Source organism: Crocodylus porosus, unplaced genomic scaffold (genome assembly GCF_001723895.1).
Source record: "Crocodylus porosus isolate Cpor-Errol unplaced genomic scaffold, CroPor_comp1, whole genome shotgun sequence".
In the NCBI taxonomy this organism is placed as follows: domain Eukaryota; kingdom Metazoa; phylum Chordata; order Crocodylia; family Crocodylidae; genus Crocodylus; species Crocodylus porosus.
In genome coordinates, this window is record NW_017728943.1 from 13071194 (window position 1) to 13189084 (window position 117891).

Here is a 117891-nt window from a genome sequence, read left to right on the forward strand (position 1 = left end):
TGCCAGCTGGACCCTAGCAAACTAGTCAGTCACCCCAACTGTGACCAGAGAGGTGGTTAGCTGTGTTAGCCTGAAGTCAGGCAGAAGATAGGACAGACTAGCACCTTGCCCTGACCTGACTGGCAAACTGATTGTCTTCCTTAACTCTTACCTTAACCCTGGCAAAATGATTGGCTGCCCTGATCTTGACCCTGACTGATTGGCCACTTTTGCCCTCTTTAGTGTAGGCAGTTCAGGTTCAGGGCTCCAGCTGAAGAACAGATAGCAAGTAAAGAAAATATGTTTTGTTCTATGGCCCGGGAGTTAAGCAGAGACTCCACAGTAAACCAGTGTCCTGATAGGAACAGACCAGGCGGGCACCTAGGATAGGAGGACTCTGAGCGAATGGCTGGTACTGACTACTCTAAAGGAACAAGCATACAAAATGCTATCTGAGCCTGATGTGCTTATCAGGGAAGTCACTTCCTTGTCCCAGCTGTTAAAGGTCAGCTTATACCCTAAACACCAAGGTTTGTGCTCCTTTTGTTTTATTTTAATTTTTCCTAATGTTTGTGACTGTTCTCATAGTTCCAACAAAGACACAACCTTTACAAAACTCTAGAACCCTGATTATGCCTATCCCGTTTTCTTTTTGTTTGCCCCAAGTGATAGATTTATTGGCATTTCTTATTTCTGTGGCACCACCCCTCTGTGTAGGCGGATGGAGGGGGCGTTAATAAAAGTATCAATCATCCCGCAAGGATCAGTTTGTCTAACATCAGCTACCACCCATGAAAATAAACACAAGCAATTAAAATCCTGATGGGGAACTTCACAAGATGGGCATGTTGCACTGTTCTGCTTGACCTCCTTGAGCAGTTCCTTGGTTCCGTAACCTTTGGTATGTCAAGGGTGATGACCTATATAGCTCCTGACTCTAACATCGCTTTGACAGGCTACATGTAATGCTGTAAGAAGAATGTATGAGAAAAGCCACATTCATGTAGGTGAAACTTAATATCCAGTGGGTTTTTTGAGTATGCAAGGTGTTCTTTTTTACCTTCCTCTGCAGCCATGAATGTTGGCTGCAGCTCAAGCTGGGAAGTTGGCTTGAGTGCGCTGGTACTCCTGTCTGGTAGGTACTGCTCATTCGCTTAGGGTTAAATCCACCCAAGATTTGTGGGTCTGATTAACAATCTGACCTGAGGGAAAATTCCAAGACCCTTGGAAGGGTGGTGGGGAGGTAGGGGCAGGTTTTCTTTCTCTGTAGCATGGAGCTCAGTCTGCCTCTTAGGATCCTTTGAGCAGGTTCTGCTTTGGTGGTGCCTTTGCTTCCTTTTCCATGAAGCACTGCAGGTTCTTCCTCATGTGTTTTGTGGCTGTAATGCAAGAGCTGGGACAGAGTGAACATTTTACTGGGTGCTTTGAGATAAGTGGTTGCCTGTCAACTTCAGGGAGCAGGCCATAGGGGTCCAGGAGTTCACTTTTAGTTCTGTTTTCTAAATGAATCATTTTAAGCCATAGTGAGCCATTTCCTATGTCAGGGAATCAGCTGAATGGGAAACAGATCTCATGATCTTTAACTTTTGTTAAGTATTTCTAACTTTTTACCTGAAGTTAATGGTAAGAGAGAAGGAACATGGAGTGGTGTTTCTAGAAGAAAAGGCCACAGGGTGATGTGCAATTCTGGGCACTTGAAGTGTAAAATCTTTTCGAAGCGTCTTAGGGGGGAGACTTGCTTTCTGCCTGGTGTCTTCACATTCTTATTAGTGTCTTCCAGCTGGTAGAGCCCTGGACTGGTGGTGGGGATGGCTAGATTCTGTTTTCAGCTCTACCAGTGAGTTTCTGAGTCACCATAGGCAGGTCCCTTTCCCTTTCCCCATCTCAAGGAGAAAGAGAATGAAACTTGTCCTCCTTTAATAAGGTGCATTTTGAACTGTGAGAGTAGAGGGCTAAGAGTCAAGTCATATTTATGAATTTATTAGCTTTATACGTTGCCCTCCCCAGAAAAGGCTTGCTGCAGCTTGCAATAAAAAACCAGATAGTTTATAAACCCCCCCCCAGATAAAATATTAAAATAACATATGATGCAATATACAACAAACTCTTGAGTGCCCCATTACTTAATCATGCTTGCTAAAAGCTTGCCCAAATAGAAAGATCATAACACTTTTGGAAGCTATCTGGGCTCAGGTTCTGATGCAGATGCAATTGAGCTTGGTTTATTAGTGACAAAAAACCTATGACCACCCAGTAGCAAGTCAGTTTTCCTGAAGAAATCTTCTATAGCTAAACTAAAAACAGCAACCTGCATGGCAGTTGATTAGGTCTCTTTTCCTCAGCCACAGAAATTAACACCCAGCCCTAGCACTGCTTGCTGTTGATTACAAACTGCTTATAAGGATCTCTTACTGCAAGGTATTTTTTATTGCTTTATATTTATTTATTTATTGGGTTTCATTTTTTACAATTTTTTCTGTATTCTTTTTTGTACCATTTCTTATTACAGATGGTGAAGCTGAAGATGGAAAAACACCTGACAAGTCTGAAGAGGATGCATCAGGTACTGAGACCATGCAGTAAGATACACAGGGAATTCAACTGACTCTCTACAGAGAAGCACTGCTAAAGAACTTTACCAGTTTCGCAGAGGGGGTTTAATGCATGTCCTGAGCATGAGGCAGTGCTGTATAATAGATGGGACCTGTTGCTGAGATAAGATCTGAAACACAGACACTGGAGAAAGATGTGAACTGTTTCTAGATAATTCCCAAGTTACCTTCTCATCACTATTAATCCATCCCATCCCCAAAATCCCAATTTAGAGATAGCATAAGGTTAGCGAAACTGTTACAATCAAGAGAGGTCATTTCAGGAAGGAACTTTTTTTTGTACAGCAAGCCTCAAAAGTGGATCCAGAGCCTCAGTACTGCATGCCTTTCATTACAAGGCCAAGGAGGTTCTCCAGAGAGATCTGAAATCAGGACCCTGGACAAAACTGGGAGAGGATTCCAAAGAACTCCAAAATTGCCTTGTCACTTAGCCCCTGTGACAGGTCAAGAGTAAAGTGGCATGATAATGCCTTTCCCCAGTTCCTGCTGTCTCGTGTCCTCTGTGTGCTCCATCCTGCTCACCTGCCAAGCCTTGCTATTGTTTTAAAAATGACTGGGAGGCTGCCCAAAACGCAGGGGGATCTTTTTACAGACAGGCTGTTCTTTGGGGTACCTAGGCCCCAGGTGCTTTAAGAGTCATGGTCTCTGACCTCCCTTACAGCCATGCTCATGCCTCACAGATGTTATGGGTTATCACGTCGGTGGGGCACTTGGCCCCACAGTAACACCAGGCCACCTCAGGCCTTCACTCCTTTTTTGGGGGCCTGTGTCTTCCCAGCCCCTCTACTCTAGCTGGTCATTGTGCCTAGCCCCATTGTACTGGACTTGGCTTCCAGGTCCCAGCCCTAATCTCGCCATTTGGCTCTGGTTTCATTTTTCACTTGGGCTTCAGGCCTTTGGGTTATGGCTTTCTCTGGCCTAGGCTTTAACCCTTCCCCATTGCCACTTGTCAGCGCCTTGAGCCTTGCCCCTGGCAGAGCTTAAAACAGCTGTATGCCCCTGGGGTACCAGTGTGACCTCCCCCTTCCCTGTTAGTCACTATCCAGTCCACCAGTATTAATCAACATAAAAGGCAAGCAGCTGCTCTCCAACTCAAAACAAAATCCTCCCTGACGAGAGTTAGGGTTACCATGTGTCTGGGTTTTCCCAGATATGTCCTCTTTTTGGGTGCTTCTATCTCCATCTGGGGTTTTTTTTTTAAAACATCAACAGATGTCTGGGATTTTGCTTTTCCTCTGCTCTGCTCCCCCCACCCCCCCAGTGTCCTTTTTGAAACTGGAAATTATCCCAGGTGTGGTAGGGGAGGCTGGAGCCAGAACCCATGCTGGCCCCTGCAGTCTTACTTGAGGTCCTGGGGGCCTCCCAAGGCAGCAGTCGTGTTGATCTAGTTGCATGAAGCCTGGTTGTCAGCCAGAGCATGGTTGTGGATGGCTAGGTTCAGTTTCTGGTAGTTTCTGCTGCTGCCTTGTGCACCACAGCATTTTTGTTTTTGGTTTTTTTTTTAATATTGGGACATCCTGGTATCAAATTTTGGCACCGCAGGGCAAATTTGCAGTGCAGCACACAGTTGCACATTTACCGCCACAAACCACACATGCACGCTTGTCTGGATGCACCCTTTGGGTCAAAAAAGGAACACAAAGCTGACAGGAATATCTTATCAAAGACAGTTGGTCATAGAGAAGATTTCAACAGTACAGTTTTTGTTTAGAAAGAGTCTTGACTTAAAAAGGTGTAAGGATGCTCTATACGGGATATTTATGAAAGAGGTTATGGTGATCAGTGCCTTATGCCATAAACTGTATCATACTGTGGGCTTTTGTATACTCCTTTGCAAGGAAAGAGCTTTGGTTTAAAAGTTGTATAAAGGAGAAATTTTAAACTTAATTCCTTTTATAAAAAACTCTGAAATCTCCATTCTTCAGAGGTTAAGGAGAGGGAGGTATTTGTTTTGTAAAATCCTTTTGCAGTGTTAAATTCCTGTTTCCATCAAAGGTGAAAACCTTTTTCTTAAAATTGCCTTTTTTGTCATGTTCATTTGCAAGCATTTTATATCTTACTGTGAGCATCTAATGTAATAACTTCCTAACGCCACTGCTGTGTAAATGTTAAAATGCTTACATGTCTGTTTATGCTAAAGCTGATTACAAAGATAAGCTATTTGAATATGGAATATCATTACTAATTGGGGAATTTAAATATGCATCAGGTAATACCTAAGTAATGCTTTTCCAAGCTTAAAGACTGAGTTATCTTTCCAAGAACTGTCCCTGAATGAATTATAAAGAAGAAACAATGCTATCTTGAATAACCATTTACATACGTTCTTAAGAATAAAAGGCCATTTAAAGAGCCAAAAGATGTGTGTGTGTGACATCTATATGACATAAGGATGTTTGGACTCATTTGAAACAGAATTTTGGCTGCTGGTGGATCTAAAGGGTTATCTGAGAAACAACTAAGTAGAGGAGACTTAAAACTCCTAATCATTAAGGGTGATCTTAGAATTGTCTGTCCTGAAAACAAAGGCAGTTACAACCCTGCTGCATCTACATGTCATGATTGCCTGGCATGAACTGATGATGTTACTTGGGTCATCGCCATTAAAGGTTGAGCCAATGAAAGGAGGCTGACAGCTCATTTCAGAATTCAGCCAAGCCCTGAAAGAAGTGGGTCCTTTTATCAGCAAGATCTCACAGGAAGAATGAGGCGCTCTCCCAACTGAGCAGACCAGGAGTGCAGAGGAGTGTTCACATCTCTGTTTCAACACCATCAGTTCATACAGCCCATTCCTTTTGAATCTGCTTGTTCCAGATGATGTCTCTCCAACCAAACCACAGCTGGCAGCTGAGAAGACAGAAGAAACCACAATATGGCAGGCATTGAGAGGAAACTGTACAGCTGAACACTGTTATGGTAGTATGGTAGGAGCAGCCCCCTAAGACTTCTGCCTCCTGGGTGACATGGATTTTGCAAAAGCACAGTCAAGGGATTAGCATTAATCTGTTTCTTTATGATAATTTTGACAGGATATTGAAATGCTTTGGTGGTTTAAGGTCCAGTAGAACCTGGGTCATCCAGTGTCTGGGTAGTTTACAACCCCATTTAATTCACAGCAGGATGCCGAATTAAAAGCAAGCTACTTGGCTGTTTGTGGGTTTTACTTCAAAGGATGTTGCTTTTCTTCTGATCAACTGCGCTCCAGCTGAGTGAAGTGGTGCCCTTTGGCCTCAAAGCTGCAGTAAACAGCTAGAGCTCCTTCAGCAGACCTGCACAGCTGTTTGTTGTGGCTCTGTATATACCCAGCAGGTTCATAAATGCTCCCCTTTGCAAGGATTCAGGAACATAACTCAGCAAAGTGCCTGAGTTCTACTGTAATAGCTCTTCCTGTTAAACATCAGATCATTTAGATTCTGTATTCCTGGAGAGAAGCAGAAAATAACCTTGCTAAGCAGAGAGAATTAGTAGGATTTCATTTCAGATAGTCCTTCAGCTCCATCACAAGCCAAAATACGGTTTAAAATCAGTCTAAATAATCTTAAATCAATTTTTATTAATATATTTCATCTTTCAAGTGAAGATATTTTGGCAGCCCAAATTCTCAGGCTTTGTTCATCATGGTTTTGTTCTGGATGTCTGTTGCTTAATCTTGTGTAATTTTTCCTATACCAGTGCAATGATCATGGGTCATGACTGATTATTTTGATTGCACCCAAGTAAGGACTACCCCAAGGCATGAAAGTAACCCATGTCAGGAAAAACAGTGAGAGCCATGCCCCTGAATTGGCATTTGGAAAGAAAGAGACTGAGATTTGACTCACCACCTCTTGGTTCTGTCTTGCCAGTCTCTTCAGAAACAGATCACTGCCAACCTTCAACATTTCATGTGGTCTACGAAGTGCCATTACTATCAAATGTTTAACTGAAAAAGGGGAGGTGCTGGGGTCTGTAGATGCCTTGCCATGGATGTTTGGACTAGCAGCATGACTACCACTGATAATGGCTTGGCAGTGACTGCTCCAGACCTTTCTGGTTTAGTAATTAGGAGGATGAAATGACTTGGCACACAACACATACAACTGTCCCCTCTAGCATGTAGTGATGCTATGAATGGAGCCAAGTCAAGTGGTTGAGTGCTGGGTGTGGGAGGGAAATGCATGTAGCAAGACTTTTTACTAGGAAACCTTAAAAATCACTCTTTGTGGGGCTGTACTCTGTAAAAGTCTATAAAAACTTGTACCTTCATATCTGGAAGATCTTCTCCTTTGGCACATTAGTTACTGCTCTTAAACTGACTGACTAATATAGAAGTGTTTCTATTTTGTTGGGGCACTTTGCCTTACAATGAAATGCAGCTGGGTAACTTCTTCCTAGAGTGCAGTATAGAGTGGGTGTATCCACACACAGACAGATGATTCTTATTTTGCCCCAAGTTACTGCTTCTGCACAGTGGGAATGAACATCCTTCACAGTAGGCACTCAGCATGGTAGACTGGTATCCCACGCTCCTTTGTGCTCCTGCATTCTGAGATGCCTGCTGGAAAATATGTAGAATCAACTGCAATTATGGGGTCATTAGCTCAAATGCTAATTATCTCATGGTCTCTCCTTCTCCCACCCTGCCAAGATGCGTCACATTTTGGGCCAGCTAGTGCCCTTTTCAAACTGTTACCCACTTATCCAAGGTGAAACAGTGCTGGCCATTCTGCATAAGCATAATCAAGCAGCTTATGCTGATGTGTTTTGATGTATTGCTGCTGGACTGGGCTTTTTGCAAGCCAACTACTGTCCTCTTGAGCAGCGTTTGCTGTGGTTTTGGCTGCAGCAGCTGCACCAGGAGGACAATGAGGAGGAGTCAGCTACAGGCTGGCTGCTTCTGGAAGACCTTCTCTTGAATCAGCTTCACTTAGTGCAGCACCATGGCTAGGCTTGAGAAATGGACATCACCCACTTGGAGAGGATTGTGCTGTGGGCTTGGAATGGCCGGCAGCTATTTCAGAACCCTGGGGAAATAGTATCAGCTCACCAGTATATGAGCCTTCTATTTTATTTACCAGCATTTGGCCGTAGTGTGACAGGTGTGCTACAGAAGTCATGGGTCATGAGGCCTGTTACCCTCAAGAATTTATTGATAACTTTGTATGAAGTGTTGGGGGGATTCCCCAGAAGTGTTGGGGAATAGATGGAATCTGTATTCTTACCATCTGCCTCCCATGAATTCATGAATAAGATGGGATATGTCTCTGCTATGCTCCAAGGCCTGGTTGCCCATCTTGGCAGGCTTACCAATGTTCACGTGGAGTAGTGCAGAAATGTTTGTGATCCTGGAGTTGGTAGGAACTTTCACCCCTTTCATTTAAGGAACAAGGTAGACTTGCAGCCATAGCTGTAGGTCTGTTGGTATCAGTGGCATCTCCCTTGGTTGCACCCTGTTCATCTTCTCCCACTATAGCAGGCAAAGGTTTTGCAGGACATTTGGACCACTGGAAAGAACTCTCATGCTTACCTAAACAGCTGCAGGAGCACAGTGGTAATGGACAGGGAGATAGCAATCGCTGACAAGGCTAGAGGAATAGCTACCATGAATTATGACTACCAGCTGTGTGCTCACTTTGTGTGAGAACAGAGAAGAGAGCCTCACCCTGAGTGACAGAGAAGGCTTCAGAGACTTTGAGGATGCCAGGAGTAGCCAGTGAGCCATCCCTTTCAAAATGAAAGTTACTAGGGGCATGACACTTGAGTCGTCTGAGGATAGGGGCTAAATTATTTCATGCCGAGTGTAGCTTTTCACAGCTTGCATCTGTTACACAGGGCTGTGTTTTATGAGTGTCTTATCATTTTTTTGAGTATGGCAAGCATGCTTGCACTGCACTAGGTTTATCTCAAGTGCTCCTACTATTCTTTGGGGTTGGGGATATTCTTTAAAACATTAACCAAAACATTTATGTAAAAATCACTGCAGTTAAAAAAAAATAAAACCATGACTTAGTGCCCAGATATACAGAGGAATGAACCAACTGAGTCTGGGGAATGGTGTAGACATATTATAAATAAAAATCAGTGGGAATGCAGAGAGAAGGGGTGCAGTCTGAAATTCAGAAATCAGCAGTTCATAGAGCTGTCAGCAGCCAGGCATTGCTCCAGCCTTTAGCTTGGCCAGCCATTGAGAATTTCATAGGTTGGAATGACATGGAAGTGGAGTGAGCTAAACTGTACCAAGAGAATTAGTGCAGAATAGCTATTCAGTTGAAATTTACACCCAAGCTTATTTCAGTTAGTTTCCCCTGGCTAGACAAGCCCTAAGTGGAAGAAGGGCCTATGGAAACAGGTTATAAGCTAAATTAAAATCAAGCCCTGAGCTGAAGAAAAGGCTATGGGAACAGGTTGTAAGCTAAATTAAAATAGAGTACTGATAAACCAAATGTGCTCCATTTAAACTAAACTGATTTAATTAAAACCAGTGCAGGTTTGTTTACAGGCAAGGCCTAACTTGCTCTTACTCACCCCCACCCCAGTTAAACCATTAAAAATAATGGGACTAGATGGGGAGTGTGCTAGTAGGAGGGTCTTTTGGTACCTGCACTACCTCCTGCTATTGAGTGTGCATGAAGTGAAATGAACCTCGCTTTCGCCCTGTGTTTGCAGGACTGATGACTGTAGAGAACATACCAAAGTGAATGGAAAAATGCTCTCACTGGTCATGGAGATATCAGTCTGGGACCCATAAGATTCTCTTTTCGCAATAGTATTGTAAAAGAGAACCCATTTCTAGACAATTGTAGGGCTCTTGAAATAGAGGAAGTCATCCATAAGCCAGCATCAGCATCTTGCCTCCTGCTTCCTCTCTGAGCTGATTGTGGTTGCATTGTTGTTCCAAGGGCAGCTGCACGTCAGCAGCTATAGACAGGGTGAGTTGGTGTTTTGTGGAGACTGTGTGGCATGAAAAGTGTAAAATGGGGATGTACTAAGAGCTGCTTTCAGCTGCATAATTCCAGTCAAGTTGTTCAGGGAAGGTCTAAGTGAATCTGCAGTGGTGTTGGGGACTGAAAACCACCTGGCAGAAGTAGATAGGTCTGTTAACACAGGTTCATAATCTCCAGCTAACAACCTGGGCATGAGCCTTTATTAATGAGATGGGTTTTGTAGTCCTGAAACTTATACCAGTAACTTCCTCTTTTAGGAAAGGACATGAAACAGCCAGCAGTGGAGGACCAGTCTGAGCTTGTCTCCAGTAGTGACAAATAAGCTAAGGGGCCATTAGCCTCTGGCCAGAATTGAGGGTGGGAGTCAGGCTTTTGGGGTCATACTCAAGAAGAAGAAGCTGGCCATGGCTAAGAAGCATGATGTGCCTGACTGGGAATTGGGGTGCGAAGGGTTGAGAAGGATGAGGAGCCCATTGAACCCTAGTGAGGATGGGGAAGAGCTACTTTCCCCAGGAAGAGGGAGAGACAGAGGGATGAGGGAGCATGAAGCCTACCAATCGCCCAGCTGGGTGTAGGGACCAGGGGCTGGTTTCCTGCAGAAGAAAGGAATAAATGCAGAAATAATCTGTACAATTTCAGAGCTCCTATTTTCCTCAGCCTGCCTCTCGACTCCTACCCGCAGTCCTCCCGCTTTTCTGGTGAGCTGATATGCTTACCTGCTCATCCAGTGCAGGGTATTCCTGGAGCCTTGCTGTCCTGGCTGTGAACCTGGCTGTTTCCCTACCAGTTCCAGTTGTTGCAACCTGCACTATTCACACTGTCATGAATGACTCCTTGCTGCCCTGCCTGGAGTGAGCTTGGGACTAGTTATCCACCCATTATGCCTGGGAAAGTGAGAGATGGAGCACTGAAGTCTTGGTCCAAAGCCACTGCAGGGCATCAGGATCCAATTTATTACTCCCTTATGCTGGTGTTAATCAGGTACAACTTAACTGAAGTTAGTAAATTGGCAACACAGAGGAACTCCCTGAAGAAACTGACTGAGATTTGACCCGCTGGCCTGGGTTTGGGATATTAGACTCTCCCCTTTTCCACCTCATCCTTCCCCTATCAATGCTGAACTTTCAAGATGGAGTGTTGAAGAAGATGTCTGAAGGTTGTCCTGCTCTTGCAGGCATAATGTTAAAACACGGGAGTTAGGAGCACAGGCAGTGTTTGTTTTAGCAGTGTAATTCCTGATGGACAGAATCATGCCCTGTGTTTTGGAGCTATACTGGGGGAAGTAGCAGGTCAAGGAGCATCTTGATCCCTACTCAGTGCATTCATGTGGAGGAGATAACTCCTCATGTTCTCTTGAGAGCTGAATTAATGGAGTAATTCAGGTAAAGGCGCGATGAGATCTAATGCACGATCCACAAAATTGTGCCTCCTGCCATGCTACATGTGTATGGCAGAGGATGTGATTGTGGGATCATGCAGTAGATCCCATCAGACCTTATTGCCAGTGCATGGGGAGCCTGATCCTGGGTTCCCCCCTGCACTAGCAAGAAGCAAGCTTCTGTGGCTTGGAGCCCCCTCAGCTGTGAAGCAATCGCTGAACCCTGATGACTGGGAGATTGTGGCTGCTGCAATTTCCCAGCCCTGGGAGCTTCATGCACCCCTAGAACTGGGAGATCACAGCTGTGCTCTGCAGCTGCTGGGACATCCTCAGCTGCTGGGGCTGGGTTCACTTTATTGCTACATCCTTCAATGCTCTGTTTCAGCAAATTAAAGTTGGATACCAACCAACTGTAAAGTTAATACACATTTTCGAGGTCTAACTTTATAGCTGATTGGACCTTTTCATGGTGTGATAAATTCTTTGCGTGTCTAGCTATTTTCAAGGTAATTGTGCAATTAACCAGTTAATTGTGTGATACCTGTAACATGTGGAAGGGGGTGGAGAGTCACTAATGTGCTGGCTGTATATTAGGGTGGCCATCATAGTGGACAGTCCAGTTGTCCTCTGCCCTCTTGATATGACACTGGACATGTTTATGTGCTCTATTTTTCTCTTCAAGAGAAAAATAGAGGACATAAAGGCATTGGGTTTTGTATCAATAGACGACAGAGTAGTAGAAAACTGGAATGCCCTCTATGATGGCCACTTTGTTGTGTATATTTGCAGGGACCCTGAACAGCTGGCCTGGGGGTGCTGTAAGCTCCTTGGCTTCCGGCTGGATGCTGCTGTCAGCAGGAAGCCATGGATGCGGGTGGGGAGAGGTGGGTATATGCTGCTTTGGCGTGTGTCTGTGCACCTCAGTAGAGGCATTAGGCTCCTAACAGCCCTGGAGGCCAGCACCATTTTGTTAGAGCAACAGAGGGATCAGGGGCTAGGAGGCAGTATTTGTTTCCACAGGTGACTGAGCTATTTCACAAGTGTGTGTGTGTGTGTGTGTGTGTGTGTAAGTGTAAGGGACTGGGGGGGGTGTACCTTCCTGACCACGGGGCCCTGGGCGATCACTCACATTGTCAGCTCCAGCTCTGTGCCCAATTTAAGGTGCCATAAAATGGCAAACTAGCTATAATATTGTTCCACATATAACAGTTATGGGTTTATATGGCTCTCCAAACTGAATATATGGCTGAGTTAACCATTGCCTTGGGCCAGTAACCACACCAGGGTCTTGAACCAGCCCCAGTGCAGTCCCTGCCTGCCTGATAGTCAGCTTATTGTTGGCTCCAGTCCCAAACCTGTAGGCATGTGGCTTTCAATTTGCCAGTAAAGGGGGAGTCCAGGATCATAATCTCAGACTCCCCCTGTACTACCAACTAGGGTGTGATTGGGATCTGATCCTCAATCCCAAATTGCACCTCCTGCCATGCACCTGTGGCATGGCTGGAGGCTCAGTTGTTGGGATCAGATCCCAAGGCGTTTAAATGTCTGCTAGGGGCCTCGCAAACCTCAGCAGACGTTGACCCTCTATGAACTTTAAATCTACGTAATCAGGGCAATCAACCACACTGGTTTTGGGACCTGTGATGTATTTGCTGCTGATAACCTCTGCTTTTTTGGTTATAAGCATCCTTTCTTTTTCCTCTGTTGTTAGTTTACAGTAACAGCCTCAAACACTATACAGTTACAATCCTGTTAATGTACCCAGTTCTCACAAATTGCACCTGGTCTGATTTGAGAGACCTCTGCACCTGCTTTGCACCTGGGCAGTTTGTTCCCCAAGGGGCCTGATTGTCATTCAGGCTGTAGCCACTTTACACTTCCAGCATGGTATATTGGGTAACTGAGAACTGAACCCAAGGCAGAAAGCGAGGGTGGCTTCCTGTGTTTTGAGTTTTTTCCTTGTAAGGCCTGATCTACCCTAGAGCTGAGTAAAAAGGTTTTGACCAGTAGTGAATTGGCTGAAAATTGGCATTGTGGAGTACCTGTATACTTGGATTAAATTTAGCAAAGGATTTCAGCTGGAAAAAATAGGATGAACCATTTTGAACATGTCAAAACAGTTTAACATCTTCTAAACATTACAATAATTCACATTGGAAATTGCTGAACAACTTAAGATTTTCAAAGCAAAGCTTCTTGACTGGATGGGTTGTGCAACAGCTTTTTTCATGTAAAGATTGGCCTGAATTTTTTAAAAAGAAAAATTTTTTAAAAGGGGTGAAAGGAGCTGAAAATGGAATAACAGATTACTTTTAAGGTAGAATGAAATGTATGGGGTTGACCTGAAACATTTTTCTGTTTGGCTTTATCTTTTTTTGGTGTCATCAAAGCATTATTAAATATACTGTATTGCTTCATCTCAACTTTTATTTTAGTTAGTTTATTTTATTTTATTGTCCAGCCATTAGGATAAACAATTCATTATTTGCCCAGCTCTTGTCTACACCCTTTTTTTGTAGTGATTTAGCTATTTTGATTACGTGTATAATTTTTAATGTGTCCAGTTCAAGCAAGACAACCTCAATTGTGGGTGCACTTATACCAGGAAAACCTCATAAAAACCAGGCTGCATGACTCGGACATCACTCCACAAACTTAAGCCATGTAGCTTATTCTGGTAAGAGAAGAGGGAAATAAGCTAGAATAGCCTTATAGGTTTTTCTCTCTCTACATGACACTAATAGCACCACTAAAGAGTCACTGACTAGAATAACAGACCTCATGAATCCGTATGTTTTTATTTCAGGTGTTTAAACTGTGAAAGGAGCCAGGGTTACAGTCCAGCAAGCCAAACTCTACTGTGCTGTGACAGAAGAAGACCTAAGCAAAGGAAACATAATGAATGTCATCTGTCCTGGAAGGCTGTGCTATGTGGTGGTGTAGTAAAAGATGTATTATCTTCCTGGGAAGTATTTCCTTTCCCATATGGAGATTATTTTGAAGATGGACAGACTGGGAATGTTTGAAGATGGACATCTATTGAATCACACACCAAATGCCTTCCCATTCATCTGTTCAGTCCTTAATTTTTACAAGCAGTCACAGCGCTTCATTTATTCATGCCAGTTCTTAGCGATTAACAACACCCTGCTCCTGATGTGTATGAAAAACTAATCCATGTGATATACTTCTTATTTTTGTACAGTTTAGATGCAAAAGAGAAACAGATTCAGAGAAAAGACAGGTTGAGCCTGCAGCAGTAAATAAGTTTCTTCTAAATTCTTTCCCTTGGTGGAACTCAGTGGAAGATGGGAAAGAATGATCTTTGGCTCTTTAGAAGTGACTTTCTGAGCTAAGGACCCAAACTGCTCTTGAACTGGAATGGAAGCTGTACTTATGCAAGTGTTTTAAAAACTCCAGTTTTATTACAAGTCTTGCAGTATTTGAGTATGTTTAAAGCCCAAGGTTCAGTTATTCGTATCTTGAACTTGCAGTGAGGTTTGGATGTAGGCAATTCATAGGGTCCATTCCAACACTGAGTCTGAGAGAATGAAAATATAAATCAGAAAAGTTAATGAATTTTTGGCCCTCCTGGTTGTCGAGAAAGGCTTAAATGTCATCCCCTGCTCTGAAGCTAGAAGGCAAAGGGGAAAGATTACCACTTTCACATGTAAAAGGTATATATGATTTTAGGGACTCGCTCATCATTTTTGAAAGCAGGGTGATGGTTCTAGCCGCTGAAGCCAGTCTGTATTTTATGAAGAACCATGATTGTGAAAGATAACTAGTGGATATGAGAAGCCATGAGATTCTTACCTTGCTGTGGGGCTGTGAACTTCTTATCAAGGAACACTCTTCAATTGTGTATTGTACACAGTCTTCCAAGCTTTTGCTACAAAAAAAAGTATGTGTCAGGGAATCTCTTGGTGATCAGCCCTGTAGTTAAAAAATCAGAAGGAACCTGTTATGGGCAAGCTGACCTTCCAAGCAAGTATATGACCTAAGGTTGAATGATAAGCAGGGCTGGACACAGGCATGGGTGTACTGGGTGGCTGCTTGGGGCCTAGACAGACTGGGGGCCTGAACATAGTAATTTTTTTTATTACTATTATTATTATTATCATTATCTCTAGCGAAGGGGGACCCGATACTAAAAGTTTGCCCTGGGCCACCAGGGGTCTAGGTACAGTTCTGATGAGGAGGTGCCAAAGTGTAAAGCAGGCCCAGAAGCACAGGAAAATGATGTAAACCAGGCTTGTCCAACATACAGCCCAGCCCGCAGGCTGCCATGCAGTCCACCAAGCCATTTTCTCTGGCCTGAGGTCCCTTGCTCAGGACAGGCTGCCTTAGAGCTGCACCCCCAGCCCAGAGCCACCAAACACCACAGGTGGAGGCCATTTGTCTCCCAGCCTGTATGGGCATGGCCAAGGGGGCACAGGGGCCCAAAAAGTAAAAAATAAAAATTAATATAAGGTTGCACTAGAGAGGGCTCAGCTGGAGGAGACTAGAGAACAATGCAGAGAAGCTAGGGGCATCCCTGACCTTTTGCCTCCCCCTCCAAGGCAGTGTCCACAGCCACCAGGGCAGCAGAACAGGCACCCTTCTGTCTCAGACACCTTGTGTGGTATGGGAAAGAGGTCTCAGCCATCACCACCTTTAAAAAATAATAATAGGATGCAAAACTCTGAGGAACTTAGGCCAAGGCAGCTAGAAGGAGGTTGGGTACGGCCTGCTGAGCCCCTGATTCCAGCTTGTTTCTTTCCAAGCAGTGAGTGTCTAGGAGGATGGGTTTAGGCAAAATATGGCCAGGGCACCAAGCAGCACCCAAGGCCTGGCCCCTTTCCCTGCAAAGCTGCCAGGCTGACAAGGGAGGAATGCCAAAATAGCTTGCTGCCCTAACCTGAGTGTTTATTTTAGTCAAGTGTTTGGTATTATTTCATTATTGCTTTTGTATTGTTTTTATTTTGGATTTTAAACCATGTTTCCAGACCTATTTCATTGTCACTTCCTGCAACTTCATTGGTGTCAAAAGTCATGCGATATCACTTTCTGATGTGATACTTCTTCCTGTGAGGTCTTTGAATATGGCTTGCCAGCCCACTGGGTGATAAAAAGTTCGTGATCTGGCCCCACATTCAAAAAGGTTGGATACCCCTGGTGTAAATCAACATTGTGGGAGGGCTGCCCCTCCCATTCCTTCACTTTTGCATTCCCACAGGTCCTCCAGTACTGTCTCCTCCCTGCCCCTTCTTTTCGCTGCGCTGTCCCCGTCTTCTGCAGTGCCCAGTTTCACACGTGTCAGCTGCTTCCTTGAGGATGAGCTGAAGAAGCAAACTCCAAACACGCCAGCCTTTTAAAACAAAACCATGAATAAAGCCATGCATTAAGCAAATAAATCTCTGTAAAAGAACTTGCATCCTAAGAGAGCCACCAGGCTGACTCTTATACTCCTGCCACTCTCCCTTCATCCCCCTTCACACAAACGACTTTCCCTTGCATGACTGTGAACAGACATAAAAATGCTCGTGTAAGGTGTATGCCGTGATTATTCCTACAATGTCTGCAAAAATAAGCAGCCTCTCTAGGCAAGTATGCAGGCACTTCTATTAGAAACAAGTGACTCATTGCCCAGAAAGCTATGCTGCCAGAAATGAGCGGTCCGCCCTCTTTGGACTCCTTTCTAGCTGCAGCTGATGCCAATGGGGGAGGGGTGGGGGAGAAGGGATGAGGGGGCAGTGGTTTAACGGTTCTTCAGCCTTCTGTAATCACCAGAAAGTCTAGGGTTGAACAACTCTTAAGGGCCCCCACAGCTGTAAAACAGCATGACTACCATCCTCAGGGGAGCTACTCCATCCACTTCCTCCTAGTATAAAGGAGACTGGCCTCCCTATCCCAATGGGGAGGTGGAGGAGGAGGGGGAGGGTGTGTCTCAATGTGGTTTGGCTGACAGAGGGTATGTTTCCATTGCAGTATGACTGCAGCTTGGATACAAAGCCTCATGAGTGTTAAATTAGCCAGCTCAGATCCCCAAAACAGCATAGCTAGCACAGCCTGGAGTTCACCACAGCAAAATCCCTCATGGACCCAGTATAAGTATTTGGATAGTTCAGCTACATTGGTCTGCCTACTGCAGCAGCCAGGTGGTTATTATCAGTACCCACACTAGCCAGTTTCAGATTCGCTTTGCTATGTCTACACAGGGTGCAGGTTCCCCTTGGACTACAGTGCTGGCATGCTCCAAATTAAGGACCCCAAGCTATCCTGGTGAATGAACAGCAAGTGCTGCTTTGACTGCTTTTGTCCACTGTTGATGTAGGGCCACAGGAGTTGGAGCAAGAAGCACGCCTTTTTGACAGACCTCTTGTGTGGGGTGCTGGCTTGGTATGTGTTTGGATGTCTGGAAAGGCAAGAGCCCATGACTATTGTTCAAAACAAACAGAACTCATACCTGCAAGTGTATCTGAAATGGCTGGAAAAATTCATGTCCAATCCTTATTGTTCTTGGCTCCAGGGAAATGGGGTCCTAGCACCCCTTCACACAAGACAAAACCCTTCTCCCTGGGAGTGCAGTCTGTCCTGCCCTAGTACAGTGCTGAGCAGCACCTCCCCGAGGCAGGCTACAGAGAAGCTGACTCACTCAGTGCAGTGCTGGACACAAGCCAATAGACTTTTCTGAGAGGCAGAGCCTTCTTGGCACCTAGCATCATGCTAAAACGGCTGGGTACACTTCTGTGGGTTTGGGTAGTCATGCACACAGAGCAAGTGTAGTGAATGTCAGCGTGGTATCCTGGCACCACATGGAAGTGGTATAGACATACCTTGAGTCTTGCTCTAGGCCCTGAGTCAACAAGGGCTTGAAATACAGACTTAAATTCAATAGGATTTGATTTCTGGGACTGTGCATTACTTGGTTAAAATTAAGCATGTTTAAGCATCTTAAGCGTAACTGGTGCGTCATGCAAGACAGCACTAGTTCAGCTACATTTGGCATTGAAGAAGCTAACAGGACATGCTGGGCTGAGAGCACTAAAGCCTGTGGGAACATGTTTCCTGTGGCTGGACATGTCACAGGTCTCAGCTAGCGATCTGCTTGCTGCCTCTCCCCCTATCATCTCCCATGTGGCAATTCCAAAGCTTGAGCTAGCAAATGGTAATGTGCTCAGTGGCAACTTTCCAGCTGTCTAAGTGGGGTTATGGTTAGGGTTGTGCATAGGTAGTGTTTCTTTTCCCCCTGCAATGTGGGCATGTAAGTAGGGACATGTGAACTGAGCATGTTGGTAGGGTATGTGCTAGCCAGGCAGGTTATGAGGCTGTGTGCGCACCTATGCTGAGTGTGTAAGTTGCAAAATGCTGCCCAGCAAAAAAACTTACTAATTTGGAGGGGTGAAGAGAAAGAGAGTTCCCTCCCATTTTCTATTCGCAGTAGCTGATTGGTGAGGGCACTTGTCCAGGAAGTTGGAGAGGCAGGTTCTTGTAGGTCTTTGACTTCCTAAAACAGCACACTAACCACCAAGCCATTGGTCTGGCATTATCCAACCCTTACTCCACTTCTCCATTTGAAACTGGCTTCCTGGACAGCCAAGAGTGGGTTCAGGAGGATGAGGGCCAGCTCTATAGTGTGTGGTTTGGTGAGATGGAAGCTCCTTTGGAAGGGAGCAGGGCTTTTGTTTTAGCCTAGATCCTTGCTTCCAATGGGACAGAAACTTCCCCCACCCTTCACTGCCCTCCATTCATTTTATCCAATGACTATTAAATGCAAGGGGCTCAGCTTCAAAAGGAGGACTAAGGAAGTATACTCTTCTTGACCTGGTATGTATGCTTTTCTTGAAGAATGTTCTTCTTGACCTGGTGCTCATAAACAGGGAAGAACTGGTGGGGAATGAGCCCAAGGAAAGGAAGGATGGAGAGCAGCAGAGTAAGGACCCAGAAAAGCAGACTTTGACTTGCTCAGGGAACTCATGGGCAGAATCCCTTGGGAAGCCAGTCTGAGAGAGAGAGAGGAGTCCAGGACTGCTGGTTGTACTTTAAGGAAGCCTTACTGAGAGTGTAGGAGCAAACCATCCCGATGCACAGGAAAACTAGCAAGTATAGCGGAAAACCAACTTGGCTTAGTAGGGAACTCTTCCAGAAACTACATCACAAAAACGCAGCTTATAAGAAGTGGAAATTTGAGGAAATAACTGGGGAAGAATATGAAAGTGTTGCTTGGGCATGCAGGGATGAAGTCAGGAAGGTCAAAGTGCAGCTGGAATTGCAGCTAGCAAGGGACGTGAAGCATAATAAGAAGGGTTTCTACAAGTATGTTGTAGAACCTTTGCGAAGAGGCGGATCAGAGAAAGTATGGGTCCCTTACTGAATGGAGGAGGCAACCTTGTATAGAGGATGTAGAAAAAAGCTGAAGTGCTCAATGCCTTTTTCGCCTCTGTCTTCACAGGCAAGGGCAGCTCCCAGACTACTGCACTGGGCAGCACAGTTTGGAGAGGAGGTGAGCAGCCCTCAGTGGTGCAAGAACAGGTGAGGCCCTACTTAGAAAAGACCTGGATGTGTACAAGTTGATGGGGCCAGATGGGATGCACCTGAGGGTGCTGAGGTAGTTGGCTGATGTGATTGCAGAGCCATTGGCCATCATCCTTGAAAACTCATGGTGATCAGGCGAGGTCCCAGATGACTGGGAAAGGGCAAACATAATACCAATCTTTAAGAAAGAGAAAAAGGAGGATCCAGGGAACTATAGACCAGTCAGCCTTACCTCAGTCCCTGGTAAAAAATCACAGAGCAGATCCTCAAGAAATCTATTTGTAAGCACTTGGAGGAGAAAAGGGTGATTAGGAATAGTCAGCATGGAGTCACCAGGGGCAAGTCATGCCTAACTAACCTGATTGTCTTCTGTGACAAGGTGACTGGATCTGTGCATGTGGGGAGAAGAGTGGATGTGGCGTACCTTGATTTTAGCAAGGCTTTTGATACGGTCTCCCACAACATTCTTGCAGACAAGCTTAAGGAAGTATGGATTGGATGAGTGGACTATAAGGTAGGTAGAAAACTGTCTGGAGCATTGGGGTTAGAGAGTAGTAATCAATGACTCGATATCTAATTGGCAGCTGGTGTCAAGTAGTGTCCCCCAGGCGTTGGCTCTGGGGCTGGTTTTGTTCGTTGTCTTCATCAGTGACCTGGAAGATGGCATAGAGTGCAAGTCTTCAAGTGACACTAAGCTGGGGGGAGTAGTTGATACACTGGAGAGTAGGGCTAGGATTCAGAGTGACCTAGACAAATTGGAGGATTGGGCCAAAAGAAATCTCATGAGGTTCAGCAAGGACAAGTGCAAAGTCCTGCACTTAGGATAGAAGAGTCTTATGCACCAGTTCAGGCTGGGGGCTGACTGGCTGGGCAGCAGCTCTGCAGAAAAGGACCTAGGGTTTACAGCTTATACATAAGATGAATATGAGCCAGCAGCATGCCCTAGTTGCCAAGAAGGCTAATGGCATACTCGGCTGCATTGGTAGGTGTGTTGCCAGTAGATCGAGGGAATAAATTATTCCCCTCTGTTCAGCACTGGTGAGGCCACATCTGGAATACTATATTCAGTTTTGGGTTCCCTTGCTACAAAAAGGATGTGGACAAATTGGAGAGAATCAAGTGGAGGGCAACAAAAATGGTGAGGAGGCTAGGGGACATGACTTATATGAGGAAAGACTGGGGGAACTGGGCTTATTTAGTCTAGAGAAGAGGAGACTGAGAGGAGACTTAACAACTTAATAACTTAATAACTTTAACTACTTGAAGAGAGGTTCAAAAGAGGATGGAGCTAGACTAGACTGTTCTCACTGGTGGCAGATAACAGAACAAGGAGCAATGGTCTCAAGTTGTAGCAATAAAAATTTAAATTAGGTATTAGGAAGAATTTTCTAACTAGGAGGGTAGTAAAACACTGGAGCAGGTTACCCAGAGAGGTGGTAGAAGCTCCATCTTTGGGGGTTTTCAAAACCTGGCTAGACAAAGCTTTGCCTGGGATGATCTAGTTACAGATGGTCCTGCTTTGAGCAGAGGGTTGGGCTAGATGACCTTCTATGGTCCCTACCAACCCTGCACTTGGGGTGGGTGGCAGAAGCTCTAGGAAGGAGGTTGGGGGGGCTACAGTGAATTCTGGGGTGGCTGCAGCCCCCGCGATAGCCCCCTTCCCAGTGCCACTGCCGCCTGCCCCAAGCACAGTCTGGCCCAGCTCCCCACCGCGAAGAGTCCAGCACCCCCCAGCCACAGAAGACTTACCTGCTGCCAATACAGTCAAGATCTTGGAATGTGTCCCTATTTGTTACCTTGTAAAGTCAGTTTCCTTTATGCAAATTTGAATTAGGCACAGTTTTTCAGGAGCACATCTACCACATAAAGCGAGGGAAACCTGTATCAATGAAGCTGCCTAGTTCAGGGACTGGAAATTGATTCCTGTTTCTGCTCCTTGCCTGCAGTGTGACTTTATATGCATCTATTTCCCCTCCTACCTGTCGTCCATAGTGTCTATTTATATTGGAAGCTCCTTGAAGAGGACTTTTGTCCTTTTTGTGTGTGTGTGTGTGTGTGTGTGTGTGTGTGTGTGTGTGTAGGCCTGGTAAGTTGGGCACTCAGGGTGTCACCAGACTACAGATAACAATAATTTCAGTGTCCCTTTCATTAATCATTATATGCCTATTCTGGTGATGTGGAACTGGTGTGGGTGTAGACAAGTGTGGGCATGTGCAGGTACATGTACATATGTTTAAGAGCAGTTTGGGCCAGCTCCTCAGAGGAGACATATGAGTTAATGCCCGTTGCACCCCCGGAAGTCGAAGACCCAGACCCAGATTCCACTGACACCCCAGCGAAAGCCAGGAGGTAAGGGAGACCAGGGCTGGGGGTCCGTTGGGCGAAGGCAGGGGTGCTTGGAGGGAGTGTGTATGTGTGCATGTGTGTGCATGTGTGTAAGTGCATGTGTGCATGTGAGTGGGCAGGGGCCATGCTGAGTGGAGCCCAGGAAGGGAATGTGTCCCACCGCAGTCCTGGCTTGGCTAAGTCCCCTAGGGAGCCCCGTGACTTGAGCCACACAAACGGAGTGTGCAAACAGGCACAGCTCTACGTGAGCACTGCAGTTTGTGTGGAGGGGTACACAGAAGGAGCCCGGAGGGCTAGTCCAAGGAAGGAGCCTGGGGCCAGAAGCCCAAAGAGGAGCTCCTGGGACCAGGCAGAGGCATGAACTCAGTCTCAGCCATGGCAGTGACTCATCATGCCCGCTGGCATCCTGGCACCACTGAGACCTCTACCCAGACAGAGCCCATGGCCCCAGGCTGTGGGGGCTGCCTGGTGCAGCTGCTGGCAGATGGGCATGGGGGCACCCCCACTTGTGGAGTGTGCTCCCTTGTGGAGTCTCTGGAGGGCTGGGTGCGAGAGCTCAAAAAGGAGATACGTCAGCTGCATGCCATCAGGGCCCACAAAGATTTCATTGATGGCTACTGCCGGACCCTTCTCCAGAAGAAGGAAGAGAAGAAGGAGACAGAGATGGTGGCCAACGAAATGACTAACCAAAAGAACATACTTAGAGTGACTTGGAAGACAGTTGCCTCACAATCCAGGAAATGCAGGGCCAGAGCTGCTCTTCCCCTGGCACTGAACAACAGGCATGTTCACCTCCCCATGCAGTCTTGTGGGAGCTGAGTAGTTTTCCACCAGTGTGACAGGAAGATGAGGGCCTCAGCAGGAGGACTCAGGTGCCTGTACGCTAATGCCAGGAGCATGGGGAACAAGCAAAAGGAGGTAGCCCTCCTACTCTCCAGTGTGCATTATAATCTAGTAGGGATTACAGAGACCTGGTGGGACTCCTCACGTGATCGGAGCATAGCCATAAATGGCTATGACCTGCATAAAAGGGACCAAGTAGGGAAGAAAGTTGTGGCTCTCTATGTGAAGGAAGACCTGAATGTCTCATGGCCTCTGAGGCTGTGGGGGCATGGCGACTACCCGCAGGCAGCAGCAGTGGTGGTTGTGGTGGGGGGCGTGGTGGTGAGTGGGGAGCTTCCTTAGGCAGCCATAACGGTGTTGGCAGTGAGGGAAGGGAGTGGCACGCGCCAACCTGTGATTGGCAACCACTCGCAGATGCCGCTGGTGGTGTCAGTGGTGAGGAGGGGGGTGGCAATCAGTGACTGCCCGCAGGCACTGCCAGCAGCATTGTCATTGGCCAATCTCAGGCGGTGCACGTGCACCCATGTGCAACCCCTATGCATTTCCAGTGCAGGAGCAGTACACCTCCTTGGAGGCTGACATCGACTACAAAGAAGAATGACTCAAAACCCTCTAGGTTAAACTGTGGGGTGGGCAGCAAGATAGACCTAACTGTAGGTGTGTGCTACAAACCACCAAACCAAGGGGAGGAACTTGATCTAGAGTTTACTCAAGAACTGACAGGGGCCACACGTGCACAGGACACGGTCATCATGGGCGATTTCAATTACCCAGACATCTCTTGGGAGGAACATTTGGCCAAGTCGGATTGGTTGCATTCCTTTCTGACCTGCATCAAAGAGCCTTTTTTGACTTGGGGGTGCCAGGGCCAACCAGAGGTAATGCTCTTCTAGACTTGGTCCTGGCCAAAGGAAACGACCCGGTGACTGCCTTAAACATAGAGGGCAGCCTGGGTGACAGTGACCATGAAGCCATCTCATTCACTGTCCATCGCAAGGCAGATAAACTAGATAGCAGGATTGAAGTTTTGGACTTCAAAAATGCAAATTTCAATAGCTCAGGTCACTAGTAGGTGAAGTGATGAGGAACAAAGGACTGAAGGCAAAAGGAGTACATGAAGAGTGGTTGTTCCTTAAGGACATGATCCTTGAAGCGCAAAGGAAACCCATTCCCATGCGGAGGAAAAGTACCAGAAGGGCTGGGAAGCCCTCTTGGCTAAACAGGTAAATCATGGTCCTCTTAAGAAAGAAGAAAGAGGTGTATAAACAATGGAAGCCTGGTCCATGCCCCAAAGAGGACCGTACAAAAATGGCCCACACTTGTAGGGAACAGATTAGAAGGGCTAAGGTGGCTACTGAGCTAAAATTAGTGACAGGAATCAAGGACAACAAGAAGTCCTTCTTTAGGTATGTAGGGAACAGGGTGAAAACAAATGGGAGCATGGGGCCACTGCTCAACAACTCAGGACAGCTGGTTACCAGCGCTCAGGAGAAAACTGAACTTCTGAATGACTACTTTGCTTTGGTCTTTCACAGGGCTGTGGGGAAAAACATGCCAGATAGGGTACAGCAGGAGCAGGGTAGGAATGACTGCCTTCCTACTATTGCTGTAGAACTGGTATGTGACCAATTAAAAAAATTAGACAGGTATAAATCAGCAGGCCCAGATGAACTTCATCCAAGGGTGCTGAAGGAGCTGGCCAAAGTCATTACAGAACCCCTGGTGAAGCTCTTTCAAAACTCATGGTGCTCCGGAGAGGTCCCTGAGGACAGAAAGAGGGCCAATGTTGTGCCCATCTTCAAGAAGGGGAGGAGGGAGGACTCGGGTAACTATAGACTAATTAACCTAACTTCCTTCTCAGGGAAAAACCTGGAAAAAATCATCAAGGAGTCTATATGTGATAGGCTTGCAGAAGGTAGGATTCTGAATGACAGCCAGCATGACTGTGTTATGGGCAGGTCTTGCCTTACCAACCTCATCTCCTTTTATGATGATCAGGTAACCCACCACCTGGATAGGAGAGAGGTGGTTGACATTGTATATCTTGACTTCCAAAAGGCTTTTGATATGGTATCCCACAATGTTCTCATGAGAAAATTGGAAGATTGTGGGTTTAACTGCGAGACAGATAAGTGGGTAGGAAGCTGGCTACGAGGTAGGACCCAGAGAGTTCTACTGAACGGATCTGTGTCGTCTTGGCAAGAAGTGGCCAATGGTGTTCCTCAGGATCGGTGCTTGGTCCAGTGCTGTTCAACATCTTTATCAATGATTTGGATGTGGGGGTGAAGAGCTCACTGGTGAAGTTCGTGGATGACACCAAGTTATGTGGAAGTGTAATCACTTTGAGCTGTTCAAATGTTCACTGCTCTATGGACCAAATCCTGAGATGCCCCCTTACAGGCTGAGAAGATCATGCATGTGTGTAGAGAGAGAGAGAGTAAAAAATATCTGAGAGCTCCTGAAGGAGACCTCCACAGACACTCACCTCATCTGCAGATACAGATGGACCTAGACAGGCTGGCAAGTTGGGAGGACTGGAACCAGGTGAGGTTCATCGAGAAATGTAAAGTGCTCCACCTGGGGACAAACAAACCCCTACACGCCTACAGGCTTGACAATGCCAATCTGACCAGCACTATGTATGAAAGAGACCTGGGCGTAATAACTTACCATGGTATGAATGTGAGCCATCAGTGCGATGCTGTAGCCAGCAGGGCAGATAATACATCAAATGATGCATCTCCAGCAAAACCAAGGAAATGATTCTTCCACTCTACTCGGCACTAGTGAGACCACAGCTGGAGTACTGTGTCCAGTTTTGGGCGCCGCACTTCAACAAGGACATGGACAAGCTTGAGAGAGTCCAGAGAAGGGCCACCCGTATGATCAGAAACTTGTATGGCAAGCCATATGAGAAAAGGCTGAGGGTCCTGGGACTCTTCAGCCAAAGAAGAGAAGGCTGGGAGGAGACTTGGTAGCAGCTTATTGCTACTTCAGGGGTGTACATCAGGGGCTTGGTAAATAACTGTCCACCAGGGCACCCTGGGGGAAAACCAGGAGCAGTGGTCACAAACTCCTGGAAGACCTTTTCAGGCTCAACATTAGGAAAAACTTTTTCACTGTCAGGGTTTCCAGACTGTGGCATAAACTCCCTCCAGAGATGGTGCAATTGCCTACACTGGAAGTCTTCAAGAGGAGACTGGAGGCTCACCTTGCTGGGGTCACCTGCCCCCAGTTGTCTTTCCTGCGGGGGGGCTGGACCTGATGATCTTCTGAGGTCCCTTCCAGCCTACATTCTATGAATCTGTGAATCTATGAAACTATGAATCTATAAGTCCTTAGTTTGAGATCTAAGTTTGATTTAGAGCTGTTCTGTATTGTTGTAGTGCTTCTCAGCAGAGCTGGCTTAATGCTTTAGCCTTTTCTTGTGATTGTTTGTGGACTTTCTCCCTATAAGATGCCAGCTTTTTATATTTCTCACCTATTCCACAGATACCGCCTTTCTTATATCAGAGGAGCCATCATTTCACATACATCAGTGGTCACTTATGAAAATCTTGCCCATCTTTTTGGATATCTCACTATCAGGGTGGGGGGAAATGTGCCTACTTTCATATAGGCATGTACTTGGTAGCCGTGTTGCTCTGAGACAAGAAGACATATAAAAAACAGAACTCTTGGTTCCTGGTTGTCTAAGAAGGTATCATTTTGGAACCAAGAGTTGTAGTTTTTTGTATATATACTTTCATATAGCACATGCAACAATAGTTAGCATTTCTTCACTGACTGTTTTCCCAGTTTCATCAGCATTTTGTATATTTACAGGGTGCATTTGCAGAACATTCATGAGTTGAGTCTAACACAGAGGTGACAGGACTTTGGTACAGAGGTGTCATACCACAAGCCACCTAAATGGGTCATAACCCAGCAACTATTGCTGATGGCTTAGTGTTTTTCATTTTGTTTTCACTCAGTTTGGATAATAGAACCCAGGGCTGTCTAACTGGTTAACCTATGGCCCCAGGATTCCTGGTCTGGAACTGCTCAACTCCAACCACTCCATCTATTGCTGCTGTTATTACTATCAGAGTTTCTAGACTCCCCTTCTCTTCTGCAGTTTCCACTTCCTCCCCTGCCCCTGTGAGTAGGACAGCGCAACGTGTCTGGCAGGACTCAGGGACACTGTGCAGTGTGGGGGTGCCAGCATGGCATGACAGGGCAGAGGGAAGGCAGGAGCCCTTGCATGGAGAGATGGGGGGTGTCACAGTGGGGGTGCCTGGCATGGTCAGTGAGAGGGGAACAGGGATCCCCCACTGTGAGAGAACCCACTGATAGCTGCTGCTGCTGCCTCTAGCCAAGCCTGGTTCCATGTGCAGCTCAGCTGGAGCAGGGCAGGAGCGGGTCTGCAGCCTCCCTACTGTCAGTGGTGAGTGGGTAAAAGGGGAGGGGAGGGAAAGGGAGGGTATATACCACTGAGCACAGAAGGGAAGGGGAGGGAAGATTTTTACCTGCCTTAAAAAAAGACCTCTGCTGCTGTTCCTGCACAGCACTTTGCTCACCCTGGTGCATGTGTCGGAGGGAGTTGCGGGGGGAGACTGGGGAGCCAGGATGCATCCCCTTTTCTGAAATCCTGGACTTGCCCATGGACAGTGCTACTCACAAGGAGTTGCATTGCCAAACACAGTCATGGGTCAGGTGTTTCCCCCCACCCCAAAAGCATGATTGACTGAAAATTACAAGATTAAAATTTAATACTGGGTGGATTGGACTGATAAAACCATGCTGAATTGTAATCCTTCTTCCTTTGGGAATGTAGGATCCACAGAGAGCTGACCTCAGGCAGGGCCTGACCTCATCTGTACTAGAAATCATTCTGTGCTGTATGTGAAACTTCTCCAGTGAGTTAAATGGAATTTAGTCACACATTGGACCAGGACTTTGTGTGCAGTTGTAGACATGTGATGCCAATGGTAAAAGTGGCCACTTGGGGTCGCCTTAACACCAACAATGATGTTGCTTCTGCATCATAGCTTGTGAGTGTAGCCTGTGAGAATCTGGAACTAAGGTAGGCAGCTGGCTGGAACCTTTTTTGGGCCCAGCAGTGGTCCTATTTTCATATCTTTACCAAGCACAAAAACACCAGTCTTCTTGAATGTGATGGGGTATGCATGTATTGTGGGCTGTTCAGGGGAAAGGTGCCTGCGGGGACTGAGCATAGATCCTTGTATGTCATATATATCAATTGGATTTTTGTGACATGTGGCTAGGGCTAGGAATGGGTTTCATTTTACACATTAATTTGTTAATTGTTCCATGCCAGAAGGCTTCTGGAGGTACAGGCCAGCACCACACACTTCCTGGTGAGGGCCCTTCCATTTAAAGTCTAATGCTTGTGCTTTTATGCTGTCTTCAATCCAAATGGCTTGCAGTACCTTGTGAACTTTAAAAGCTGGTCTAAATATAGTTCTGGGACCATTACGTGTCTGCATCATGTTTATGGGAATAGACTGAATGAGGGCTCTGGCAGTGGTGAGTGCACCCACTGCTGGGTCCTGCTTTTTGCCTGGTGCCCAGCACTGGCCACCGCCACTCATTGTGGGTAGGGCTGCCTCTCTGTCTTTCTGTATTCCTCTTCCCCTCCCCACCCCAGGAACTGTCCCACACTTACAGCACTTCCTTGCAGCTTACATCAGCTTCTGCTCCTCATACTGGAAGTAGCGCTGGGTGGCCACCAGCATGAGCTGGCATGTTCCTGCTGGGGATCGGGGCATCTGCCTGAGCCTCTCGTGATAGATGGCCATGCTGGAGGCTGAACCTGCTGAAGCTGGCACCCACATCAGTCTCCCTCTTTCCTCCCACTTACCTGCTGTTCCAGCCCACATAGGGAGGTTTGGTGAGCTGTTGTGTGTGGGGGGAGGGGGTGCTGAGCCAGCCTGTGACAGCTCCCCAAAACTCCCTATGTGGCCCATGGGCCCAAATAATTGCCCATCCCTAGCATAACAGCTACCCATGTTTTAAACACTGAGTCATTTAGTCCTGCCCATAGGAAGCCTAGATGTCATGCTGGCTAATGTGACAGTAATAACCAGCAGTCTGCCTACAGCTCTCATGTCGCCATAATGAGCAGGCCATTTTAAGTGGCGGGGGGGAGAAGGAGGGAAGTCTTTTATCCATACATGTCATGGCCTGGCCCTTGCAGCTGCAGGAGGAGCTGCAGACTGCCGTGCACTCTGCTCTCCATGGAGGCTATTCAGTCAGCACGGCTGTTTGACAGACAGTCGCGTAAGGCTGGGATGGATTCAACCGGCTTGAACTTGTCTGGGGCCATGAGTGGCTGCCCTGAACTGGGGACTTGGGCAAAGTTTTTCCTAGTGCATGAGAGGAATGGGACTAGCCTGAGAGAGTCTCAAGTACAGTGCGGGGGGTGAGCGAGGGAAGAACTTCAGGTTGTTCCTCAAGAGTCTCTGCGTGGGAGGTAGAGAGGGGAGGAGGGAGGAGCGCTGATTACTGTGCGATAAGCTGTTCTGAGGAACAGGAAGGCCGTGCTGGTGGTGCAAGACAGCTGACCGGCATGCCGGGAAGCAAGGCTCTGAGACCTGTTAGTGAGGCACAGAGCTCTCAGGGTGAGTTAAACTGGGTGTTCCCACAGCCCCCTGCTGAGGTCTCCAAGTCCTGTCCCTGCAGAGGCTGGGCTCAGTGTCAAATTTGAGCCTGAGCTGGGGCCGGATGGGTGCCTTAGGTGGGGAGGCTTGAAGTGTGTCTCTACGGGGAGGCACTCCTACTTTGAGCTGTTCAAATGTTCACTGCTCTATGGATCAAATCCTGAGGTGCCCCCTTGCAGGCTGAGATGACCCAAAGGTGTTGGTGGGGGGAGTGTGTGTGTGTGTGTGTGTGCGTGTGTGTGCGCGCGCGCGTGTAGAGAGAGAGGGGGGCAAAAACACCTGAGACCTGCGGCAGGACAAGACTTCCACAGAAGCTCACCTTTGTTCCCTGTTGAGGAAGTGCAGATGAACAAGCCAGGGGTGTGACTGGTGGGGATGTGCTGTGCACAGATGTGCAGGGCTAATGCCCTGCAGAAGGTAGGAAAGGAGCAAAGCATGTGTGCTACTTCAGGACTTTCTATGCAGTTGTACTGACCACAGCCAGGGTACACCCTGGCGCCAGCATATTCATCCACCAAGAAAAGCCCTCTCACTTGGCTCCTCTTCATTTGGTCCTGGGCACTGCATCCAGAAGGGGTTCAAAGTGAGAGAGAAAGAGGTCTTGATTTCTGTGGCACTGCTAGCTGAGCAGAGGCCAGGAGCTATTTGTTACTTTGATTTAGAAATGAATTGTTGAGCATGAGCTGACTAAGTCAGATCTTTGCTCGGCCCCAGGAATTGAGCAGAGTCCGAAACAGTTTTGAGACTAGAAAAACTTCAACCTAACGTTGTTCTACAAAATGCCAGTCCTTTGTGTCCCAACAGTGTCGGAGAGGTCAGGGGTATCTCACAAAGTGAGAGCCTGCTCCTTACTGCTTGGGCTAATGAGGTGTCAAAAGTCTACCAGAGATTTACCAGAGCAAACAGGCTGGCATGTGTCTCAGAGAAGATCCCAGCAAAACCTTGGAGCCATATGAAAAGTCCCTCCCCAGATGAAGGCTGTCTGTGTGTGAGCCCTGTTTCAATGCCTCATCTTCTTCATGTCTCGGCCAGTGCCAAGCCACAGAATGTGAATAGCTCCAACTTCAGCAAGGCCCTGCTAACGGTAGTAAGCCTGCTAATGGCTGTGGATACTTGCAGTGTCTGAGACTGTAGAAAGGCATAGTCTCCCTACTGCATAACCAGGGAAAGGGGGGTGGAGTGGGCCAGGGGCTGGTAGATGAGACCTTACTCTACCAGTGACTCAGTGTGTGACCTTGGTCAAGTCACTTCAGCTGCCCATGTCTCAGTTTACCCATGTGTAATGAGGGCATGGTGACACTAGCTCACCTAGGAGAGCTGTGTCCTGAGACCTTTGCATGACAAGGACTGTCAGGAGACCAAAGAAAGAAAAGATGAGGAAGGTATGTGTGTTTGGGAGGGGGCAGCAATGGAGACCAGCAAAGAAAGAAGATTGAGGGACTGGGGGAAAAGAGCTTGGGGAAGACCACTGGAGTTATCTCAGTCCATCTCCCCCAGAGAGGGTGACAGGACCAGATGTGGGGCTCTGTGAAACAGCTTTTTCTGCAGCCAGCTCCATTTTCCTGGAATCTTTGAATTTCATCCTCCAGGCAGCCATTAATCTAATATTAAGCCCCTTAACCTCTCTAATTGTTCTCTTTCAGCGTCAGCTGGTTTCCTATTAACCTTTCAATCTCTCTGTAATGCAGTTACGTCTGACTCCAGCCAGCTCTGGCTCTAAAGCTTTACCTCCGGCAGTGAATTTTTCAAGCTTTAACCCCCCCCCCTCCTATTTTTTTTCTGTAATGATTATTACTGTTGTTAAGGAGCTGGTCTGATCCAGGGGCTGAGTGCACAGGGCTCAATCAGAAGAAGTCTATAAATAGCCCTTTACTAACCTTGAGCCTTATGTCATTAAGCTGATTAGCTTCCCTCACCCCACTTCTCCATTATTGATGCTCTTTCTTTGTTGCCATTCCAGATGCCTGCTGTTGATGGCAGAGTTAACCAGCTTCAGGCTTTCTCTCCTGAACAGAATGGCATTGTGTTACCTGGGGGACATCATTAGAGCATTTCACAATACAGGGAAAACATCGACTTGGGTGGATTTGGCAGGCCTCATAATGATCAGGCTTCAAAATGGAAGCTTGCATTTGTCCTCACAGTGCAAAGCAACCATCAAGCAACAGACCTGGAACGAAGCCTCCCTTGTGCAACTCCAGCTCATTCAGTGAGCTTGCCCTAAAAGCAAATATCCCCTGCAATTTGTAGGCTGAAAGCGCAAAAGCAAAGGAGTCTGGAATGTGAGCCTATGTGCTCCACCTGAGGGGTCTTTTCCTAGAATCAGAAAATGAAGGTTGGAAGGGTCCTCGGGGGGCCATCTAGTTTAACTCCCTGCTCAAAGCAGGACCAGCCCTCAAAAGATCATTCCAGCCAAGGCTTTGTCTACCAGGGCCTTACAAACCCACATCCCTTCAGTTGTAATCCAAGGGGTTGGGTTACAAAGGCTACCAATTCTAGCATGCTGTGCAACCAGCATGGAGTACTGAACTGATCATGTAGTGGTTAGTGCTCCATGTTGTAGAGGCTGATGAATTCACCTCTATGTTCAGCACAGACCTGCAGCTTGCTCCTGAAATACTTTAGAACCTGCCCTTAGCTCTGCCCTTCCCCTCTATCTTACAGTTCAGCACCTTAGGTGGGTTTACATGTCCCCCTTACCTTGCCTGGGAGTAGCTCTTCCTTCATAGAAGGCACTGATTGGCAGCAGCTCAGACCAAGAAAGAGCATTGCATGTTGGGACCTCTAGCCTGTGTGAGAAGGATGGCTATAAGCCACAGTTTAGAACTGCGTGGTGTATATGTGGAGATGTTAAGGAGGATCAGAAAGTTTGGGGGATTATTGCACTTCCTTAGCTGTAAGCTTTGAAGGATTTTGTGTGCTTAATGGATGAGAAAGAATTGGTCTGATTAAAGTAGGACACCATGAATCAGAATTCCTGGGTTCTGCTCTCAGCTTTGCTGTGTCTTATGTCACCTTGGCCAAGTTGTTCAAGCCTCATTTCACTTCCTGTAGAATGATTACATCAGTGACTTACCACCACCACCTTCCCATGTCCTCACACCACTCCTTGGCACCTCTTAGCATGCGACACAGCTTGTCCCCAACACTGCCGTAGCACCCACCTCTATGTAGCTGGCATTGGAGAATGCTTTGAAGAGCTTTTGACTCCAGGCACAGTCCTAGGAAGTGAAACTCCACTTCTTTCTCCCTTCCTTTGATCTGAGTGACCCACCATAATAACAGAAGGAATGTTCTTATTGTCTCTCTGAAGCAGCACATGCATTGCCGTTTAATAATAATATTATAATTGGAAGAGAAGGAGGTGATAAGGATGATCTTGTGTTATCCTTTCCAGCAAATGTCCTCAGTGTGGAAGAAACAGGGAAGAAAAACAAGAAAAACTAACGAAAATGAGTGAAGTCACATCTCTGCCCAAGCCAGCTGCCTTATAAAGTTTTCTGGGAGGCAGCAGCTTCTCTGTAGGCAGCATAACAAATTTTGAGGGAAGGAGGGTATGACAACACATGTTCCAGCTAGAACTCAGGTATCCAGGTTGTAGCTGTATTGGACTAGAGGAAAAAGCAATCAGAGCTCATGCTGGAGTTGATATCTTTTATTAGACCAACAAGATTTTTGGGAGCACTTGGCCAAATCTGATCAGTCACAAAGCTTCCTCACATGCATGGCTAGCACCACAACCAAAAGACACTTGGGGGTCATGATTGACCACAAGATGAATATGAGCCACCAACGCAATACTGAGGCTGGCAAAGCGAACAAAAGTCTGGCTTGCATCTACCAATGCATCTCAAGCAAGACCCAGGATGTCATCCTCCTGCTGTACTCGGCCTTGGTGAGGCCACAGCTGGAGTACTGCATCCAATTCTAGGCTCCACAATTTAGGACATGGAGAAGCTTGAAAAGAGTCCAGAGGAGAGCCACATGCATGATTAAAGGGCATGAGAACAGGCCTTATGAAGAGAGGCTACAAGCTATGGGACTCTTCAGCCTGGAGAAGCGCAGGCTCAGGGGTGACGTGGTGGTAGCCCAGAAGTGCATAAGGAGTGTGCATCAGGATCTGGGGGAACACCTCTTCACCCGAGCACCCCAGGGGACGACAAGGTCCAACAATCACAAACTCCTTCAAGACCGTTTTAGGCTAGACATAAGGAAAAACTTCTTTATTGTGTCAGGCCTCAAGGCCTGAAACAAACTTCCCCCAGAGGTGGTGCAAGCACCTACTCTGGACTCTTTCAAGAAACATTTGGATGTTTATCTTGCTGGGATCCTTTGACTCTAGCTGACTTCCTGCCCCTCAGGTAGGGGGCTGGACCTGATGATCTTACGAGGTCCCTTCCAGTCCTAATGTCTATGAAATTTATGAAATCTATGAAAAAAATCTTTAATTGTAAGCTTTCAGACACAAACACCCTTCATCAGGCATTGGACAAAAGGTTGTAAAAGTTTTCCTGGATAGAAATGAAAGTTCGTATTTCATAGGATTTCACAGAGAAGTCAATACATGGAAAGCTCCTCTGGGCAGGCAGTTCTTAGCTGGTAAGGAGTCTCTCAGCTTGCAATTAAAGAATTTTTTTTGTAAAAATCTTCTTGGTCTAATAAAAGATATCACCTCTACCATAAGCCCTGATTGCTTTTTCTGCTAGACCAATAGGCTACAACTGGGATACCTGATACATGGAAGATACTACATTTTAGCTGATTTTTAAAATGAAATCTTCATAATTTCCCAAGCACGAAGCAACTGTGACCACCTGAAACCTGAGATACAGCTCCTGCCTTGGTTCAAGGTAATTTGCATTCTAACAGAGCCTCACAAGAGAGCTGAGAGACTCCTTACCAGCTAAGAACTGCCTGCCCAGAGGAGCTTTTCATCTACTGACTCCTCTGTGAAGTCCTATGAAATATGAACTTTCATTTCTACCCAGGAGAACTTTTACAGTCTTTTCTCTGATGCCTGATGGAGGGTGTTTGTGCCTGAAAGCTTGCAAGTAAAGATTTTTTTTTTTTGCAAAAATCTTGTTGGTCTACTAAAAGATATCACTTCAAGCATGAGCCCTGATTCCAGATAGAACTCGTCCCTCCATCTGCTAGGCCTGGGGCAGGTGGCAAAAAGCCTGTTCAGCAAGACTGCCTCTCAAAGACAGGTGCATGCTAGTTTTTACCTGCTCACAGCTCAGTCCTGTGTTTAAAAAAAACAAAAACCTTAGTCCTGGCATTTTTACCAAGAAAGTAACTATTGTTCTGCCTTCTAGAAAGTGCCAGGCTGGCTAAGGTCCACCTCATTGAGGCTCCTTCCTTCAGAAGTGCTCAGAAGCACTGGAGGAGGTGTAGGAACCCCCACAGCACAAAAAAGGCAACGTGGCCACTGAATGACTGCAAGGGGACCGGTAGAGCTGGAGCATGGCCCAGGAAGAAAGGCTAGGAGTAAGAAGAGACTTCTGTTCCTCTGCTCTGTGACTTGCATGGTCATTGTAGCTTCTCTATGCCTCTGTTTCCCTCCTGGGTGCTAGCAGCCTGTCCTTTATCTTTCCCTGAGCATGGAGAAGTGAGGCAAGGCAAGGCAGTCTTAGCTCAAACTGTGCAATCAGATCCACAGATGTGGGATAATCTCTCCCCCAAGTTAAGTCTCTGCAACAGTTTAATATCCTATCCAGCCTTTTTTCTGTTACCGTAACTAATGACTGGTGATCTCAAGGCACATACTGCTAGACATGGACTGAATTGTGTTGATTCATGGTGCTCTGCTCTAATTAGAGCAAACTCTAATCCCTCAAACTGAGTTTTCCCAGGGATAAATGGGACCTGTGGATCTGATTGCGCAGTTTGAGCTAAGACTGCCTTGCCTTGCTTCATTTCTCCATACTCAGGGAAAAATAAAGGACAGACTGCTAGCACCCAGGAGGGAAACAGAGGCATAGGGAGGCTACAATGACCATGCAAGTCACAGAGCAGAGGAACAGAAGTCTCTTCTTACTCCTAGCCTTCCCTCCTGGGCCATGCTCCAGCTCTACCTGTCCCTTTGCAGTCATCCAGTGGCCATGTTGCCTTTTTTGTTCCTCTGGCTACAGGGGACTTCAGCCAACCACATACCTCTCCACAAACCGTTGGCTGCCTGAATCTCTGCTCTGAACAATACAATCTCTGTCCTCCCAGATTAGCAGCTGAGTGAGAGCCCAGTCTGTATCACATGCTCTCCACCCCCAGGAGGTATTCAGTGAGTTAGAAAAAAATAATTGAGGGTCTGAGGCTAGCAAGGGGCCACAGCTCCCTCTGTGGGGGTCTGTTGGCAGGTGAGGTTCATAACTGGTTGCTGAAAAGCCTTCAGAACAGTCCTTCCTTTTTGCCTCCTCTTGGCACAAGAGAATATGATCAGAGATAGGGTGAGTGCCCTTACCACAGGGGTGAGTGGCCAGAAAGTAGCCACGATGGAATGACAAGGAGCCATGAACCCCTGAGTAAGTTTCCTGGCTTTGGGAAGACATGCGCAATGGTCTTGGACTTGTTGTTTCTACCTTTGGCTTCCTTTTACCCGGCTGCTGCTTGACCTGGAGCCAGACCCTTCACTTCTCTCCCCTTTGCTTCTGTAGAAAGGGAAGAAGGACACACTGTCCCATCCTTGAGGGGAGTGTGAAGCATAATTAAAGGCTTGGAAGTGCCCTGAGACCCTTAGAAGTATAGGGCTAAAGGCACCAAGAATGGGGGATGGGGAGAATACCACTGAGGAGTCCAGCACAGCAACTGCACATGGTAGCCAGCTGCAGGGATGGATTCAGAGGGGGGTGCGGCACTGTAGTACCCTTTGGCTCCATTATCTCTGTGCCATCTGTGCAGTGAGCACTTCTTGCCATCTGTGCAGTGAGCATCTCCTGCTGGGAGCCCCTTATCTGCTGTAAGCTCTATGAACTCTCTGCATAGTCTGCCTGGCGTCCCCTGAAGAGGGGGAAGAGCTAATAGCAGCAGGCTCTGGACCTGAAAATAGAGACTCTGTGCAGACCTATGGCATCCAGCCAGTGAGCTCACAATGCTCCTAGCACACCTAGAGGTCCAGCAGGAGTTGTGCTAATATGCTGGTGAGTTCACAGAGTTCATTGGCATCCAGGATCACATTGAGGGGCTGTGGCTGCACCCTCTCAGGCTTTGCAGCACATGTATAATGTGCTCACTTCACTGTGCACAGATGAAGGAGGCATAGCCAGACCCCCATGACTGTGATCTTGGGTCTGTCCAGGCCCAGCTGCTCGGGACAGGAACCCTGTCTACTGCTCCTGCTCTATCCTCATCAAGACAGAGATGGATGCCCTGGAGGTGGCCCTGGTTTAAGGTCCGGGTTCCTGGCATGCTCAAGTGCTTGGGGCACTCCCAAAGCATCCTCCCCACTTTGAACAGGGCAGGAGGTGTGGGCTAGGCTTATTACCTCCGGGCTTGTGGCCAAGCACTCAGTCATGGCTACATAGCCCTATCCTTTGAGGCTTCTCCATTAATAGGGCACCGGAACCTGACAATGGGCAGGCTTGTCTGCCCTTCATAAGGGGACCGCACCAAAGAACTGAGATGAGTCTTTGCCAATGAGGATTTTTCATAAAAGTTTCTATCTTCAGGGCTAGTCATTCATGCCTCCCCCACTCTGCTTTCCTCTTGAGTGGGAGGGGAGCCTCTCTGTGGTTAGCAGTGGGAAGTCCCAAAGGCCTCTGCCTATGCTAGTGTTTCTGAGAAAACCTCTTGCTGTTCACTGATATTAGTAAGGCACTGGTGCCGTGGTAGGAAGAGAGAACTGCTGTAGAGAAGGGAAGATGGTTGCAGCTGCGGATGGTCTTAACACCATCTCATCCAACTTGGAATTGGCAACATGGAGGTAAAAAGTGCCTGGATTGTGTCTGTATTGGTGCCTCCTCCATTGCTGTCATTGGTGCAGCTGTATTGCTAGGAGAAAGCTTCCTGAGAAATGCTAGTTGTTAAAACCTTTGCAGCAGCAGGATGTTGACCTCTGTTTTTCCCCTGCTTTACCTGTGGCAGGTTAGGGTGTTATGCCTTGTGGCTGTGTGGCAGGGTTACCTGTGTCATTTTAGTGACAGGTTAGACAAGGTTTTGAATATGGATGATCCTGCCTTAGGCAAGGGCTGGACTAAGTGACCTCCAGAGATTCTTACCAGCCCGATTTCTATATGATTCTAGCGTAGGCCCAGTGAAGCAGGAGCTGGGCCACACCTGGGTGAGGCAGCTATTTGCTGTCTAGTGTGGGTGACCTCCTTCTGCACTCCCTCTCTATGTATTGTGTGTGAGGAAGTCTATTAGCCCATACTGCTGCCTTCTTATCATGCAAAATGTCCCTGCCAGAACTAGAGCTGGCTTAGGGAAAATAGTACCTTGGGCAAACATGTATGTTGGCAACCTCTCCCTGCCAAGTCAGTGACACTGCTGCAGGGGAGGCAGAGACAGAGGAAGAGGCAGAGGCAGGTGGGCAGGGACACAGTCCGGCAGGAAGGTGGAGCATCATGGTGTACCAGGCAGGTGGGTGGGCAGGCACTGCTGCTGCTGTGTGGAGCAAGGCGAATGGACTGGAGCACGTGCCACCCTGCCTGCATGTGCCCTGCTCTTGGGCAGGGTAGAGCAGGGCAAGGCAAAGTGGGTTGGGGTAGGGTGGGGGGAGAGTACTGCTTTGAGTGCGGGATGCTAATGCATGTGTGTGCATGTGTATTTGATGCCCCCCTGACCATAGCACCCTGGGCAGGTACCCGCATTGCCCACTCCTAAGGTCAGCTCTGGTTAGGACTAAGCAGGTCCTAGTCACTAAGAAGTTGTGAGGCAATTACTGACCACAATATAAACATGTCTGGTCTGGCTGAAAATCAAAAGGTGCTTGGGTTAGTTGAACAGATGGATGAATTACCAGATCCCAGAGTTTCTTTGTGATCTGAGGTAGGCTGACATAATCTGGCTGGGCTGATCTGCATTTAAATTATACTGGGATATCTTTTGGTTTTCTAGTTAGTCTAGGATAAGCAGTAGAGTAAATGTGTAAAAGGTGCTTTATATGTGCATGGCCTATTCCCTTTCCTGCTCCCCTACGTGTATATCTGCTTCTACACTAGGAAGATTTTGCCACTGACTACACATAAATAGCTGAAGCTGCAGTTCTTTCTGATAGAGCCAAAACATCACACAGATATAGTTATTCTCCTCTCCATATGGGAATAGGTATAACAGTGTAGCATCTCTGTACCGATATCACTAGTTTAAGTGAGGAGCCATGGTATATGGTTCTGCCTATGCCACAACTTTATAGTATGGGCAAAGCCTCAACAATTGGTAATGTATCCTTTTCTGCATCATAGTAGGTTGCAGTAAGACAGTGGATATTATTGCCTTTGCAAGAAATTTGTTATAGCTGTGAAGGTGACTGTAGCACTCCTAGGTGGTGAACTAGGCAGCTCAATGGGATGGATTTGGGAGTGAAGTTGACTGAAAATGTTGGAAATACTGTATTCAAATCTTATTTGCCCTTTTGGAACTGTTAGAAACTAATGCTCCAGGCAGTCTCAAAGGGTTAACATTCTGGCCATTCTGCCTGGCTTTTCTGCTCTCACAGGAGACTTCCTAACAGCTTACACCAATGATCAGTCATGTGATCTCATTGTAGCAGTGTGATATGGATTTAACATTTTAATTGGATTAAAGTGGGTCTCTGACCCCTCTCTTCTTATTTCAGGAACAACTTTTACTCAATGCCTGAGCTGCGCTGCCTAGGATGGTTCTGTGCAGAGAGGAACAAACACACCTACACCGATGAAGAGTTACAACACAGACTTTTCATGGTAGTCAGTTTAGAAAGCTCTGTATGAGGCATCAACTCTTGAAAAATACACAAGGGGTTAAGTTGTGCAGTAACTTCCTTCTGTTGCTGTGAGCAACGACTTGGGGAAAACAGAGTGTTTCAAGCTGAAGCATCTGAGTGGCAATTGGTGGAGATTCTTCAATAAATCAAGTGTGCTTAAGTGTGGCATCACAGTCTTTCCTATAATTCAGCTGGTGCCACTCCAAAGGTAATGTACATTAGAGAGGATGATTGCAAAAGGGGATTGTCCAACACAGGCCTTACCTTGGACAATTACTCCTACCCAAAAGTCACTTAAGTGATATCCTTTTTTAGGTTTTGTAAACTAACTCACCCTTTCAGTGGTGCCTCTCATCTTGGACTGGCATGTTGCATCTCCAGATGGGAACTATGGGGGAGGGGACCACCTTCCTGTGTGGGCTGGCACAGACATTGAAACTAACATGTATGCTCTGAAGCAAACTCCTGCCCCATTTCTCCCAGATGGACCAGGCCAAGATTCTTCCCTGAAGGAGTCTGATGTATCACAAACAGTTCCCCCAACACAGGTAGCAATGCTCCCACCTGGTTTATGCTATTTGATACTGAGTCACACCAGCTCTGTAAGATGAACAGAGGTGTGAACAGTTTAATCAAACTGGGTTAAAACAGCAACCAAGTCACAGCCATGGCTGTGAAATATGTGATTGAATGACAAGAATCCAGCATGAATGTTCTGCTTCCCTTGGAAATGCTGAGATCTGCATGTCATGGCAATAGCTGCATAAGGATCTCGGTTACTTTAGGTGACCATTAATGTACTAAAGGTGAAGATGACCAGCTAGGCTGAGTGCCATGCACAGAATTGCCTTAGTGCTGTTTTTGTGCCAGCTGGTCACATGAGCATCTGTCTCTACTTCAGATGACCCAAAGACTTGGTCAGGAATCAAGAGAACCTCACCAGGATGTGCCATCACTTTCTCTGAGTCCTTAATAGGATATGCGGTAACTGAGCCATGAAGGCTTTAGGGGATACTTTTGGATTAGTCATGATCATGAGGGCAGTGCTGCTCCTTCTCCCTGCACCACAGCCATCCTGTGAAATGTGTCCTTGGAAGGGTTAATCATCCTCCTGTCCAGCAAAGTGATATGAATCTCCTTCTAGCTACTCAGAGGTGCCAGCAAATGCTCTGGAAGCTGTGGGAGACTTTGACTGTCCTCAGGGTTTTGGACTTTTATTCTCCTCCTGGCACTTGGGACTTGAATGCATTCAGGAAACTGATTAACTCAGCCACTTTGCTCTCTGAGAGGTAATGTTCTGCCAGGAGTTAAATATTCACTCCTCATTGCATGCAGAACAATAATTGTGAAGAGCCCAGCTGCCTTTCCTTTTCATGCAGCTTTTCTCCCTCCTTAAATGGCACTATAAACTGCTGGTTGTGCGGCCAGGAGGTTCCAAATTCCACCTCCCTCAGTGGGCCAAAGGCCAATGGCATAAATCAGTGTAACTCCAATCAAGTGATGCCAGTTGACACCAGCTAAGCCTCTAACCTCAAGTCTAGGTGAGTTCTGGCTCCTGCTTTATGAAGTGCACCTTGGCACACCTGACAAATGCCTTGGTTCCAAAGTACATCTTCAAGGAACACCAAGTGCTGAATTGTTAAGGCTCTGACTCTTTCCGTTCCAAAAAGCTGATTCTTACAAAGCCTTGCCTAACTACTGTGCTAGGGGAAAGCTTCAGCTGTTGTGATGGCACTGGCAGGGCTCAACCATTGGACCAGTTTGAATAGCTGTGGGATGGGTGCGTTTACCAACATGTCAGCATTTGGCAATACCCTGAGACCGTCTGGGCACCCTGGTTGAGTAGTGGTTGAGAGGGAATGAGTGTCACTTAAGAAATGACTTCCACACCACTCCCTAGCAACAAACTGGGCCATAGATTCACTGACCAACCTGTTCTGCCTTCTGCTGTACCTTGGCTTTTCCCTAGCAGTCTCCCATTTGAGTATTGATCAGCCTGCTTGGCTTGTTTTCTCACCTGGACACCCCCAGACTCATAGATATAGGAATCAGTGGGTGCATTGACACAAGATGCTTAATGTACAGTCACCTAATAACACCGTGAAGTAGCGTGCTGGGTAAAAACTATGCTAATATGCTGCTGTGCAGTAGTATTAGGCTACTGTGCAGTAAGCATCACTAAAAACACATGCGCCAGTGCTACTGCACAGTAACTCTAGTTACAGCGCATTTAGTTATACTTCATTAAGCAAGTACTAAATTAAATGTGCAGTAACTACTGTGCATTAATGAATGCATAGACGTGCCCAGTATGATGCTCTTGTTTCCTCTGACTCATCTGTGGGTCTTTCTCTTCGTGCTGCTCCAATATCAATTTAACTTATTAACATTTCAAGAAACAATAACAAAAAAAAATTCCACTGCACTCGGATAATCCATAGGAAAATCCCACTTCGGCACATGAGTGCTGGAGGCTGCACTCATGCATTCTTCCCAGGGCCCTGGGGAATGGAAATTCTCAAGCTCCACTCATTAACAAAATACATGACCGTTATGTAAGACCACGTGAGGCAAGCAGGAATGTGGGTGGGCTTCAGTCAATGAAGGAGTTAGTTACACATCACTGAGCTTGACAGGCCTGGGAGAAAATGTCCAGAAACTTTGCTTTTTCAAGGGCTTAAGTGGAAGAGCTTTAGCCATAAAACCTTAATGCTGTACCACTTGAGCATGGCCCTGTGGTCTCTGCTTGGTAGATCAGCCCTGCAGCCTCTTGCAGGTGACAAAGAAGAGCAGCCTTATGAAAATGTTGAGAAGTCACATGAAGAACACAACCTCTAGCAGGCCTTTCAAAAGCAATTAGGGCCGTGTGCTGGGGTCAGGTTCTCAGTGAGTCCCTTTCCTAGCAGGCCAGTCCTTTTCTGGCTTGGGTAACCATTGCTCCCACTTTTGATTTAGTGCTGTGTCAAAATGGAAACTTTTGTCTACAACTCCCTCCCCCTTCCCAAATGGCAAAATCAAACCCCAGCTGGTAGAGGGTTGCAAGATAATTCCTATCCTAGCCCCAGTTTGGTTTCCATTCTTTGCCCTGCATCCTTCAGTAGAAAGTGTTAGTAGTTTGACTGAACAGACAGTTTCTAAATGGAATTACCCCACTTCCAGGATGGCTATTCGATTATATTCATGGTCATGTGGAGGAGGTTGTGATGTTAGCAGAGATCAAACAACTCACTCTCCAACTGAATTTTCCTACCGCACCTGTAACACAATACTTTGTAGCTGCATTTTTCTGAAGATATTCTACCTTGATATGGAACCACCTTAGTTCCTGTAAGTTAACCGGGTCTGGGCCTTGCCAGCCCTTGGCAGGACGCTCCTATGAGCATGATGATGATACCTAGCTCTGTTAGATTTGGTGCTTTTCATCAGAGAACCTCAAGATGCTAAACATAAGAAGGGGAAGTGATGGGCCCAAGCAGGGTAGTAGCAGAGATAGGGACTGAACCTAAGACTCATTATCTTATGTGGAGGCATATTAGTAATTTAGCCCCACAATTCAGAGCTCATGGTGCCAGAGGGCACTGGTGCAGCCGGAAACACAATCTTTCACATAGCATAAAATAGGAAGGTCATAGCTATAAAGGTCATTAGAGGCCTCAGGGCAATTTGACAAGGATTGGGCTGTTACAAAAGCTTTCTAGCCAGATTCCTGCCTGGTTGGCATGGGGGAAGCAGAGTGCAGAACAGCGTGGGAAATGGGTTTCCTGTCCAGAAAACAATGTCAAGATTTAAAAAAAAAAAAAATTCAGATTAAATCAGAACAAAAAGCTAGAATCCCAAATTCTCAAGAACTAAAAAATGAAAAAAAAGGAAGAAAAGGGGAAAAAATAGATCAATTGAAATTGCTTTATGTCAATAATTTTGCAAAGACATGTTTTTTGTTCCTGTTTATTACTTTTTATTTTTTACTTGAATTAGCTTAAATTTATAAATGAAAAGTCATTTGCAGCTGGAGAATCAGAATAATAAACAGGATATGAGTTTCTTAATTTTCTATAATACTTCATTTGGTTGAGAGGCAAGGATGTTTGTGAATCATATCTTTTGTTAGACCAACAGCTTGGTTGGGATAAAGTTAGACAAGCTTTTAACGCAAGGCATTCTTCATCAGGTTTGAGGTTTTTGCTGCGTACTTCTAGATATCTGCTGTGTTGCTTCCTTGAAGTAGCTGTATTATTTGAATGCTGAGGGCATGAGAATACGAACACATTTCTGCAAGGCAAAGCAGAGGAGGAGTTTCCTGAGTGTCACTGACTGTGATAACTGCCTATGTGCATGCTTCCATCCTGGGGGAAATGAAAGCTGATCCATGGCAGCTTAGTCCTCAATGAAATAATGAAGCAGCTGATGCATGGTAAAGGAGGGCAGGGCTTTATTGTACAGTCACTTGTACATATGTTTCTTTGAGAGAACACTTGGAATAGACCTAGTGTTTTCCGTGTTCGAAGCACTATGCACATACTACTCCAAAAGATGTGTATGCATTTCTGTCATCACTGAGGCAGAAGCAGAATGACTTTGCAAAGGGCAAGTGGCAAGTAAGGTGAAGAGCAAAGACTGCAGTTTAGTACTGCCTACTATCTCCTTCACATTCCCTTCTCCAGACTAGGCTGCATACTGTTCAGGAGAGACCTTTGGCAATGCAAGAGGCCAGATAAATGTACACATTTTAATTAATTATTAAACACGGAAATGTAATTATTGATCACATCCATCTTATTTGAACCCCACGTAGACACTTAGCATAGCTGAGAAGAGAGACTTTAGTGAAACAGGAGCAGGAGAAGATGTTTCCAATGACCAGATTTTCCCATTCTAGGAAAATGTGGTCACTTGGGGCTGTCTGCATCTACCATTTCCAGCAGCTGATTAGGTAACTTGATTAGAACTCATAAAGGCAGACTTCGGGGAAGCCTGGAAATGATAGATATCCGGATGACACTGATTTCCACAAATAGCCAAACTAGCTGTTCTCGCTGCTACCCAGCCATTTCCTTATCAGAATATCTATGTATCTAATAGGAGCAATTATGAGCGGGCAAAAGAATATGCAGTCCCCACCTTTTGGCATTTCAAGGCTAACGTGATTTTTCTTTACACTTCCCAAGGATCTCTGGATGAAATATTAACTTGTGTACTGGGGACAAAGGGCCTGGCAGGCTGTAAAGCAGCAGTCTCCCAGCAAGCACCCTGACTGCAAGGTGGAGGTACAGGGAGGATGCTGGATGCTCATGGGTAGCAGTTCTAAATCCAGTGTCAGGTCTTTGTGCTAGGTCCACAAAGTGACTGCAGTGCTGAAGTTTTAGGCTGCGTGCCAGCAGGTGAAATTCTCAGACCCCAGTGAGGTGTGTGGGCCCTCTATATTATGCAAGGGGAGAGATGGCCACCTCAGAGTGGGATTTGTAGATGGCAGCTACCTTGGGGTGAAGCCACCTCAGGTGCCCAGTAGGAGACCTAGCTAGAGCCCCCGCTTCAGAGCAGAGGGAGATTACTATCTCCTCAGGTGCCTAAGACAGGTGAGGCCTTTCCTATACACCTTGTCAGACCAGGCCTCTCTTGCTCTTCTTTCTGGTACATGTAAACCAGTACAGCCTGTTCCACGGTCGGGTTGTCAGTAACCGAACTGGTGTCCCCATCTGGGCTAGCCTGGATGCGGAGGGTGTGCGGTCACCCAGCAGGACTAAAACCAAGACTTATCAAGGGTAGATGATTTCCCTGAGAGCCAACAGCCATCCCTACCTGGAGAGGAGATGGGTACCGCTGGGTCATTCTGTCCAAAGAATCACTGATGATGAAAAGCAACTCATCTAACCTAGGAGGGTTGTTACAGCATCTATGGTGCCCCAGTGGTCACAGTGGCATCAGGACTGACTTGCCTTTCTTTTACAGCACAGAAGAAAGAAAGTTCTCACCATCTTCCTCAGGAAAGACTGGCAGAGATGGACCTTCAGACTGATATGGAGGCAGTTTGAGAATCCTAAATTAGGAGGACAAGCAGCATGGTGGGCTCAGGTAGTCAGGCACGTGCCCACCAGCAGACATCTGAGGATGTCCATGGCATCTAGATGTTGACTAGACAGACCCAAGTCTCTTTGAGTCTCCAATCCCTGGACATTTCCATTTCGTGGTGTCCTTGGCTAAGGGGTGCTGTGGAGGCTCTGGTGCAGAGGGCATGAAGACGCAGCTGGACACACCTGGTCCTGTCCTTTGATTTCTCAGGGCTTTTGTTTTGAGGAGCTCAAATTATGGTCCCCAATTCATCTGCAAAGGTGGTATGCTGGGCTCACCAGGAGTCTTTGGTGGATAATGTCAGGCCCATAGGCAGAGGGAGAAAAAATTAATTGGTGGGGGCTAAGATCATGTGCACACCCTCCACCCCCAGCAGGCAAGGGGCCATGGGAGGGGCAGATTGAGGCCCCAGTGGTGAGGGAAGGAGTGGGGCAAAGACAGGGGCAGGGGTGAATGAGGCCCCAGCTGGGCCAGGTGGTGGGACAGTCGGAGCCTGGATGGGATGTGAGGGGGCTTCTGCCACTGTGTGCACCCTGACAGATGCCCAGGGGGCATGTGCCCCCCCGATTTGTGTGTGGGGTGGAGCGACTGCTGCTGTGTGCTGGGCTTTGCATGCTGCTGCTGCCCGGGCTCCAATTGTATCACCACTTGGCCCAGCTGGGGCCCCATTCACTCCAGCCCCTGCCTCTGCCTCTGCCCTGCTCCCTACCTCACTGCAGGGGCCTCGATCGCCACCCCCCCCAGCCCCTTCCCCTTCACAGAATAGACTGATACTTGCCTGCTGTGCTGGGCAGCCAGTGATTCCCATGCTGGGCTGTGATCCTGGCTGCGTGCGTGCCCCTCCCCTCTCCTGCTACAGTTCCTCTCCACTTCCCACTCCTGCTGAGCTCACTGAGCCCCATTAGCCTTCTGCTGCCTCTGGTCAGACCTAGCTAGCCCTTGGTGAGCAGTCGGGGTGGGTGAAAACCTCACACAGGAGTAATGCCAACTCAGAGCCCCCTATCCCAGGATTCTGAACTGAGTGTGACTGTGCTCAGGGGAAGCAGCGTGACCACGTAGGCGAGCTCCTCAGGGGAAGCAGCGTGACCACGTAGGCGAGCTCCTCAGGGGAAGCAGCGTGACCACGTAGGCGAGCTCCCCAGGGTAATTGTCTCTGATATGTCCTCCATAGGAGGTCTATATTGAGCAGATTCTTTTTGGTATTGGGTAGTGGAACCGGAGCGTGCTCCATCCACTCCATGCATTGACCTGGTATTGCAGTGCTTCCAGGACCGGTTCCAAAAAAGGAAAAAAAAAAAAAAAAAAATGTCCTCAAAGCACAGTGATGTCCCTGGGATGATGCCAAACTTGAGTCATCCCCTGTTGTGTGGGGCAATGCTTACAAGAGCCTGGCATACACTGCACAACTAGCTGCTCTGAAGAACTATGCCACCCTCCCTTCCCACCCAGTCTGTATAGAAGGGAAAGGGAGCACAGAGAGGTGATACAACACAGGCAAGCTCACACAGTGAGTTACTGGCAGAGCTGGGTACAGAACACAAGCATCCTTGCTCCCCATCCCTTTCAGCTAATCATGTCTCCATGCTATACTTCTGAGTGAGTTACAAAGAGTCGATGCAGAGTCTGATCTGGCAGGGCTGGCCTCTGCACTTTGTGGCTGTGGCTGCTCTGATGGCTTTTTCTTACAAGTTTCACTAAAAGCTTTTGCTGTATACATCCTTTGGCTCCTTCTGGCTGGCTCCACTGTAAAAGGATTGTCTCTGGAAAACTCCCCCACACCCCCAGATCTTGCAATGCAGTGGGAGTTCCGGGAAGGCAGGCTGGGTCTTTGCAGCCCCAGGGCAGGGCAGGCCTGGAGGTGACCCAGAAAAGCAGGGGTATAGGCCAGGTTCCCTTGGGCCATTGGAGGCTGGCTGTGAGTTAGATCACCTACTCAGTCTACTTGAACCTGAGTCCAGTAGCTGACTCAGTCTTTGGCAGTTCCAGCCTACGGGGACTGCCCCTGGCCCCTCCCAATCCCTGTGCAGAGTGTAGCATTGGCACTGTGATAAACTGGGCCCTTTGTTGCTGGGCCTTTGTTCGCAGTACATTTAATCAATGAATGTTGGCCCTAGATCTAAATTGCAGGTACAACTCCCATACTTTTGCAGCTGCCAAAGGTTCAAAGAAACCTTTTAGACTCCCTGGAATAGCATACAGAGCGGTTGTGCTGGGGGATGAGGAAACAGCCCTGCCCTCCAACAACAGCTTTGCCCCTATCTTTGAAGAGGCAACATAAAGAGGGCGTTTTACTGTGGGGTCATGTTTCCATATTAACCAAGGGGTGTACAAACACCAGAGTTAGTTGTGGTCTGATAAGGAGGTACAGACAATACAACAAGCAATGAGGTTATGGCCTGAGTGGACAGAACCCTGCATCCCAGTAACCAACCTATGAGTGACTGATGGTAAGATCAGTCGGCCTTCAATGGGCCGATGTCCACTTGTGTGATGAGATGGGCAGCTGACTAGGGCAGGAAGCCAGAGCCCCAGTCCCAGTGCTGATTCACTTCTTGCAATTCCTTTTCAGCCTTTATGATGCACTGTTTCCACTCATGCTCTAAGGGTGCTCTCCAGTCAATGCACAAGCATTTGTAATGTGTTTTGAGATTTTTAGAGGCTGGAACTATGAAAAAACACAAGTAAGAAATTCCATGGCATCAGGAGAGATTCCTGCCACTGGGAATCCAGGCTGGCTATATTTTGTGTCTGATGGAAGGAATAACATTGGTTTCCAATCTTCTTAGTCTTCCCCTAAATCTAAGGTGAAGGAAGCTTCTGCCCTTCTAGCACTGAGTGACTCAGAAAAAGCTATCTGTCAATGAATAAGCTAGTTTAGGGTAAAGGATTGTGGCAAAATTAGTTATATTTATTCATAAAATAGGCAGCAGGCAAACCCTGGAAATGCATGATAATAAGTAAACATGCCATGAGGGGAGTGCAAAAGTCCTATGTGCAGTCAACTTTCAAGGCAGTTCAGGTGCACCCTCAGTCAGAGGCGAGGAGACAGGACCCCAGTCTGATGGGCTTTATAGGCCTGGAAGTTCCACAAGCTTCTGGCAAATCTTGTTCATAGAGAATCAGCAGCTGAGGGTAAGACTTTGGGTTAGAAAAGGGAAGTGAGGTTTTTACAGAGAACAGCCAGAGTATGAGTTTGTTCAAACTAGAAAGAGGAGAACATAGTATTATTGCAAGCAAGATTGTTTGAGTATGGAGGTAATGATAAATTTGGAGACCTAGGAAGTAAGGCAGTATAGATGATATAACAAGCAATAAGGTACAAACAATACAATCAGAGATCAAATGACCTGGCCTGTTGGAATGATTAAGCAGCATATGGCAAATAGACTTGAATATTAAATAAAGAGCCTGCAGGTAAAGGATTAATATTTAGGAAATATGTTCTGGATAGGATATGACCCAAAGTAAATTGAACAATGCTTTGTGTACAAGCGGAAGGCCAAGCTAGCTGGCAGGATTAGTTTAGATACTAGTAATGTAAGAATTAGACTGGATACTAGTAATGTAAGAATCTACTACATGAGCAGGGGAAAGACACAGAAGTATGAATTGGATGAAGGGAAATCATGGGAACTATCAACCTGTTGACCAGTGGCACTGAAAAGGACTAAGGAAATATAAACCTGGATTTGAAAGCTGGGGTATACAGTGAGATAGCTGAGGGGGGATTGCTGGTGAGAAATTCTCCATGCAGTGAAGCATAGGATTGGTTGGCCTTCTGAAGATGGAGATTATTGTCAGCTTTGGTATACCAGGGGGCTTTAGGAGGATATCAAGTTAGCTGGATCTGATATGGTCTGGAGGAGATACTGGCTCATGGGCCCAGTGGGCTTGAAACCTGAAGGAAGATGTTTAAAGGATATGAGTTCTTCCAGGCCCTCCAAAGCCTTATGTTCATCATTTCTTCCTTCTGTTTCTCCCTGGGCAGTCTGGTGGAGCTGGTACGGGCACCAATGTCCTGTTTCCCCATTTGCCAAGGCTTTGAAGCTATGTGGAGCAGGCACAGAACCCTAAAACTGTGCACACTCAGACTGTGCACAAACATGTGGCTTCAAGGCTTCCTAAGCCTCTGGACTCCATACTTACTTCATTGATTAAATTCGTGTTGAGAGTGCAGATGAGTGGTGGGAACTGTGACTTAAGCCCAGTTTGACAATAGAAGAGGCCCAAATTAACCACTGTGTTACCTCAGCATTTTTGCAGCGTTGCAACAGGGAGAAATTTGGCAGTGGACGTGTCTGTTTGTTTCAGTCCAAATATTAGCTGGAGAGGAATATGAATGCCTCCATTTCATTGTGAACAGGGCACTGTATTCCCAACAATAGCCATGTCTCATGCTTGGCTCACATGCTTTAGCTTGGAGAGCTGCCCAGCTTTGTTTCAGCTGATTCTTGATATCAGCACAGAAGGAAGGTGTCAAAGCCCCTCAGCAGGACTTTGTTCCCTCCCATCGGGCCGGAGCTTCATGAATCACCAGCTGCTGCGTACACTGGAGTGGCAGGCTGACTGGTATCCTCGCGGTGAACTCAGCTAGGAAAGAATGCTGGCATCTTAATAATCCTGAATAAGGCCAAGCTGAGCCTGAGAGGACTTTTCCGCAAGCTTTCACTGGTTATAAATGGAGCCATGGGGTGGAGGGATCCAGGGTAGCATGGAGTGTGTTGTATGCAGGTGGAATAACCTTTTGCATAAGGTCATAGGACTTGAGGCTCTATGCTGGCTACCTACTCTGATTTATATCAGCAGTCAGCAGCATTACAGGCTAGGGATAGACATTCAAAAAGCCAAAGCCCGAATTGATTCAACCTTTGCAAGTTATTCTAACCTGGCTGGGTTGAATGGGTTTGTAACAGCACATTCTCTCCAGACTGAGGAAATGCTGTAACATGCCCTACAGTTGCTCCGGCTTGGTGCCGGGGGGTGCTAGAGCACACTCTTGGCTGCAGGAAGCTGTGCTGGGAGGGAGGGAAGGGAGGGAGCATGGCCAGTCCGGGCTGAACTGGCCAGAGAGGGGTTTAATTGCCCGCTCCCTGTCCCACCGGCAGAGACTCAAGCTGGGCCTGCTGCATGCTCCCTCTTCAGTGCTGCAGCACTAGGCACAATGGCCCCAGAGGCAGGCAGGAAATGGGGTTATTCTTTCCTTTACCTCCACTGCCCTGGGGGACCACAGCCAGGTCTGCCCATCCTGGCCGTTGCCGCTTGCTCCCTGCTTGGGGCTAGAAGTGGAATAATCCCCCTCTGCTGATGCTGGAGGGAGGAGGAATAACCCCTGTCCCCCGCCTAAGGGACCCTGCCAGCCAATGTCTGGTTGCACCCCTGCCTGGCCACTGTAGCAGCAAAGGGTCAGGGCCCTTAATGGGGCAGCAGCCCCTGTCATAGTGTTGGGGAGCGTGAGCCTCTTCCTGGCGGGGGGCCCCACTGTGAAGCGGGCAGAGCGTGCATGGCAACACTGTGAAGCTGGCAGGGGGCCTGAGCCCTTCAAGACCCCCACAGCACCACCCCGGTCCATGGCAGCTTTCCCCGCCCCACAGCAGAGCCCCCTGCTGGGAAGAGGCTCGCTCTCAGGGAAACGAAGACAGGGGCTGCTTCCCCCACCCCTGTCAAGGTCACTCTCCCCTCACCACTCCAGCAGCTGGGCAGGGGCAGTGCCAGTGCCAGCGCCAGTGCCAGACACCGGCCAGCATTCCCCTCTCTGCCCCCAGGGCACCGCAGTGGGGTATGCCCACCCCAGTCGCTGCTGCCACCACTCACTCTGTGCTCAGGAGAAGCAGTGGAATAAGTCCCATCCTGCCCCTCATCCTCTGGGATCCGGCAGAGGGGGCAGGCAGGGACTTATTCCGCTGCTTGCCCCAAGCAGGGAGCAAGTGGCGGTGGCAGTCAGGGCAGGCAGACCTGGCTACGGTCCCCTGGGAGCAGTGGGGGGGGAATAACCCCTTCATGCCCCCTCTGCCTCAGGGGCCATTGCAGTCTGCCACTGCAGCAGCGAGGGGGGGGCTCCCAGCAGACCCAACTCGGGTCCTTGCTGGTGGGACAGGGAAGGGGGAATTAAACCCCTCTCTAGCCAGGCCCCCACCCCCGCCTGTCCCTGATCAACTGGGGAGCAGAGAGGCAGGGCTAGCCTTCCTGGGCTGGAGCAGAGAGCCCAGCCCAGAGAGCATGCTGGGAGGCTGGGGGACTCTGGTTTAAGTTTAACCAGGAAGGGGTCTGGGACAGGCATTGCATAAACTGGTTTGAGCCAAATCAGTTAAGTCTGATACTACATTCAGCCAGGTTTATCTCAGTCTCAACCGGTTTTGGCCATTTTGAAACTGGTTTATATGCACTGAACATCTGTTCTTTTACAGGTTTAACCCAGTTTTTGATCACTTAAGCTGGTTTATGTGTAACTTCTGTCCCTAGCACTAGAGGTTTAATGACCGAGCTTGGGTGGGCCAGTGGTAGCCCCTGGCAGCTGCCACCATTGCTGCTTCTCCTTGCAGCCTAGCTGCGGGGGGGTGGTCCACAGCCCTTAGCCACAGTGTAGGTGACGGCCCCAGGCACCAAATGCCACCAAAGCCCCCCACTGCCTAGCTGTGGTGCAGGCAAAGGCCCCTGTTGTTAAAAACCACTGACACCCCTGCTGGCTCTGTAGGCTGGTTCTAGCTCAGGATGGTTGGGGCGTACTTCTCAGTGGCACATCCCAGGAAGCTGTTGTTTGCTGATGGCTAATTTATATGGTTATTTGACAGACATACCCCTAGCTGCTGACAGGAGTCTGCTAGCCAGAATCGGCAACACTAGGGGCACTGGTGGCAAAGTTGGTTAAGAAAACTTGCTATAACTTCAGAGCTTTATGTTTGAGCCTTGTGCCATCAACTGCTCCTAGTTGACCCAGCTGTGAATGAGCCCTTGGTCACTGGAGCTGGGAAGCCTGAAGTGGCTGGATGTGATGCCAGCTGCATGTGTGCTGTTGATGACAGATCGGTGTCTGCTAGTGGCCATAGACTGCTAGGCTGGGCTTGACCTACTCCTGTAATAACTAGTCCAGGAAACAGAGGTGGCATTAGAGGGTGCTCCACATGCAGCACTGCTACAGCTGGGCTATTGTGGGCTCTGTCTGATTGGGCCCCACATTGCCCACCCCCAGAAACCTGTACCAATGAATGTAGCTAACTTTTCCCTTCTCTCTGGCATGAGTAAATGTTCTAGCTTGTCCGGTGTCCAAGGCGATGGGCTAGCTTTTGCACGACAGCTTCTCATGCCAAACAGATGGCTGACTAGTTGGAGCCACTCCTTCTAGTCTCATGGTGCTCCTATCCCCCACCATTGGATGGATTGGGGAAGGTACATAAAGGGTTAACTGTATGTTTTGGCAGGCGGATTCATAACCTTTCAGACAAGAAGCTTCTTCCTCTTGGGATCTGGGCCAGGAGATCTACCTCTGAGCCTCCTTTGTGTTCATGGATGGATGACCTGCTTGAGGAAGGAGGGCAGTGTACTGCAGGGAGCTATCGCGGTCCCAGGGGCAGACCATTCAGCAGCGTGGGGATGGCTTCCAAAGCAATCTGCCCTTGTGGCAGAAATCAAGCAAGGGGATCAACTGACAGAGACAAGGGGAATTGTTTGCTTAGCTGAAGTTCAGTGGCTCTTGTTTTGAAAGCTCCATATTATCCCCCACCCTAACTTCTCTTCATAATGCATTAATTGCTGGTCTGGGGAGGAGGATTTGAATGGTCTCCAGAGCAAAAGAACTGGTTTGGTGGTTCTTGGTAGAATGATGTAAATGAGTCCCAGTAGGAATCTGTGTATGTAAACAGCTTTTCTTCTGGCACCAGTGCCTGTCTGCATAGGTACTTACTACTGGGGAAAGATGATATATGCAGGGAGAGGCTTGCAGTTGCTTTGTCCAGGGGAAGTATAAGGCCATCCTGGAAAAGGGAGGGATACCCTTCACCCATAGGTCTTCAGCTTTCCTACCCACTTAGAAGCAAGGTCTGCACTCATTTGAGAACCTAGAAGCACCTCTGTATTGTGGCCAGTCATATGGTCTGCCATTAATCCCATCCCCTTGTTACAATATTATAGTCCTTAATTACACAGCCACAGGAGCCTAGCCTCTCATAATGCACAGTGGATGAGAAACATCCTTATAAACAAGTGATATGAAATCAATGAGATTTCAAGTACAAAGTCCTGTACCTGGGAGGGAATAATTGCATGCACTGACCGGGGGAGGATCTCCTACGCTGCAGTACTGTGAAAGACCTTAGAGTTACAATGGATCATAAGAATATGAGCCAAGAGTGGGCTTTTGTTGCAAAAAAAGCCCAACAATATACTGGGTTGTATTAGCAGGAGTGTCACTGCCAAATCAAAGGGAGTAATTCTTCTGCTCTCTTTGGCACTGGTGAGGCCTATCCTAGAGTACTGTGTTCAGTTTTGGGCCCCATATCAAGACACATGTGGGCAGACTGGGAAACGTCCAGTAGAAAGCGACAAAAATGACTGGAGGGCTGAGAAACAAGACTTATGAGAAAAAGCAGAAAAAGCTGGGGCTATTTAGTCTGGGGAAGTGAAGACCGAGGGGGGATTTAATAACAATCTTCATATACCTGAAGGGTGATTACTTTTCTCTGTAAACGTAGGGGACAGGAGTAGGAGCAATGGCCTCAAGGGGCACATCTCTACGTGCAACTAATGAGCTTGAATTTTCTCTGCAGAATATTGAAGGCTCATTAAAGCACTGCTGGGTACACATTTACATGTGCCTGCACTGGGAGCAAATAGAGCCCAACAGGAAGAGCCGAGTCCAAGGCTGCTCCTGCTGCCCTGCTCTGCCCCACTGCAGCAGCCAGGGGAAGCTCCAGGCTCCTCCAGGTGTCAACCCCTAGCTATCCTGGCTCTAGGGGCAGCTCTGGTCTGTGCAGGGCAGGGAGGGGGAAGGGGAAGCGGGGCAGGGTGGGAGCTGTCCTGGCTTGGTGGGCAGCTGCCTTGCAGCCTCCGGGAGACAGGGGCAGGTCTCAAGCCCTGGAGGGCAGAGGGAGCTGTTCCTGCTCAGCAGGCAGCTGCATGCCAGTCCCATGCAGACTGGGACCCATCCTGATCCCCATGGGGTTGGGGGAGGTGTCCAAGCTGCCAGGCAGTTGCCTCCCAGCCATGTGGAGAACAGGATTGTCCTGATTTCCTTGCCGGTGGGGCTCCATATGGCTGGAAGGCAGCTGCCAGGCAGCCAGGACAGCTCTCTCTACCTCAAGGAGATTGGGATGGGTGCCAATCTGTGTGGGGCTGGCAGGAAGCTGTCCACTGAGTGGGGACAGCTTCCCCTTCCCCTCGGGCTTGTGGCCCACCCCAGTCTCCCTGCAGCTGACAGGTAGCTACCCACCAAGCCAAGATAACTCCCCACCACCACCTGCACAGATCAGGGCTGCCCCAGAGCTGTCCTGGCTGCTGCAGCGGGGGCAGAGCAGGGCAGGAGCAGCCCTAAGCTGGGCTGCTTCTGTCAGACACAATTTGCTCCCTACATGGGCGCACATATAGATGTGTGCCCAGGAACACTTTAATGAGCCTGAATTTTCTGTGGAGAAAATGAAAATTCAGGTGCATTGATTGCATGTGTAGATGCGCCCAGGGAGCAGGTATTGAAATCACCAGAACTCCTCCCAGCCTGTGCAAACAGACCTCTAATGATCTCCTTTCTAAAGGAGGGCTGAGTGGACTAAGGAGTGTCAAGTCCCGTCCAGGGCTGAGCTGCAGATTGTTGGCAGGTGGGACAGTGCATTGGGGAAGACCTTCCTGCCAGTGCCCATCATGCCCCTTCTGTGGACAAAGCAAGATGGGTCTTCTTTAGGCCTGTGTGTCTTGTACCTTTCAGCAGCCTCAAACACCCGCCTGCAAGGTACAGAGATGTGCACACAGTTTATAGGCACATATATAAACAGGTGGGTTAACCCAGAGTGCGTACTGTCTGCAGAGCCCTGCTTGAGTTTCCTGATGCAATGGGAATGCAACCCGGCCTTTTCCTTTCTGCACTGATTTGCATGAATGGATGGGGCTCTGGGGTGTGCAGTACAGTGTGTCCCTAGGGAACCACCATGGACTGCTGGCATCTCAGGTCCCCTGTTGTCCACACAGCTGAGATTTACTAACACTCTTACCTGGTTCTTGCATTTGGCAATTACTCTAGGCACTAGTGCAGACATTCAGGTGAATGGGTTTTCTGGTAGTTGGTGGAGGCAGCTGGGCTCCAGGCTTCCTGGCTTTGGTAAGGGGTAAGTCTGGTGGGTGAGGATGCTAACCTACCTTGGTCCTGTTTCCAGCTTTGTCACTATCTTGCTGTGTGACCTTGGCCTTGCAGCTGAGGGAGGTCTGCTTCTGGCTTTTCTACCATGTCTGTAATACCAAAGCACTACAAGTGTTGCTGAAATGCAGACCCTTCTAGAGTGGCAGTCTGGAATGCATTCCTCTTGGCACTATACATCCTGGTCATCCTGGAAAATAGGCAACCAAAGGACAATGGAAGGGGTCTTGAAGGAAGTATTATAGCTAAGTGGTTAGAGGCTGGTGGTGCACAACAGGGTTCCAGGGCCCTGCATTTGGCTCTACCCCTGGCATTAAGTGATTTCCTGAACTTTTGTTTTTGATTCCTCCAGAGAACATTGTCCCAGGCTCTGAGAAAGGACAGTATAGCAGAACAATATAGCAGGGACCTGGGGGGAGCATGATGAGGGGCTGTGGTTGAGTAGGGAATGAGGACACAACTGGCTGATAGAAAGATAGGTTTTACTGAAGAGCCAAAGAGCTTATTGATAAAAAGTGACAACAGAAGTGGAGCATGAGAATGGGGCAGTAGAGTCCTAGCTATGCACTGGAGTAGCCAACTGCAGCAGTTTGGGGGAGGGGGGGTTGAGAAGTGATGCAGGATGGGATGCTGAGTAGGCTTGTGTCTTAGAATGCTTAGTGTCTGCATGTAACATTGACCTGATGCACAGTGATCTGGTTCAAAAGAGTATTTGATATTCCAGATACACTTTTGAATCATTCCAGGTGGCTTTAAACCAGTTTAACAGGTTTGTACATCTGTCCATTTTAGGTTTAAATGGAATTTAAATCAGTCTAAGTGTTATGTGGCCATACTCTCATAAAAGGTGGGGTTATGTAGCATCAGAGGGGGAAAAATATGGCTCCAAAAGAGATCTAAGAGGAGAGGAGGAGAAAACTGGTGTTGGTTCCCTGACTTTAGGGGATGTCCATTCTGCAGCAGCTCTCTCTTGCTGGCCAGCAGGGAACACAGTGTGTCCCATCTCTGTCCTGCATAGGCATGTCTGTCTGCCTCAAGGCAGTAGCAGGCTGTGCCTAGGATGTCCCTCCCACCCTCATCCATAGACATACCCCAGAGCTAGCCTCAGAAGGACATCAACCTCCATGGTATAACTCTGTGCTTGGAGCATGCCTGTTGGAAGGGTGTTCTTGAGCCTGTCCCTGGCTACGTTGGGAGACAACCCTGCTGTGATGTAGACAATACCCCAAGGACCAGTGGGTCCTTGCACTGGTTCTTCAGTATATGAATGGATCATGGCTATACAGGCCTCAGGGAGGGGTTCAACCTTCTTCCAGAGGCAAAGTTTCTCTTCTATGTTGACTGTGGATTGAGGGGCAGCCTCTTCAGGACTGGAGTGAGTACTGGATGCTAGTCAGTGGCACCTCAGTCTCAACAGTATCTCTGCTCTGATCCCAACCCGGCATGCTCTGACCTTGCCACTTGAACATTGTCATGCTATCACTTATCTAGAAATCAAATTGGACCAGACCCTTGCCTTCCACCAGCATCTGGAAGGGGTCCAGGGTAAAGTTAACAGAAGAGGAGCTCTTATCCATCACCTTGCTGGCACCACCTGGGCTGCAGGTTTCCAAACATTTTGCACCTCTGCTTTGGCACTTCTGTATGCTCCTGTGGAGTGCTGTGTACCCTGTGAGGCTGGAGCATGCACACCAAGCTTGTAGAGTCCAGCCTTCACAGTGTCATGAGGACCATCACCGGATGCCTTATGCAAGCTCCAGTTGACTGTTTACCAGTCCTCTCAGGCATTCTTCACCTTGACATCCAGAGACAAGCTGCTACCCTGGTCCTGCGCCTCAAAGCCCAAAATGTGAACCACTCTTTGCACTCCAGCTTATTTGCAGCAAGCCAGAAAACCAACTACTACCTGAAGTCTCAGAACCCTTTCTCCACCCTATCTCCGTTCAATAACCTCATCGGATCTGCAGATGACATGTCGCCTACAGCATGAACCATCCATCAGCAGAGCAGGCAATGTGCTGCACAAGAACTGCAGCTAAAGAACTTTATCCCCAGTGCCAGCATCTGTCCATTAGGCTGTCAGTTGCCCCTCAGGGTCTGGACTGCTCTTAACCATCTTAGAATGGGCATTGGTCAGTTTAAGGCGAGCATGCACTTTTGGGGCATTTCCAATGACGCTGGCTGCAGCTTTGGTGCTCAAGTTTAGATGGCCAACCACATCATCTATGAAGGCCCTTATATCCCTCTTTTGGGTGCCCAAGATCTTACTGACAATGACCATTCTACTTGTTGCTGGCTGGCTTTCTGGCCCTCATATTTCTGACATAAGTGTGGCAACACTCACTTCATCATCATCTGCTACTGACAGGTGCTGACAAGCCCCACTGTCTTCCAGGAAGGGATGAGCTGAAATGACTGCCTCATAGTGGACAGATGGAGCTGGATCCATAAAATTCCACCCTGGGACAATGACAGAACCAGGAGGACTGAGATTACTATAAGTCTACAGGGCACATGTGTTCGTATGTAGATAGGGATGGATTGTCTCAGTGTATGGATGGATATTGGCATAAGTGCCTGTATCTCTGTAGGCCAAATCATATTCCATTTGTTCGGCATCTAAATGGACTTGGGCAGCTAAGTGTTCATCTGTTGCACCCTATTAAAATCCATTAATGCATCTACTTTTGTAACACACCATGACCTTACCCTTAAGACTGAGTCTTAGAAAAGCAGTGAAGAAGGAGGAGGAGGAATCTCTACATTTTGCACTGTTTCTCAGGAATTCAAGCAAGGTGGACTAGAATCACAGGTGGGTGTATTGGTCCATGTGCACAAACCTCCAGAGCACACTCACTTTGTATGTGTGGCCTGCCTCTCTGTATATGTGTGTGGCTCTTATACAAGTCCCTCTGGGTTCCTGACTGCACACATATGCTTTTGTTTCTGTGCTTGTGGGCTGCCTGATGCATCTGTTTAAGGACAAGGTCATTAGCTGCTTCTCTTCATCAGGCAGCAAACTCTCTTGCCAAGGTCTTGCTGAGATCCCAGCAAGGTTTCCATGGTGCAGCCGATAACATTACCTCCCCTGTCCTGCGATTGTGTTTTCTGACAAAAACATTCCTCTCAGCTCTTTGCAAACAATCAGCAGCTCCCCGTTTGCACTTATGTGTTGACAATGGAGTGTGGCAGGACTCCCTGTGAAAGGAAGCGAAATCTAAGCTGTAAGCCATAAGGAAATGAAGGACTCTCAGGGATGGCTCTAGTTTTGGGCTGTGTTGCTATGGCACCCTCCCAGAGCTGCAGGAGCAGGTGGGCCAGACTCACTTTTGGGCAGGAGACTGCTGTCCCCTAGGGAAGATGAGCCACGAATTGTCTTCTCAGTGGCTGGGAGATGGAATGGAAGCATGTGCAGTATTAAGCAAGATGTCTGCAGTGGTTTGAAAATGTATGTACGGTAAAGCCAAGGGAATGGCCACTTCTGTGAGGGAGGGTCTTATGGCTTCATCCACTTGGGTCTTCCCTATGCACTGTCACGCACACATCCCCCTAAAGCACAGGTGGACAGGTGTTTGGGCCAGAGGGACACTTAAGGAGTTTTGGTAAGCTGTTATGGCCTGGATCAGCACATCCGCTTCCCCTCCACCAACCCACTCAGCCCACAACAGCTCCCGAAAACTCCTTAAGTGCCTCTGTCCTGGGGCCTGGCCCTGCGCTGTCACTGTCCAGCAATCCTAATCGCAGCCTCAGGGTCTCCATGGAGACTGGCCCAGGGCCCACATGGGCAGGGAGTGAGTGGCCAGGTGGATGGGATGGGGCTGTGGGCGAGTGGCGAGTGGCATCTGGAAGCGGGACAGGTGGCCGGGGCTGCAATCATGGGAGGGGACCACAGGGCGGTGACAACATAAGGTCAGGGACTGAAGCAGAGCCGTGATCCAACCCCAGCATGCCCCTGCCCACAGAACCTGCGCCCATCACAGGGACTTGTGGGCAGGGGATCATGACTCTGCCTTGGGCCCCAGCCCCATGCTATCACTGTCCCATGATCCCATCCCATAATCCTGGCCCCAGCCCCAGCACTGCCCACCTGTCCTGCTCCCAGACGCCTCTCTCTCTGCCCGTCCGTGGCCCCATCCTATCTACCCAGCTCAGCATGTCCTGCCTATGGGGGTCCCAGCCGGTCTTCATGGAGACCTCACCCACCCAATCCATCCAGTAAGTGTGGGACAGATGGGCCAGGGTGCCTGGGCAGCAGGGCCAGGTCTGGCAGCAGCAGCAATACTGGCAGCAGCTGCCAGAAGGAGCTACCCCCATGGGGGGCTGCTGAGAAGCAGAGTCCAGCTGCCTATGCCCAGGTCAGCAGGATCAGCCACATGTACCACGGCCCAGGCTGCCTCCCACGCCAGGGCCAGGCAGGGCTGAGGGACCTGTCACAGGCTGCATAAAATCCCTTGGTGGGCCAGATCTGGCCCATGGGCTGTATTTTACCCATCCCTGTTCTAAAGGCTTGACAGAACTGCTTCCCCTCCTGCCATCCTGGGAAGGTGATGATTTTCTCATGAGGGCACTTCAGCAGGAATCTGTGGGAATTTCCCCCCTCCTGGCACAGCAAATGCCCCGGTTTGGACGGTGGGCCTGGCATTGGGCACCGTGGAAGAAACTGAATAAACAATGAAGACATCACCTTGTGTCTGTGTTAGTGAGCCAAACCCCTATAGGGGATAGAGTGTCAGCCCAGCAGTTGCAGCCTGCCTCTGGTTGTAACTTGGTAACAATGGGCTCCAAGCAAAGAGCAGCCTGGCTTAGCGATAACAAGATACGCCCTAGCCTCTTGCTCTCTGGGGAGGTCAGAGCTGGTATCCATTACTCTCCAACACAGTGCAAGTGTGCTTCTGGGGGCTGGGAGGTGGGATGGGGGCAGGGCAGCTGGAGGGGAAAAGGCAGAGTCATCTGATCCATAATTGATTTATTCTTGAAAAATGTACTGCTGCAGCATGTCAATGAACAGCCTGACAGAGGTAAGGAGAGAACAGAGCGCTTTGTCAGTGCCACAGGAACAATGGCCTGTCTGTGAGGGCTGGGGTAATACAGCTCCAACCAGAATCAGCTGCCCTTGTTTCCTCCTTCACCATCACAATGCACAGTTGCAGGGTTTCTTCCCCCTAGGTGGGCATGGGATTTAGTGATACCATAAGTTCGTCAAATGGCAGCCGAGATGCCGCATTTGTGCCCTGTTCAATGGATGAGATGTTTGTGCTGGGCTTTTGTTTTCTTCTGCTTCCCCCATTTTGCCCTAGACGCATCTTCTTTCTTCCTCTCTGTGTACATGCACGTACGCGCGCGCGCACGCACACACACACACACACACACACACACTCTTTCTCCTGTCTTGCTCCCCACAATTCCCTCTTCACAGGGTAGAGGCCAGAAGCAGCAGAGAGCACTGCCCATCTCCTCAGGGTGTTTCTCCTAAAATCCCCAGCAGAGAAACAGTGTTCACCTTAAAAGTCACTGCTAGCCTTGAGAGACAGCAACCCCCAAGACAGAAGGGAGTAGCTCCTGCTTCTTACTGGGCACATCTACACATGCACACTTACTGTGCAGTAATTTAGGTTACTGTGCAGTAAATGAAAATTACTGAGTAGTATGGACATGCATCTTCATGTGCACACCGATACTGTGCAGTAACTATGGCAATTTACTCTGACTTGGGCGTAAATTTTCTACCTGCATGATGCAAGTAGCAAATTTACACCAAACTAGTTACTGCTCAGTAACACTTGTGTAGACATGCTACTGCACAGTAACACTGTGTGTGTGAGCTGACTTGGGACTAACTTTATTCCCAGTTTGGTCCACACAAGCGTTTCTGCGGTGTAACGCCTACACGTGTAGATGCCAGCCTAAAAATTACTTACTGAGCAGTAAGTTATTGCACAGTAAATGCATGTGTAGACATGCCCACTTTGTTCTTGGTTCATGTTGTCTTTCTGTAGACATAGGCAGATAGCTCTGCACTGGGCACTTCCAGAAGATTTAACTGCACCAAGTTGCAGTAAGGGAAGTCTAGGATAGATATTAGGAAAAACCTTCTCACTAGGAGGGTAGTAAAATGCAGGAATAGGTTACCCAGAGAGGTGGTGAACATTTCTAAGATGTGGCTAAACAAAACCTTGGCTGGGATGATGTAGTTGGGGTTGGTTCTGCTTTGAGCAGGGGTTTGGCCTAGATGACCCCGAGGTCCCTTCCAAACCTCATTTTCTATGACTTTATGATTCTGTGAATTCAGGAGCTGGCAGAAAACTGCCAGCCCTGGTGTCTGTCTTAGGGTGTGTTTATGTAGGGAGATTATCATGGCATAATCTAGGGGGTATATCTAAAGGGCAAAGGGTATTTTGTAATAGCTCCCTGCATGAACACTTCTACTGCAGAACAAATATTCTGAACTGAACTCCTTTCCCACATAGACAATATTTGCACAAGCAATTGGTTTGACATGTCTTCTTTCCTTGCACACAAGCAAGGTGGGTGCTTTTACCATCCACTGGCAGGAACACCTGCCATTAGGTTTGTTCAAAGTATGACAGTGCTGCTCCCAACGTCCCTCTGAGTGTAGCTGGCAGGATGATTGCATTACTCTTGAAGCCAAAATAACACATCCCCATCTGGCATCCGCAGAAATACAATCAAGTTATCTGGAAGCAACAGTCCAGTCCACTGCAAAAAAATCCCCTCTCCTTTGCCTTGTGCTGCAGTATTTAGGCCCAGATTGTGAAGGCTGCTCTCTAAAGCTGTGTTGACCTGGTTTCTCTTACACCTGGCTGTTTTTACGTGGTCAGGAAGAAAGCACCCAGCCTAGCTCTGTTTTATCTCTGTCCATGGCCTGTCTGCATAACTGTTCTAGGCAGTAATAATGCAGGTGCAGGACAGCTCTCTCTCTCTGGAAGAGGCAGTGGCTGACACTGGTCCCAGAGGACTGACCTGTGGAAAGCAGGGTGATACTGGGGATATAGTCTGGGAGGTTGCTAAAAAGCACTGAACAGGTACAGTCAGTCAGAGGTGGATACAGAAGTATGAAGCTGTTTTGCAAGTGCCTTCAGTGCTGAGTGATCACTGAATGTTGCACAGTATGGAGAGGAAGAATTGAGATAATATCCTGAGTGGAAGAATGGAGCAGTTAAAAGGCCCATCAGAGCCAAAACTCTTTGGAAACATGGAGGACAACAGGAGGGAGTTCAAGCAAGAATTAGCAATAGATTTCAGGCAAAAAAGGCATTCAGAAGGTGGCCTTATTTCTGACTGTGGCTGGCTTAGAACTGCTTGGTACATTTAATACTCATCTAGCTCTGGGAGAGGAGGCTAAGTATGAAACTGTAGTAGAGAAATTTGAGAAGTACTGTGCTTCCACATAAAAATGAAACTTTGGAGAGACACAATGAAGGTGAAACTATAGATACGCTTGTGACTGATCTGAGCCAGCTCTGGGGGCTTGAGTGAGTCCCTGATAAAAGAGTAGATCTGGAAGGAAAAGCTCTAGAGACTAATGTGGGAGCCAGAATTAACGCTTGGTAAAGCAGCTAGAATTTTGCCAACCATGGCAAGTTACCCAGTCAAATATAAAGCTAATGGTGAGATTCCTCTGCCACATGTGGACAAGATGGAGAATCGTGTCCACAAAGTGGGTGAAGAGACAACATGAAGAGACAGCTGAGGCAGAAACTTGTGCAGAACCAAGCAGAAACAGTGCCTGGTTGTAGCATCCAGCAGAAGCCAAGACAATGGATGGCATATACAAGAAGATGCTAGAAATGCATGGAACTGCATCACTTTTCAGGAGTTTCCAAGTGCCAGCAGAAAGTGCTTAGCATGGACAAAGAAGATGACAACAATACCATTAGCTTAGAGGAGTTCTTCTCAGAAGCAATGGACAGCACCAGAACACAAAATGGTTAGCCAGTTAGCGGTGCACAAGTCAGTGCGTTGTTGAAACTACTGTTAGCAATTGGAAAAGAAAAATCGTAACTAGTGGAAGGCAAAGCAGTGAAACTCGGGATTCACAGGGGTGAGTTCATTCCTACAAAAGCAATATCTGAACTGAATGTATAGGAAAATAGCAACTTGGAAATGACAGGATTTGTAATTGTATCAGGGAAGACTTAAATGTTGCAGTTTAAAGGGTGTTATCCTACTGGGTTCATCAAAAAAGCACACTTAATGGAGAAGAGGCCAAAAACAACTGAGGAAGAAATTGCTGGAATAGGGAAGTTCTTAACAGGATCCTGCTGAAAGAACCCACTCACACCTCAAAAAGTTCCCATCACCTTAAAGGAGGCACTGGAGAGGACCTTTACTCTGGGTATCACAGAAGAAGCGAAGTGGGTACAATCACTGGTTACTATAGAAAAAAAAAACAAGATAGAGTCCTGTGCTTATGTGTACAAGAAAACTGAGAACATGAGTAAAAAGGGAACCTGTCTACTACTTAACTAAGGAAAAAATACTAGGGGATGTGGCTCACTCCAAACATTTTTCTGAGTCAGATGTAGCAGCAGAGTTTTAATAAATGCACTGTTTTTCTAAGGACATGTTTGCACACATTCAGCACCCCTTGGGAGACACAGTGTCACTGGGGTTATATATAAGCCCCAAGGTGTTCCCCAGACAACATGACAAACATTTGATGGTACCAACATTGAGATAGATGGTGATGATTTGATCTGGGGGGGAAACAGTAAAAAAGCATAGCCTGAGGCTCTGAACAGCCTTGGAAAGAGCTCGAGACATCAGACTACAGCTAAACAAACATGTCAAATTTTGTATAATGGAATAGCATACCTGGGAGAGAAGCCTACATAACAAGGTGCATTAAGGCTGAGACCATCATCAACATACCTACCCTCAGAGACAAAAAATAGTGATCCATGTAGGAACAGCTGTGCTGACAACTTCTGCATTACAAAGATGCCAAACTTAATCCACGGTTTGAGAAATTGAAGGAGTCCGTGAAGAGTCCTCCGGGCTATGGTAATAAAAGCATAATTTACTACCATAGCCACGGTCCATGAACATTTCCAGTAGAAGTGTTGGTTTGATCCTCTTACAGCAGTAGTCATGGCTAGGATCCAGTGAGTTATGACATTAGTGTGCTCCAGAAAAGATGGCAGTTCTGGCCTTAGTTTATGGGTGTAAAAGATTTTCTGTCTCTCTTTGTGTTTCCTGAAAACAACCATAAACCTTGTATCATCATTGCCAGATGGGAGTTGACAACTACGTCCCCTGCACTGCAGAGATTGTTTTTCCAGCTATGCAAACTGAATGCAAACCTGAGTGAGATTTGAGGTTGCTCTCTAGTGCATCTGACAGAAAAGCAGCAGAATAAAGTCCAAAACCAAATGTTTAAGAATGTAAGTCCCTTACTGGGTCTGAGCAATGGTCCATCTAGCTTAGTATCCTGCATGGAGTCCTTAGCATGGGTTTGTACCTGTCATGCTTTAGAGACTTTCCAGATACCTCTCCCATCTTGCAGCCAGAGGGGGACCCATGTACATGCATACATGGAGTGTGCCAGTCTGCAGCCCCTCCACTGTCTTCTTAAGAAGCTTTAGATAAAGTGCCCTCAGTGCCATTTTGAAGTGCAGGGATGGTGATACATGAGCCGCAGGAGTGCAGCTGCTGGAGTGCAGTAATTGCCATGCTCCAGCAGACTCAGTTAATTGAGTCTCCTCTGACACACTGAATGTATACTGTGTTGGAGCAGCCTCCATGCTTGTGTATAGGCACCCTAAGTGCCTGGTAGCAGAAGTAGCGTTTCTATTCAGGCACTTCTGAGGGAATCAACTGACTTCATAGTTTATTGTAATCTACCTGATTGCTGATCATCTCTCTTTACTCCAGAGTTATTAACCACTTTCTCCCTTTTTTTAACGGTCTTGATTTTCTACTAATGAACTTCCTTCTGCAATCTTTCTGTCTGGTAGCTACTTCTGGTAAATCTTCTCCAATTTCACACTACTGTTGACTGGCTTTTTTTTGCTCTAGCTGTGTCATACTCAAAGCTATACTTAAATTGTCAAAAGACTAAGACAGGATTGAAAAATCATATTGCCAAAAAAGTTTCATGTAACTGCCTATTTGAAAGCACAAAGATTCTGCAAATGGTATGAAAATAAAGATAAAAAACTCACATATACAATGAACAAAGGAAGGTGTGTACAAGTAGAAGAAAACTGAAAGGAACATGCACTTGTCATTGAGACTGCATTGTTTGAAGGTAAGAAAAAAAGGTTTGCCACTTTGAGGGCAGAACGATGATAGTAAACTAGATTTGAATAATATGAGTAAATCTGAAGCTATTTTCTGATCGCTTTTTCACTTCTGTTGCCAAGCTAGTGATGTGACTTTGCATGAACACTTACTAAATGTGCCCCAAAATACAAAGCACATTAACAAAAGCTTTCAGAAGGAAATGATAGAACCATGTGACATCATCAGAAGCAAGCTAGTAAATTAAATAAATCAGCCAGTTTTATTTACAGACATTTCAAATGCCAAACAAATGTTTGTTGGCACATGGCATGTCAAAGCAGATCCAGTTATAGCTTGTGAAGTTTTCTTGGGTTTTTTACCATTTACAAGTTGACTGGTACCTGTTTGGCAAAAACTATTTTGGATGTAAGAAAAAATGGTCTAGGTGTGACAAAATTGACAGGACAAGATTATGATGGAGCCACCAACATGTCTAGCCACATAAACAGTGTACAGACTCATGTACAATCTGCTTTTCCAAAAGCTGTGTATAGTCATAGTGGGCTTCTCTACACAAGACACTACTGCACATTTATTTTGTATTAGCAAGTATGACATAAATGTGCAGTAATCAACTGTGCAGTAGCACTGGTGAACCTCTTTTAGGTGATGCTGCTGCATGGTAGCCTAATAATACTGTGCAGTAGAGTATTAGCACTGTTAGTGCTGTGATGCGTTACTGTGCAGTATTTTTCAGTTACTGAGCAGTCAGCATCTCATGTAGATGCTCCTTGTGCATCTCATGCTCTGAATTTTGCTATATCAAAATCTTGTACAGTACGTGAAATAGAAAATACCTTGGGCACTTTTATAATTAAGAGTTAATATAACAATTATACCATTGATATAATAATTAAATTAATATAAATATAATTAATAGTTAATATAGTTAATGTACAATATAGCCAACTTTTTAACTGGAGAAAAATATGCATTGCATTATACTTGATGATGCACCACGCCATCTGTACCCTTTGCTTTTCAGAATCCTACATCCATTCTTGGGTAGTCCCTATTATTACCAATTCAAATGGATGATGGAAAATGATGACAAAATAATAAAACACCTACCAAAAAAGTTTGCAGGCTCCAACTGTGGTACATGTTTAACATTGCTTGTTAATGTACTAATGAAGCATGGGTGGTCACCTGCTGGCATTGTGTTCAATGGAAACTTGGAAGCAGAAAATGTTTGCACTTGGAACCGGCTGTTACAGTCACTGGAGATTTGCAGTAGTACAAAGGTGTAGATGAGGCGAACCAAGAAAACCAATCTGGTCTGCAGTCCTGGGACTAGTTAAAGCCTCATGGAAATGATTGTCTTCATCTCTATGATGAGAAACATAGGTGAAAAACAGCAGGGTATGTTACAAGAGGCAGCCCTGTGTTCATGAGATCATGTCCCTCTAGATGGACATTCACCATGACATGCTGATAGATTGTAAGTATTCCAAGTCCCAGGAGGGAGGGGAGAAAGACACTGTGCCTGCCATCGTGCCCAGGAGGCATGCAGAAAGCAAGCAACTGGAGCAGCATGGCATTCTCCTTCCAGACAGCAGCAGAACTAGTGGTCCAGGGCAGACTTTTAAATCTAAGTGGCCAGGCAGGGCACTTCAGAAACATCATTCTTACATTTAAGGTAGCTGCAATTATTTGTAATTGTATAGTTCATTCAGTTTTTTTTCTTCCTAGGCTCTGGTTTAGTAGGAGGGATGTGCTATTGAGGGTTGTGATTTAAGAACCAAGTTTCCCAGACAGAGAGGCCAGACAAGGTGTCAATCTTGGACACAGCCATCAAGACCCAGACCAAGAACAAAAGTAAAAGCTCTCCTGCAAGGACTTACAAGTCCCAAGTGGCTGCTGGGCACCACAAAGGCAGCCATTGCAATTTGTGATCTCCAATACTCAGCACATTGGCAGGAGACACTGTCATGGAGGATCTTGTGCAGGATGGGACATTTTGGCAGGAGAATGAAACTGGACTCCCATTTCCCTCCCAGCCACCAGACTCCTGTCTCCTGTGACTAGTTAGAGCAGGTTGTAGCTGGCGGCGCCTTAATAAGATTTTAATTTTAGAGCTGCCACAGCTGCCAGCTGAGAGAGCTGATCTCAGGGAACTCAGACAAAATCTCCCTGGGCTATTTGCTGTGTCTGCTGCCGGGTGACCAAGTAGCATCCCACTGCCTTTAACTAAAGGCTCAGGGATTATCTTAGAATAGATACAGGTGCGCATTGAAAGGTGTGGTAAAGTTGGAGTGGTATTTAGCTGGAAGGCCCAGGAAATATGTGAGAAGCAAGGGGTTTTGGTGATATCTTTAATTGGAGCAAAGACCTAAAGACCCAGACCTGAAGAAGAGCACTTCTGCCTGATAGCTTGTCTAATAGCTCTTCCAGCTATACAGTTTGGCCAGTAAAAGACATACCAAGAAAGCCTTGTTTCTTGAAAGGTTTGGGCAGCCTAGTGGGGGTTCTTACAGCAAAAGAGTCTTACTCCAAGACATGTGCCCCAAAGGCACGAAAGGGAAGCAATACTGTTGTGTCTTCAAGCTTTTGCTTTTGCAGCTCCTGGCTCTGGAGTACAAACATGATGCTGCCTTAACAGTGCTTTAACAGAGGTGTTTTGCACTTAATAGAGTAGGGTCCCTTTGCCTCTGGTTCATATGGTTGTCAGGCATGAAGGAAGAAGAACAGCAAAATGGCCTTGGGGTTGGGCCAAGTTCCACTATGTAATCCAAGAAGCATCTTTGGTGCCACTGCTGCTGGGAACTCATGTTCCAGCAATGGACATGGCTCTGTTCTCTGTGATAGCGAGGGAGTCTTGGTCTCCTCTCAGCCAAGATGACTGAACCCTGCCTGTCATAGTGCAGGCTGGTTATAAATTCTTGGGAGCTGGCTGTTTCCAAAGGCTAGAAGGGAAGGTCTGGTGGATCCTAGTGCAGGTAGGGTTGGTGCCATCTCTGCTCGATTTCCTGCGGCCAGGAATCTCCATCCAGGCAAGTTGCTTTTCACTACCGGCACCTAGTCTGAATATTAGACAGGAAAGCCAGGAACATGTGGGGCTGAGGAAAAAGAGAAACTAAAGGAGGCAGCTGGCACATTTCTAGATAGACAGGGCACAAGGGACCTACAGGTCCTCAACTCTAACTTCTATGTTTGTATAACACAAACATAGAATGTCACCCATTTACCTCCATGTGGAGGCCAACATTTTGGCTTGACTGAAGCAGATGAAAGGTGGATGAGGATGAGGAAAGATTCGTTGCTGGGGACAGGGCAGGGGGTTGGACATGATGATCTGTTTGGGTCCCTTCTGACCCTGGAAACTATGAAACAAGGGTTCAGACTGGAGTTGGAATCATAGACGCATAGAGAAGTTGGGCTAGAAGGGACTTCAGTCGGTCATCTAGTCCGACCCCCTGCCTGAGCCAGGGTCATCCCTGACTAAGCCATCCCATATAAATCCTTGTCTAACTTATTACTGAAACTACACAAGCAACTGTGTCACATACCTACAAGGTGTAGCACCCTAGCCTCTCCCGGGTAAAGCAGTGGGACAATGGAGGCTGGTGTTCTGCTGCTGCAATAGCGATCCAAGGAAAAGGGCTGTGCAACAGAGGACGAGAGCTAGAAGTAAAACCCCCTGCAGTTTATAACTCTACAGTGGAAAACAAGGGGGCAAGAGTATAAAAGGGAAATTTGTGGGTGTTGAGAGAGAGCAAGACATGGGGCATAGAGTGGAGCACTGGAGAGACCCGCACAGAGCTTCCTCCTCTTCAAATGTTTGTTGCACCTCATAGGGCTACAAGCTTGTTAAAAGAAAATTGTTCAAAGAAAAAAGCCAAACCCTGCTCTCTGTCCTAGGCTGGGAACATTCTGCTCCAGTGGCCATTGCTTAAGTTTATGAGTCTATTCTGTAGATGAGTCTATCTTGGCAGCATTATGCAGCACAGAAATCATTCACCACGGAGAGATCTGATAAGGGTTGAACTGGCACAAGCTGGGAGAACAGGATACCAAGAATTTGCTGGGCCATTCATCACTTCCAGCAGCCGGCAGGACATCAGCCAGGTGCAGAACAGAAGGCTGCTTGCCTTTAATTTTAACCTCCTCCCATTACCAGGGTCTTTCTGGCCCTGTTATGACTGAAAATTCAACACTTTGATATCTCAGCTTGTCACCTGAGCACCTGCGTGCTGCCTTGGGTGATGAACGGACTTTTCGGAGGCCAGATGCTATGATACTACAGACAATTTGGCTCAGATAGAACTGGCAGAACTAAGACGATTGCATTTCCCTAAGGAGGGGCAGGTCAAGCCAGTTAGGACCAGGACTAAACCATTGTCTTCTCAGAGGTGTTTTATGGGGCTGACTCACAGCAGAAATCTGGGAGGCCTACGCAAAAGTGGTACAAGTGGCTATTTGTACATGTAGTTGTTCCTTGGTTCCTGACACAGAAGACCACAGTATGGCTTCTGTATGGTGAATGAGCATGGTTAGTAGAAAAACATTTCCTCAGTGATGAGAACAGCAGGACAATGGAAGAAGCTGACTAGGGAAGTGATGGAAGCTCCTTCATTGGTGGGTTTGAAGATGAGGCTGGACAGGCATCTTGTCTGGGATAGGTCAGGAGCAGCCCATTTCCACATAAGGGATTGGACTAGATGGCACCCGAGGTCCCTTCCAGCCTCTGGTTCTGTGACATTGCAGATAATTCCCTTAATTGTGCTCTATTTATGATGTGAGGGTGCAAGACCTTCAAGGAGGGGATAGATAGAAAATGATATTTAGAGATTTTCTTTTAAAAATTGGCTTGTAGGTAGAGTAAATATTGCATTAGAATAATGGTCACGGGAAATGGCAAATAATGGGAAATATCTCCTCCTTTTGCTGTGTTCCCATACACCTTGCCACCCAGCTGGTGTTAATCCCCACCCTAGTGTAGTTAAGTGGCTATTTTAGAAGCCTAACAGACTGGAGGAGGAGGCGCCTTTTCTTTTTATGAAGGAACAGATTCAGTGGAGGAAATAACATGGTGCAAAATAGAAGCCATTGTACCTAGTTTCGTCTGGCCAGAGGGAAATATTTCATACCTTAAGAAATGACACATCAGAGCAGATCCCAGGACCAGATTTGTTTTTGTCTTCTCTCTAACAGGTGTGAACACGAGTCTTATGAAAATGAAGGATTCATTAAAAATATTGGCTAGAGCCAGGCACAGGGCAAGCAGGCACTAGCTCGGATGCCTCTGTTCAGTTGCGATGAGTCTCTCCAATCCTGACTTGCAACATCCCTACCCCTCCACTTCTTTCCTAGCTTTGCCCAGGAGCCCCTGCCCCAGCCCCAGCCCCAGCCCCATCCAACCTGCTGTTCAACTCTGAGCCAATCACATGGCAGGGAAGAACAATGAGCAGAGGTCACTGCAACTGTTCCTTTCCATTTGTAAATAATTTTCGGTCTATTTGTAATGGAAGTTTCCCCATCAGAGAGCCATTTCTCTTTTGTCCGCAGGCTGCTGGTAACCTCTTGCTCATGGAGACCTTGGTGGGAGGGGGGTCCCTATTTGTTTTGCTGCAGCAAAATAAAAGCTGTTCACACTAGAAGCACCTGGTCTCTTGTGTAGGTGCTAGAAGGCTCCCAGAACCAATGTAATGCCAATGCCTGTAGCTCCTTGTTGAGGAGAAACTGGATGGTTCTAGCTGGACTTGAACTGAAGACTGCCTGAAGGATTGCAACCAAAAGGGCAAAGTAGGGTTTGTGAACTGCTTGTGTGGGCACAAGATAGTTGTATGACATACTACACACATGGCCTTCCAAGCAGAGATCCAGCACATCACCTTTTCACCAAATCAAAGCCAGAACTAGCCCTTGTCTTGAGTGGGCTGAACATGGCTGTAACTACAAAGTACTTGCACAGGCAGCTGGATGAAAGCACAGCAACATATTTTGCAAAGAAAGAACTTGTTTCTTTAAAACAACGAAACGATGCCCACATCAGAGTGACCTCTTGAGAACAGAGAATTCTTGGCATGTCCTGGAATGTTCCCATTCCTTGAGCTGGAAACAAATAAAACCTTATTTAAAGAGGATAACTTGTATAAAAGGGGACGTCATGCACATGCAGGCTCTCACATTCATCAGGCAGTGCTGGGGAACCAGCTTTGCGCAGTTGGCTTTGCTTCTTTGGCTTGCTCCACAGACGGACGATGCTCAAGGTCTTGCGCCTGTTTAATCTGGGCAGACACAACCTTCCTGCTAGTTCCACCTAACCTCATGTTGTGCCACATAAGCCTGGTCTTGTGTCTACTTTTCTTGCTAGACTTTGCTGAGCTAGAGACTTCAGAGCCTTGGTGAAGGAGGGGAGCAAGATTACAGTTACCCTATTAGACAATTAGAAGGAATAAATGAAAAAGGTGGCTAAGAGGTGTGTGGTCATTCCCTCTCATATATTTATACACTTACTGCTTGGGCACCATTAACTGATTCTCTTGCAGAATTGTGTCCAAGAAACCCTGTTCAGCACGGAGCCCATGGAAGGAGCTGCCTGTTGTAACATAAGCTTGTGTGAGTGAATCTTTTTCTTCAGTCCATCTACTCTGTAAGCTGCAACATGGTCAGGCTGCAGAGTCCACAAGCCAAGTTATCAGCCCCATGCACTCAGACAATTCCTTAGCTCTCCATCCTCCAGAGGTTCATGAGTTTTTACAGTGGTTTTTTTTTTTTTTTTTGGTGTGTGTACCACTCACAGAACACAGGTCTGTCATGCAGATGCAGCATGCATCTCGGTCTGTTCTTCTCCCTGACTCCCAAAGGCAACACCAGAAGATAGTGAAAGAAAGTGTAGAACAGGTCTAGAAAATGGCAATAAGAATGATCACAGCCATGGAGAGGCTTCCGTACAAGGCAAGATTAAACAAATTGGGCCTTTCCATCTTAGAAAAAAGATGACTAAAGGAAGATATGATAGAAGTCTGTAAAAATAATGAAGTGAAAGTAAACAGGGATTTACTATTTACCATCTCAAAATCCTAGAACTAGGGAACACAAGGGAATTATTAGGAAGTTGGTTTGAAATAAAAGGAAGGGGAGAACAGAGGTGGCTGCACACTAGGGGACCAGCTCCAGTTCCTAAACAGATGACTGTGGTGTCAGGTAGATATGGGCAGCTGCTGGTTCCAGGCTATGACTTGGTCATAAGCCAAAATCTGGTTAAAACAGAGCTTACCTTTCACGCCGCTGATGGCAAGATGCTACTGACACGAACACCATGCCTGGTTTCCCTTATTTGTTTGATGACAGCTCAAGATGGCATTGAGTTGCCCACTGTGCCTTCTTAGCACTGCAGACCACCACAAGACTCTCTTGTTCTGGTCAATGTTTTGGCAAAGCTGCCACAGGAGACAGAGGCACCTCCTGGATTGCATTGTCTCAAAATGCACACCGTAATAAACTTGACATTACATTCTCAGTGGACCAAGAAGGGGTCTCCAGCAACCAGTGTTGAGGGGAAATAGGGAACTGGTTAGGGTCAGTCAGGACTTGAAGAGATGCTGGCTGGCACTAGGATAAACTGTCAAAGCCTAAAAAACTGTCCCTCAGTTCAGGACATTTGAAGCTTCTTGACAAACAGGGTGTTGTTAATGGGATGACTTTACCATCCTCTTCACTGTCTGCACACCCAGAGGGCAGTGATCAGAAATTCCTTTAATGTTCCAGCAGTCAAGAGATTGCATCTTTCGCCCTATGTGCACGCCTCACTAATCACACTGCCTTTGCAACCTTAAGCTGACCCCACTGCAATGTGCTCTACAGTGGGAGACCTCTACACATTATGTAGCTAGTGTAAACCATAACTGGGAGGAACTGGTACAAACTCCACAGCTGCCAATTCATTGCCTGAATAAATTTGACATGCAAAACCAGAAATGGTCTAGGTCCCAATAAAACTCTGCCTCATAATAACCCCTGCGGTGATGGAGCAGACAGACAGGCTCTGTCCTAGAAAGGTGCCTTGTGTGGGCTGGATCAACTGGGCCCTACCCCTTGTAGAATTAGTTCATGGTCAGGCCATGTTTAGAATGTGAAGCCAGAGAGCCTTTAGCTGGAGCAAAGGTGGAAGGGGCACAGAAACACCTTGGACAAGGCATTACGGAACTTTGCACCACAAAAAGCCAAGCATGCCAAGTTTGGATTTTAAATTAAGAACATTTTGGAAGGTATGAAAAATAACCCAAAGCCTTCCATTGCCTAGGCCCTTTGCAAGAGAGGGTGTTTATTAATAGAATTTGCCTTATCAAGTTTTCCTGGGAATTTTTTATAGGGACTTTTAAGAATAAATACAGCCAGCTGCTGGATATACTGAATGCACAAAGCTCAATCTGCTTACAAAGATTGCCTGTTGAGGGATGCACAGTTTTGCTATCCTAATATAGCCCCAAATTCCTACCACTACTGTAACCACTGCTGCTCTCATTTTGAACTCTGAAGTATAACATTTTGGGCTTGTTTGCTTGGCGCCTGTAACCACTCAGGTTTAGAAATACACTTGAGAACAATAGATCTTCAGTGAAAAAGAGGCACATGTCTCAGCTGTTTTAGGAATGGTGCATCTTGCATCTCTCTGTGCAGGGGGTTGAACTAACTAGATGACCCTTGATGTCTTGTTCCAACCCTGCAATTCCATGAAAATTCAGATACTTCTACTTTTTCAGCTCAGCGTCAGAATGTTTTAAGTTTCCAGCAGCTCATAATTATGTTAACAAATGCCAGGCTAAAAATACAGCACAGGGAAACCAAAAGCTGGTCCAGAAACATCCAGAGAGCTAGGATTTTATAGCAGCCCTTACCAAGAATGAAAGGTCTATTGTCAAGGCCCTTTAAAGGTGACTTCATTCAAGGGATTTTCCTCCTTTGGTCCATAATCACAACAGCACAGATTTACTGGCTGCAGTATTGGTTCTTTTTGAAGAAATTTCACACCAGGAATGGGACAAGCATCACTAGGAAAAGGGGAAGCAAATGGTGATATTAAGTGATCCAATTACATGGCAACTCCTGACTAAACCTCCCAGGGTCTTCAAGAGTTCTTTAGTTTCCTGGGCATGCACCACTTCTCCAGCCTCAGATGGCTTCCTTTCCCTTTGAGCTCATTGCCTAGAAATACAGGTTAAATTGGCATGATCAGGTAGCCATGGGGCAAGAAGGGGGAGGTCAAGACCCACTGAAGCACAAGCAGGGTTGACAGCACATCTGGACACAGTGCCCTGCAATAAAGGCTGCATTCTGGTGTCATTCAGGCTCATAACAAGAAGTCATATAGCTTCTAGGCATTACAGTTTGGATTCCCCTACCCCTAGTCTGCATTCTAGCAAGGGGGAAGAGGGTGGGGGTAGCACCTTGGAGATTTTGCTTATGAGGGATTTTTGGGTCAGAAGGAAGGAGCTGACATTTGGGTGGAGGTGTTAGTCTGGAAGGGTTAATCCATGGCAGGAATCTGCACCTAATTTTTTTTTTGAAAGCCTGAAGAATTGTGCAACCCACTGGACAAGTTCAGGCCCATTGTGGAACTGCTAGTACAGACATGGAATGGGCCTCCCCCCTCCTCCGGCCCTGCATTTCCCATTATGAGGCCACAACAGGAACTGGATAGGGTGGCAAAGTATGGTTTGCTTGAAATGGAGGTTTCCCTCCTGTACATCCCCATGCCTTGTGTAAACAAGGGCCAAGGCCAGTGCATTAGCTGATCACTGCAGGCAGATTCACAGGGGTGACATCCCCCACCCAGGTCAGCTGCTGAAAGCACTGTAGCTACTCCTCTGATAGCAATAGCCAAAAGGCTCCCACTTTTTCAGAGGGATTGAGAAGTTTCAGCAGGAGGCAGAAGGTCTGCTTAGCCCCTACCACACCCCCTCCCCCCCTCGTTCAGGACCTTCCATAGCAGGGAGGTGCCATAGCATGGCAGGGAGCTAGATGTCCCTGCTGTCACTAAGCTCTGTGTTGCCTGACAAAGGCTTCATTCATATTCTGAATTAAAAACCCAGCCAAAGCAACTTGGCTGTATGGGACAGACAAGAAAGCTTTGGGAGCTACGGGAAGCTAGTGGCACCTAGCAGCTATATGGCTTCTTGCTAAGCGCCTGATTGACGTAACAACTGGCAGTGAAGGAGCAGAGCACAACTCTTCTGATGAGGTCCTAGCACACACTGACAGGCTGGGCTCCTAGGGGTCAAACATTAGCACTACACAAGACCCACCTGTCTGTCCCCCTGTGGTTGCTAACAGCTCTATTTCTACACCACACAGGCACCATGCATGAGAACCATCCTGTACAATCCATCTTTATTTGTAAAAATCCCAATATAAAATCTTTAGTTTCTTTCCTTTTACAAAAACAAAGGCACATAAAAACTAATCACTCTTTCATCCCCATGGACTGATGTGTCAGACACTCCCACCCCTGTTCCCCCTCCAGTCCATGTTTCTTCATGCTCTCCCTTGTCCTTCTGCTCCTTCCTACCAGGGCACAATGCTGCATTCCAAAGACAAAGTACGCACACAGGGCAGGGGGTGGGGGCGGTGGTGGGCGACGTGGTGCTTGGAATGTCTTGACAGTAGCATTTTAGTAGTAGGTCTCCTTTTCCACCCAACCTACAAAAGGAGGAAGAAAGAGTTGCCATCAGTCTCTGGCAGCAGGTGGCCCCTTGCACCCTTCAGATACAACAGCACACGCAGATGTCAAGGAAAGATTAAGTGACCCTGCTGTAATGTACGTCTTTCAACACACTTGATGACTTGCAGCTTTCAAATGCCACTAACTTCCTTGAACTCAACAAACATGAACCATTCTTTTCTAGCATGGAAAACAAACACTTCTGTCCCACCCTTCCCCATCTCCATCTTTTGCATACAGAGTATTTCATAATCTCTTCATATTAGGATTTCAGGTTTTAGAGGGTCAGACTGAAGCAGCCAGCCCCAGGACACATCAGTATGCCAATATGCTCAGCTATTGGCATACCTTTCATGGGGAAGCCAAAGCCATTGCCCTTTCATGGGGAAGGAGGCAGCAACCGGAAGGTGCAGCAAAAACAGGGGACTCAAGGGACCTGAACTGCAATAAAGGACAAGTTCAGATGAGCCCATCAAATGCCATGGAAACCTGTATGTTATCAGAAAAGCTGGGTTCCAGGGATATTCCTAAACCCCATTCATTCAACTGGAATTGTTCCTGTTTTGAATTTGTGAGGTAGGAATGGATAGGAATGCAGAAGGTTTTTGCTACAAATCTCACTTTAAAGACAGAGAGGGCAACAGCTTGAACTCCAAGGCATCAGCCTCTGCCATATGCCAGCCCCTCCAAACTATAGGGTAGTTGAACTGAAATAGCAGCAGTAGGGAGCAGGGTGAGATTTCCCCTCCACTCCCTCCAGTGCTGGCATCCCGAGAGACTAGAACATCATACAAAGCACATGGCACAAGGGGACTAGAGTTCTGCTTGGGACCCGTAGAACCAGACTAGCACCACGTCACACAAGACATTACACAGATCAATAGCATGTTCTTACCACCAGGGTTGTGTCTGATGATGAACTTTCTGACTTCATCATACACAAAGATAAGGAGGGAGTATGGGAAGGCGCAGAACCACCAGGTTGGCCTGTTCAGAGGAAGAAGGACACCAGGTGAGAATGCAGACAACATGCAATCTTTCTGCAGTGTGTTCAAGTGTCATGGTTAGGGTATAAATTAGAATAGATCATGGAAAGAGGGCCAAGTCCAAGCCTGCCAGGTCTCCCACAAGGGCTTCTGCTGAACTGAGAAGTGGCAGTACCAGGAATTATCATGGAATTTTCCTACTGAAAGATGAATCCAATTTCAGATGAAGTTTCCAGGGAAAGGTGCGTCACTGCACCTTTGTTCTCCTCAATGCCAGCTCCTCCTACTAAATTAATCTAAGAGCACTTACTTCCAAGGCAACCTTTATACCTGGATAAGATTTGCTGCACTGAACAGGATCACAGCACATGCAAGTTACAGGGGAGATTAGTATGCAAGAATTGCACGGAATATTATTGGTACCAGTCTCCTTGCTAGTACTGACTTTGCAACACCTCCACAGCAGGCTGGGGATGCCACCTTTTGTGGATGAAAAACCAAAGTCCTAATTTTTACCCCACAGAGACCACATGGCATCTGAGAGCAGAAGGGGCTGTTTATTTCAAACAAGTTTGAATCTTTCCATCTTTTCCATTGACCCTGCCATTTCAGATATGGCATCTCTCTTCACTTCCTGCCACCTTCAAAGCTGGGGTGGTCAACCCATGTTGCGCATGCCACAAGTGGCACAGACAGCCTCTGTATATGGCACATGGCAGATCAGGGAGACAGCAGGGAACACAGGAGGCCAATATGGCAGAGCAACAGATTGAGTAGAAGGGGGCCAAATGGCCCACAGGGACAGGGCAGGTATGCCACGAAGTAAGCCCTGCAAAGTTGGCACCGCTGTGGGAGGGCCATTACTAGGCAGTGGTTTAAGGAGAAAAACACAACCACAGTCCACCCCAAATTCTATGCAAATCACAAGTCACTTTGAACCAGGAGACCCTTTCCTCTGAGAATCCCTTTATCTATGCAGTTTCCAGGAGAAGCGTAAATAGGCACTTCATTTTTAGCAGCAGCCACCCAGTTCTTTGCTGTCTTAAGAACAATAGAGGCCTGATCTGTGTTTAAAAGTTGAACAATGCTAGCTTTTCATCAAAGGTGTTATTTGCTTTCCAAAATGTAAATAAACAATATACTAGTACCCTGGCAGCTGCACCAAAGAACAGCCCTGCTCAGCTATGTCAGCCTAACTTTGTATTTAGTAAAACCCTCACCCTTGAACAGTTCCCCATAATCTGTCACACGCTTAGGAACAGAGGAAGTAGATTCCTGGTTAGCAGAAATAAACTACCAGAGAAAGTAGACTCTATGTGGTCAACTGAGATTTTTCTACACCTCTCTAGCCCAGGAAAGGAGTTCCAGAAGTGGATTAAGCTAGATGAGCTCATGCCAATTCCTGGAGAGATCTCATCTACTCTGTATATACTCCTTTTAACACACAATTTTCTATAGCACTTATTGGGAGAAGCAGGATTCGAAACATAAAGCTACAGGACTTACTTCAGGGGGTACATCCTCAGAGCAACATCCATTCCGGGACAGTATGAGAGGAAAGCAGCCAGGGCAGTCTCCTCAAAGAGACCAAATATTAAGATCTTGTTCCTAGGATAGAGAGGGGAGTTAGCACCAAGTCACAGAATCAGAGAAAATGAGGACTCCACAGGTCATCTTGTCCAGGGGTCCCCAAACCATGATGTGTGGTGCTACAAAAGACATCTTTGGCAGTATGTGGGAGAAATTGTGTAAGGGCGGATTTAATTTTCCATTAATAATGGGCATTGAAGGGGTTAAAATATAAACTGTATGCTGGTAAGAGTACATGGGCAGCTGGCAAATCTGGAAGAGGGAACACAATAAGAAAAATTTGGGAACCTCTGCTCTAGTCTAACCCCTGCCCCAAGGCAGGATCATCCCCAATATAAACCCGTCCATACAAATCCAGAATCTAACCTCTTACTAGAACTACATTAACATACATACACAAGACACAACACCCATTCTCCCACAGGTAAAAGCAAGCAGCCAACATCTTACTGCTGCAAAAGGTTGAGCATATGTTCAAGAGAACCCAGAAAGAGGGCCATGCCCCACCACTAGAGAAAGGTAAAAAGATCACTTTCCTCATCTACCCTCTGTAAACATGCCAATTTCCACATGAAGGGGGTAGGCTTCCACTAGGACATGCACAGTGGAAAGGCCAACAAAAAGGTTAAACTCTGGATGTTTGTGGGGGCTGGCAAAGCCAAGGCACATGGATTTGGCAGCCAATGACACAAAAGGTCTCTGGATCCAGCAGCCAAGGATGCAGAAGAGTGTGACTGGCTGATATCACAACCAGTCACCTCTGACTTCTCAGCCTGAATGACCTCTAGGCAGCAACTACAGCTCTGTTGCTTCACCCTCCCTTTGTACCAAGCTATTTTTCATTATCCCACCCTTGCATTCACGGCACCCTTCACAATAAAAGTACAGGAGTTGGGATTGATTCTTTTTGGATGCTGGTCTTCCCAAAGTGTCATAGTTACTACTAGAGAAGAGGATTTGCCTTTCCTCTGGTTGCAGAAAAGGATCCAGGGTCTACTGACGCACTTAACTTCTCTGTCCCAGGCAAGGGGGGGGAGGTGCAGGGGAACAAAGTAACAGTAAGCAGCAGTGACCATCAGCTATGGGACAATGTGGATTCCACCTCCAATCCCCACTCCTTACTTCATGCCCTGCTGGAAGACAGAGTTCCTCCTGGTCTTGCAGATGATCAAGTCTGCCCACTGTACCACCACGATACTGACAAAGAAAGCTGTGTGGCACGTGAACTCCACGATTTTCCTCTGCTCGTAGGTCTGGCATGGGGGAGGAGAGGGACATTAGTACCAACGTGCTGCTGTGTCTGCTTCCCTGCCCCAATCTATGCATCGCCACAAGAAAAGGGAGGAAGGACTAGTCTTTTGCCTTTGCTCCCCACTCCCTGATGCACTTGCGCTTAAACTCACCCACTGCTGCCCGTAGGCGTCCTCCACATCGTTCACCCACCGGTCGTCCCACTGGACCCGGATCCCAAGCAAGGAAGATGGCCAGAACCCGTTTTCAGCCATGATCACAAAATAGGTGAAGAAGCCACCAAGGGCCTGAATCATGCCTGAAGAAATACAAAGGAGAGCCCCAGGTGAAGCTGTGCAGCATGGTGATGGCAGGCAAATATTTTCCAGGGAAGTGCATGTCCGTTATAAGCAAAACCTAGGCAACTCCCCGCCACCCGCCCCCCCCCCCAAAAAATTATAGGCAAATGCCCTTCTACAACTAACTTGATTTTCTTTGGACAGTGGCTGGATGTACATTTCCCTCCACAGGCCCAGAGCTTTATCCAACCTTACAGAATTACCTGTATTCTACACCTGGCTGTGCAGGCCTGATAGCCTGCCTCAAGGACATGAGAAAACTCCCATTGTGCTCTCTTCAAGCCTCACCTCCTGTTGCCTGGAAGCTGCATTTATGAAGCTCTGAAATCTGCTGTAATTATGCACGTGCACTATGGCAGGTCTTTGTACTTTCCTTTAATCAACTCTAATGCTGTGGTGCTTTTCGAAGTATTCTGGAGAGAATCCTTTACTCCTAATTAAGCTAACAATGGGATCTATGTTCCTGCCGAACAAGCCTGAGCCAGAGGAGAACTGGTTGACAGCCAGCTAATTTGCCAGGCTATGCAATTAGACAAAAATTACTGCACAAGCAAGTCAGTGGATGAAACTGCACAAGCCACCCCATGTGCTACTGCCTAAATTCATGGGTTTTTCAAAAGCCTGAGATCCTGGTTTATGGGCCCCAAACACTGCACTCTCCAGCAGGGGGAGACCAGCAAACCCACCCTCCAGCACAACCCTGCCCCAACAGAGGTGGGCTCAGCCCTGGGGAAGGAGAGCATGCGGCAGTGGCTTACCAATCTGGCCATAGGCCATGCTGATCAGCCTCTCATTCACCAGTTTGTCTGTCTTGGGGTTCCTGGGCTGTCTCTTCATTATGTCACTCTCCGCTTGCTCATATGCCAGGGAGATGGCAGGGACCTTTGGGGTGAGGTGAAAAGAGTTTTAAAGAAGGGGTACTGGTGAAGCTCTTCTAGAGGGGAAGAGAACATCCCTGCTATCCCCATTCTATGATAAAGAGGCTTAGTAGGCCTGTGGCAAATAACACTGATGGAACACTACTATGTCTGCATATAGCTTCCCGTCAGGGCAGGAGACTAAAGCACCTTGCAAACCACCCAGCTTTAAACACCCAGGAGTTAGGTAAGTGAACTATGGAAGGAAAAAAAATACTGAGTGATTCATTCTGATCACAGGGAGTATGGGATGAGTCCATCAAGTTCTCCATAGATTCTTAAGACCCCATGTCCCTCTCAGAGTCCCACAGCTGGACTCTCCAAGGTCCTGAGACGTACTTACCATGTCAGTGCCCAAGTCAATGCAGAGAATGGTAACTGTTCCCAGGGGAAGAGGGATGTTAGCAATGATGAAGATCAGGAAAGGAGTAATCTCAGGGATGTTACTGGTTAAGGTGTAAGCAATAGACTTCTTCAGGTTATCAAAGATCAGACGACCTAGGAAGAAGCAAGCACAGGCTCTTTATCACCTTGTGGCAGACAGGCTTCTTATAGAAAGCTTTCTTTTCCAAGCATGTACATGGGTGCTACGGCACTGAATGCAGAGCAACTAGCCCCATGCACCCTCCCAAGCAGAAATGCAGCACAATGAAAAGGTGGGTATTCTGTGGCATAGTTGATGGGACAATTCCTCATCATAATGGGGAACTCAGAGAACAGGTTACGTGGGCAAGTCCCATCCCCAATATACTTCTATCTGCCAATGCCCTATCAAACCTAACACCCTTCAGAGGTTGCTTGGGCCACAGTGACAGACCTTCTGCTGCACTGTCTGCTATTTCACTTTTGTTTGGAGAGATGAATATCCAGGTTACATTAAGAGGCCTTGTTCCCACAGCTACAGACCCCAGTTTGGGAGTACAGTTGGGGAAATTCTATACAGCCCCAGAGGGCCAACCTTTTGGCAGGCCTGCAACAAATTAGTCTCACACCCTCTCTAAGTGCCACTCTGATCCTCTCCTTCCTGTCCTGGGCTCCGTGTCTGATCTCCTTGCACTGTATTCTGCTTCCTGCCCTTTTTGCTGATGAGCTGCCTGCCCCAAACCTTTGGAACTGGACTGAATCAGTTTTCCTGTGGATATGAAAGATGTCACTTAGTTGGGATTTATGTTTCTGTGAAAATTACACTTTGAGGGAGGGATTCTTATCTCCTTCCTTCATCATTACAGAATCCTGGTTTGCCTGCATCCTGTTTTTCTTTCCCAAATGTATGGTCTTCCATAAACAAGTCTGCTTTTTTTTTTTAAAGCAACTTTTCTAGAAACTTAAAAATAGATATATTACAGAACAATGGCATCTAATACATTTAGTTACATTACTTCCTATAAGCTCTAGTATATTTGCATTATTTAACACAGTTTTCCCTTATAATGTCTATTTTTAGGCTCTGCGCTCTGTTTAATTGAATCTTGTTCTTAGTTTGATTAGACATGTTGATGGCTTTCTTTGGAGATGTGACAGCTAGCTTGGTCAGGAAAAGGTTCATGCTATGGTCACTCAAACAGGCTGTGGGGCCTTCTTCTTAGCTACACTTCTGCAGGTCGGCCTGGACCCCTCAAAAGTGGCCAAGACAAGCAACACCTCTCGTGAATCTGCAGCGGTGCCACAGGCTGGCCACCCTAACTATCCAGGATACACAGGAAGAACAGCTGATCCCAGTGAGTCTGGGAAGAACCCCTCTCTAGCATACACCTTGTAAGTTATACTGTAGAAATGAATGATAATAAGCCAATGTCCCACTCAGTGCTATGTTCAATGACCATCTGGATGCCCACTCTGCCACTGCAGTCAGCAGCTCACCTTCCTCTACACCAGTCACAATGGAGGCAAAGTTATCGTCCAGCAGAATCATATCAGCTGCTTGTTTAGAGACATCAGAGCCAGCAATACCCATGGCAACACCAATGTCAGCTTTCTTCAGAGCAGGGGAATCATTCACACCATCACCAGTGACAGCTACAATTGCACCCTACAAACAGATCAGAAGAGGTGGAAAACATTTCAGTTTTTGTAACAAGCTCCTGTCCTCAACACATGCAAATAGTGTTCTTTTTAGGGTCCCCATTTCCCCAAGGAAATATTACCCCTCCACCCTCCAGGATAGACTAGTCCAGCCCATGACTTGTTTTCCAGACAGCACCTTTAGGGCAAAAGAAAGGGTTTCTACTATCTGGGATACCTGTTGCATTTGAGGTAGAGGCCTGGACATCCCTAAAGCTAACAAATGCTCAGGCCTCACTGCTTCCTCTGGAAAAGCAGGCTGGATGCTTCTCAGGCTGGGTGGAGGTGGTAGGAATGTTAAATATTCCATCCTCCTCCCCCCGTCCCCCACAGAGTGCATAGACATTAAAACTTGAACAAGCTCCGTTATCCCGTGTAGGAGAGCCTGGAAGAATGTATGGCACTCATCTGAAGGTGAACACACTTTGTGGTCTGTCTGTAGTGCCCATGCTCATACAGGGTGTATGCCATGGGTACCTGCTTATGCCTCAGACCAGCATCACAAGACATGTCTGCAGTCATGGCTATACTATGGTGGAGGAAGGGAACACAACATAGACAGATGGTACACTACCCAGAGCAGGGAGTGATGTGCAGACCTCAGTGATTCAGAATGTGCCGCGATGGACCTTGTTTCAGCAGTCTAAGCCAGTGGCTTTAAGAGGTGCAAACTGCAGGTCTCCTGCTGCTCTTACCTGTCGCTGGCAGCCTTCTACAATGATCAGCTTTTGCTGAGGTGATGTCCTGGCAAAGACAATTTCTGTGTGATGAGTAAGAATGTCATCGAGCAGTTCAGCGGTCATGTCCTTCAGATCTGAGCCATGAACAACACAGGCCTTGGCATCCCTGGAATCCAGGAAGAAGAAAAAAGGTATTAGTGAGATTTGCCTTTTATGACTTTTTTTTTTTAATGCTGAAGTTCCAGTCGCAAAACAGAATCAATGCAGTACCTAGCAGAAACAAGTGGTAATTCCCCATAAAGAATTTATATTCAAAATGCAAAAGAAACAACAGATGGATAATCCAGAGAGCACAAACAAACAATGGGATAATGGGGAACAGCACTGTGAGGGACAGGAGCAATCTTGCCTCTGCCCAGGTTTCTGGAGACACCATGGCAAAGAAGGGTTTTAATTCCAAACTCCGTTGTTCCCCAAGGAATGGGAACCCCCAGACCAGGCTCAAAGAACGTGAACTTTAGGGCCCCTTAAAGACATGGAAAGAACTCAAACAAAAAACACACACAAAACGTTTTACCTGAAGAGAAACCACATTAGTTTGACCTGGCTCCCTGGAGTCTGCATAGATCGGGTGCTTCAGCAGGGCTTTTTGATGTTTATTTAATAACTGATTCAATCGGCTATTATATAAAAGCATCAAAAAGCCCCACTGAAGTGCACTATCTATATAGATGCTGGGCATGCTGGGTCAAACTGACACCGACTCTTCTGGGCATGCACTGCGTTCAGTGAGGGGGTGCACCGAGCTGAAAATAAAGCGCCACCCCTCCCCCCCAATCTGTCAGTGCTCAGGTTGAACAGCCAAGCCTGGGTAAGAGTGGAAAAGAGCTTCAGGTTTCATGGGTGTGAAGATCACACATGATCATTCGTCCTTGTCCCTTCTAGTCATTAGTACATGGTGCATACACACTGCACTCACCCATGTGTCTGTGGTATGGCTAAATTGGTCCCCATGCCTTACTACAACAGAATCCCAACTCCCATCCATTCTGGCATTCTTGGGATCAAATGGATGATGTGTGTAGCTAGCAACACAGAAGCAGCAGAGGGGAAAAAAACCCAAGAGGAAAAAAACCAGCCCAGCCTCACAGCCAGCTGCCAATATCTGTCAGTCATGTGGTCTGACAACCAGTCATTACTATGTAATGGAGAGTCATGAAATTGTTCTCAAAAATCTAGCAGTTTCTGCCATTCCCAGTTCACTCTACAGACTGTCTATTCACAGTTCACAAGCTCTGTGGCACCCTTCCAATCCAAACAGTCTGGGCCAGGCCAAATGACAAGGCTGCAGGGCTGCCCCTACAACCCACCAGCTCATGCCAAGAGCAAATTCCCTGAAGACATCTGAATTCTGCATGGGATGGTGAATGCAGGTGTTAACCAATGAGGGGCAAGGGACTTCTGCAATGAGAATCGGATGCCTTTATCTTTGCTGGAAGTCACTCTCCAGGTCAGTTCCTCTACCCACACCCCTTCCCATCTCCTCTGTCTACTACAAACTAGCCAGGAACTCCAGGGGTACGGGATGGAGATGTGGGGAGGGAAGCTGAAAGGGCAGCCTCAGGCTTTAATATTTTTAAGCGTGCTCGTCTTGGGAGGTGAAAAAAAAAAAAAGAAGGAGAGAATATTTTAGCTTGGTTTCCTGATGTTCCAGAATGAGAAACCTTCCCCTACATTTGATTATTCACGCTGTTTGCATTTTTAGTCTACTCAGCTTGGATAACGAAAACCAGACTTGTCATTTCCTCCAAGAAGTTTTTCCATGACCTCTTTAATGAGTTGTTTTAACATTATAAAACAAGCTTAGCTATACACAACTCCTGGGTCAAAACTGGACCAAGTCCCCATTTAAGAACTCAAACCACTGAAGCCCCAATTAACTTTAATGTTAAACATATCTTTAGTGGTCATTATGCCAGCTATTCATCTGGTAAATTTATTTCGAGACTGCTTTGATCTGCCATTCAGGCTACAGTTAACAGCACTAGTGGGGAGGAGTCAACACCCTTTCAATTTATGCTCAAAGTGCATGCGCAGGGTTTAGTTTCAAAGCCTCATGCAAACCCCTGACATTTATGACACTATTTCTCAAGGCATGTGACAAATACCAAATAAACACAAATGTGCAGAGACGGACTTGTTAGCTGTGCACCATCTGGGAGGCGGAGGAAAAGCAGCGCATATTCCTCTCAAACTGTTCTTTGCCATTTCTTGCCCTCTCTCAAAGAAGGCTTTCCACAATACCTGGCGTTGACCTGGCTCACAGGGATGTTCAGGCGAGCAGCGATATCTTCTACTGTTTCATTGCCCTCAGAGATGATGCCAACACCCTTGGCAATAGCTTTGGCTGTGATTGGATGGTCTCCGGTAACCATAATAACCTAGAATGAAAACAGTAGACTGCCATGAGGCTTGAACCTATGCTGCAGAGCAGTACCAGACAGGGCAGAGACTGGAGCCTTTTGCAACAGGACACATGCAGGAAGATGGCAAAGTTTGCTTCTGTGGTCATAGATTCCTTGGGTCCAGTGCTCAAGGTGCTGGGGATGCTTGGTTCTCACTTTGAAGGGGAACTGTGGGCAGACAGACTAGGGAATGCAGAAAACTGACCAGGACCCTCTGGCCTCAAAAGACTGCCTCTTTGACCTATACTCTTACCACAGACTCACAGGACGGGAAAGCACTTCAAAGGCAAGCAAGCCCAACCCCCTACATAGATGCAGGATGAGTTATTCCTAATTCCCATCCTGTCAAATGTTTCTACTGAAAAAACCTACACCAACAGAGATTCAACAGCTCCACAGGGTAGCATGTCCCAGCCTCCCACCATTCTGACAGGAAACTTCTCCTGAGATTTAAATCTAAATGAGTTTTGCTGTGAGCATGCACTTAAAAAAAACAAAGTAGCAATTTTGAGGTGCATCTGGCAGGTAAGCCTGAAGTGCAATGGGAGATATATTACTAGTGGAATGGCTGGGCTAACTCAGTTTTTTTTTCAGTCTGTTCTTATATTGCTCTAAGCTCGCCACTGAGCCTGCATCTTCCAGCCTCAACTGTAGCCCAGAGTGAACCTGGATTGGAAAAGCAGCACAGCTACCTCCAAGGGCTTTCAAATTTAGAAGTCTTTTTGGTCTGATCCCCTCCCCTAGGCTTCAGTATCCTCAGCAATGCTGGGGAGCCTTGTTATAACCCCTCACCCCTTTCTGCTGTGTTGGGCCTGCCATTACATTCCTGCTCACAGATGCTCTGATCCCAAAAGCAGGTCAGTCTGAATCACAATGACTGGCATGTGAAAGAATGTGGATGGAGAGGGACAGTATGAAGGAAGCTGAAATGCATAGGGCAGTGATCAAACCCAATGATAAGAAAACCCCAGGAAAGAACAATGGTCACAGGTCATGGCTCAAGTTTCCCTGATTTGAAATCAATTGGCCAAGAGATCGTTTTCTCAGACAAATGGGTCTGAATACAGAAATTTGAACTTGAGCTGTATAAAACTTCACCCCACAGACACAGGGGTGGGAGTCTGGAGCTTGCCTCAAACCATCTGAGGGGCCTGTGTCCTCACTACTTGGTAGTGAGTATGTCTGTGTATTTGCCGCTGTATGTAGCTGCTCTTGGTAATGTTGCCCGACTGATACTATCCCTATAAAACCAGTGTACTGTTGAGAGGAACTTGCTTTGGCTTCTCTTGTACTTTTCCAGATAAAATAAAAGCTCCTGGAGTCACCCTAGGTGTAACAGCAACACAAAAGCACCCTCTACACCTCTTTAATTGCACTTCTCCAACCTGTGAGTGTAAGCTTCCCTGAAGCACAAGAAGAGCTACCTTGATTCCAGCACTTCTGCATTTGCCAACAGCATCTGGCACAGCAGCACGGGGTGGGTCAATCATGGACATTAACCCAACGAAGCAGAGCTTTTCAACAGGAAAATTCATATCATCGGTGTCAAACTGGAAGCCTTCAGGGAACTGGTCATCTGGCAGAGCTAACTGACAAAAACCTGCAACAGAGCAAAACCAACGCTTGTTTCATTCTTGCATGACATGAAGCTAGTGTCACTAGGGCCAAGTGCAGGCAGCACTCTCACAATGTGTTAATGATGGCAGGTCTTTGTAAGGCTGAGTTCTGTCTGTCAATGTTATTCAGAGATACTCAGCAGCAGCCACGCTCTACTTTTTTGAGACCACTATCTAAGTGTCAGTATCAGGTGCTTGAGTGCTCCACAGCATCAGGAAATGGAACACGTCTCGTATAAAGCAGCTCATGAACAGCACATGATCTAGCACACATGGCTTCATTTTGGTTCAAGTGACTGGGCTGCTGGGGAAGAATGAAACCAGCCAGCATACATATGGGTTGCACTTTCACGCCAAATGTGCTAGCTCCCCCTAGCCAATGCTGAACTGTCCTCACGAGCTGCATGCAGACTTGCATTGCCAGAAATGCCCGTGACCCCTACACTGCTTCCGCAACACCACATCTGAAGGCCCAATCACTGGTGGCACACTGCTCTTCCTTACCCAGTACCCTCTCCCCAAGGCCTCCCAATTCGAGGTAGGCATTTTGAAAAGAGTCTTTGATCTCCTCATCCAGGGGCTGCTCCTTCCCATGGATCAAAATGGAGCTGCAGCGGTCCAGAATCCGTTCAGGTGCACCCTTCATTACCAGGAGGTGGCAGGACTCAGAGGCATTAGCATTCTTGTGAATAGAGAGCTGGGTGGAAGAAGAAGGACAGATTACAGTCTTAGATGCTTTGAAAACAAGGAAACCTCAGCCTTTCTGTCTAAAAGCACCAAACCTGGGACAGTTTCCCACTTAGCCACACCAAGTGCCTAATGCCCACTCAGCCTTCCACATGACACACGGGATCTAAACCCCCTTCTGCTCAGGTGGGTGGGACATGAAGAACTGAATGTATTTTCCTTTAAGGTCATATTTCCAATTCATCCAGTCCCTGGACTCAGCCTTACTGAGACTCCCTTCACACAGCCTACATGAGCCAAGATTGTATCAGAAACACCTCAAATCATAATAAAATCTTATGCAATCCTACTGTAGTGCAGTGAGAAATGACCCAAGACATCTTCTCTGTGCTACTCTAATCAGTAACGTCAGGCAAGGAAATGATCCTCTTCCCAAAAGAGGCTGTGCATTTACCTGGTATTTGTTGGTGGAGTTGAATGGAATTTCAGCTACCTTGGGGTTCCTTCCTCTCATTTCCTTGACTGAACCACAGCACAATTCAATACATTTTAAAAGTGCAGATTCAGAGGCATCACCTGCAACTGCTCTCTGTTAAAAAAAAGAAAAAGAGTAAAATTTTACAGATTAAGCCCATGAGAGCTTATATAAAACAAGGCCTATTCATCTTGGACACAGCCCCGCTTCAACACGAAGCTGCTCTGGACAGCAGAGAAATGATGGATAACTAATTCAATATCCAGCACTGGCCACAAATACTGCATTTGAGGAGAAGGAGAGACGGGCCTTACAAACTGAGAAAACACTGGTTTTCTAAGCAAAGTCAGAAATAGAAATCTCTCTCCTACAATGCACGGACTGTTACAACCTAACAAGATTCTGTGGCATTCAGGTAATACATCTGAGAAATCTGACGGCTTCTAAAGCTGCAAGAAGCAGGAAGAAAAAGATACTTGTTAGCTCCCAAGTTTTGATGGTAAATGACTGGCTTTACAATGAGGACATGGATTAGTCACAAGGCTGCAATGGGAAAATAGTCAAGATTCTGCACAATTCTTCTGCCACCCTCATCACTACATGGTCAGAGTAGATCACCAAGCAACAAGCCTAACACCTATTACATAAAGAACCTGGATACAAGAACTATTGATCTACTATGCAGCTATTTAGTTGTTTACAGTTATTTCAGCCCAAGGCTTGCTTGCAACTAAGCATGCAACACCCACTACATTCTTCTCCACGTGGAATTAATGGCTTGATGGAGGATTAGGCACGCTCTTCTTTCCAGCAATCCCTCACAGTCGAAGATGAATGTATGCCTGAAGAGGACTGAGGCCTATTGACAGGCTCTACTGCAGCTTGGACATGTATTTCCATGTGGGGTGGGCAGCACTGGATTCTTGATTTGGTCTGCTACACACAGTTTAAGCTCCTCCAACTTTTCCATCTCTTGTTGTTGTTGTTGTTGTGAGGTTTCAAAAGTACCGAGGATCCCTGCTGCAGACTCTCCCTCCATTTGGGGCAGTCCTGCATTTTTTTAAGCTGGCCTTGAGGATGTCCCTGAAGCACTGTCTCCACCCTCCTCTTGAACATATGCCTTGGCTGAGTAGGAAGAATAAAGCTTCTTTTGAGAATCAGCAGTAGGACAATTGAATGACAGGGCCAGGCCAACAAATGATTGTCACCTCAATATTCCCAGCATTTGCTTGCAGGAGGATGCCAACATTGGTGCGTCTGTCTTCCCACTGGATTCAAAGGATCTTTCACAGGCAGCGTTGATGGTACTTCTCTCTGCAAGAGACGGCTTCTGAGGTACGGGAAATACTCAACCTTTTCCAGAGTCTCACCACAGAACTAAATTACTGGAGCTGGGGACTGCTCATTAAGAGCTTGTTGATGGAGGACCCTAGTCTTCTGAATGTTAAATGCCAGTCCCGTTTTCTTGTATGCTTTGGTAAAGATGTCAACAATCGCCTGAAGATCTGCATCCGAGTAAGCACACACTATGGTATCATCAGTGTACTGGAGTTCATCGACTGAGGTTGGAGTGATCTTGCTTTTGGCTCAAAGTCAGCTTATATTAAACAGCTTACCATCCATTTGGTAGCTTAGCTCCACTCTGGCTGGAAGATTGTTGGTAGTCAGATATAGCATTGCAGCACGGAATATTGAGAAGAATGTTGGAGCGATGAGACACAGCCTTTCTTAACTCCTGTTTTTAACATCAAAGGGATCTGTGATGGATCCATTACTGAGAGCTTGCATACAGTCATGGAGCAGGCAGAGAATGGTGAAAGATTTTGATGGGCATCCATACTTCAGAAGGATCCTCCATAACACTTTTCAGCTGACAGAGTCGAAAGCTTTCATGAGGCCAAAGAAGGCCATATATAGAGAGAGACATATGTTATTCCTGGCATTTCTCCTGCAGCTGGCGAGCTATGAAGATCATGTCAGTTGTGCCTCTTGAAGCCCTAAACCCACACTGTAAGGGTTCTTGCAATGATCTTGCCTGTGGTGGAGAGCAAGGCAAGATCTCTGTAGTTTCTACAGTCAGACTGTCACAATCATGGTGTCTCTGAGGTTGTTTAGGATTTCCTCATTATTCCAAAATCCACCAAGCTGCCCAAATACGCTTCCTCTAGCATTTTCAAACCCTGACATGGTCCACCTGTGTTCTAACTGGTTGAAAGCAGAGAAGTTGATGCTAGAGCCATGCATCAACCCCCTTCCAGAACTACCTCTCTGCCTGGAACACAGGTCTCCCCAAGGTTTCCTTTGTGGGTGCAGATGAGGTTGGCCCTCTCCTCCAAAGAAACCAGGGACACTAGAATTGTATTCATCAAGTCCTACAAGAAATGGCTATCAGCAGACTGATGCTTTTGCCAGACTCACCTTGAGAATAGGTACGTTTTCTTGGTTTGCTTGGAACACAGCACGGTTACAAAGACCTGCAATTCTGGACAGTGCACTCCAGGTGGGAGAACTCTTGTCAAAGGAGGCACCTGAAAACAGGGGGAGGGGAAAGAAATTGCCAAGTTAGTCCATTAAAAGTTCTGGGCTGACTCCACTGCTTCTAGGCTGAAACTAGGCATGAGTTGACAAATCCAGGGAGCAAAGCATAAGCACTGAAAGGCCTGAGAAAGTGTAACCAAGTGCAAAAACAGGCCAGGATCATCTAGATTCTACTCAAAGCTAGTTGTTTTTGGTAGGTCAGACTGGCCAAGGTAAGCAATTTAGTAAGACATACAATTCCTCCTTCCACAGATCAGACAGAAGAATCCTCTCTATAGGTTCCCCTCCTAGATTTACCACTGCTCTCCCTTTACCCAGTTACATGGAAAATAGATCTAATAGTTATTTCTGAAGAATGATGCTTAAGGCATCTACCACATGCAGACTGTGGAATAGCTTCAAAAGATACAAATCTAACATGCTTTCCCTGAGAGGGAAGGACTATGCAAAAGGCTGTTAAGAAGCCAACTGCTAGTTGAGAAGGAAACATTTGACTGATAAGCTGGGAAGATTTCTTTCAGGAACAAATGCTGGTTTATATCTACTATAAATCAAGCTGATCGTTGGAACTCAAGTGCTTCCAAATAATGCCTTGCATTTATAGCTTTGCACTGGTGTTAAGTAGCTGAAGTACTAGTGTGGGCCAGACCAAGCTGCTCTCAGAACTGGTTTAGACAAGTGTGATTCAGGCCTGGGGAAAGGCAGTCTTCCACATCACTCTTCGTGAAATTCTCTCTGAATATCCAGCAGGGGCAGAATCAAGACTGACGCTGGTGAGCTGAAGGAGACTTTCTGCTTAGTCTGCTAAGTTCTGCTGTTTCAACTGAACAAATTACTAGCTACATACGTTCTGGCTCTCACAGTGAAATCTACAATTTTGGCCTGGTAATTAAGATTTCATGGCAGAAAAATAACAACAACAAAAATAAAAGCACCATATTCATAAGTTAAAGCAGGCTTGCAACAGCTAAGCAGTAACCTTTCCCTGCTGGGCTGCATGCTTCCTTATTGGGCTGCACTGTTCCCAGGAGTTGTAGTCTGGAGGGTGGATGTCCCCATTCTTTTCTACAGCCCAACACCCCTGATTGAACTGCATCTCCCATGACCAAATGTAGTTTGAGACAGAAGGCATCACAAAGGTTTCTTCAAAGTCAATTTATATGACAAAGCCATAGCCCTACTCACAGTTCATGAGCAAATGGAGTGCTAAGTGTATATATTTCGCAACTCTGGAAAGTGGCGCCTTCAGAAAGTGGATTTTAAAGCTATTGTGTAATGTATCTGCAAAACGCTAAGAGCACCTACACACGACAGACACCTGCTCTGACACATGCTAATCAGCACTCATTGGAGTAGACTCAATTAATTGAGTGTGCTCACTGGCCTAGGCATCGTGTGTATTCAGCTTCCCCATGCTTCATAATGGCAGCAGGGCCACTTTAAAGTGTCAAATGAGCTTTAGTTAAAGCACCCCTGCTGCCATTTTGAAGCACAGGATGCTGAAGCATGAGATGCTGCAGGTGCTTTAATTAAGAAGTGGCTCCCAAGAGCTGCTTCAGTTAGAGTGCACCCTCTTCCCCCTGCACCTTGGGGCACACGTAAAGGTGCCCTAAGATCTTACTTGCAAGACTGATGCGTCCTGGCAAAATACCCACATCTTATCAAGGTCATGGATCAATCTAAAACTTAGTACAAGTATAGTAAGTAATCTTTCCAATGCTCACTGGCCTAACAAGAGGTATACATTTTATTAGAAGTGTAGCTTGAAGCAGGGGGCATGTAGAAGGTCCATACAAATTAGCTTGGAACTCTTATCTACCAAGAAGTCCACAACCCCCCCCCCCCCCAAAACTTTTAATAGTCTGCAAACTGGGATGAAAAGAGTCCTCCTGGCTAGTTAGAGGTAACAAAATTTGGGAGTTAACAAGAGGAGGGGTCTTTCCAAGAAGCTATACATTTTCAGTCAGAGATTAAGTACCAAGTGAAATTTCTTACCACTCTGGTTCTCTGTAGTGTCAGCCTCATGGATCTGATTGTCAAACCACATGTGGGCAACTGTCATGCGGTTCTGAGTCAGGGTGCCAGTCTTGTCTGAGCAGATGGTGGACGTAGAGCCCAGGGTTTCCACAGCTTCCAAGTTCTTTACCAAACAATTCTTACGAGCCATCCGCTTGGCTGTTAGTGTCAGGCACACCTGGGGGAGCGGGAGAGGTGGGATGAGATAAATGCTTGTGTACCAAGTGGGTTCCACAGTGCCCAAGTATCAGAAGGTTCCTGTCATTTTGTTTCCCCAGAAACAGCATTCACCCCTTCTATTAACTAGGCAGCTGGGAGACTCATTGATTTATAGCCGTATTAAATGGCGATGGTACATATTTCCTCTTTTATAAATTATTCTCAAAATATCACTGGGCCTAGAAAGAGTGACATGCCATAAAGTAAAACCATGACTCAAGGGCTAGAGATTTTTAAAGAACTGGGTGGCATTTCAGATGGTTTAAAAACAAAAAAAGAAAGAAAAGACCCAGGAATGTAAGGCCTAATGCTTCCCTCCCAGCAATTCAAAACACAGCCAAAAGGCCAAAAAAGAAAAAGGGTCGGGAGAATGTGCCTTTCATTCTAAAAAACTGCTGGAGGCAGTAAGATTATTAGCCATATACCAAATGTCTCCTGCTTTCCAGCACGTTAGGGAGTAAACTGATGAACTTCTTTTTGTTCCCTTCAGCTAAAGATGGTAGGTCCCTACTGGTGAATACATTTGTGCCAATTTTTAAATATTATTTGGCAAATTAGGACTGACTTGTACTTGCCAAACAGCCTGAAAGTTGTGCTAAACTCAGCACCTGCTGAGGGTTACCCACTATCTAGATAAGTAGATGCTAGACAGAAACATGCTGTTCATCCAAGAGACAGACATCAGCTTCTGGCCACTTTGACCCAGGACACTACTCTACAATTAGGATCTCCTGTACTGAACTGGGGAGGGCCATGTCTTCGAACATCCAGTAGTGTGGTTTCCTAGAAGAGTGTTAAGTGTAGCTGATATTAAGTGCCTTCCCCCAAGAGCTTACCGTGACAGTAGCAAGCAGACCTTCAGGGACATTGGCTACAATGATGCCAATGAGGAAAATGACAGCTTCCAGCCATGTGTACTCAAGAATCAGTGATAGGATGGAGAAGGAGACGCCCAGGAACACAGCCACTCCGGTGATGATGTGAATAAAGTGCTCAATCTCAGTTGCAATGGGGGTTTTCCCCCCTTCCAGTCCAGAGGCCAGACTGGCAATGCGGCCCATCACAGTGCGATCTCCAGTGTTAATGACAACACCACGGGCAGTGCCTGGAGGACAGAGACAAGCTGCAATACAGTACTTGCTGAGGCCAGACTCAAGAAAACTTTCAGCTCCAGCAGGCTGGAAGAAGCCATTCCAAGTCTCTATATGGGTGTTTGACTGTGGAGTGAGAAGTGTGAGGCCATCAGACCACAATGCCCCTTGTTGTTCCTATCTACATCAAGGGCTCTACCTATGGATTGCTAACCTGTACTTTAGTGTCAGGGTGCCTAGGATCTGGAATCAACTTCCAAGAGAAGTGGTGCTGGCTCTTACCCTGGGGGTCTTTAAGAAGAGACTAGATGAACACCTTGCTGGGGTTGTTTGACCTCCGTACTCTTTCCTCCCATGGCAGGGGGTTGGACTTGGTGATCTGCTCACGTCCCTTCTGACCCTAGCAACTACGAAACTATAACCCAGCCCCAGTGAAGGGATTTCTACAGGGGTAGGGCTGCCTATCACCAGGGATCCCATTTTTCCCGTTTAAAAAGAAAAATGACTTCTATAAGTAGGAGTTCAGATACCAGACACTTTCTGACAGCATCATATCTGCTCGAGGCTTTCTTTAATCCAAATTAAAGGAACAGAAGTACAGCGTTTAGGAGAAATAAGAAAGATACTAAAGCAGCTTTAAACTTTCCCTACTAAATTACTGCATAATATGACTTTTTACTAGATACAGCCTTTCTAGGAGCTAATATTCTATTCATGTTTGGGTGTGGAGCAGAGAACCACATACATGTTTACTGTTGCTATTCAAGTTTCCTGATTAAGTGTTCTAATTCCCAGTGTTACATCTGAGAGAATGTGAACATCACATACCTTCCACACAGTTAGTGGAGAAGAAAGCAATGTTCCGGGTCTCCAGTGGGTTCTCATTGGTGAAGTCTGGAGTCCTGGTCTGTGGTTCTGATTCACCAGTGAGTGAAGAGTTGTCTACCTGCACAGGGAAGATCACAGTTACACTTATAAGTGGAAATTAAGAGTGAAAAAACACTAGAATTCTAGGGCACTTCTATACCACTACTTAAAAAATAATGAAAGGATATCCTATGCAGTCAATTAGAAACATGACTTCCATAAGCAGAGCATGAGATCTCAGACACTTTGATGCACCCACCTTACAGCCATGAGCAGATACGATGCGAAGGTCAGCTGGAATTCGGTCTCCCCCTTTCACTTCCACTAGATCTCCAACTACAACACCTTCAGCATTTATGCTCAGCTTCTCACCACTTCTGATCACAAGGGCTTGCTGCAAAGTAGTTAAGAGGTACACTGCTTTAAAATAGATTTTTATAACAACAACAACAACAACAACAACAACACGCCTAATAATAAGAAAGAGAAGGCACGGAATGTTTTTAAATAGCTGTGCAAACAGTCAAAAGGTGTGCACTTAGACGGGCATGGGATTGAAAAAAGAAAAACAACAACCCACTGGCTTGCTCTTCCTGAAATTATAGCTCCTGTTGCCATGACGACTCCACAGTTGTCAGATGTGATATGGGATTTTTATTCTCTACAAGAGCCAAGTTTAAAAAGTGCTTTATAACCAAGCCAAATAGAGAACCAGCTGCAGAAGTGTTCTGCTGGATGGTAGAGGTGTTCAGTAAAGAGCATAGCCAGTGTATATTAGCAAGGCTATCATAAGGTCAGAGGAACAAGGAAACTTCTGTTTTTAACATATGGAAATCCAGTCACGTATTATACAGCCAAACACCAAAATTTAAACTGGCCAGAATGCAGGGAAGTAAGACATTCCATACCTGAGGTACCATGTTCTTGAAAGACTCCATGATCTTAGAACTCTTTGCTTCTTGGTAGTAGGAGAAGCAGCCAGTTATGATGACAACAGCAGCCAACACGATACCCAAGTACAACTGCAAGAAGCAAGAATGGAATGAAAATGTGTCATGGCATGCTTCAACTACATGCATTATATTTAATACCACCATTAGAGCACAGCTGCTTGCAGTTATTGCACAAACCAACAGGCATAAATCAGCCAAGATTTAATTAACATTCAAGAAAACAACAGTTACTTCCATTAATGGGAAGGATCTTTGGTGGGCTGAACTGAGCTTTTCAAGGCATACAATAATAGAAGAAAAGGGATCAGTTTGAGCAAAACCTACATTTGCGGGAAGAGTTCCTGGACTGAAAGTTTAAACTCAAGACAAAACAGCATGTTTAGTGCAATTCAGATGAGCCTCCCACAGTAGTGTATGCACACTGGCTACTCACGTTATCATTATCTGCCTCCTCCTCCATGGCAGTTCTGATACCATAAGCCAAGAAACAAAGAACAGCTCCAATCCACAGTAAGAGGGAGAATCCTCCAAAGAGCTGCCGGCAGAACTTTACCCATTCAGGAGTGGTGGGTGGAGGTGTGAGGCTGTTTGGGCCATCTCGAGCCAAAATCTCAGCAGCACGAGCAGGTGTCAGACCCTAAAACACAGGAGGAAACACATAGGTCAGATACTTAACAGCCATAACAATCACACCATAAAGCTTCCTCATAGGCACAGTTTACAGGTATAGAGGAAAAAGGAAGGAACTGGGAAACCATTTGCAGTTCATTCCTGTCCTACTTGAAAAAGGGTCTTGTCTACTTTGCTTCCCAGCTTTGCTGATCTCAAGGGGACTGAGTAAGTGTCAATGGGAAAGTAGTGGGCATTTGTTCAGCCTTTACCAAGATACTATATGTAGTGACCTACCTAATTTGTGGTGGCTGCCTCCATATTTCTGTAGTTCCAGCACAGCATCAGGCTCCATTTTCACAGCAGAGCACAGCAGGGCCCTCCACACCTGCCAATCTCTGGGGCAGATGGGACTTCTGGGACCCCTCAGCCAGAGACATGATGGGGGCCCTGCCATGCTCTGCTGTGAAAAACTTCTCCTTCTCTCTCTCTCCCATGCTTCAGGGTGCCAGGCCTTCCTCCCTGTTTCCAGATCCCCACTCTCTTTTCCCTACCTTGCTGGCCATTTTCCTGCTTTTTTGCAGGACTGGGCTTTTGCCCCACAGGCAACCTGCCAAATTCTCAGTTTCCACAAAAATTGCAAAATCATGAATTTGGTAGGTCCCTAGCTCTAAATTTTGCATGATATATATGACTTCCATTTCTATTTCACATGTGAAAGTAACAGTTGGTGAGAAGATACAAAGGGGCCAGGAATTCAAAGAGACAGGCCTTCAGCACCAAAGGCATGACACAAGTGGTCCACAGTAAAGTATCTCCTTCAACATAGAACAGAAGCAAAAAGATGAAGATAACAAGAAGAGATAATAGCCTGATTTTAGTCTCCTGAAAAGTTCTGAATTCCAAGCAGTCAAGATTTGACAAGAGAATTAAGTTGCTCAATTTAAGTTGCTCCTAAACCCCGGAAGAGAGGGAACTTGCTGCTACATACAACTATGATACAACCCCTGCCCTCCCACCAAAAAAACCCCCAACCAGGTGAAAAACAACCAAGATACTTCTGTATTCCAAGAGCTGATCAAATTATTTATGGTTTTTACGCATCTCTTATTTAAAAATGTGACATCTTCTCTTTTTTAAATTGCCATTGGTTGTCATTTAATCTCGGGCTATAAATTAGCTTATGGCAGAGGACTCCGACACAAGAACGTCTCCTATAGAACACAAGCAAATAGTCTTATTGTAGGAGTTCCTAATGCAAAAATTAAGAATCAATCTGAGCTTGGAATACCTGAGACTTAGATAAGCAAATACCAACTTTTTTTTTTTTTTTAAGCAAAGTCATTAGAGTATTTAAGCCAGAAAACAGTGGAAGAAGACAGAAGTATCAGTGAAATCTACTGCCAGTCCAACAACTCTCCCAATGGCTGCAAAATTTAACTGAAACAGCGAAGATTAAGAATCTGAGGCTAATCCTCCACACCCCCTGGCCTATCTTCATGACAGACAGACTGGTGAGGGAGGGAACATCAAAATCTACCTACCCGACTCAAGTCTGTTCCATATTTGCGGTGAAGTTCATCAAGGCTGAGTTTGTGATCATCCTGAAGGGCAGAGAAAAGAGTGATTAGAGGGGAAAAACAGTACCTGTATAAGTGGGGAGCAGAGGGTAACAACTTTCTACTTTCCAGTCCCTTGGCAATCACTTCCTAGGACAGAGAATCTCATTGCAAGGAAGGCAAATTAGGGCTGAGGAGCTATCCAAGTGGTAACCTGACCACGTAGCTCTTCCCTTTTAGCTTCACAGCTTAATGTTAGGCTTCTCTACTATATGCTGGGAGGAACATGACAACTAACGAACATAAGCTGCTCTTCAGTGTTGCCTAGAATTCTAGTCTGAATCCAGAGAAGTTTCTTTGGGTGGGTGAGAGGAAGAGGTGTAAAGACAAACTTGTTAAGCACTCCAACCTTTCCTTGCTAACATAAAAAGGAATCTTGTAACTGTCCTAAATGCCAAGGCAAATGAGAGCTAAACCAGAACATGCAGAAAAACTTATGTATAATTCACTAGTTGAACCAATTCCTCCTCAAAATGATTGTGAGGTGAGATGTACCAGATACAGTCTAGATCACTAATTCTCTGATAGAATGCCAGGGCACCCTGGGGTGTCATGAGATCCTTTGAAGAGTGGCACAGGAAAAGTGAAGAGATAACCAGATAAGGCCAGGCTCAGGTTTTCCCTGTCTGGCTGTACCCCACTGCCCACCTGTGTGAGGAGGTAAGCACTCTAATATAGATATCAGTTTGCTGCTCAGTTGACAGAAGTTATGGAGAGGTGCCTCAAGCCTATGAAGGTTGAAAACCACTGGTCTAAATGCACAAAACAAGATGGTAGCTAGAGCTAAAAACTATAGCTTAATGCATACCACTACCAGAGTAGGCCATGGCTCTAAGTGAAATCGGGCAAACTCCATTTTTTAGTGAGTGATGGCTTCCAAACAGTAGAGTGATTGCACTGACACAAATGGGGTAGCACTTGCTCTAGAAATACATTAGGGCAGGACCTAAGCCAGGCCAGGTACTTTTTGGACACACCAATATAGAGCCAGATTTTCTCTAGGTGCTTGAACACCTTGGAAAATTGGCCTGAGAAGCTAAAAGTCTGAAGAGATTACGGAAGAGACCAGGAGAGGGAGGGTCAGACACTTCTGTCACTACACTTGACAACTCAGCAGCTTCCAACCACTCTGCTTCCAGAGAAGTGTTTTCAGGCCAGTGCATATTGCTAAAGAGCCAGCCCTGACCTTTCTTCATGCTCTTACCATTGAAACTTCCTTTTTCAGTTCGTCCATATCCCTCTCTTTCTTCCCCTTTTTCTTCTTGGCGCCATGTTCTGATGTGGCGGTGGGCTCATACTTGTCACGTCCACTCTAAGAAGAAAAAAAAAAAAGTTAATCAACACAAAGCTTCTCTGACTGGTTAACTGTCAGAACACATAAGGGCTCTGCATTCTTCTTGTATGTGAAATTTCATTGTCAAATAAACTGTTTACATTTAAATTATGCCACCTTCCTACAAACAAACAAGCAAGCAAACAGGCTTGTCCACCAAACAACATCCATATGCTATGCTGATTATTGCCAGGGATTGTGCAAGTGCTGGCCTAACTAGTACAGACGGGCTACATGCTGTGGCTTGGTTTAGAAATCCGAGCCTTGGTCCAGCTGAAGTGACGGACTGCACATAATCCATTCCCAAGTGCATAAGGAGACTCCTTCCAAGACATTAAAGATATTAATGCCTCCTCTTCCCTTGGTCTTTCCTAAAGTGCAAGGAGAGATTCTGCAGTACAACTAATATTTTCTTGTTCACATAACCTTAGAACTTGTGAAAGTTAACATCAAAACACTCCTTCTTGCTCTGAAAGTCTACCAGATAAATACTGCAGGTTAAAATAAATTCAGCGTTCAAAAACAAACACAAAAACAAAAACGGATCCCCCTGTAAATATTTTGACATTGTAAGCAGGATGTAACCCTGGGGCTGGACCCAATGATCCTTTGGGGTCCCCTTCAAGCCCTACGTTTCTATGCAAAAGTGTTTGTTATGGCAAGTCACAGGAATCCACCCACTCTTACACCTCATGGAACAAATTCTACTTGTAGACTTTGGTTTTCAGCAGTTTCCAAATCCCTTAAATTACAAGAAATTCTGCATGAAATCATGCTCTAAGGCTTCGTTCAAGAGTAATAACCAGCAGGCAACAGATACATAAGCAATAGAGTCTACTTTCCTATAAAAGTCCCTAGCAATTATAAAACAGAGAAGATGAGCCATATAGAAAGCAAAAACATCTCTGAATAGAAATAAAACTCGTAGCCTGTCACCAAAACTGCACATATTTCCAGACCAAAAAAAAAAAAAAATCTGCCTCAATGTTAACACAAGCTTTCTCTGTAGATTTCCATACTTGCCTAAGTCTCACGTGATGCAGCTATTTCCTTTCTCCCTTCTGCTCAACATCTAATAGAAGCTGGTAAAATTTTCCCATGATATTTTCCATTCTAATTAGAACTATATACTACACTAGATATGTGTGATATAATGACCATTACCTGCAATATACATCTTATAAAACTGATAGATAAGGAAATGAATAAAACTGCTACTGTAGGGTATGTTCCCATTATGTGCAGATACTCTGAACTAGGAATTACAATCCCTGCTAAAACAGACAAAAGGAGACTGAGAACCTATTATCTTATCTATGCCTTATTAGACACAAGCTTTTAAAAAAAAAAATCTCATTGCCATGTTTTATAAGTTACAATATGCCAGGAAAACTTACCAGAAACTAAAAAGAAAAAAAAAATCAAGAGAAAAACCAAACATTCTTGTCCAAACTGACAAAAAATAATAATTGTATCCACCCCTGCTCCTTCCCCCCAGTATAATCGTGAGTTTCTTCCTTTTTCATGTCCTTGTAACAAGGATGTGAAATTTGCAGATTCACTGGAATTTGCAAGGCCACGCCATGGGCACTTCTGCTAGACAAACTTGCGACCTCTAGGCTCACAACTGTGTGACTTAGCACACAGGCCACCCCAACCCCTGGTATTTGTGAGGTGAGATGCATCCAGACAAGGGTCAAGATGCACGAGTGACTATACTCCCCCAACCATGTGTAGCATCTATGGCTTGCATGTGATTTTACACAGAGCAGCACTGGGTTGCCTTTTCCACTCAAGGTGAGCATTTATGTGCTTCTGCCTGCAACATCTACACGTAAGAAAGAGCTGTTCTGTCAGAACAGCACTGCAGGCTATTTTTAATGAATGGTATGGAACTTGTCCTCTGCCTCCTCTTTATCTGTAAAGAATGAAGGAGAGTTAAAGAACAGCATTCTTGACATTCTCTTCCCTGTGCTCAAACTGCACTTGATTTTTTCTAAGGTGAAAGCAGCAGTGCGTACGACAGCCCCGACATTCCAAGACACAAACATCTGCTACAGGGTAATTTGAAACTGGTTTTAAAAAAAATACAACCCAAAAACCCAACACTGCTATAGCATTTTCCCAAGGCTTGACCAGGGCTCTTTCCCATCACACGAGTTCCAGTTAAACTGTTCTTAAAACAAAAGTGTCCTAACTAAACAGCAAATCAACATGCAGGCTGGGGCACACAACACACATACAGTATATACAGTTAGTTCCTGGTCTCTTGCTTCAAGCTTAAAGAAGAAATGAGATTTTTGAAGGAAAAAAAAAAAAAACCACACAGGGTGGAGTACATAATGTGTGTGGAATCTGCTCATTTCACTCTTTCTACTGCCTTTACATGAAATGCTATGGATGTTCAGAATGAAGCTGGATTAATTTACCCATTTAGCCCCACTGTCCAAGTCACGTCCTGAGTATCCAAGCTGTCTCAAGGCCCTCACTGAGCAGTGCTCAGCTGAAAACATGCAGGATTAATTTGAACCCATTCGTTTCAGGCTCCTCTGTGACTCATTCCTGTTAATTTCTGTTTTGGTGTGTTTTTTAGTAAGGCCTTGGACACCATTCTGCAACTCCCAACACACCTCCTCCTCCTCCATCTAAACTGACAGCAGCAGAACAGCGACTACACATGGTATTTATATTAGGTTATTATTTTGGGCATAACAGCCAAGTTAACGCTAAAAATATAAGAAAAAAACCCAAACAACCGCTGCATTTCCCCTGGGGAGTACAACTTTTCCTGGCCAGAATGGGGGTAGGGGCAGGGTATGGCTTATGCAACACTTTCACCAAAAAGAGTTAAGGTTTCTTTCTTTTTTTTTTTTTTTTTTTTTTACATATATTAAAAAAGGTGCAGTTTTCGGATGTGGTGAACACCCATGGTGGCTACAAACTTCCTTGAGAGTTGCAGGCACTCAGGTTTGGGTTTTTCAAAGGTGCTAGATTTCTAGCTGGTATGACTGCAAACTGCTGTGATACGGTGCAGCATTTTCCTCAAGCATTATTTATAATAAATATATATCTGAAAGCTATAGCTAGGATACAGAAAAAACAACAAGTTGTCACTAATGAGTAGCCGTGTCCTGAAAAATTCAACCTACCACTGGCAAAAAGGCTTAGAAGTGTTCCAAGACAACACCATGACTTATAAGCAACAAAAATCTGCCTTCACTTTACAATATATTACGCCTGTGTGAAGTGGTTAATATTTGCTCTGGATTCAGATCCAGCTGATTTGGGGGACAGTGATTTGATTTGGCGATTCGAATCACTGCCCCAATTCGATTTGGTAGAATCTGATTTGGAGATTCAGCTGCTGCCAAATCTCTGAATCAGCCAGGCCAGGCTCATCCCCCACCCCACTCGCAGCCTGGCAATGGTTGCCCCAGCTCCTGGCACTTGTTATAAAAAAGCCCAGGCTTAGCGAGTGCTGCTGGGCAGGGGCTAATCCCTGCTGACCCTCACTGCCCCACACTGCACGGGGGGGCTCTGCATGGGGGGGCTGAAGGAGTGGGGGGGAGGGGAATCAGGCAGCTCATGCCCCGCCCAGGGGGAGTGCGCAGGGGGGGGCTGGCAGGGGTCCCCCCATGGTCCCCTCCCTCTGCCCCTAGTACTTATCAGCTCTGAGTCAGCTGCAGCTCCCTGCTACTGCCACTTGGGATGCCCTAATTAAAGCTCTCTGAATCTGTGCCAAAGATTCAGAGAGCTCTGGATAGATTCAGACCTTTAAACTGGCCCCCTGATTCAATTAGGAGATTCAGCCACTGAATCAGGCCAATTCTCCTAATCGAATCACCATCCGAAGCTTCATGCAGCCCTACAACATATGTCATTTGGGGACAGCTAGCCAAGCCAGATTACTTTAAACATCAGTCTAATATCAGTAGCTGAGAAACCACTACACTTTTAGTCTCTGCCTCTACAGTCATTGTCTCTTTGTTCTAGCAAGATGGGAGGCGTGTTTGTTTTTCCAGTGTGCAGCCTGTCACAGTGCTTGGAGTTGGAAGGAGTTGCAGGGGTTCACTCTGCTGCCAACATCCTAAGGATTTACTATTTTGATTCACCAATGTCTCCTCCTTAGCTGCAGTCATAAAATGAAAGTAAGGCATACAGCTTTTTGTTTGCTCTTTCTTTCCAACCACTGACCTTCAGTTATGCTGGTGATAAGAAGGAAACTCGGAAACCTACCCCTGGAAATGCTACACACAGGGCACAAAGGTTTCAGATATGGCAAAGATTTCAGATACTCCACCAGCTCTGGTGCTTCATTCAGCCACATAATTATGTGCATGAACTATTAGGGGAACCTACCCCTGAAAAAGGTTGAGAAGCTTGCCTGGATATGTTCAGGTTTTTTATAAATGTTTATGACTGGCTTGGTCTGAGCTTACAAGCCAGTGTTAAGGACTTACAGAGAACTGTGCCTATGCTGCACCCCAAAGAAACACAAGATAAGGAAGAATAAGGCAGGTTGTGTAGACACATTACAAAACAAGGGTAATTCATAGCAGTCTAGGAGAGTGGTGAGGAAGATCAGCTTAAGAGGAGAAGTTCAAAACTGCTGTTCTACATCTAAACTCAAAAGCAGTACATTAAGAACCAAACAAAATAAAGCAGTCATTACCAGTGACTCATAAGTTATGTGGTGCAATCACACATTCACATCATTATAATCAATGAGGCACAGAAAACAGAAAGAGGTGCTGCCTCACTATTTCAAAGACAGATTCCAGCAATTAAAGTTTCCAAACGAGTCACGGAGAATGACTGCTTTTCCCGTGACTGGAAACACAGCAACTGTACCCCCTTGCCAATTCTGGAAGCGAGGTTGGCAGATGGTGTAAATCCCTCCTGCCCCCACAAGTCACCCCAAAAACATGTGATTAGCTTCCCATTTCTGGCAGTTTATTCATATACTACAATAGCTTCCCTTAGGGGATGTCATGTCATGTCTACATGTTGTGCTATGTCCATATAGTGATCATGTGGGTCTACACGTGATCACCAGCTATGTTGCTGTAGCGACACCCTCTCCTGATACAACGCGCTGTTATGGTGACATATCTGGGAAACCTAAGCATGTGCCACCCACATGGCACAGTGAATCGCCAGTACTGCGCTGTGCTTTAATACTTCTAGAAGTAAGTACTAAAGCATGGTGCTGTAGCAATGCTGCCGTATGGTGGCACATAGAGATACCATAAGTCACCAAAACACCACCACGGAAGTCTGACTGTGTGACTACCAATACCTTACACCAGTGATTCACAATTTATGACTCAAGACTACAACTGGTCCCCTGAGTGCATCAGTAAAAATGAAAAAGGGCCCACAGTGAGAAAGTTCAAAAATTCTGAAGCCTGTTGGTAAAAAAAAGTTTTGAGAATTGTAGTCTTCCACCACCTGGCATCCAAACAGGGAATGTAACAAGCAAGCTATTTTTAGCCTGGTCTCCTAAACGTTCTCTAACATTTGTCTGCCCTCTTAATGACCATGGAATTGGTAAACCACTTATAACCAGGGATCCAGGTTTTCCGTTTGCTGCAGAAGAAAATGGCAAACAGCAGATTTTGTCCTTTAAAGGAGGAAAATGGCACATTTTCCCTTTGCAGGCTGGCAGAGATCCAGCCTGTAAGGGTCTGCTTGAGGCTGGGTGGAACAAGATTCAGGGGAAGCCACATGTATGTGCACATGCACATGGTAGCCAGCCAGTTTGGTAGACAGCAGCTTCTGCAGCTCCCTCCAGGTAAGTCTATGGGGTGGGGGAGAAAAATAGACCCTGTAGCACTGCCAGTGCCCCTCACTCCCAATCCACAGTCCCCCATTCCCTAGCCCTGCTGATGTCCTTCACTCCCACTTATGAAAGGGGTGGTTGTAGTCCACGCATGGCAGGGGGTGAGGGTGGAGCACAAGTGATGCCTCAGGGAGGGGGGGGCATAGGTGATGTGTCAGGGGCACGTGACCCCCAAAATTCCTGCACCCACAGTGGGGCGGGGGCTCCAGCCTGGCCGGACCAGCTCCAGGTAGGAGCCGCCTCCACAGTGGGCAGGACCTGGCACAGGAGGGAACACCACCATGGCTGGTAAGGTGAGGCACCTCCTACCCACCAAGTGCAGTGGGGGGCACAATTCTGCACAGCCACTACACCACACAGCCATGGTGTTGCAACACTACCTCCCACACAGCCATGCCCTGCTGTAGGTTCAGAAATGGGGGGGCACATACCCCCTAAACCCCAGACACAATTGCCTGTGCCCACACCCCATTCCCCACACACCCACCCTCACACACAGGGGCGATGAGGCCTGGAGGTGACGGACGGTGGGTTGGGAGCGAGAAGCACTAGAAGGATGGGGTAGGGGGGGGCGTGGGGCCTTGTGGGCTGAGAGTGCCACAAAGCAGAAGGGGGATAACCACAATGGGACCCACATCCTGGTGAACAAAGGGACCAGGGGAGCTCTGATTTTCTATGATAAAACCCCCCCCAAATCAAATGCCAAAATACACAGGTATTTAGAATTTATTATAATGACTGAGGCACTGAGAGGCTTCTATACGGCTTTAAAATTGTAAATATCAATAAAACACTGTTCAATTAATGTCTCTCTCTACAGTGGCATTTCATTTTAGCCAGGGAAAAATGCAGATTTGGGATATTTTTTTTAAAACCAGAGAACTTTTGGCTTTTAAAATAGAGAAAACCAGGGTCCCTATGATAACTGTTCAGGTTCTTTGCAGAGATAGTCCATGGACAATAGGTTACATTGGGGGTAGGAAACATTTTTGACTGGAGTGCTGAAAAACCCGCAAAGTCTACCTTGTAAGGTGGTGAAGTACCAGCATGCCAGGAAAAAAAACTGGGGCAGGGGGTACATGACAGGATGATCTGCATATTAATATAATTAATAATCATAAATGTTGGGTTTTTTGTTTTTTTACAATAAATACCAGGTTTCCTAAAAGTAAATAAAAGTTCATATACTATCTTTGTTCTTGTGTATTCTTTTTTGTTAAGTACGTTGTGATGAAAGAGCAGAGAGAGAGAAAGAGAGAGAGAGAGAGAGAGAGAGGGGCAAGTGCTTGGGAACGGGGAAAAGTAGGTGCAAGGTGGAGGCACTACAGGCAGGCAGGCCCAGCTGGGTCCTTGGGAAAGCAGCAGATGAGAGTGGGGGCTGCCTCGAGGCTTGTAAACTCAGGGCGCAGCCTGGCCTGCGCAGCTCTGTGCGGATGGGGCACTGCCACACTGCTCATGAGGGGATGCTGGTTGGCCAGGGCAGGACACTGGGCTCAGCCTGCGTGCTGGGCACAGCACAAGTGGGTCACAGCCCCCCAGGCCGTGGCAAGAGACCCTCAGACTCTGGGAACAGCCACCTCAGGCGGCACTCAGGGGCAAGCCATCCGGAAGCCTGCAGTGCAGCAGCCCTGTGCAGTGCTTGCCGCGGCCCTAGCCCTTGAAGAGAGCTGTGGGTGGGCAAGACCAGGGCCTGGGTAAGCTGGGGCAGCTACGGCAGCCATGCCCTCACACTAGTGGTGGCTCTGCCCCACTTGTACCGTGCTGAGTGTGCAGGGAGGCCAAGCCCAGAGTCGGAAGCCCTTCCCACCCCCCAGTCTGGTGTCCTGCCATGGCCAGGTGGCATCACCTCGCAGGCAGGGCGGCTGCGTCCCATCCCTGTAGGGCTGGGCCAGGCCCCACCTTGAGTGCTCCTCAGCACACCTGCCCACCACAGCCCAAGCTCACAGAGCCCCGGGATAGCCCCCTCTTCTCACCAAGCCCCTGCCTTCCCAAGGGCCCAACTGAGCTGGCATGCCTGTGACACCTCCTCCTGTGCTGCCGCCCAGCCCCGGCCCCAAGCTCCTGGCCCGTGCTTGGTACCCTGGTGCTGCCCCTGCCTGGGTGGGATAAGGTGTCTGTTTGCCCACACCTAGGGCTCACCCACCTGCTGGGAGCCTCCAGCACAGTGGCCCAGAGCAGTGCCTGCCCTGGCCCTGGCTCCTCCCCCCACACAAGCTGCCTCCGGGGGCCAGGCCAGAAGGCAGAGCCTGGGGACAGGAAGCAGTCAGCAGCCCTGCCGGGGCTCTCCTGCCTCCACCCCCAGGGCCAGTTGCAGTGCTGGCACCTGTGGCTGCTCTGGAGAGCCCGGAGCAACAACTTAAAACAATTAAAAAAATTTCCTTGCATGCCTCCTGGTGTGCCCGGGAAAATGTCTCTGCATGCCATTAACTGGCATGCATGCCAGGGGTTGCCAATTCCTAGGTTACATTGTTCTGTTCCAGAGATATAACTGCCTTCAGATCCAGGGGCCTTAAACCACTGTCCCTTTATTATTCACAGGAAAATTCTCCATGAGAAGCAAGGTCTCTTGCAGTTATGTGACAGCTCAGACAGGTCGCTCCTATTCCAGGAACAACCACAGGACTCCGAGGTGTGGAACAACATGTCCACATTCAATGGGCTGCCTTCCAAAGCCTTCCCTACCCCATTCTGTGCTGCTCTAGAACAGCTGCCCCCCCAGTTTTTCTGGGGAGGCCATGGGCATTCTGTCCCTCCCCTATCCAATTATGTAAGCAAGGGGGCAACTGCGGAGGGGGAAAATAAGTTATTACTGCACTAGGAATATATAAATGCCTGGATACTGGACATTTAGCTTCAATCACTTCTGTCAGTCATAACCCTTATCAGCTTCCAGTAAGAAAGTGCTCTTAGCCTAGGCTGGGTTTAGCAGGCCTGGGCCAGACAAACTTGTACCCGCTGTCCTTTCAGAAAAAGAAGAAGAATTAGCAAGGCGCAGAGTTTTAAGCTTTTGGTTGAGAAGTTCCACAAACACCTGCTTCTGCCAGAACACTGGCTTGCTCCCAGAGTAGCTGTAGGGAAGGTCTTTCCCTTGGTATAATTCTGCCTACCTGCTGTCCACTCCAGGACAGACAGAGACACACACAGACACCCCTGGGTAGGTGTAACTGAGCTGTGCACAGCTATTCTGCCTGGGCTGAACCCCACATATTCAGGTGACACTCGAGTTGCCCAGCCCAGCCCAATACAGTCCCCTTCTTTATGCACCCATTTCTCTTTTCCACATGCAGTAATTAACAAGATGCACATACTTTTCCTTCCCCATAGATGGGTGCTTTGGTTAAGAGGAAGGCTGCTCCTGGGCATGTCTATACATTCTCTTAATGTGCATTACCAAAAGCACATTAATTTAGTACCTCTGGATGCCTATACACGAGCATGGAGGCTGCTCTGACACACTGCAATTACAGTGTGTTGGAGCAGACTTGATTAAATCGAGTCTGCTGGAGCATGGCGATTACCATCCTCCAGCAGCCTCGCGCATCTCATATATCAGTGGCCCAATGCTTAAAACCGGCAGCAGGGGGTGTTCGTGAACAAGCTTTAGCTGAACCACCACTGCCACCATTATTAAACTCAGGGACACTGATATACAAGACAGCGTTGCTTTAATTGTAGCATCTGTTGGAGTTGCTCTAATTAAAATCCCACCCTCTCCCCGAGCATGTGCCAAAGTGTCCTCCACTGTGAAGTACTAGAAGTACACGTTAGCCTATTTTCATGTGCATTAGTGAAAGAGAATGGTTTCTGTGACACTTTAAAGTGCATTAAAACGAGCTAATGTGCATTAAAGCACACTTGTAGATGTGCCACCTGTAAGACAAACTGGACAAAGATGGGAGGTACCATGTCCAGACTCTTGAGTCATATGGTCTTTACACCCCCACCTTTTCCATTACACATCCCTTTCTTTAGAAGGACCCGGGTCAGGATCAGACTCATTTGATAGTCAGACAACGTGTGCACTATCTTGTGACTTAGAACAGTGTTGCAACCAGTCTCAGGTTTTTCACTGGCAGCGCCACCCCCCTTCAGTCCAAGGGTCAGAAACAGGCCAAGTTACTTACTACACATCTGATTTCCTTAACGTAACTTATTTAAATTTCAACAATGAGTAGGATGAAGAGTCTCCATGCCATCAGACAACAAGGAATCTTAAAACCCTCCCATTAAATCTGTTGAATCACTACTGTAAAATTTCTACAGAATCATAGAGGGCATTTGTACACATACATTTTCATGCTGAGGCACACTGGAGATCCGGCGCATTGGGGTAGACTTAATTAATCAAGTCTGCTCTGCATGCGAGCTGAAGCTCACTGCGTTGCATTGCGTGCAGTTGTATAAGTGGTGAAATGCGCATCAGCGTGCATAAAATGGTGGTGGTGCGCTTTTGAACTAAAACACCTTCCATGTGTTTTAGTTTAAAAGCGTGCCACCACCATTTTCTCAGCACTGATGTGCATTTTGCTGATTATACCAATGTATGCACTACAGTGCTGGGCACTTTTAAAAGTGACTTCCGCTGCGGCGCAAGCATGTGTACAAATGCCCAGAGATTAACATCTGGGAGACTTGCAAAAAACCACCAAACAAATCCCAATTTGTACAGGAAACAGAGAGCGACTACCTTAGTTCTTCATGGTAACAATCAACCTATTGGCCACTGCAAAAAAATGCATTATGCTGAGCCATTACACAAGGAGACATCATTGGGGGATTTTTTTTTTCCAATTTGGAGTTTGTACAGTCATATGTTCCTCAGGCTCCCTCACCATTCACGTATTTGTGTCAACATTGTGACTGCTACATGGCATTGACTAACTGTGCATTGTACCAGCCAATGTTTACACAGCACTCAGGGAAATGTAAAATACTGCAAGGTACGTATAACTAAATAAGCAGAGACATTTTGGAATCTTCTAGGAATTAAAATAAAAGGAAAAAAGGCAAAAGAACTTCTACCTTATAATTTATAGTTACCTGTGAAGCAACTGAAAGGAACCAGAAGAATCCAGTAGGAAACACAGATACAGCTTTTTACTTGTAAGTAGAGCCTAAGTGATCAGTACATAACTTTTAGATACAGGTTTTCTGCTAGCTTTTCTTGCCTTCTTGGCTTCACTCAACTTCATGTCTTTAAATCTAAGGGTCTTTTATTTTTTAAGACAGCATTCATCATCACCATTGAGGAACTTTTTTTTTGCTTACACTTTGGGCAAAGTACCAGGAAATAAAATGCTGACACTGACCCTTACTGGGGGGCCAGAGATTTCACACTAAGTCCTCTGCAGTACTGGACTACACCAGTAGCTAACAGGTTGGGTGATACAGTCTGGATATCTGCCCCTCTTCCCCCTCCACATTTTATCACTTGCCCTACCCATGACTACTGAGCAAACAGCCTGCCAGTAACAGTACCTCCATAAACTTTCCCCCCAGGGCCTTGTGCCTTAAGAAGTCTAAAGTACTTTTTTAAATGGCCAAATGACATTTAAATGACCAGACTTTCAAGCTTAGCTCCAAAAGGGCATCTGATAATATTGCCATGCAACTAGAATTCCTGTTTCCGTGCCTGAGATGACTGTTAGTATAACCTTCAACCTGGAACATGCTTTCTCTAGACAGTCCTTTATAACAGCAGTTCTCAACTGGAGGTATGTGTCCCATAGGGGGCTGCAAGCAGGTTTCAGGGAGTCCACAGGGGCAGCAGATCTGGTGTGATTCTGATCTCCAAGGTCAGCTGGAGCAGCCCATGCCTAGGCTAAGCCCACTGCCACGTTCATGGAAAAATGTGTTTTTTCTCCTTTAAAGGAAAAAAACATGGGAAACAACCAGTCTTCCCTTACAGGCTGGCAGAGTTCCAGCCTGCAAGGGGCTGCTTGGGACTGGGAGGAGGCCAATACGGTAGGAGGCATAGGGCATGTGCCTATATACACATGCACGAAACAGCCAGGCAGCAGTGAAGAGCTGTTCCCATCAGAAAAATGCGGGGAGGAGGGCAGGGATGGATGGACAGACAGACAACAATGCATCAGGGAGATGGGAGAGGCATGTGCCCCCTTCCCACAGCAGGCATGAGGCTCCAGCCTGGCCAGACCAGCCAGCAGGATCTGGCATGGGAAGGCAGAGTGGGGCAGCAAGACTCATTCGTGCTGCCAGGCCCCCCACTCCAGCTGTGCCACCAGCAGCAGGAGTAACGGCCCCGGGGAAGGAGAGGACCTCCTTCTTCATAGGGGGAAAAACAGGCTTTTAGGAAGTCAAATCTCTTAAAATCTTAGGTATCAGGCTATGGTTTTGATGGCCCATTCTATTATTTCCCATTCCCACTTCTGCCACCGTGGGGGCTGCAGGTCAAGAGTGACAGACACGGGCAGGACCCTGGGGGTGAGGGGGCAGCTGCTGGTGGAGAGAGACAGAGGTCTTGAATCAAAAAGCTAAGAACCACTGCTTTATAACATAACCTGAGGTTACCCAAAGTTGCGAGCCACAGAACCAAAGCAAGTGGTACACTGGGACTATGAAATTCTCACCTTCAAATAATTAGCTGAGGGCAGCCAGTTCCTGCCTTCTACTGAAGTGTCCCAACAACTAAGTATTGCATAAACCATAACACATGATGTGTTACAATGAACTTGTTCAAGAGTGAGACAATTTCTAACACCAACCAGAGACTGAATGGCTGAACAGGCTTCTCTTACATACTGCCTACTACCATGCCTCCTATGGCTGCCCCCTATACATGCCCACTTCCTCCATGCAGCCTATACTCCAATGGGTAGGAAACTTGTGTTTTCCAAGCATTGCTACTTGTAAGAACAAGAGATTCATTTAGGACAAAAAAGGAAAAATAAAGAAAAAGATGTGTGTGTGTGTGGGGGGGGTGGTGTTTGAAGAGGCTGCTCTTTTTTTTTTTTAATATTATACACAGAAGCCATTTATTCCCTGCAAAGCACATTTCCTCTAGTGATCTAGTGCTTTGCCTGCTGGGTACATCTCTCCTTCCTGTCCTGAGCCCTTGGCAGAACAGCCTTGCCCATAGGATACATTTCTCTTCAGATTCCCTTTCAGAAGCTCTATATTTAGGGGCCTACAGGATTCACAGCAGAAGTGGGTGTGCTGTGGCTCCTTTAATTCTGTGGGTCCCTCCCCATGCGCCCTTCCACCTCTAATCGGTGCTTGAAGCTTGCTCCTGATCCACAGGGAGGCAAAAACTGTCGTTTTAAATATGGCACCATTTTTGCCTCCTGCTGCTGACTGGCTGAGGGACCCCAATGCTTGTCGCTGACTGGTCTGGAGGCAAAAACCACACCATGTTTAAGGCCATGGTTTTTGCTTCCCTGCCAATCAGGAGGGAGTGGTGGGGCCCTCTGCCAATCAATGGCAGAGGGCATGTGGGGAACATGAAAGATTAAAGGAGCTGCTATGCACCCCACTTCTGCCGTGAACTTGGTAAGTCCCTACATATATGAAAACAGCTTTGCCCACTGGATACAGCTTGCCTCAGTTTCCCTTCCAGAAGCCCACTATTGAAACCAGCTTTGCCCACTGAGCACATCTCACAGAAAATGAGGGTTGGATGGGACCTCAGGAGGGCATCTTGTCCAGCCCCCTGCTCAAAGCAGGACCAGCCCCAAAGAGATCATCCCACTGAAGGCACTGCCTATTTGAGTCTTAGAAACTTCCAGGGATGGAGACTCCACCACACCTCTGGGTAACCTGTTTCAGCGCTTCACCACCCTCCTAGTGAGAAAGTTCTTTTTAACATTTAACCCAGTGGTCACCAACCTTTTTAAATAGATCACCTTTGGCATTTAAAAGCAATCCAAGATCTACTGTGTGCTGCTGCCACCCCCACCCCCACCACACACACAAAGCAGGTAAGTCTGGGGGCAAGGGGGAGCAGATCAAGGCAAAGGGAGAAAAAATTAGTTGGGGGTGCACCTTCCCAGCAGTTAAGTCCTGCCCTGCTGGGGCCCCACTCAATTTACACCTGCTCCTGCCTCTGCAGCACTGTCCCTCACTGCAGGGGGCTTGATCTAGTCCTTGCCCCTTCCCTCCCCCATGGACTGACCTGCTGGGCTGGGACGCCTGTGTGCATGCATGTGGGCACTCAGCCTCTCCACTCCAGCCTCGCATTGACACCAAGATCTACCACAAGAGGTTCAGAGATGTACCGGTGGATCTCGACTACGGTGGCCATCATGGAGGACAGTCTGATTTTCTGCTACTCTGTCCTCCATTGAAACTGAACCAGACACCTTTATGCCATATGAGATAAAGGTGTCCGGTTTCACATCAATAGAGAACAGTCTGGTTGTCCTCTATGATGGCCACCCTAGTTGAGATCCACTGTTTGGTGATCACTGATCAAACCTAAACTGCCCTGGCTGTAACTTGAGACTGTTGCTGAGTTTCTTTTCCAGAACCAGCGAGCTGGGACCTTGCCCACTGGGCATCTCTCCGGCATGCCCTTCCAGAAGTGTGCTTCTCTCCTCCCTTTCCTTTCCAGAAGCCCTGTGTGAAACCAGGGACCGCTGAGTGCATCTCCCTCATTCCCCTTCCTGAAGCGACCTACTGAAACACAGGGCACGTCTCTGTTCCTCCTCCCTGTGTGAAACCAGTGACCCGGGGCCTTGCCCGCTGGGCCCAGCTGTCCGTGTCCCTGCCAGAAGCCCTGCACAGAGCCAGCCTTGCCCGCTGGGCACCATCCTCGCCTCAGTTTCCCTTGCAGCAGCCCGCTCCTGAAGCCAGCTCTGCCCACTAGGCACATCGTGCCCCGGCGGCTCGGGGCCTTGCCCGCTGCGCACCACCTCCCCTCAGGCTTCCTTCCCTTTCAAGCCGCTTCCCGCGCCCGCGAGACTCCACCTTCCTCGCCCTCCCCTTCCGGCTCTGCCGCCCGGGCCCTGCCCGCAGCCCGCAGCCCGGCGGGGACGGCTCGGCGGCGCCGGAAAAGCCGAGGGCCGGGGCGGCGCCACGTGGGGACAAAGCGCACGCGGGTCCCGCCGCGGCGGCGCGCAAAGCGCGGCGCTCACCCCTTTGCCCATGGCGGCGGGTCGGGCGGCCTGCGCTGTTTCGGTGCGGGGCTGCCACGCGTCCTGCCCGGCGGCTGCTGTTGCTGCGCGTCTCCCCCCCCCGCTGCCGCCTGCTGGTGTTGTTGCTCCCGCCGCCGCCGCCGAGAGATGAAACGGGGCTGGCTTTTCAGCAGCATAAAACTAGGCTAGGAGAGCCCGCCCCCAGCGTCCGGGCGAGGGGCGGAGCGGGGCTGGCTCTGCCCTTCCGTAGTCAAGGGGATGGGAGCCCGGAGCCTTCAGACCTTTGTGCGGGGCCGGGTGGACCCTGCTCCGCGTGCCCGAAAGCGCGGCGGCGTTTCTGAAGCAGCTCTTGGGTGCTGCGAAACCCCGTCCACTCTCAGGGAGCCGGACTCTAGGCCAGATGAGCCAAACCAGGTCCAAACCCGTTTGAAGCATTCAGGGTGGCTCCCTGCACGCACAAGTATCCTCCACCCCAGCCTGGGGCTTCAGATACTTTCAGTCCTTTGGCAGCAGTACTGTAAGCAAGGAAGTCGGGTGCCCGCCCTTGCCCCATGCACAGATCCCGGGGGCACACGCCGTGGCAGGAGCCAGCCTTCCCCTGTCCCCGCGTCCCCCCGCAAATGAGTTGCTTGCAGCTCCGTCCTGCAGCCCACCTCAGCTGGGAAGTGCCTGTTGGCACCCCTTCAGCGCCTGTGGCAGTCGCCCTGCTTGCCCCCCTCTTGCTACAGCACTGTTCGGCAAGCATCCTATGTGCAGGCCCAAGCCCAGAGGCTTGGGGTTTGGATGCCACTGAGTTTTGCTTTCCCTACCCACTTTGGGGTTTGCTGTCAGTGTTGGCTGCTGGCCTCGAAATAAAGTGAGGCTTCGACTTTGATGGCCCAGTTCTCACACACTCCAGATGACTTACTGTGAACGTTATAAAGTCAATAAGAAGACATTTGCGTACTCATCTTGCATACTTTTCAGTGTCCAATAGTGTTCCAGCACTGTACAATTGTTTTGAACTTCCAATATGATAATATCATAGCTAAAACTTGAAGGAGCTGGGGCCACCACCTCCAGCTCTGCCTCTGTGCTGGGCCTGTGAACACACCTGTTCCTGCGAGCGTGCTTGTGACCATGCTTCTTGTGCCTGTGAACACACCTGTGCATGTGAAGATGCCTCCTGTGTGCCTCAACATGTGTGCAAACATGCCTTCAGTGCCTGTAAATACGCTTGTGAACACATGTCCTGTGCCTGTGGACATGCCTCCTGTGTGTATGAATATGCCTGTGAATATGTCTCCTTTTCCTGTGAATATGCCCATGAACTTACCTCCTGTACATATGACTATACATCCCATGAGTGTGAACAAGCCTGCCCACACAGTCTAAACACAGAAGCAGCAGAGTTCAGACCTCGGAGAGGTTGCACAAGAGTTGCAATTAATTGTTCACTTGCTTCCCTCAGACCAGGCCAGTCCATTCAGATGGTTTCTCTAGTCCTGAATCTTGTCTCCGGTGGTTGCCGTGCCATGTAGAGCAGGAGTGGCCAACCTGCGGCACAGGTGCCACAAGAGGGCAGGAAGCACAAAGCAGAGGAACAGCTTAGTCAGAAAGCACAGCATAACGCTGGGCAGCAGATCACGTAAGGGAAAGGGGTACAAGTGGCACTCGGGGAAGGTGGAGGGCTAATTTGTGGCACATCTACCAAAAATGTTGGTCCCCATTACTAGAGGAAAGTACAGAAAAATCCACTGCAAGTACTTACTCCAGGGATCTGGGTTTTCTGTCCACTAGGGGAAACAGCAGATTTTTTCTTTTAAAGGAGAAAATAATGGATTTTCTCCTTTAAAGAAGAAAAATGTGGGAAACTGTGGATTTCCCCTTGCAGGCTGGCAGAGTTCCAACCTACAAGGGGCTGCTTTAACCTGGGGTGGGGCAAGGGAGGGCAATCACAGGCAGAGAGTGCCACGTGCATGTGCATGCATACACATGCATGTGGCAGCCAGGCAGCATGGGGAGCAGCTCGCAGGTAAGTCTGGGGGAGTGAGGGTGGAGGGCATAGGTGACATGTCAGAGGAGCATGGGGGGCTTGTACCCCGCCCCCCCCCCCAGATTTGTGCGCCCACAGCAGGG

The 117891-nt window shown here is 47.1% G+C and overlaps 2 protein-coding genes and 2 long non-coding RNA genes across 4 annotated transcripts in view; 3 read left to right on the forward strand and 1 right to left on the reverse strand.

Moving 5' to 3' along the window:
• The window catches only part of LOC109319223, a 32307-nt gene extending 17520 nt beyond the window's left edge, over positions 1–14787 (forward strand). Inside the window, exons 7-9 of the mRNA XM_019548735.1 lie at positions 2489–2542; positions 9772–9835; positions 13697–14787. Coding sequence (XP_019404280.1) covers positions 2489–2542; positions 9772–9835; position 13697 — 119 coding nt within the window. The 3' untranslated portion in view covers positions 13698–14787. The remainder of the gene's footprint in view (positions 1–2488; positions 2543–9771; positions 9836–13696) is intronic.
• Positions 14788–29074: 14287 nt separating this feature from the next.
• LOC109319224 lies at positions 29075–34031 on the forward strand. Its single transcript, XR_002103419.1, has 2 exons — positions 29075–29221; positions 33967–34031. It is a non-coding gene; the product is annotated as an uncharacterized LOC109319224 (long non-coding RNA).
• Positions 34032–61795: 27764 nt separating this feature from the next.
• On the forward strand, positions 61796–86649 carry LOC109319227. Its single transcript, XR_002103421.1, has 3 exons — positions 61796–61836; positions 64259–64261; positions 86541–86649. It is a non-coding gene; the product is annotated as an uncharacterized LOC109319227 (long non-coding RNA).
• On the reverse strand, positions 76172–115917 carry ATP1A1 (ATPase Na+/K+ transporting subunit alpha 1). The gene is made up of 23 exons (XM_019548736.1): positions 115774–115917; positions 100711–100818; positions 99432–99491; positions 97712–97915; positions 97234–97347; positions 96585–96719; positions 96287–96404; positions 95204–95472; positions 94128–94326; positions 92013–92122; positions 89574–89708; positions 88937–89129; positions 88241–88416; positions 86656–86792; positions 84367–84517; positions 83471–83639; positions 81954–82108; positions 81452–81575; positions 80508–80653; positions 80227–80357; positions 79021–79122; positions 77424–77515; positions 76172–76506 (listed from the first exon to the last, which is right to left on the reverse strand). The coding sequence occupies exons 1-23, from the start codon at positions 115783–115785 to the stop codon at positions 76478–76480; spliced, it is 3069 nt and encodes a 1022-aa protein (XP_019404281.1). The 5' UTR covers positions 115786–115917; the 3' UTR covers positions 76172–76477.
• Positions 115918–117891: the final 1974 nt, after the last annotated feature.

Bases quoted from the DNA above. Each gene is read 5' to 3' on its own strand.
- ATP1A1 (XM_019548736.1), bottom strand. The intron at 94,327-95,203 runs GTAAGCTCTTGG...CCGCTCCCCCAG, and splicing joins GTCTGCTTGCTACTGTCACG to GTGTGCCTGACACTAACAGC. The intron at 80,358-80,507 runs GTGAGTTTAAGC...CCCCCATGCCAG, and splicing joins ACGCCTACGGGCAGCAGTGG to ACCTACGAGCAGAGGAAAAT.